General features: G+C 43.8%; 1 protein-coding gene across 1 annotated transcript; it reads right to left on the bottom strand.

Moving 5' to 3' along the window:
• Positions 1 to 10,063: 10,063 nt before the first annotated feature.
• On the bottom strand, positions 10,064 to 78,373 carry TAOK1 (TAO kinase 1). The gene is made up of 21 exons (XM_065418104.1): positions 78,326 to 78,373; positions 76,290 to 76,420; positions 59,004 to 59,226; positions 49,882 to 49,953; positions 43,815 to 43,916; positions 41,518 to 41,563; positions 40,586 to 40,682; positions 39,622 to 39,735; positions 38,580 to 38,671; positions 35,681 to 35,774; positions 33,606 to 33,687; positions 31,057 to 31,224; positions 29,993 to 30,196; positions 28,582 to 28,716; positions 26,453 to 26,689; positions 24,884 to 25,012; positions 22,814 to 23,017; positions 21,620 to 21,859; positions 16,766 to 16,978; positions 14,919 to 15,101; positions 10,064 to 10,525 (listed from the first exon to the last, which is right to left on the bottom strand). Exons 3-21 carry the CDS (start codon positions 59,133 to 59,135, stop codon positions 10,064 to 10,066), a joined length of 3,006 nt encoding a protein of 1,001 aa, XP_065274176.1. The 5' UTR covers positions 59,136 to 59,226; positions 76,290 to 76,420; positions 78,326 to 78,373.
• Positions 78,374 to 126,993: the final 48,620 nt, after the last annotated feature.

The following is a 126,993-nucleotide window of genomic DNA, read 5'->3' as shown; positions in this document are numbered from 1 at the left end:
TTTCAAAACCTGCAGCAGACGCTCCATGTACTAAAATTACTTTATTACAGTTGATTTTTTAACATTTCCTTTGCTCTGTTACAAAGGATACTTACAAACAAAATATTACATACGACCTTATTTTCTCTTCTCTTATTTTCTGACAACTTGGTAACAGCTTTAAATGCACAATCTATACAATTAATACAGGTTATATATGAGCACTAATGTATGTTGAACCAGAAGGATACCAGAATACGGACAATATACTGTACAATAAGCCTTATCAGTTAGTGCTTGTGGCATTTTCTACCAAAAGGAAAATGCACACCTGTAGACTCACCCATCCCAGCTGGTGCTAACAGAAACGTGAGCAGGAAGGAGTCCAGTTTTCCTGTTTTAACCCTTGGTGATCCATCCCTGTAGGAATCGGGCTTGAAAGACTCAGGCCTCTGTTCAGTATAATGGCGTGGGCAGCACCCCCCATGATAAAGTGATGGCCGGCTCCTGGCCTTGCTTTGTTAAAGCCAAGTTTACACCTCCACCCCCAATGCCCCAGAATGAACAACCCCTCTACTGGCCAAGGACAGAGGCTGGGGCCTTGGGGAAGAGTTGTTGGTCATGAGCTGAAGGTTGTTAGGGAAGCGGGGAGGGAGGGGGAGGAGAAGTAAACACATTACTTGGTGTCTGTGAACATCCCTCTTCCCACTCACGTTAGCAGGCACACAGCAAGGGGTGTAACAATGACCCCACAGGCGGAAGCCAAGAGGGACACGGGTATTTTAACTCCCACTACCATTGTGGGAACCTGGCTACATGCTGCAGCCTTCATGCCAGCCGAGCTCCCACCGCAGGTCATGGCAGCTGTGCCTGTGTCCGGGCTGTGGCGAGAACACGTGGGACTGGGGGTAGCTCTGCAGCGATCTAGTTAAAGCCAAGCTTTGCCTTCATTTTGCAACCAAGGCCAGATTTGTGCTGCTACAGGTGTGCGCTTGCCCTCCTCCCCAGGCGTTACCTAGAACTGATAAGGTGACATTTTTATTTTCTTTTAAAGCAACTGACAGTGAAGCATTTTTAGCTGACTGGCAAAAGACCAGGCATTCACCCGGAAGCTGCAAATGGAAAATACACCCCCCACCCCGGTTCCCCCAAAAAGTGTGGAGGAAGAAAATCCAAGAAAGTAAAAAAGCCAGGTTCAAGTTAAAATTTCTTTTAGTTTACACAATACTTGTGCAAACAACCAACCAAACAGAAGCATGCTGGAAATCATGAAAACAAAAGGGAAAGTGATATACAAAATGAAACATAGAAATAAGATATCTGGCTGACTGGTAGAAGAATAAATCATTCTGGGTTACAAACAGATTATACATTCCAGACGCTCCGAACGCAGTGGGGTAACTTCTGTTCAATTTGTTAATAGTTATGTTAGAATTCTCAAGTTTGTCTTTAAAGTCTTCATAATACAAGCAATAAGCTATTTTTAAAAATATACACTATACACACCTCACACAGCCTTCTCCTACCCCTCTTAATGCATGGTATGCTACCTCTCTTGTATACTAAACCAAGGGGGTTCTGACAGCTAACGTCCTCCTGGTAATCCGGCATTTTCATCACTGTTTGCCTTAAGTTTTAAATGGGTTAATGATTTCCATGGAAGAACATAAATAGGAATTTTAGCAACCCAAGTGTTAATAAAAACGTCTTCAGCATTTACAATTTTCAAGTCGGTATAATTCTGTATCTGATTTTTAGTGTTAATGTATCTACATCAGACCCACCCCGCATTTGAGTTGGTTTGGTCAGATAAAGTGTCCCTCTTCCAAGCAAGATCAGGTGAGAGCTGAGAGGGGTTAGGAGAAGGAGGAAGGTTGAAGAAAGGAAGCAGGTGGTTTTGATTGCCAGGAACCACACCCGCCACCCACGCCTCTCCATCTCTGCATTTCCTTCCCTCTTTGATCCTGTCAGTGTCTTGAAGAGTTCACATCCCAACAGCCTCCAGGGAAACTTAAACATCTTCCAATGACTGGTCTCCCTAGTGGTAATTTTTCTTTTCTTGTAGACCTCTAGCTCTCAGAGCTATTCCAGGGTTGCAGCTTTGCCTATGCCATGAGATACTCAGTGAAGGTGGGACAAGTGAGGTGAGACAGATTATTTCATTCATATGCAATCCAAGGGAAAAGACTCTCTAATTTAGTAATGGGTGTTGAAAACAAAAACTACAATGCAAGCCAGCTGTAGCCTACAGCTCAACCACCTAAGCATCTGCCTGCAGGGCAGTGGGAGTACACCCACCAGTCTGCACGGAGAGCCTGCTCGATGGCAGAAAACTGTCCCCCACCTCTGCATGTTCCATTCCTTGACCACATGCGATTTCTAGGAGAACACACCATGCCTCGGCAATGCATTTAGTCAAGTGAAACTTAAGCAAATGACCATTTCCAAGCAAGAATTTGCCTCCAATGCTTTCAGGTGTCCCTAGTCTAACACTGATGCCAAGCCATGCAAACGCAGCGATTACATACTTCAGTTCATTAACAACTGTGTGCTCATTTCCAAACTCTGCTGAGCTCAGAGTTGCCATAGAAATGTGTTATACTGGCACTAAAAGCAGGCAACGAGCTTCATAAAATTAATTTCTTCTCCAATGGTTTACATGCTCTTTAGATTATCCTGGCATCAAAACCCTGTGTGTGTGTGTGGGGGGGGGAATATGTATTTTCTGTACAATTCTTTAAATACAATAAAAGGGTGCTGTTAAAAGGGACAGCGAGAAATTGGGCTTTGTTTATGTGAGTTTCAACCCCAGAAAAAGCTCCACGTCAACACTTCTATCCTTTGCACTGTCCACATCCCCGCACTTTGCATTTAGACTGAAAGGGCAGAGGTTTTGCATACACGCATCTAAAACACAGGGGACCCATATAGAAGATATGGATCAATCATGTTTTGTTAGTTCCAGAAGCATTTCCACCTGGGCAGCAAATTAAGCCATTATTCTCCCTTATCTTCCCCCCCACCCCCATCCTTACGATATTTAAGCATGAATCCTTAGTGTCACACGGGCAACTGAAGGTGTTAGATGCAGGCTGCGCTACAACTGGCAACGACAGTAGCTCCTCTCTAGTTGGCACATACTGTATCTATAAACTTAAGTACAAAAACTTAAAAAATACAGGAACTAGGTCAATTTGTTAACTACATATTTACAGATAATTACAATATTTTCACTCACAATCATTAACCCGATTGTCAGTGAAAATGTGAACGGTACACGTTCTGAGGTACCCGTACCGGGAGGGGGACAGGAGATACCCCTGATTTTGTGCACATTGGGGGGTGGTAACTCCCGTCTCTCATTGGCAGACTACCGACAGACTTCCAGGCTGAGCGTGTGGCTGCAGAGGGGCTAACCCCGGATTTACAGAACATGGCTAGATGGCAGAGAGGTGGGGTAAATGTACCTCCAAAAGCACAAGCACGCCGAGGCCCACAGCTTGGGTCAGCTGCTTGGTTGCTGCTGTATCGTTATTTATCCAGCCCTCTCTAGCTGAGCCAGGCTTTCTTCCTCCAGCATTTAGCCAAGGGTTGGGAACGGGGTATCCCAGGCATGAGAGTGACCCTGACAGGCCCAATTGGTTGAGTTCTGTTACACAACAGGAATCAGGGTTATCTGCGTCTGTCTCTCTTTTGGGGTAATGTTTTAATAAAACCACTAAGTCAGCTGGCTTCTTCCCAGATCTGACAGCCCCCTGCACCCCTCAGCACAGTCTCGCAAACATTTATCCACTGGCTCCCATGGAAACGAATCCTGACAGTGCAAACTCAAACGAACACAGCAAGACATACATCAATCCCAAGTTCTTGCTACAGGCACCAAACTTTCTTAAGGACACAAACCCCACTTCTAGGCTCACAATCTGACTGGAGTCCAGGGGAGTGCGGGGGTGGAACTGTGCCATGGTCTTTAAACCAGGAGCATAGACAGTTTTAAAAGAACAGACACTCCTGCTGACAGGGTAGGGAAGCCAAAAGCTTGGAGACACTGAAAAAGAAAGGTTACAAACCTGCTTTCAAAGGAACCACACTGCTGACAGTAACTATAACCCACAGGAACAGGTGTCTGGGGGCTTCCCTTTGGTATGTACACACCACCGCCATGAGGAAGAGACACCTTATGTGTGGCATGCTGTTACCCTAGCGAGGTCTGAGACTGCAGGAACATGCCCCACTAACAAAGAGATGCCCTTCATATGTGCAACTCTGACCTGACACATGCAGGAACCGACACCTCTCCCCAAACTGCCAGACGCCTCACTGCTATCCAAGGGTGGGGGTGGGGTAGAGGGAGGAGTGATGCCAGGAACCTGAAGGTTTCCAGACCTAGAAAATCAGGTTCTAAGGGCTGACTCTGTCCAGCTGTTACCCCATCACTCAGAAGCCTGCAGCATTACATGGGCACACAGAACTGGCATCAAGGATGAAAATGATGCTGTTCCCAGCACACAGTCCATTGGTGGTGGGGAACCAGACTTAGAGACACGTGTCCATGCTCTGGAAGGAATGGGTGGGGAGAAGGATAAAGAATGGAGCTAATAAGAAGTAACTTCACAGTTTTATCTTATGTTTTGGCCTTAGCTTAATGCACATGGAACAACAACAAAGGTGCAGAGAGCAGAGTTTATAGTTCGTGGCAGCTGATCCCCAGAAATGTACAAAGTTAATGAAGACTATACGGGGTTTGTGATCTTTTGAGATGAACTATGCCTAGGGATTCTGAGCTCAGACTGCAGAACATTTCACTCTTACGTACCACTGCCTTTCCCCACAGCACACTGACTACAAGCATACTGCAAACAGCACCAGTAGCTCCCCACGCCGCTTCCCTAGTGCTATGTAAACTTGCTTTCTGCGCTGCCTTCTAACTTCGCTGTACCCTTCACGAGCGCTCTTCCCTCCTTTCACATGCCTGCAGCAGCTACAGAACCCTCCAACATCCCGCACAACGCAGGGCAGGATTTAAACCAGCGCTTGCCCACTCCATTCAACCCTTGTGCACTTCTGCTCACATCCTCCCCCTAACACAGCCCTGCTGCACAAATTGTCCTGTCAGCTTATCAGCTGAGGGAATGCTAAGTGCCCTGACAGAAATGCACAACTTGAGTTGTGTGCGCGCATACATACACACAGAGTATATAAATATACACAAATGAGATACCATTAGATAGATCTCCAGAGAGATGTGTGTATTTAACAGAGTAACAGTAGATATTGGTATAATACAATTTATTTTAGCCAATAAAGAGTGGACAGGATCAAGGTTTTGAGTTCAACAGGCCATTTTCCCCTTTGTGATAATAAGCAGTATTATTCCAGTATCCACCATCGTGTACTCTGTGCAGGTTTTATTGACAACGTGCAACATTCTACTTAATAAAAGTTAACTGCGGCTGTACTGAAAGTACAGCAGCTCTAGTCTGCCCCAAGGCAGGACTTGTAGATAAGAAATATCCGCGGGGACTTCTCCATTCAATGTTTTGTTACTGTACAGTACCGTGTTTGTTTTTCAACCCCTTGGAAGTTTACAGGGTTAGATTCCATGCAGGTGAAAGTTCCAGTGTTGTGCCCAGGGAATTAAGTGCACAACAGTCAATGGGAATGGAGGAGGTGCCTCTGTTTTCCAGAACCCACAACAAACAAAGCACACGTGGTCCCTTTCACTGATTTTAATGAACAAAACCAAAAGAAGTGTAATATGATTAAAGAGGTGAAAAATGCCAACTCTCCTGCTATTGAGCCTCTGGACTAAACTTTAATCAGAGTTTAAGGTCTGTGCAAAGGGCAAAAAACCAAACACACAGAATAATATACTGTAGGTGTCAAGCTGGCACCAGTATTTTAAAATACTGTAAATAAAAATTGTAAAGTAATATTCACAGTCATTTTCCCAGTGTTAATCCTCAGAAGATGGAAAACTAGCATCTTGCTGAGACACTGGGAGTAGTTTTCACAATTTACAGTATTTTTAAAGCCCTGGTTGGGGCGTGAGTGAGGGGGTAGGTACAGTACAGCGCGACGGCGGCCTGAGGGGGCGGGTGGTACAATACAGCAGGACGGCGTGAGTGGGTGGGTGTAGTACAGCGCGACGGCGGTGTGAGTGAGGGGGTGGGTACAGTGCAGCGCAGCGGCATGAGGGGGTGGGTACAGTGCATTGCGGCGGCGTGAGGGGGCGGGTACAGTGCAGCACGGTGGTGGTGTGAGGGGGCGGGGGGTACAGTACAGCGCAGCATCAGCGTCAGGGGGTGGGGGGGTACAGTACAGCATGGCGGTGCGAGGGGATGGGTACAGAACAGCCCAACAGCGGCGTGAGAGGGCGGGTGGGTACATGTCAGCATGGCAGCGGCGTCAGGGGGCGGGTGGGTACAGTGCAGCGCGGCTGCGGTGTGAGTGGGCGGGGGGGGTACAGTGCAGCGCGTCATTGTCGTGAGGGGGCGGGGGGGTACAGTGCAGCGCGGCGGCGGCGTGAGGGGGTGGGGGGTACAGTGCAGCGTAGTAGCGGCGTGAGGGGTACAGTGCAGCACGGCAGCGTGAGGGGGCGGGGGGTACAGTGCAGAGTGGCGGCGGCGTGAGGGGGCGGGGGGGTACAGTGCAGCGCGGCGGCGTCGTGAGGGGGCGGGGGGGTACAGTGCAGTGTAGTAGCGGCGTGAGGGGTACAGTGCAGCACGGCAGTGTGAGGGGGCGGGGGGTACAGTGTAGAGTGGCGGCGGCGTGAGGGGGCGGGGGGGTACAGTGCAGCGCGGCGTCATCGTGAGGGGGCGGGGGGTACAGTGCAGCGTAGTAGCGGCTTGAGGGGTACAGTGCAGCACGGCAGCGTGAGGGGGCGGGGGGTACAGTGCAGAGTGGCGGCGGCGTGAGGGGGCGGGGGGGTACAGTGCAGCATGGCGGCGGTGTGAGGGGTACAGTGTAGTGCGGCGGTGTGAGGGGGCGGGGGGTACAGTGCAGCGCGGCATGAGGGGGCGGGGGGTACAGTGCAGCACCGCGGCGTGAGGGGGCGGGGGGGGTACAGTGCAGCGCGGTGGTGTCAGGGGGCGGGTACAGTACAGCACGATGGCAGTGTGAGGTGGTGGATGGGTACAGTACAGCGTGGTGGCGGTGTGAGGGGGCGGGTGGGTACAGGACAATGTGGAGTAGTTAGTTTTAATTTTTAAAAATGGAGTTTGCAAACTGATTCAGAAAGTGTTTGCGTCTCTGGACTATTTTGATTTGATATTTATACATATATCTCACAAAGATATTTATGTGATATATATGATATCTATAACATACACATTATATATACACTAATTTATCTCCTCGTATACCTCCACTACACAATATGAAGCGATTTCCACAGATTACAACAACTGAGTAATTGGGAGACATCTCTTGAGATCAAACTCACTCGGAAGGTAGCTTCTGTTCCCCACATGTACACACAGAGACACACACATTTAGACAAGGTTGATCTGAATCAGTTTTTGCAAACTATTTTAATTAAAATATTAACTCATTGGAATAGTCCAGGTCTGCACATGATATACATGTAAAAATGGTTACTACACAATTCTTTTGGATACAAAAAAGCCAATATGGGATAGACATCATTTGGGTCCAGCATTTAGTCATGCTTTACATTACACAAATAGAGGTTTGAGGGAACTCTTCTTGAAGTAGCTCAATTTAAGCCAGAGACTTTCGCCAAATTCAAACCATAACAGAAGCAAAAGAATGAAACCCCTGAATTTTGAAGTACAGTGCCCGTCACTGCTGCTGTCTGGGATTCTGAGGAGGTGAGAACTCCTAAACATCGCATATTAGCACCATGCTCTGGATACACCCTCCACACCAAGGTGGTAAGATCCAATAGAGGTTTTTGGCTTTTGATTTTTTTTTTCTTAAGACAGGAAAATGAAGGTGATTTTCCTTAATTTCATTTGAATGTTTTAATGCAAAAGAACAGCTAGAAGAGAAAACATCCATCCCACAGAGAGACGTGTTTCAAGGGGAATAGGGGGTCAGAGAGTTCATCTTTGTCCCAAACATATCTGTCCTACAGGGTAACCAATGGGAATATTCCTCAGTGGCTCCACCGCCTCATCCCAAACGTCTGCGTTCACTGTTAATACTACCAGGCCCTGCCAAAGAGTTAATCAAACGTATTTTGGTATAGTGTCCATCTTTGTTCCGAGTGAGATGATATACCGAGACACTGGAAATCCTGGAGTTTGGATTCACCAGACACTGGCTAAGAGTTAAGGATCTGGAGTGGATTTTAATTTAGTTAACAAAAGAATGTCACACTGTTGAGAAAACTGAACAGCAGCAAGACACTGGAGTATTCCTATATAAATATGTCACATGACAAACACATTCGGAAAACCTTGCTTTTGAGCCATATAAACATGTTAAAGGCAAATCCTAGAGTTAGCAGCTAGTGTTTTCTTCAAGATGATTAGTGTGCAAGGAAAGTAATTTACAAAGAACTCTGGCTGGTCAGTTCCCAGGAAGAAAATCTTTACCTCAAACCCAGCTTAATCTACCTGCTCTCATCTGAATCTCATGGTGCTGACCTGCCCAGAACTCCCCACAACTGGGACTAGGCTTTCACGACACCTCCCACTTCCAGCATTAAGGGTCGAGACGTAGCCACAAAAGTCATTCCATTTATTTTCAGACTCCCTGACCTTTTTAATTTAATTTTTTTAAATTTATTTCCCAACCTCTTTTGCTCCTTTCAGTAGTACAGCAGCTCTGATAAGAGCCATCTGGAAATAGTGCTTCCTACATGTGGTGTGACATGCTGCCAAATGATCACAAAGTCTCAATGGCCTGTAAAGTTGTAAAGTACTGCGGCAACCAAAATAATATAAAGGAGCCTCACATGCAGCAAGATCTACAGTGGTGATGTAGGTTAGTCAGCAACTGGTAGAGTCATTGGCTCAGCTCCTCCTGGTACACTATGGCAACTAAACATTTAAACAGTTGGCTACACTCGACATGTAAACAGGAAATTGCAACAAGCCAAAAGGTAATAAATTGGTGTATGTAGTGTAGTAATGAAAACCCCGATCAATGGCATTTTGTGACTATGGCAACTTTCAAAATACCTCTGGCATTTCGGATTGATTGGCTGTAAGTCCAAGGTTTCTGAAGAACAGAGCAAAAGAACTATTTAGGGCTTCACGAATTATTCTGATGCTTAGCTAAGGTGAGATGTCACAGTATTAGCCATACAAGCGCATTATTTATGCTCTTCTTCCCAACCTCCTCCAAAGCACAACACTCCTGCCACCAGCACAGCCAGGGGAGTGCAAAGATGCTAGGCTGGATTTTAAACATTTCCAGCCCTCCCCCCTGCACACACATCTACCAATGTGGTGCCCAGCAAGCTGCCCTATGCCCTTGGAGAAGGCTCATCCCTTAGTGCAAGAGAGCGTGCACTTGGGTGGCAAGGGTCTGTGTGATCCCTCTCATCTCAGCAGGCCAAGCCTTTCCTCTTGCCCCTCTACCTCACCTACAGTTCCTTTAATCCCTCTCCTCCTGAGGCTACACCTGGAAATGTGGCCAATTTCATGATAAACAATGGGCAGAAAATACAGCTGCTCCTCTGCCAGATAGTGACTTATTTCAGCCCCCCGGGTCTGCTCAGGTGGTTGTTAAGATTTTTGGACATTAGCGAAGGTCTGAACTCTTCCTACCACTCTGTAGGGACGGGGTGATGAAAGCAGTCTGAGGCCCTTGTGCAGCTTTAATGCCATATCCAACAGCCAACTTCTCTGACTAGTTGCATATATGTCTTAGATCCCCTCCCCAGTCCCCCCCAAAACATAAAAATTAAAAAAACCAAACCCTGCAGCCAAATACTATGACATCCCAGTTAGTAAACACAAAACAGAGTGCTTTACAAAATGAATACAATACTCCATGTTCACCCAGCATCACACTGCAGTCCCACACTGAGGAGGCTGCTGGGACGTATCTGTAGGCAGTTTCTGTTGGCAGACAGCTCCAGTGGAATTGCCACCCTCAGTTCTTGTTTAAGTTATGTATAAGACATGTGTGAACCATTGGATATTTGTGAAGTAACACTTGTGCTCCTGCTCATGCCCTGCTCCGTCCGTCCCCCAGAAGCAGTCCGCCTCAGAGCCTGGGGGCTGTTGCGGACCCCTATAGCACTACCTCGAGGTACCCCTTGCATGGGCCCTGAGGGGTGACCCCATGGCTGGGGTCCACCTTGCATTGGATGGCCCCAAGCTTGTGGTGGGCCACCCATGGGATGACCCCAGTGAGGTCCCGCACCCCCAGTAGGATTGTGGGACCAGCCAGAAGCTCCCGGGTAGCTGTGGCTGAACGCCTCGGGGGAGAGATTAGACAGAACCATGTTACTGAAACCTAGCCTCATGCTTTCTGAATCAAAGGCTTCGATCTCGCGGGCTTGACGCTCCAGCAGGCTTCGTATCCGTTCGGTGCGCTCATTCTGCAATGCCAGCATCTCCTCCTCAATCTGAGGGAAGGAAAGAGAAAAGGGAGTCTGTAGCAGCAGCACACCTCTAGAGACACAGCAAGCGCAACCGGATTCATTGCAATGGTGAGTTTATAGTATCCGTGGCCTTGCTGTTCAACCAAAGACTAGAGCAGCTGCACAGGCCAGATGCACACTCTCCATTATGAATGCAAAACGACAATCCATGGTTTCTCGGACACGTGGACCTGTGCACAGAAAAGTAAGAGGGGCTGGACAGCAGGGCTGAAACCCAGGCTTGCGGAGTTATGCCATCCTATTTCCCGGTGTTTCACACATTACATCGGGGCTTTTGGGATTCAAATCCAAAATTGCAGCTATGTCTTCAGAAGCTCATATTTCAAATCTAAGATGCAGCAGCGAAATCTGCTGACACACCCTGACCTAGGGACAAGGTGCTTCGAGCAGAATGACTGCATGGTCATCAGTCACCTGTCAATGCAACATCAACTGGTCTGAACTGCTGGCAGCTGAACCTAGTGACCACAACTCTCCTCCAGAATGGCAATTCACTAACAGACCTGCCTGGCTTCCCCTTCATAGCCGGTCTTGCAATTGGTTTTGGCTTATGTTCATCACTTTGACCTTACTCCTTTCCTAAATTGGTTTCTAATGTCTCATTACCCTGCTGCTCTCTCTTACATGTGATCAATGGGGCGTCTTCCCTCTTCAAAAACAAAACAGTAACGTAGGTGGCGATAGCTGCATTCTGGGCAGATTATTAGCTGGATGATTTGCAAATGATCAACTGAGTTGGGAGCATCTCCAGCTCTTGATACAATACTGTCTCTCTTCAGTAAGAACATCCCAAATCACTTTTTAATGGCCCTTGTGCAAGGCATCAACATCAGCTATTTAGGCACAGGGAATATGGTACACAGGCCTCCTGATGGCCCCCTGCGGAAGGGTGAATTTTGGCCTGCGATTTATTATCTCCTCTTGCTGAAATTCCTGGGGTTAAACACTCAGACCAAAGAATTGCTCCATTATTTCTCCATGCCACCGAAGAGCCATTATTGGGCTTGGTCACAAAGAATGAAGGGAAGGGAAAAAACAGCAACAGATTCTGCTTGAACTTTGTTTGCATGCTGACAGCTCCACTTTTTTCAGCAACAACACTCTGACATGGGACAATCTCTCTCACCCCAGAGAGGTCCCAGTGCTTCCAAGTGCTGGATATTAACACTCATTTGCTTGTAAGCATTCTCAGGGCACTTAATCAGGGAATATGTACAGTAGTTTAATCTAGAATTCAGGGAACAATCTGCTCCAGCATGAGTCATCACCTCCACCATTTGGGGTTTGAGATGCTGCCTTCCCTCACTTGCTGATTTCTTGCTGCTTTGAGAAGCAGTGCAGGCCCTGCTGAGGTAGAGTCTAGCTCCCTGTGTAAGGCTTAGGCCAGGTAAAAGCTGGGTAGGCAGCCTGCTCACTCTGCGTAAAAGCCACGGAGCGGCTGGCTGACAGCAAATGCCAGGGAAGAACGACCCTGTTTTGTGAAACACGGATATTCAGGATCCTTCTTAAAGGTGCCACAGGACCCTCTGTTGCTTTTTACAGATTCAGACTAACACGGCTACCCCTCTGATACTTAATAAATCTATTTACTCACAATTGTTTGCATTTGTGCTTAGCAAGGCTTCCCAGACCCTGCCCAAACTATTACAATCAGTGCAAAGTCTATTTCTATTTCAGAAGGAACGTTGCCTTAAATACAACATAACAGATACGTGTTATAACACTGCAGGTGACGCCATCATGAAGGTTGAAAGTTAATAAACAGAACTTAGATACAATTCAGTTGCACGTGTGGACTTGTACATTTCATTGTGTTAAAGCTACATCACCTAGAGATGACAGAGATTCAGAGGGTCTTGTTGGGGGAGGTACTTGAGGCAGCATGGGAAGCATATTATACATCTAAATCTTTAGAACGTACACTCCTCAGAGCAGCGACTGTCTCTGGTGTACAGGGCAAAGCTCATTACTGACGCAAGAGGAAACTTGCACCATTTTGGAAAATGCCAACTGAGGAGTCTGGCTATGTATATGCCTTTGCCTTCATCCAAGCCACCTACACTGCTCAATTCCTAGCGTTGAGGGGCACCATCATAGAACAAATAGCGCTATGCTGGGAAGGGGCCAAAGCTCTATGTACTTTGCTAGAGACAACCAATAGAAATACACAGGCATTTTAAAATCGCCACTTGTCTCCAGTCCTAAGTCAAAGCGTCAGTTAGCCTGCATGTGGACACATCGTATCACATCATTGTGCATCAAAAGGTTCAAGACAGCCCACAACAACTGAAAGGACAATCCTTTGAGAAACAGCACATTCCCATTTATTCCACATGGGTCCCCATTTTTTTCCTAGGTGGCCACTAATCAGCAGTAACTCCAAGAAATGCAGCCTCGTCGTTAGCTCAAGCTTTGAGTTTCTCTGCTAGCTGTTCATTACATGCATTGTGCATGTCTGTGGTGTACAGGCTCTTGCTGTTTGAACCACTTCATTTTGTTGCTACGACCCGACTTTAAAGGTGGTAAGTGACATTAAAGTCTGAACACATCACTGTAAAGAGGCACATGAGTTAAAAAAAATACTGCAGGGTCTCTTGGCCCTGAGAACTGTTCTGACAACAGAAGCCAAAGCAAAAAGACCCCAAGATCTTATCTTTTTCTTCCCTGAATGGAGATGTGTTAAACTTCCTCTCATCATAATTGAGGCCAAAAGCCGATTCACAGGGACTTTCCATTCAAGTAGGCTTTGGATCAGGCCCATAACGAATAATTTGCATCGAATTTATTTTTGGCTAACCTGTGCTCCTTTAAATCACTGGCCTAATTACAGCCTCTAATGTAACTTGATGCCAGAATTTCTCTTGGTTATGCCCAATGCAACATCAGAACACATCCGAACTGCACCCACAAAACCAAGGGACTAGCAATAGACTATTACACACACTTCCAAACGACATATCGCAGAGTGCGTCGCCAGGTAGCAGTAGTTACAATACAACATTTATTCTAAAGCAGGTTCTAAGATTATTGCTGTGTTGTAAACTCTTAGTTTTTCAAACTGACATTTTAATGGGAATAAAATAAACGTAACACTGAAGTTTAGAGGCATATATTACACCAGCAAATCCTACGTAGTAACGTAGTTTTCACAGACTTAGCCACTTGTGAAGATTCAGTAACCTGCAAAAGAGCCATGGGTAAGCAGAAGATGCAGCTTTCTTAGACTAGTTTTCCCACTGCCCATTAGATGAAGCAGCATGAGGCAGAGGAGTGGTCTTTGCTGGCTGAACATACATCGGTTAAGTTCTGGGAGAAGCAAGCAAGTATAACTTACTTCTAGGCCACAAATGTATTCCTTGTTGGTCAGCATCCAAGTTACGATGTCTGACACCCCGTGGGGGGAAGTCAACAGGGGGAATTCTGCAGGATGAAGGCAAGGAGCACGTTTCCCTTTGCTGTGACATGCTCAGTATGCTGCCACAACACACACTTTCACAACACAGATTTGGTGTAGCACAGGGAGGCATGCTTGGTATGGGTAAGCAATTCTATATCGAGCTCAGTGGATTCTCTGTTTTTGTGTCTGGCTGCTCCAACTTGTAATGGGATTAGGGTCAGACCTCTGGACTTTTTAACTATGATTTGACTATCATGTTTCTTCTCCATGGCTGTCTAACTTTAATCAAAGTCATTGTACGGAGGTATCACAGCTGGGTCTTCATAGACTTTTAATGGAGTGAAGCTGCATACAACAAACATTTCTGTTCAGGGCCGCAGCCCATCACAAATCTGTGCTGGTGCACTCTACCCCTTCTACTTCAAGGTCATTATTCCTGATACCAGATAAACTTATAGAAACTCTACTTTGCTGTGTTACATTTTCCCTCTCCTGAACTTGGAGAGAGAATCCAATGCCGAGGGACAATGGAGAGAACATTACTTTTCCCCTTCTACCTAAAGACTCACCATCACAGCAGCCTTCCCTCCATCAGTTAGAACTTGATGCAGCCCTGCAGTCCAGCCAGGAGGAGTTGGCGGTCATGGAGTTCAATACAAAGGGCTCCCCCTTTCACCACCCCAGGTCCAGGCACACTGCACCTCAGCCCTACAATGTGCCATAGCACTGTCACCCTGGGCAGACCAGGACCCCATTCTCCCTATCGCTATCAGTGATGGGACAAGAGGAACTCTGCCAGTGACTAGTATGATGCCATTTTGCCTCCCAAGTGAGAGAACCCAGGGAAGGGTCAAAACCAGTATTATAGCATTGTCCTATTAACGTTAGCTTTTCATAGTCAAACTCTTGGAACGTGGCCAATGCTGACTGCTGCTCCCAAGGCCCCTCAGTCGCCCTTACCTTCTGCTCCAGGAGGGCCCTGCGAAGGGATACCCTCTGTTCCAGTTCACGCAACTCCCGATCATGCTGGGCCTCAGCCTGCATCTTGATTTTACTCTGATACGCATTCAGCAGCTCCAGTTCCTGCTGCAGCTGCATCTTCAAAACCTGGCACTCCGCTTCCTGTGCCTCATCCAAACGCAGCTGTGAGGAGAAAGACAATAGAGATGTTTCACTGTGGGATAGCCACTCGTGACACACTGTACGGGGGAAAACAATTGTTTTCTTAGCAATACAATTGCTTTCTATTGTATCCACTTTCAGCGAACAGGGAACACACAGTGACAAACACTGGGGCAGTAAGATGGCAATGCTGCTGCAAGCTACACTACCAAGTGGTCTCTACAGGGAGAGCTGAAGGCTGGCTAAATGGTACGAACATCTACAGCTCTCGCTTTTGCCAGAGGGAAGCTTAGAGAAAGAAAAGTTCTCCTGTGTTGCATACAAGTGGATTAATGGAATGCCAAATTTCCAATGCAGATTTACTAGAGGGTTGCACAGAATCCTAGTTAGAGATGGGAAAGGGCTCCTAGCGCATATCCCTGCCAATGCAGAACAGTAACTAGCAGCACAGCTTAACAGCCTAAAACCAGTTACACAACTCTCGCCATGCCGAACTCAGGCTGTGTTACCCAGCGTGGGAGTGCCATTCTTGTGTGCAGAGCAGAGAGGCTGGGGAAGCTGCCTGAGCCCCGATTCACAACAGCTCCCTTGCAAATGTGCTCTCAAAGCAGTGGGCAGCTTCTTGCTTTCCTTCCTGCTCCCCAGTACTCCCAACACAGGAAGCAATGTCCAGGGCTGCAGGCTCAGGTAGCAACTTACTCGTCCAAACTTCTATTCTCCGCTCCCACAGACTCAGCCCCAGGAGGAAGATACCTCGGGCCAGCCTATGAAGCCATCAACATATCCTTCCCAAAAGCAAGCAGCATAAGCTTCTGGTGGGGTTGGAATGAGAGAAGAGGGTGCTCAAAGGCAAATAAAGAGAAAAATACATTCAAGAGGAGAATGAACAGGAAAAGGAGATACAGTGGCCACTGTGCTGGGCTCTAGAGCAAGCAGTTATGATCAGCTGGGAGTGCACCTCTGCTGATCCATCTCCACGGGGTCTCCAAAGGAGGAAGGTTAGGAGCCACTGCACTAAGGATATGCAAAGAAGATTCTAATGCAGTTACAGCAGGGACCCAAAGTATTATGCATATAGTGTGGTCATTCGTTAAAATGGCATTTACGAAGTTTTCAACATTAGTGTCAATACCATTTCAGGTTTAGATCTAGAAGCGTTTAACTGACTAAAAGGCCAGTTTGAAGTAGCATATTGGTGCTCCATAAGAAGCAGCTGAATTCAAAGATGCAGGCTTGGTGCAAACACAGCCCTCAGATTAAAAGGAAACACTTACTATGCACCTCTGTCATGGTAACTCAGTACTGACTGAAGTGGGTAGTGAGTATTTCCTCTGGATTTGAAGGCTGCTTCTGCAGTATGAGAGGAAGGACTAAGTCTGGGATCTGAACCTGGGTGCTGCATGTGTGGCAAAGGAAGAAAACAACCCTGCTGTCAGGGTGACTACAGGTCAAAATGCAAACTGACGGGGGGAGAGGGATAACTCAGTGGTTTGAACATTGCCTGCTAAACCCAGGGTTGTGAGTTCAATCCTTGAGGGGGCCATTTAGGGAACTGGGGTAAAAATCTGTCTGGGGATTGGTCCCCCTTTGAGCAGGGGTTGGACTAGATGACCTCCTGAGGTCCCTTCCAACCCTGCTATTCTGTGATTCTATGATGTGTGTACTAGGTCTCAGAGGCAACTCACAGCTTGTGTTGAGAGCATTTCATTGATGCTGTGATCATACTGCTCAGCTAGGATGGCCAGTTTCCGGGTCTGCTCTTCTTTGAGCCGTTTCAGGACAGCTTTGTGTTCACTCTTTGGTGTGGTCTCCAGCAGGTGGTTTCGCAGTGCTTTGTACTGTCTGGTTTGGATCTTGCATGTGTCCTGAAACTGCTTCTTTATTTGTAGTTCTTTAGACTAGAGAGAAGGAGGAAAAAAAACAATATATGTCAAAGATGGAAGCAAGATATTCAGTGCTATTTCATTCCATATTCAAGGGTAGGAGTTCACAATCCCACCAATATATATGAATATAAAAAGTGTGAAGAGTAAAGTGATGAGCACACAAGAGACAAAGATCATGCTGCTGCAGCTGCTTTGACATTTGGCTAGTTACATTTTGTTGGTGTGCAAAACAATTAGAATACAGACGACACTTTTCTACCAAAGCTCCAGACTACATACAGCTGTCACTACACAAAGGGACCCTTTTGCCACTGGACTGGATTCAGTCCTGGGTGTTGCTTTTCAAGAAGACTTCTTGCATGATAGGCGTAATAGTTATTAGCCGTTAAAGCCTTACTTACACATGGCTATGCCTGGATTTATTGTTGTGAAAAAAGCAAATTAGCAATATTTTGTGTACAGAAAAAGAGATCTTTTTTGGTTTAGGATTCGATGAAGGAAATTTGTATTTTAACCTTTGATGCTAGGACCTGACTTTCATAAGGGTTTGCAGTAAAGCATTATCTTACCAAGGAAAATTTTGACCAGTACTGGTTTGGTGACATTACTTGGTTAGCAGGGGACTCAAATTTTATATCTGGAAGAGGGGGTCATCGTATGTAGTAGTATCATGCCTAATCTAACAAACACTCAACTACACAAGTACCCGCCCTCCAGGCACTTACTGGAGACCTGAGGTCCTTCCTATGCTCTCCTTTTGCACCCAAAGCTGTGTGTGTTGTCAAGAAGTGTCAGTTAGTACTTAAAACAAAAGATTAGGAGTCATTAGATAGGATTAAGTACCTGGATTTGCTACTGACTTGCTGTGTAACTTTGGGTAAATTAATTTTCTGTGTTTCAGTGTCCGCATCTGGTTCATCCTTAGCTTCCTCACAAGGGACCTGTAAAGTGCTTTGAGATCCTGGGCTGGCAGGTGCTATACAGTTATTACTATGGTCACCACCCTTCCACCTGAGGACTGGATTCTCTTTAGCCAAACAAGGAACAGCAGGGACAGCCTCTGAGATATCACAGCTAAGCTACACGTGGCCTTCACTCCAAGGAAGGAAGATTAAACCTAGAGACGCTCCCAGCCCCTGCCAGACTGGAGAAGAGCAGAAAGACTGGGAACAAAATCAGAGGTTTCAGCAGTGGCAACGCGGAGCACTGACTCTGGGCTACACAGTCAGTCCCTCCATGGTTTTGATGTTTAAAAGTGCTGTAGCAGTAGCAGGCACCTAGGTGTGGGAATGGATCCCTGCCCCATTCCATGGAGAAGCCCTGGCACCTGGATAGGGAAGACAGCTGCTTTTACTAGCACCTCCGTTTGTCAGCCACTCTACTAAGTGGTGCTGGAATTGGTTCAGCTGCCTTAGAGGCAGATAAAGCAAAGCATTTATGGCTACCTAGAAGGGCCCTGTGGGAGCATAAAATAGCTCAAACCCTGTTCTATATTTCCTTAATACCTTACTGCCTGAAGGGGGTCTCGCAACAACATTTTTGGTGGCCTCAGAGTGCGGCCACCAACTCTTGCTGGTGGCTGCTCTGACAATTCTTCCTAAAATACTTAATTAACTTCAGGAAATACAAATAAATATGCACAGATCCATGTCCATAATTTATTTATGTAGAGGTTTTTTGCAAACTCAATAATAAAAATAACGTACAGTTGTTTCTATTCTTTACTGGATCTAAACAGAATAGAAACACAAATAAGGTGCTGTGCACATTCTTGTCTTTTGTTGTTGTTGTTTCTTTTGCTGCTGCTGCAGAAGCCTGAAGCCCAGTGGGGCGGTGAGGGGGAAAGTGGGGAACTCACTGGCTGCCTGCTCCTCTGGCATTTGTGGTTCGGGAGGGGGCAGGACTCAACTCCTGCTCGTGGCACTCGGGGAGGGGTCACTGCTTGCAACCCCGCCCCCACCCCGAAGTTACTGCCTAGGAGGCTCTAGCCACAAGAAAAGCCTCTGGTTTCCAAAGGACACCCTGATTCCCTGGTGCAGAATCCTGCATGCATTCTGTTTCTATTCCGCTGATACATGTATCGCAGAGGGGAAGACGGGAATTTTACCCTTTCTAAATGAACCAAAAGCCATTTCCCTGCAGGAAAGCCCTTACGGCTGCTCTCCCCACCCCCTGCCCTGAAGGGAAGTGCTTGTAGGCCATGCATTTCTATCAAAGACTTGGTCACAGCCAGGGAGTAACAATGCATTTCTCCTCACTTTCTGTGAAGTTTCTCTTGGACACCAGACTTTGTTTACAGCTTTCCAATACAACAGGAAACAGAAGGGAAGGGTAAGGTTTCCAGTCAGGTTTATGACAAGATCATGTTGGCCTTGCATTGTGAGTTACCAGAAAGAGGATAACAAGTAAGACACTCAGAATAATGATAACAGAGCCCTTTTCTTGAAGGATTACTTCTAGCTACCATTCCTTCAGGAGCAGCCAAGGACTGCAATAGACATCTGAATGTGAAAACCTTACTCCCAGTATAAAAAGAGAGCCCTGCAACTTGGACCCTTTAATAAAGGAAAACATTGCTGAAGGGAGAATCTAGATAACAACTGCAGTCAATAAAACACGTGCATGCACTGTTCAGAAGTGAGGGAAAGAGTTAATTCTAGTGAACAGTTCCAATAAAGCACGTATTGCACTTCAAGCAGTATTGTTATTCCAATGGTCTTCACGATTAGTGTTCTGTGTACACAGATTTGGTGCTGGACTGACTGCTCCACACTCTGAACTCCTTCACTAATCACAGAACAGATAGAGCACAGGCAGCAGTGTAAGCTTCCCACACGCCCTGCCAGCATGCTTGAGCCTGCCCTGCAGGGATGACCTGTAAAGGAGTTCAGTCTCCATGACCCACTCAGGTCCCTGGACTGCTTTGCTGTAACTGCCACCCAGGGGCCAATTTCAAGGAGGGAATGAATATGGACACATTGTCTGCTTGTGCTGGTACCACATCACCTTGGGGAGGCAGAATTCATTCACGTTAATGTTAGAAGGATCAACCTAATGCAGCTGCTTCAGTTTTATTCAGCTCATAATGCAGTACTGCTTCTTTGTGAAGTCATCAGCTATTTCTGTACCATATCCTTGGAGATTTTGAACACAGTGATCAGCTGGTCCCTTGTGATCAGCAGTCAGTTTTTAACTATTTAATACCATTATGAGATTGACAAATCATTTCTTTTCACGGCAGAAGTACTGTTTCCAAGCTGGTTATTTTCCAGACAATTTCTGTCAAGAAAACAACCTACAGTTGGTGTGAACTGAGTCAGATGGGCAAATCACGACTCCCAGAGACCTAGAACAACAAAGGAACCCCATGCTCTGTATGGCACACGGCACATTCTGTTCTGGGCACAGCTGAAATCCTGGGTGAAGTGAAGGGGTCTCCCTCTGCACAGGACCAGGCAGCGATGTGAAGGGCCTTATATCCCGTTTGCTAAGCACCTCACATGAGACAGCGGGACTTCTATGGATGAAGAGAAGGGATTCTAATGGAAACACTAACAGCCTCCACTCCAGAGGCACGACAGTTCTGCTCAGACACCAGTGTAAACACAGGACAGAACGTGAGATGGGTTAGCATTAGATTCTTTTCCCCTCTGATATTGCATTGGTTAATATTTTTTATTTGCATTTGCTTGTCCACTGACACTACTAAGGGGAGCATATCCATACATAGTCTATTAGCTGGAGAGCTTGTTCATTTTATTTCCATGTGCAGCAGCAAAATTAGGCTTTAAAAATTATTACTTCATGATAGAAGGGTGGATTATTTTGGGCGGGGGTGGGGAGAGGGATGGCTGCAAGGATAAAAATATTTAAAATCCAACTTCTAATAGAATTTACCATTTTAAAACGGAAGCCAAATTGCAGGTGCTGAACGGCTTATTTCTAAAGAAGTGAGGGAATGGTGTAGTAGGGGCCTGCCTGCAACACAATTACAACCCAATACTGGGATCCCAGTACTGCCAATACACATGGTGTAACGGGGACTGTAGCCATGTCTCATTATTTACATACATGCACAGCCCTGAACAGAACAAAAACAGACAGGACCAGAGTCTCAGCTGCTATAAAGTGGTGCTGCTCAAATGAAGTCAATCAAACTATGCCAATGCACACCTGTTAAGGGTCTGGCCCAGGGTGCCCTTCTTGAAAATTTTACAGTCTTAATTAAGGGAAGAACAATAGATGATTATGGGAAACAATGGGGCGGTGGGGGAAGGATGAAAGTGAAGACAGCAAGATCATCTGGTCGCTTGGGTAAGTAATGCAGGCATTGTGAAGAGTTGCTTTTTTAATAAAATAAAGATATGTACTATGTAGTTATAAACGTCCTTGAATAACTGAGCTTCATGAAAGGCCTTAAAGAAGGAGAGGCTGGTGGTGTGGTGCAAAGAGCTTTAGCCCAGTTACAGAACATGGTTAAGGACCTTAAGGACTCCCGTGCACCACAAACTGGAACCGTGCTGGTGCTTGATCCCGTGACATAGTTGTAACTGTTGGGTAGACCAGCCCTGCACTGCACTGTCCTGGGAGCACAAAACATGGCCTGTTTACTCTCCCTCCCCATCTCGACCACGCTCCAATATTACGCAATACCTTCAGACTCTTCGGCTGCTGTCGAACTTCCATGACATGCTTACGCCTCAGCTCACGCTCTCGTCGCTTGTTGTATTCCAGCTGGTTTGTGAGCTCAGTTTGGTGCTGAAGCCTGATCAGCTCGCAACGCATCTTCTGGATGGTATTGAGGTGGCGAAACTCCAGTTCTTGCATAGACTCATGCTGTCGCAGCAACATGGCGTGCTCCAGATCCTTCTGCGTCTGCCTTTTATTTAACTCCTGAGCCACAGAGCGAGAATTAATTGCCTTGCGTTATTTGTGTACCTAGCTTAATTGGGATCACGTTCACTGCAGTGCACTTCAATGGTTCTACCAAAGCACACCCAAAGCAATTTAGATAGTACACCAGGGTTTTTCTGCAGCTTACTTGTGGTAGGTATCAGGTATAAAATATTAGGAAAGTTGATCAAAAAATAAATCACTTCACATTGCTTCTTTGTGTCATGGCTGCTAAACACTTCCAATTTACCATAGTTAAGTCTAAGATTCTGTCACGGATATTTTTAGTAAACGTCACGGACAGGTCACGGGCAATAAAGAAAAATATATGGAAGCCCATGACCTGTCCATGACATTTACTAAAAATATCCTCACAAAATGGGGAACTGCGGGGTCCCCACACTGCCTGCGGCAGCTGGGCAGGCCCCAGCTCGGAGTTTGGGGCCCCCACCACCCATAGGGGCTCGGAGCTCCAGGATCCCTGCCATTTGTGGTGGCTTGGAGGTTGGGGGGAACCCTGTGGTCCATGGGAGCAGAGAGCTGTGGGGTATCCCCGCCACCCACTGCGGCTCAAGAGCTCCCAGTTGCTGAAGGCTGAAGTCATGGAGGTCTCTGGAAGTCATGGATTCCGTGACAAAATTGTAGCATTAACCATAGTAGATGCTTTCTAAAAAGGTTTTTAAAGCTGTCTATTATTATCTATTTGCTTTTGTTAACACTTCCTTACATAATGTATAGCAGTGAGTCTTTGATAATGAATGATCCCTTAAACTGGCATGTTGGTTTTCATCACAATGCGCCCATTTAAACTAATCTATTACAAAAGTCACCCTAGATCAGGCAACACCACATCCTATACCAAGCACAGGGTTTTGGCTACACAGCAGGTGTCCTATATGGTGTATGTGGGACTAACATGGTTCATGGGTTTTTACTCCTCCCCTGCCCTCTCACCTCCCGAACTAAGTCCTGTTCCAGGTTATGGCGCCCGAGAAGCATTCTTCTCTTAAAGCGGCGGCATTCCAGCTCCAAATACTGTCTCTGGCGCCGCAGCAAGTTGGCCTCCTCCTCTGCCTGGAAATGCTGAATGTTCTCCTTCTGTTTGGAGAGCCACTCCTGCTTCTCCTTCTTTGGAGTGCTCTGGTTTTCATTCAGCTCCTGACAAGACCAGGATAATTAATTTTAGAATAATCATGTTAAGCTCTTTGACACTGAGCAACTGTGCTGACCTGCATAATCAACTACATTTCAGATAGGCTGTGTTACTTCGTCCTCTCGTGCGCAGATATTGCCGAGCTCTCAGCAAAGTGCATGATATTGCATCGCTATGGCCATTCCAGGGGACAAGTTGAATTTTGGCTGCTTTAACTGTACATTTTCTTGAGTCTGTCATTTTAAATTAACTTCAAAACATTGGTTTGCCTTTGAGTTTCCTCTAGACAAGTGTGAAAGGATACAAAAGCTTGAGAATAATATATTCTACCACTGATGATGTAATGCTACTTGTATTCGTGTCAATTCCAATTGATGAGGCACTTCTATTGGCCTTTCCAGAGGAAAACACCTTTCCATCTCATTCCAACGGCCAATGCAATGGTCTAAGATTTATGCATACATACAAGTATATGACCTAGCCACTGACATATCACAGCTGGGATGACAATGGGACCAGGACAAGTTCATCCTATGTCATTTACCAATATTATTTATATAGGCCCTGATCTTGCAAAGCACTTAAGAACATGCTGAAGTGCTTTGGGGCCATTATATGGAGATATTTATAATACATTTAAGTCCCCAAGGCAGGACCCAGTTATCAAGGACCCATAATTTACAAAGAAACAGTATACAGAAGAAAATAGGAGAGATGATTTGGCCATGTTTTCAAACTTGGATGCTAAATTTGATATACAATTTGAGACACCCTTCAATTCAAAAACGACTTTGACAAAGTCAGGAATTAGTCTGTTTACACAAGCTCTCCCTATAATTTGAGAAGTAATACATACTAGATGGACCAGTATGATTTTAGACTAGTCCCCACATATAAAAGAGTTAATACCACACAGAACGCCGCTGTATTTTATCAAGGAGAGTCAACACATCATAGGGCATTGCCCTTTATATACTATCTATTGTATGACCAGAGAAAGATTCCAACCCATCACAGCTTTACAGGTCTCTCAGCCCTACTACTTCCCAGGCTTCTCCCTCCCAGGAAATATCTATGTTTGGGGTTATTTGCTTCTGGATTTGTTAACTGCTAGTTCCAAAGTTGAATCACAGGAGTTAATAGTTTAGAATTAAATGGCTCTTTCAAAAACTCTATGGTGGTGTGATGTCAGTCAGTCTGTAAAAGGAAACAGGAAGTCTGCACCTATATTTCTCTCTGGATCTGATGAAGATCATGATTTTCAAAATAATACAGTGGTTATGTACACTAAATAGCTTCTCCCACTCCTTTTACTATCTTATAGAAGTTATTTTTTAGCAAAACTTCGAGAGTTCACCTTCACTGCTCTACATTCCTGCTTATCCAATAGAGGTATCGATAACCCAGTGATGAAAAATGTCACTAATGAATGGTCCTCTATTTACAAGAGATGCAGCTACAAGATATATTTCATAGTATGCTGCTTTACATCCTAACAGTGAGAACTCTCTTTCCTAAACTACTCTCTCATTCCCTAGCGTTCTTAAGTTTGTAAGCACCTTGCTGGCGCTGAACTGGGAAAGAGAATTAAAGAATGGAAAAACCTGTATTTCAGTAGACAGCTATGTGGATGCCAACATGAAAACACACACTTCTGTTTTAAGATCAATGACAAACATTACAAATGACATCTTCAGTAAGTGTCTGGCTGGAATCACAATACAGAATTTGCCATGATCAGATTAAAATTACTTTGCAGCATATTGGCATCTCTTAATTCTAGGAGTTCAGTGTATTAATACAATTTATCATATAAATACAATTGTATTAGTACAATTAGTACTTTCTTGTTCTCATAAGAAATGGGTTACCTCTTTGAGCTGTTCTTTACGGAGCTTGTATTCTCTCTTCTGGGACTCCAGGAAGCTGTTCAGTTCTTTCTTTTGCTGGGCTTGAATATGTTGTTGAAATTTCTTTTCTTCATTGGCCATCACTTTAGCCTACACCAGAAGACAAAACCCAATGAATTTCTGTGACTCAATCAGTTTAACAGATCTCCACTTCCATTTCAGACCCCATGCAAATTGCTATTGCTTTATACCTTTAACATATACTCACCGCGCCTTTCAAAGAGAATCAAGACTGTGCAAAATCTGCTCTCTCATTTCTCAGTTTCCCCCCATGAATGCACCCATTGACAGTCTTTGCTCAGTGCTTTATTACTTAGACCTAAGCTCTAGCTTATTTTTAACCTAGTAATAAAGTCAACTCCCTCATGACCGGGAAAACTGCAGAGAGAGACACTCAGGGTACAACTACACTGTTTAAAAAAGAAAAAGCTCTCAGAGCCTGCGTCTCAGAGCCTGGGTCTGCAGACTCAGTCTCACGCCAGGACGCTAAAAGGAGTATGTCGACATTCTTGCTTGGGCTGGAGCTTGGGTTCTGCAGGCCAGCAAAGGGAATGGGTCTCAGATCCCCAGGAGGAATGTCTACACTGCTATTTTTAGTGCAGTAGCACAAGCCTGAGTCTGTAGACGCAGGCTCTGAGACTTCATGCCCTGGCTTTTGTTATTTTTGCAGTGTAGACGTACCCTCAGATACTATAGTATAAAGATCAATATAGAATGGAATAGTTCCACGCAGTGACCGTTAAGAACACCTAAAGAATTGTCACCAACCATCTTCTTTGGTGGCACTAGTCCATCATGATTGGTTAACAAATAAGTATATTCATACACAAATAAAAGTATGAACATTCTAAGCACAACTGACACATTTCTGTGTAGGATCATTTTATCTGAATTATAACTCCCAACAGGAGTCATACAAGGCAAGAGTGCTATTCTACTACTAAGTATCAGGGGGTAGCCGTGTTAGTCTGTATCTACAAAAACAACAAGGAGTCTGGTGGCACCTTAAAGACTAACCGATTTATTTGGGCATAAGCTTTCGTGGGTAAAAACCTCACTTCTTCGGATGCATCCGAAGAAGTGAGGTTTTTACCCACGAAAGCTTATGCCCAAATAAATCGGTTAGTCTTTAAGGTGCCACCAGACTCCTTGTTGTTTTTGTATTCTACTACTAAGATTATTGGTCATTTCTGAAGAATGCACTTAATTCACTTTTAAAACATACATAAAATCAAGAAGACAAAGGATATAGGACAATAGAAAGGAAAATCCTTACTGTAATTCTTTCTGGGCTCAGTATGCTAACATTTAGTACAATGCACTGTGATGCAGGACATACCTTTCCTCTAGTTACATAAACCCCTTAGTGTAAGGAGGTGATGTATTAGCCTTTTTCTAATTATCAATTTGCTTGGCTCCTGAAAACAGACATGTAAGAGACTACAATGTCATCTCTTCTTCAGTGAGGAGAAGTGGACAATTCAATGTAATTAACAAACATAGACCAGTCTCTAAATCTTAATCTCCTACCTCCTTCTCCATGGCTGCTTGGTGTTTTTTAATGAGCTTTTCCATTTCTGCAGCAAAGTTGTTGCGCTGCGTTTCAAGATCTTTGTCCAACCTGAGGCGATGCTCATCCATCTCTGCCTTCAGTTTGTTCTCCAGTGCCATCAGCTGTTTCTGGTGCTGCCGTCTCATGCGTTTATAGCCAGACATCTGTTCTCGGAGCTCAGAGTCTTGTTCATGTTCCTGCATTTGCCTGGTCACCTAGTAAGACAACCACAGCAGGATAAAAAGTTAATGCATCTTAATCTGTTTTTCAGCATTCTTCAATTTACACAATCAAAAGATTCAATAATGATGTATAACTTTGTTGGAAAGAAGAGCACAAGTTCCAGGGGCAACAGACAGCTAAAAACTGATTTGACTAAGAGAGACAGCCTTCTTTTTCTACTGTAACACACAAAAGGATCAGACAGGTCCCTAATGGGCTTCTTTTAGTTGTTAACAATGCCTATAAATGAGAGAGAGAGAGAGAGAGAGCGCGCGCACTGCCATCTTGATTTTGCATTTTAACCAAACTGTTTTCAAGATGGTTTCTACTGAGGAAAACACTTCACGGAGGCGAAGGGTAGCACCCTGTACTAGCAGCAACGTAAAGCGTGACTTTGCTTTCTCTCTTAGCTTAGAGCAGTATTTCTGCAATAGCTGTAATCTCAGCTAGACATGGTTCAACGTAACATTCTCAAAAGTCTAGAAACATTTAGCACAGAGACCACTGTGTCTCTCATTTCAAAGGCCTGAACTTTTACAAATGTGACCCCCTTTTTATACGGTGCTATTCACTTCTTCAACACCAGAGGCACAGAAGATGACACCTCAAATGCATTCAACATTAATGTTTATGTTGGAAAACCATGAGTCCAATTATAGAGGGGTTACAAGTTCTCTGAGTTTCACCAGTAAAAATTAAGGAAAGTCATCCATTTGTATTGTGAAAAATGTTGGCTAGTGACAATTTTACAGATACACTTTTTATTTTGCAAGATCTAGAACAGCGTTTCTCAAATGCGGCCACCAGGACTTTTTCCTGCAGCCATGACAGCCTCCTGGGCAGAAACGGGGGAGGGGGCAAAGCAGCGGCCCCTCCCTGCAGCGCCATGGAGTTGGGAGGGTGGGGGACCTTCAGCCCCCTCCCTCATCTTCAGCCGTGGGACTCCAGGGATGGGCTTCAGCCACTCCAGGCTTCAGGACACCCCTCCCTCCACCCCACCCCCATTCCACCATCTCCAGTCGTGGGGCTCTGGGCTTTAGCAGGGCCAGCCTTACCAGGCACCATGGTCAAAAGCCTGGGGTGTGAGGCCGCAGAAGGGAGCTCATGGCATTGGGGGGAGGAGGGGAAGGAAGCAGTGGGGCTCAGGGGGGCAGTGAGAAGCCCAGGGAGGCAGTGGGGGCCATGGGGATCTGTGGTGGGCCAGGGAAGGCAGCGGGGGCCAGGTACACTAAAATACAATTGTACATTATTTTTATTATAGAATCTGGAAGGGAAAAAAAACCCTACATAAATAAATTACAATGATTTGGAGATGTATACGTGCATATTTATTTATTTTTCTTAAAGTTAATTAAGTATTTTAGGAAAATTTGTCATTGTGGCCACCAGCAAGAATTGGTGGTGCCACTCTGAAGCCACTAAAAATTTTATTGTGAAACCCCCTGATCTACAGCATGGCTTCACAGCAATGCAATAATGGAAACACCATACTGGACTGCCAATCTTATTTTTGTATTGAGGAGAACAGGTTCAGCTGACTAACCTATACATGCATACAGTGTATACATACAGAAACTAGGGTGTAAAATTTAGATGGGAATACTTGGTTTTGTGGCATGGAACTATAATCCATTTGATGCTGCAGATTCCCTGTGTACTACTAGACATTGTTTTTGAAAATACATAAGCTATATAAAAAATATTTGCCCTGGGGGTTATATTTATATTAGTAAGTTAGCTCTAACTATTTTTGTGATAACATTTTTGAGTGCATGACACCACTTCACATTCTGATGAAATCCTAAAAGCTGCAAGTAACGTTATAGCTAAACCTCTAAATTCATCCTGCTTCTACAATTTAAGCAACAGAAAAAACTAAACCTACCAGTGATGCTGTGCGTATAGTAGCAAAGTGCTCTCGGTTGCGATAATGTGACTTGTGGCGAGATACTTGGGGTGGAGACTGTGGTTCTGATGTCCTTGTTCTAGAATCAGACTCTTCTCTGTAATTTTCTTCCTCCTTAACAGTGGGAGAAATATTAACAGTTGAGTGAATAAGGAGAATCCATGTTACTCAGATTGTCATCTGAGTGTGCTTCAAAGACATCCTTAAGAAAATAGAAGCAAAAGTGCATCAGATGCACTAGTGCTGAAAGGCAACTGCTGACAATAAGACAGCTGAAAATATAGAATAGAAAACAGAAACCTTGACCCTGGAACTTAGGATGCTGAAATTTCATTTCATAATGTTACAGCTAAGAGGAAAACAACTTGCTCAACAGTGAGAGTGGAAAAAATAATAAAGAAAAACAGATTATTGAGATGTTCAACAGGCTACTTCCAACCAGCACCCTACATAGCAGATAATATCTTTAACCCAGCCAGACAGACAAGCTCCTTCTTCATAATCATACCAGATAATGAGGTTAATTTCACTAACTGTAGAAACACTCAAAGGAAAACAAACTTTTGATTTGCCGTGTCATATTCTATATGTTTATGTTTTGAATCTCTGATTCACAATCAGGCAATTGGTAATTAACTATGTTATATGCTAATCAACTGCCTGAGGAAAAGCATATATCCTTGTTCCATATCTTATTAAAGAAAAAATTACAGCCACTCCCACCATGAACTATGAAAACATACGAGTCTGAAAAGTGTATCATGACCCCTGTGTAGTAAGAGCAGCATGGTTCAAAGGGAGACTCTGTTGCTGATCCTTCATCATTCCAAGGTAAGCAAGGGAAGTGGTTTCACAGCATGCCATGCTCAGAATGCTGCAATTCTTTTCCTGTGTAACTTGGTTCATTAATTAAAAATTCAGTCAAGTAATGGGAAGCTGGGTACTTCAGGAACAGTTCTCTGCCACTGCTGCAGGTCTAGTATTTGAGAACCTACTAATGAAGAAGTAAAAAGGAGGAAGAACACTTATAGCGTTTGCCCTGTAAAACAGTACTCGATAAGCCCAGGGCATTCACTAAATAAACCAGTTCCCAATGGCCAATCCCAAACTGGTTTCAAAACAATTTAACTAACACAAAATTGCTATGCAGACAATTTAATAAAACAGGCTTTTTAAAAAGTTTTACGTCAGCCTTCTGACGAGGACTTCTTTTTAATGCACATTAATCTTTTGGTACAAAATTTTAAAATCTGCACTACTACGTTGCGAGATAGGAAGCAATGATTTATGCTCTTCTAATACCAACCAAAACCTGCACACACTTCACCATTCATACCAAGTGAAATCACAGTGTCATTCAAGCTGGTCTGGCTAGAAAGCTAACACTCACAGGCTTTAAGTGGATGACAGAGCTATTTGACATCACGGTGTGGTCCCCTTCCATCATGTCTAGCTCACTCTTGTCATCTGAGGCATCTGGAAGACTGTTAACACTACTGCTTTGGCTACTGGCACTGATGGACATACTGGGAATGGACTGATTACTTCCGACACTGTTCACTGTTCCTGTCCTGCCAACGCCATGGTCTTGCTCCTAAGGGGAGGAAAAATAGCTGGTTACCATCTTTAAAATAAAACAGTCCATCACTACTGTAAAGTTATCGATCTCGCCAAACAATACGCTAATGAGATGCCTTTATATCGGCATCCACCTGCCAAGTCACTGCAGTCGCCCACTCTTCTGCTGGAATGGTGGGGAGAGAAAAGATCTGCTGCAAAATTAACCTGGCTGCTGTCAGATTCTTTTCAGAAGGGAGCACGCTAAGAAGTTAAACTCGACAGTGAATAAGCAATAGTGTGTCCCCAGTAACTGTTCTGACAGCAGTATTATCTTCCCCGAAGAGTGATGCCAGCACTTTTACAATGTACTCATGTCCCTTTTGCACAAGGAGAGAATTGGGCTTTGGCTCTGGCTCGTGGTTTTACCATGTGCTCCAGAATCTAGTCTGTAATTTTGTATTTATTTATTTTTGAAGTGCGTGTTTCTACCCTTTATGATTAGATGAAAAAACCCTTCAAAACGTGAACCAGATGTAACTGATGCAATGACGACTGCCAGTGGCCTTGCTTAGGTTGCGATTAGCCCTTATTTCAGGGATCAATGAAGGTGCACCAGCACAAACCCCTCAAGAAGGCAAGAAATGCCAGGATTTGCACCCTGGTTTCAAGTAGAGGTGCAAGTCCTGGCTTTCCTTTCCTACATTAGGAGTTTGCCCTGTTCTGGCTGGCTAGAAACAAGGGTGGACAAGGCCAGAGGCTGCAGCCAACCTGAAGCAATAACTCTGAGTGACAGGAACAGCCTCCATTCATCTTAATGAGTTTATTCTACATCCTAATAATCATTATTAATATCTCCATGTTGAGAGATCCATCGTCTCTCTTGGCTCTTCTTACCTCCTCCTCTTCCTGTGCTTCTACTGCAGGCCCATTGTGTGCCTCCTGGAAAAGGAGTTTCTTCATTTTGCGATACTGCAGATTGTCCAGTTCTCTCACTGCATCCTTTGTTCTCTGAATCAGGTCTATTAACACTGTTTCAGGCCGCTCCCGAAGAACAAACATGTGCTGCAGAACACACACACACAGGTGACTAATATTTCATATCTCCAGTGCATATACTTTGCCGGAAACTACCTTCATGAATTTTGGTCGTATTTCTTCCTCCTCCCTAAATAGGTAGAATAAGAATGTAGCCTACAGCCATACTAGCTCAGGCTGGGGTCTTATCAGATTTCAGAACCTAGATGAGTTGAGCCTGGTCAGTACTTTGATGGGAGAGATCCATGGACTAGAGAGATGTTGCAGGAAAGTAGGGGCTGCAACTCAGTTCAGTGGAACTCTTCCTTCTGAGATCTTGCCTAGACTAAGGAAAAGGATGTTTGATTTTAAATAGCACTTAAACCCTGTCTTCTCTGAGTGGTAACACCTTTAAAACACATTAGCTGGTCAGTCAATCACAGCCAGCTAACATGTTTATTAAAGGTGTTAAGCTCTGTCTCTACTCTACTCTACTGGTTGCTAAGTGGCATTTAAAATCTTAACTAACTTTTATTTTTTTAAACAGCCTTTTTCCTATTCTAGAGAAGGTCTAAATCTATACTCAGCATATGGCTCTTTCGGATGAGACGTAAAACGGAGGTTTTGAACATTTATGGTTCCTTCTCACTTTCAGTTCTATAACTGCTGTGCTGTGCTGCTCAAATTATTAGAAAGACTTATTATTAGAATCACAGAATCATAGGACTGGAAGGGACCTCGAGAGGTCGTCTAGTCCAGTCCGCTGCACTCATGGCAGGACTAAGTATTATCTAGACCATCCCTGACACGTGTTTGTCCAACCTGCTCTTAAAAATCTCCAATGATGTAACAAGACTCTCAATTGAATCTAAATTAGCTCTTTTATTATACCATGGAGAGAGGAAGGGTCAAATGTGTCTGGGACCCTTAAACGGGGTCCACCACACCAGGTACAAGTACCTGTCCCCACCCCCAATCCCTCACTTGCTGCACTGCACTGCACTGATGGTTGCATTTTGCCAGAAGGTGAATGGAAACTAATCTGTGTGTGTTTGAAGGTGTTTTACCAGCCTTCTGGATGAACTGTGCTATATAAATGTGAGTCAGCGTTAACAATCCTAGTAGTTTCATTCTGTTATTTTGGAAAGCAGTACTGCAATTTCCAACATTTGTCATATTTCCTACATCTCCCTATTAATTGGCATACAGCTGTTTGCTACTTAGATAGGGAAGGAACATATTCATAAAATTCACAAACATTTATTTTTCAACACAATTCTCTTTAATTAAAAAGTGTATTGTTGAAAATAAAACTGAACTTTAGAATTCTGACATGACACGCTACACTCCCCCTAAGCCCGTCAGTGGAGAATTATGTTTACTTTTTGAATGGAAAATCCTAGCAATTGTAAAGAACGGAAAAGCCTCATGATCACTTAAGCATTAAAACATACAAAAAGGTGACCATCTAAACCTGCGCTGTCAGCAGTCGTGTGCTGATAGTGCAAGAACTTGGAACATAAGTATTTAATAGAAAGCATAACTACAGTAAAAGATGAAAAATCAATGCCATAGCTTTTACAAGGAGAATGAAAAATTAACCAAAACAAAATCCTGAATGCCACTCGATACCGTCAAGGGAGTCCACAGAAGTCACATTTGTGTAAGGCCATATCAATACCTACTAGTAGATTGTCAAATTAAGTATATTCACTTAGGCATGCATCAGCTCATTGCAACGATTTAAAGACACTTACTGTGTTTCACTGCTAGAGAAAAGGAAATTAAATATATACAGCACATGGGAGAGGGGAGAAGGAGAAGAAGCCAGGCAACATAACAGGAGGAACTCTGCAAACAAGTGACATGTATCAGTGTCAAGAAAAGCAATATGAGGGAGAAAAATCCACTTGATCATACTGGAGGGTACATTTCAAATCTATGTATAAAGCACATAGGTGCTGGAATAATGTAAAAGCCTGCAGGAGTGTATATAGCACAGGATGAGAAGTAAAGAAAGATATTTTGCTAACCAATGCATGATAGCTCTGTCAGGATTAAGCATAGCAACCAAAGGGCACACAGAGTTTCAGGAACTGAAACTCTAAGATTTGGTGGTCAGCCTATGGCACTTGCTGAATATTCCATTAGTAACTATGAAGATACAGCTAGGTCGCTGAATCATCTAGCTAGCTGCTTCAGACACTGAGTAGTAAAGTTAGGAATGCTTACAAGAAAGAGTGCAGTCCACAAAGTTGGTTAGTTCTTTAGCTTGAGAGTATTAGGGATAACAGACCAAGCATTGTTTAACCTTGGTCTAGAAGAGCAGCAGGTGAGAAAGAAAAAGTGCTGTAGAGCATTATACTTCATACAATCCTTTCTTTCTAACACCATCTGAAGAAAAAAAAAGACAGGACAAGAAAGCCAACCTTCAGAAGCTCCTCTGATGTAGGCCTGTCTTGAGGAATTTTCTGGAGGCAAGAATCTACGAAGTTTCGAAAATAATCAGACCTATTGCAAGAGAAAAAAACATTAACCGAGTTAACTGCTGACTTCTTCATTTTAAACATCTCATTAAGGAACCATCTGTAGCAAAAACAACCCCTCTGCTCCCCCGCCTCCCCCCCAAAAAACCCCGCAACACTTGACACAACATATCTAAGTCAAGCCAGTCTCCCTGGCTCCTATGTAGATCCTTTAACCTCAGCTGGCAAACTGGCTCAGAGTGAGAATGCAAGAATACTGTGCAATTCAAGAGCAAAGGAAATTTTGTACCTGTTATCTAAAGGCCCACATGATTCTGAATGCCTTCATTAATGGGGTAAACTTCCACACGTAAAAACACTTTCATTTTGATGGGACAAATTTAACTATCAGATTCAACTAGCACATAGGCCTTGTGCCTGCCCTCTGCCCAGGGTCAGTTTAACCCCCAGCACACTGCATTAGCAGAATACCTAATATGTCTCAGACATGTCTTCCAAAATATTCTGGAATCCATTGGCAGCGTGGCCATACAGGGGTAGGTGACTTTTTCATCTCTTTGGATGCTGAGCCTCTACGTTCTGCCCCTTCCTCATTTAAAAACACAGACTTTCCGACAGACGTTACTACTGACATGGAGATTATAGAACTTCCGAGATTTTCTTTTTCTCCCTCTCCCTCTAAAAATCCAGGTAATTACTTGATTTTTCCTTCTACTAAAGTTTTCTAGCAAATTAAATTCTTGAATTTTTTGGGAATCATCTCCTGCCCTGCCCATCCATGAGGGCTATCAAAATCAGATGTGCCATCAAGGATCTTCGCAATACAAAGGATTAGTTAATGGCCCACCTAGGAAATGCTACCCTGCAAGGAAGCTTGTCCTGTGGGCTTTGAAGCTGAATGAAGGAAATAAAACGAACCCACTGGAAAATTTTCCATCTTTTTTGCTATTTAAACTCTGAAGGGCCAGAGACTCTAAACTGAAGTCAGAGATTCCTGGGGTTGCCTGCTGAGTCTGCCCTGAAAGAGGCTTTGAATTGACAGACCACTACAACTATCACTCTTAGGATTTAGATGGTGCCTCATTTGTGTAGATGTTTGCCTGCTTTAACCTGTAAAGAGTTCTCATTCTTTTTTCCTAGCTGGTAATCATTTAGATAGTTTATTACAGGATCAGCTACAGGCGTGGTCTCTGGTGTAATATCTAGGATACTAATTGATCTGGGGTAGGCGACTGGTCTCCTGTGCCTGTAAGCAACCCAAATGTGGTGTGATTTTTGGTGTATGTGATCTTTTATCACTAAGTCCGGTTTGTCTGGGTGGCAAGATAGACTGGAGAATCAAAGGGGACTGTCTGTGACTCCATGGTAAGACTGTTATAGTGATGCAGGAGTTCACATTTGTTACTGACTTGATGAAATCTAAATCTAGAACATACCACCAGTTTGAGGTGTCTGCCCTGGGGTAGGCACTCATGGTCATGAGCCACTGCAGACAGCGTGACAATTATTACCAAGTTTTTTACTTTTGAAATTGATTCATCTGTATGCTGATTCAAAAGAAAATTTTCAGGACCAGGAGGCACAAAACGTGACTATTTTATGTGTGTTTGCAAACTCTATGTAACAACGGCAAATACATAATCAGTGGTTTTCTTCAGTGAGGTAGTGGTTCCACAAACCAAGATTTGGGTTTCATAAACTTTGTTTTTATTAATATAAAAATAATCATTTGCTGCTAACCTCTAGGTTTCCAATGTTTAATGACACATGCCTTACCGTGGGATTTTATGTTCTTACAGCAAGTCTGTTCAGTTTCTGGATTTGCTGCATTCCTAGTCTCTAAAATATTAACTTATTCAGTGGTGAATTTTGTGCACATAAAATGTACAGTGCACCTACTTATCAGCCTTTCAGCTCACATCTTCCCAACAGGAATCCAGCCATTTCAAGAACTCAGCATGACAAAGCACTCCATTTATAGCAAGTCCCTACAACGCTTCTCTCTCAGTAATACTCACCATTCATTAGACTGTAGTGTAGGGGATTCATTCTGCGCTATGTGATATAAGGCACTCATTGCGTTCATATTAAACAAAGGAGGCTTCCTTTCCGCTATACATAAAAGAAAATAATTTTTATATAGAGAAATAGTCTCACAGTTTTCCCCTTAATTTATTCCCATTGCTTATAAAACTACAACAGTAGGACCACTAGTGCCTGAACATGGAGCCCCAAACCAACCCTAACCCTGCAACAAGATGTGCTGCCATGTGCTCTTATCATTGGTTTTACCCCTGCAGAAGATGAAAGCTCTTTGAAGCTCAAATGTCTTGTCTTGTCAAGCTTTCAAATTCTTTGGGTGGTCATGGTGGCGTACTCACTCTAAATTACCAAAGTATAAATAAATCAGCAATAAGATCCACACTCAGTGGCTGCAGAGCCACAATATGGGCTCTGGCCAGTTTGTTATACCATTATTTTAAAACCTAAAAGTACTCAAAATCCAATAGGATGGTAGCGATGTGGACAAAGCTGGTTACTGAAGCTGTCACAAACATACTTCACTGACTGAACATATATATGTTCAGTCAATAACAAGCAAATTCTTCACTATTTTGAGGGTAGATTCTCTGGCTCTCCTTTCTCTTGCAAGCTTGTGTAGTCTCATAGGACCAACACAGTATGAAATTTTAATAAGGAAGGAGATGATCTCACCGAAACAACAGAATAGAAGGTTCATCAGAATGTTTACTGGGTAAAACTATAAAACTGAAGCTCACTGCAAACATTCCAAGGAAACAGTTCAAATTATGACATTTATACCCAGGGGAAAATGCAACTGAAGAATTTTTTTTAACATAGGATTCAATTCCTATTTTTAGCTTTTTATGTACTACTGGTGCTTTGGCATACACACATTCTCCTCTCTACCTCCCACCAAGTACTTCACAATAATATATACGATGGATGTCAATGGACACTCTTCCATGTTTTGGGATTTAGTAAAATAGCCTCATGCCCCACCAGTTCACCAGAACTCTGAAACTGAGGGATGATGCCCCCCCTTTGAGCCAAAAATCATACAAAAAAGCAAGCACACTTCATAATGCAGAAAATCAGTATGCAATAAGGCACAAAAGGGGTGTGGTCACCATGAGCTAACTGCATTCTTGGGACACTGGAACCAGCCAAACCTTTCTAGCCCACTCAGAGCATGATTATGTCATGATAGCCATGCCCCTTAAAGCTGCTTTATATTGGCAACAAAAGTCTTTACTCTGAAGGAGTCTCTTTTATCTACTGGAAGAAAATGAAGTTGACAGCCTGGAATGTTAGACAGCAATTTTAGCTAAACTGTGTGGTTCACATAGATTAGGGTATTTCTGAGAATGTTCACGAGCCAATCAGACTGTTCATTCAATCAATGACATTTTAGAACAAACAAGAAGATATGACAAGGCAGTTAATACAGCCCCAGTTACACTGGGATGGAGGAAGGAATAACTTTGCTACCTTAGGGGGCATTGGTATCGAAGTGCTATTATTAAGTTGGATCTTTATCATGAAAATATTATACATTAGGGTGAAAGAAATTGTCACGCACCTGTAACCCTTTTAAGCAGACATGCTGCTTTAAGTAGCCCATTCTAACTGCAGTGCCATGATTTATTTCCTGGGTGAGGGTGTTAATACTTCAAGACTGAATTGTTCCAAATCTTCCTTAAGAGATCTTCCAGACAAATTTATTCATGTGTGGCAACACACCCTGAATATAGCTATGAAGCTGTTTGTTTAACCCAGGGGTGGGCAAACTACGGCCTACAGGCTGGATCCAGCCCACCAACCGTTTTAATCCAGCCCTCAAGCTCCTGCTGGGGTAAGCATTGCCCGGAGCCTGTACCCCCGAGCCTCTCCCCATGCTCCAATCCCCTGCCCTGATCCCCCTCCCGCCCTCCGAACCCCTCAATCCCAGCCCGGAGCACCCTCCTGCACCCCAACCCCCTCATCCCCAGCCCCACCCCAGAGCCTGCACCCCCAGCTGAAGCCTGCAGCTCTTCCTGCACCCCAACCCCCTGCCTCAGCCCTGATCCCCATCCCGCCCTCCGAACCCCTCAGTCCCAGCCCAGAGCACCCTCCTACACCCAAAACTCCTCATCCGCAGCCCCACCCAAGAGCCTGCACCCCCAGCTGGAGCCCTCACTCCCCAACACACACTCCACCCCCCCGCCCTAGCCCAGAGCCCCCCTGAACTCCTCATTTCTGGCCCCACTGCAGAGCCCACACCCCCAACCAGAGCCCTCACCCCCTCCTGCACCCCAACCCCAATTTCATGAGCATTCATGGCCCGCCATACAATTTCTATTCTTAGATGTGGCCCTCGGGCCAAAAAGTTTGCTCACCCCTGGATTAAACCAAGCTTCATGAACATAGGACTCCTCAAGGAAACTTTACTCTGTATACAAATATTGAAGTTAACATTTTGCTTTTCAGTTTTAAAGCCATATGTGATTCTGGTACTTTAAGATCTATTTTTGTAAATTTTTCTCTGTGTGGACGCCGTAAGTGCTAGAGGGTTTGCTGTTTTCCTTGTCTATAAAAATCTCTTCCTTTGTGTAATGAAAACACTAGTTCAATTAACACAAAACTGGAAACTTACTCTTGATTTTTGATAAAGCACTTACCACTTCACTCTAAAGACCATGTCCTAAAGCCATCAGAACAAGGAAGCAAGCACAGGTCTCGGGCATGGTAACTCAGATCAATACACTCCAGGGTTAAACAATTCAGACTCACAGAATGAAGTTTAAACATTCTTTTTAGTAGAAATTAAATATACTTTACAGCATTAACACCACAAGTTGGACACAGAGGAAAATCTGTCAGGTAGTCTAGTACTTTTAAAGGAAGATGGCTTACCTAACTCAATACATGTTATTCCAAGAGACCAAACATCTACTTTGCCATCATACTGCCCTTCATCCATGGCTAAAATTACTTCTGGGGCCATCCTAAAACATAAAATTAAATTCTCATAAAATTCTACACAATCATTACAATACTCCATAAGCATTTCAATATTGGCCATGTTACAAATTGACTAATTTGAACTATTAAGATGGAAAGAAATATTGCACAGGATATCACGCATATGCCTGGGTCACTTCAGTCTGAATTTGGATCCCAACTTGGTGAACTCCAGAATGCAATACAAGTGGCAAAGCCTACACAATTCATTCTTGCCCTATACCCAGCTCTTCACATTTATGAGCATTACAACCCTGCTCCACCCACATCTCCAATACTCTAGTTGGCTAACCAATACTGGTGATGCAACTACCACATGAACATAAAAAACAGCCACACTGAGTCAGACCAATGGTCCATCTAGCCCAGTATACTGATTTCTGACAGTGGCCGGTGCCACATGCGTCCAAGGGAGTAACAAAACAAGGCAACTTCGAGTGAAGCTGTATATACACCACAGATTACATGTAGAAGATCAAACCATACAAGATGTCTGCAAAGATTTCTGTTCAATCAAACTGGCCTTTTCTATGAAAAAAACCCTCTTTAGTCATTTGAACAGCCAGATGCCATGAGAACGTTTGACGTTTCAAATCATGGTATTGGTTGAATAAAGCATGCACATATTTGCTTCAGGAGCATCACTGTAGCTACTTACAGTCAGGGTAAATATAATAGCAAAATGTATACAATTTATGAAAAGTAAATAAAAGTATTATACACACATAGGAGAGCACTGAACTGTCCTTTCCTTAAAATCTGAACAGATCAAACTTTTCATAGCACTTAATGTTATATTTGCAATGTACATTTTGATTTCAACAGAAATGTACTGTCTCAAACATGGATTTTAGTAAGGCCCAAACAAATTAGACAGCCTACTAAAAAATGTTATTTCTTGAAGCCACAGGTGTGTAAAAAAAACTTTCCTTACCAATATGGCGTCCCCACAAATGAATTGGCAGGAGATGCTATGGAAGCAGATCCAAAGTCAGCAAGCTTCACCTGGCCTGGCTCTGTCAGCAGGATGTTTCCTGCCTTGATATCTCTGGTTATGGAATACAAACATTACTATTACATCCCTAAGCAAGGAAAGCATCCATAAGACAGCCACAATGGAGTGTGCCATCATTCACAGGTTCAAATTATAGAACACACTGACCCCTGTACGAGAGTTTCAGTAATGAGGAGTCATAGCCTTAATAGTATGCCTGATCTTGGAATCTAGTTTAGTGTCTTGAAAAATCAACTTTAGATTTCAGTGACTTCTAACAGCACCAAGAATTATTTAAATGCCATGACTGCAATCCATCAAAACCGTAAGAGATGGCTAGCTCCCCTTTTTAGACATTCTACAAAAAAATTTAATAATTCCAAAAACTAACTCATTTTATTCCTACCAAAATGTGACAGGAATCTTGTAAAAAATTATTTAGACTGTTTGACTTCCTTTATTGCCATTTTCCCCTGTGTGTGTATTACATAAAGCTAGTTTTTAAGAGGGTTATTACTTTTCTTTATGGGAAAAAAATACCAAGCAACTTTCACACTGAAGCTGCCAAAAAGCTATTGAGCTAAACTATGTGCATAGTCAGCCTTGGTGTTCTGTGCTTCAAGGGATGAGCATCACCACTGAATTCTACCATATCAAATGGGAAAAGCACAGCAAATTCAAGTCACTACTATAGTAAACCAGATATAAAAGATAAAGGGATTTTCCTGGCATTTTAGAATTATTGTGAATTACTAATTCTAGAAATATGGACACTGCAAAAAATAAATAAAAAATCTCTACTTACAAATCTTAAATGTCATTTCCATCATTGGGGTGATCAGGCTGCAAACAACAAGATAAATTACCTGAAAGTGTGTGACACAGTAACTCTGTAAGTACTTACCTATGGATCATATTGTGAGAATGCAAGTATGCTAGTCCCTGGAGAGCACCATGGGTAATTGCTGCTATTTCCACCTCTTGCAATGGCTTTTTATGAACTTAAGGAAAGAGTACATTTGAAATTCATTATTAAAGAAAACAATGCAGTTTACAATGTTCAGCGAATACTTTCAAAAATGTAAACACAGACCTAGAAAACTATAAGTTCTAGTTTTACGAGGCCTATGTCCTGCATGAGAAGCGCACACCCAGTTTAGTAGTTGGAAATATATTATATAATCTGGAATCAGATGTAATCCTCTACTATAACACTGCAGCTACTCATTCTATCAAAAAAAGGCCACACTGCTAAATTCACATCTAAATTCTTGTCAGCTTTTCGATCATTTTACCAATGGTATTTGAGATGAACATTTAATTTAACATTAATGAACCTCAACAAAAAAAATTACAACAAATCTTTTCTCCCAGAACTCTTCCAGAGGCCAAATGAACTACTCTGTAGCTCATCTCAAACAGTTTAACAGGAAGTGAAGGTAACTAACAAAATGCTTCATTTAGCAAACCTTTGCTACTGGGTGTAGTGACACTGTAGTCAATGGGACTACCCCTGGCACTAAGCATTATGCCTGACAGCCAGGGTTTGCAGAATTAAGCTCTAAAGCTGCATAAAAGGAGAATCTCAAGTTCAAGGAATACAAACAGATGGTTGAAGACTTATTTAAAGATAGTAAGAGAAGACAAATTGTTTGCCTAGGAAAGCTATACACTACATAAAAATACTGCAGATATGTAAAATTTTGAGCTATTGCAATTTTTCATTCCCCACCCCCCAAAATAATTAAATAACTGAACACTGTAGAACAACTCTGATCCATAATCTGTTGGATTATAAATTTCTCAGTTTCAATCAAAGAAATCTTTGAGACATACCTTCTAGTAAGTCTGATGCCGATCCTAAACAATATTCCATAACAAGCTGTGTGGGGAGAAATCAAAATAATGTATTACAGAATACCTAGAGATAAATACATGGTGACTAGTTTCATCGGCTTGTGAATAGTTAGTGATCCAGCATTCATTCACCTACTATGAATCTTACAACAGGAATTTGCCTTGTGTTCCGGCTGAAACTACCATCATCTCTCAAATCTTCAGAAAAATAAGCCTAGGCCCAAGATAATTTAGGTATTGGAAAAACAGATTTTACAAAACAATCCCAACAGCTGTGTTTCCATATTTTTGTTTAAATTCCAGTGAATTTAAATTCCCCTCAAACTTAGTTATACTATACATCTTTGATAAGGAAAAGAGAAGAAAAGGGAATTACATACTGTATATAAGGCAAGGGTCGTGTTCAGTGATGTATCCTTAGAACATAAAAGCAGTAGTAGAATGGTGTGAGGTTTACACTAGAAACTTTTGCCAGTTTAGCAATGTTGAATAGGGGTGTGATTAAAGACATGCTATGCCAGCAAAAGCCCTAGTGTAGATCAGTTATATCAGTATAAAAGTGCTTCTGCTGGTATAGATTATTTTTCTCAGGACACTGGTATAAGCTCTTCCAGCAAAAGCTCTGTCAGTATAAACTGCATCTACACTAGGTGGATTTGCTGATATAGCATCTTAGCTACACCCGCAAACCTTTCCTGGTGTAGACTAGGCCTAACTGGAGAATACCAGCTTCCAAATATGATGATACAATAATCTAATATTATTCCTAACATAGGGCCCTATTCTACCACCCTTACTGATGTTGAGCAGTACCTTACTATAGGAACAATACCCATTGAAATGAACAGAATTGCTCTTTTAGTAAAGAATCACACAGAGTAAAGCGGGCAGAATAGTGCCCACAGCAAATTACATACAAAAGAGATAAATAGAGTACATAATTACTTACCAGGAATGCTCAAATTATATTCAATAACTTTATCATATTATTTACGGCTAACCATTTATTTGTATTTAGATTAATTTAGTTATAATCAAATTTCTCAAAAACTTAAAAAAAATATTGTATAGGTCTTATAGTACTATGGATATTGATTTATGAATAGTATTTACACATTAATATAATTTAATACACAATTGTTTTGTGATATTGAACTATTGCAATTTTATCAATGAACTGTGTGATGTGCAACTTCTTCCTGTATGTAGATAAATATATATATGCAATGAGCAATTCAAATGAAGAAAGGCTTTTTGACTGTATATGCACACACTCCTCTATAATGTTTGCAACCCAAACACTGCAGCACTAGTCTAGCGCAGTGGTCCCTAAACATTTTTGTCCGTGGCCCCCCCGTTACCTGGTCCGTGGCTCCCCCGGGAGCCATGGTTGGGAGCGGGGCCCAGGTGAGAGCCAGGGGCCACGGCCAGGAGCAGAGCTGTGGCTGAGGTTGGGGCTAGACCTGAAGCTGGGGCCAGAGTGGAGCTGGGAGCAGAGCAGGACTGGGTAGCGCTCCCTCTCCACCCCCCATGAGGGCTTGTCTGGGGCCCCAATGCACCCCTAGGGGGGGTGCCCCACAGTTGGGAGACTACTGGTATTGTGCATAAGAGCCAGAAAGTGAAATTGATTATTCAGCTTTATGTCATCCAAAGGGTGTAAAAATGAAAAGGCAAAATAAATAAAATGGGTAAAAGTAAATTAGACTGTCCAAATAGGGAGAATTTTAAAAAAATCTGTGATAAAACAAGTGATTTTAAAAATACAATTTTATAATCTGACTATCCATTTAAAAGAATGAATCAGTTATATATGGAACACAGTCAAAATGTAAAACACTGAACCACAGTTAATAGCTCACTGGGACATCAGATATACTGTTAGACAGTAAATAAAATTGCCATATTTTTTTCCAATGCAGTGAAAATTAATGAAATGCATTCTTCCTCTTCTCCAAGCAAGAATCAAATGGCCAAGTACTTGTTTTTTATTTAACAACCCAGCAATGAAATGAGTTCTGGGCACTAATATCAATATACCCCTTCAGGAAGGGAGGAGAAAGTTTTCAGAGTCTCTGGACTTGCCTTACATGGCTCACACAATCCACTGAGCCTGGCTGCATATTTCTAAGCATCTTGGGGGCTGCACCTTTTCCTTATCAGTCTCTGTAGGAGACAGAGACTTCAGGTGCCTTCCCCTTCAGCCAGCTGGAGTCAAGTGTTTACTTAAATTTGCCCTCAACCAAAACAAGAGAAGTGCAGAGTGGAGAGCAGCTTACCCATGCTGTATGCTCACGCAAATAGCAGCCTTTGTATTCTATGCTGTTAGGATGTTTTATTCTTTGTAGGAACTTGACTTCCTTAATAATATCCTGCCATTTCTGTGGAAAAGAAAAAGAATAGGAAGAAACTTTACAAAATTGTTACTTAAAAGAAGGGGGGGGAGAGAGAAAAAATAACCTAACCAAGACAAAACGGGGGATGGGGGCGGGGGAAGACCTGCATCCTCCTCAAAATATTTGAAGATTGGAATTCAAAAAAAGTTATATTAATACCATGACTCATACTGCTCAACTTTGCAACAAGAAAGTATCACATTTTACAATTTTATTTATCTAGAGAATAAACATTTAAAGGAATTAGATTTTATGGCAAAGATCTCTCAATTAACGTAATATTTTATACACACGAATGCGCAGAACACAACACCACAACATTTGATATCTGAGCTCTCCTGCAGAGTCCACACTTCATATTCCAAAAATGAAGTTGTCCCTTCTTAGAGAACACAGTTTTTCCAGCCAGTCAAACACACACAACAGGCTGAAGGAGGTCAGGACTGCTGCCATCACCTTCTGTCACTGCCAGCTGCCTTAAAGCCAGTCGGGGAGGTGTAAAGACCCAGCCCTGTTAGTAAGTACATTACTTCAGGTCAACCTTAATTTGCCACTCACCAACTGTTTGACTATGTTCTCCATGTCATTTCTCCTTTATCACTTTCAATCTTTACATATAGCAGTTTAAATTACCTTACTTACTGATAAGTGAATAGTTTTCAACAAGCAAAAAAAAACCCCATGTAAAACAGAGTTATGTTCTATGACAATATATTCTTAAAGGGACGCTGCCAATGTAAAGATTACTTTCAGTCTTCAAATTGTCTATCTGATGTTGTTAAAAGTAACACCTCACATTACTGTATGTAGCGTTGTTGTAGATGTGTTGGTCCTAGGATATGAGAGAGATAAGGTGGGTAAGGAAATCTCTTTTATTTGACCAACTTCTACTGGCGAGAGAAGAAGCTTTCAAGCTTACATAGGCGCCTCTTCTTCTTGGAAGAGCTCTGTGTAAGGTTGAAAGTTTCTCTCTCTCTCACCCACTGAAGCTGGGCCAATAAAAGATATTACTTCCTCACCCACTTTGCACCTCACATTACTGTAACTTTAGGATTGGGGAAAAAAATCTCAGTTCCCCCCCCCCCCCACTTTCTGCATTTGACAGCACTTTGTGCATAGTCAGTTTCACTGTTTCCCCTGGAGAGTCGGTCAGCCAGCCCCCTTTTGTTTGCCCTGCACATGTGGTTTCGGGGGAGAAAAGCATTAAAAAATTAGGAAAATGTGACTGAAAAATAAAACTGGGCAAGGACACAGAGGGATGATTTTAGCACCTGAAGATACTTAACTCGTTTTTTTAACTGACTAGATTTCAAGGTCATAGTGTCCCTTTAACGTTGACACAAATAAATTATAAAAAAATAACAGCTCTGATGTTAGTCAGAAGCAGAAAAATCTCCCTCATATTAAAATCAGACGGTATTTCTCTGATTTCTTGGGTCTTATCAGCCCTCAGGTCCGATACCTTTTCTAGGACCCATGCAAGACAGAATTGTATAAACAAGGCCTACAAAACAAATACAGTTTAACAAAATACAGCAATGCAAAATCCAAAAAGAGTCCTTCAGAAAGAGACCTTCAAAACGTGAATGGAGAGAATACCTAAGACCAGAAAAATACATTTTTCAAGCCTTCTATTTACACAATGACTTTGTACTTTTACACCTCATGTCAACAGTTCCATCTTATCACCTATGCACAGAGTTGTCCAACTGTCACCCTATATTAATGTAAAGTTCAAACTGAAAAGAAGAACCATCGTATTTAATTTAGAAAGTAAAGGTGACTGACAAAGGGGGAGGAAAAAAGGGCTCCTTCTCTTTTTTGTTCTGACGTAATGGATTAAAGGTAGTTTGAAAGTTTTGTCAAAAAAATGTGTGTGCTTGCTTTTCACATCAAAAATTCAGATTTTGTCTACTCTGAAAACCTTATGGTGAAGGGGGAACTAATTAAACATCAACAAGCGTGGTCAAATACTACAGAAATGAGGGCCATAAAAGATAGACATAGAAACAGAGACTAAAGGAGACTGAATCCTGAACAACTGAAAGGGGAGTGAGATAGGATCTACCTAATCAGAATCCAGGATTGTTACTCTGTGTGTCACTCTGGAGCCTGTTGAGTCAGCTACAAGCATGACTGAGAGCTCTTTTTGCTCAGCATATCACCAGGTTCAATCATCAGTGGATTTAGCAGTCTGTTACCATCCAATTAAGTTCTCAGCCATTTTGAATTAACCAGTTATACCCATGCAATGTACAGCCACATTACAGCAAGTCTCTAGGCCATTGGTGTCCCTTTGTTTATTTACAAGGAACGTACAAAGTCCAATCTCTCTGAATGCAGAAGGAACCAGGAATGATAGGAGCAATTTCTTAGCTTACAGCCACCAAGCCTCTCAGGCAGGGGCGGCTCCAGGCACCAGCGCACCAAGCGCGTGCCTGGGGCGGGAAGCCGCAGGGGGCGGCCTGCCGGTCGCTATGCGGGAGGTCCGCCGGTCCCGCAGGCATGCCGCCGAAGGCTGCCTCACTGCCGTGCTTGGGGCAGCAAAATACACAGAGCCAGCCCTGCTCTCAGGAAACACACGTTCCAAAAGCTGGCTCTAGCGTGTTCCAGGGTCACACTGCACTTACAGGCTCCTGCATGGCTTTCTTGCCTCTGTCTCAGTTGTCTGTTCTCACACATGCATACCCCTACCCAAGCCAATACTGACCCAAAAGCTCCCGAGCATGCGAACCCTCTCCCCCATTTGTCTGAGGTAGGGGTTTACACTTAGTTATGAGGACGAGTTCACATTTAATCTCAGTGGGATTTTAACTCAACCCAGAACAAGGTTTCACCAAGTTCACAACATCATGCCAAGAATACTAGACCGTTGTGATCTCAGAGGTAACAACCAATCACCACCCTTATTCTACAGGTAAGTTATATGCAACAATTTCATTGGTTGTATGAGAGCAATCGCACAGATGGTGGATTACTTGGCCCAAATGCTACACCTGTGTGACAGCAGACACAATAAACTCCCTCAATACACACAGCACCTCACAGCAGCATCTACCTGCACAATCCCCCTGTACAGAAATCAGCGCAATCAGCGCACACAAAACACCCAAATGTCACTCTGAAACCTAGAGTGTCTGTCGAATCAGCGAGAAGCAATGGAAACAGCTACAAGCCAGGCTGAGAGCTCCTTTTGTTTAGAATATCACCAGGTTCAATCATCACTGGGATTTATGGTCTGTTAATGTCCAGTTGTTAAGTTCTCAGCCATTCTGGCTTTTTTTATACACAGGACTTTATGAATTACATCCATGCAACAGTCCTTCCGCTACTGGTTTTTAATCAGATTAATTACAACTTGTTTGGTTAGCATTTGTAAAGACTTGCTTACACATTCCTGCTTAACACACTCTTCAGAAAGGGATGTATTTAATGATTCAACCACCCTGTCCCTTCAACTAAGGAGCGAGGGCTTCAATAGACATTTGGGACCCCTGAGAAGTCCTCTGATATAATTAAAGAAGGCCAGAGTTGACATTACTGATAAATCTAAGGTATAAAAGCAGCATCCCATCCTGCCTCACCCCAAGCGCTGGCTCCACAGCTCCCACTGGCCAGGAACCACAGCCAATGGGAGCCCCGGGGGCGGCACCTGCGGGCGGAGGCAGCGCGCAGAGCCACCTGGCCGTGCCTCTGCCAGGGAGCAGCCGGGACAGGTCACTGCTTGTGGGGAGCCGCCTGAGGTGAGCGCCCCTTGGATCCAGCACCCCAAAACCCCTCCCACGCCCCAACCCCCTCCCGCACTCAAACTCCATCCCAGAGCCCACACCCCGCATCCCCTCCCACACGCTGAACCCCTCGTGGCCGTTCCTCCGCCTAAGAGCAGCAGGGACATGTTGCTGCTTCCGGGGAGCCACTCGGAGCCAGGTAAGCAACCTGCCAACCCCGTGCCAACTGGACTATAAACCAGACTTTCTATGAAGATTAGAAATGTCGGTTTAGAGAGCTTTCCAGTTGGTACAAGACCGGATAACAGAGTTTTTACTTACATCAACTAGTATTCAGCAGGTCAGTTCTATGCTTTCAGAGGCAACAAAAACAGGGTCAATCCAGGCAGGTTATTGACTAACCAAGTGTCTGACTACACATGGAAGTTTTACCAGTTATACTTGTAGAGTTATATCATTAGAAACCCTATATGGACACACTTATTGCAATATAAGATTGGCTTTTTTGGTTTAGCTTAAACCTCTTCTCAAGTAACATAAGCTACATTTAAAAAACAAAATGAAGCACACATAAGAATGTCCACATGGAAAGTTATACTGGTATAACTATATTGGTTTAAATTCACACTTTAGGTTATACCAGTATCATCTTCCCACATAGACAAGCCCTAGTAACAAATCAAGAGCACAGCACTACATACTTCAAAGGCCCCTCCATTTAGTTTTGGAACAAGGCATGCCCCTGTTTTAGATGGTCTCTGCCAGAGCCAATGAGAAAATCCTACTAAAAACAAAGGAATGCATAACTGATACTGTAGTGCCTTGAAGAGATTTGCAGTATATAGGCTAGATTACAATCTGAGCAAACCTTCTTTCAAAAAAAATTTTTAAAAAGCAAAATAGAAAATGTTTTAACTGACTTTTTTCTTCAAAACAAAGATACACATCCATTGAAGACAATCAGAACCTATTTCTGAAGCATGAACAGTTCACTTCATTCATGTGAACAAAATATTTATAGTTCATTGTAATTAAAAACAGTAGGACAAGAAGTAGGTACAAATTATACTTTCATCAGTACACAGTTAAACAAGTTAGTGCAGTAACAGAATAAAAAGAAACATAGGAAGTTTAGCTATGAAACTCGGATTTGAGGCTGGTTAGGAGAGACAGGTATCAGAAACTGCCAAAGAATTAAATGAATTTCAATTCTTCAAAGTACAGGTGGCAAGTCTAGGTCTGTGTTCATGGAAACCAAAAGGTTAGGAGCTGTCAGGTCAGGTCAGGTAATCTATCCCTTTGCCAGTGCAGGACTGCTTACAACACGGAGAACATAGCATAGGGGAAAATCTTCTTCTGACCATGTTGGGCAACAGCACCTGTACCAGTTCTACGAGACTATTCCATAACCTAATAGATTTCACTGTCAGGAAGCATTCCAACCAAGCTATTCAACTCCAAGCCCTGGCTTTTCAAGCTTCCGAATTGGAGCTTCAAAATCACAAAGTACAAGCTAATGATCTCTGCTAGAGTGTTCTAGAAAAAGAAAAGAAAAAAAATCTGGGGACTGCCATTATAATATTTAATGTTTAACCTTATTGATGACTCTTAAAAGTTTACCTTATCCAGTCTGGAGAATCTCCCCACAATTATCATATTTCCTATTATTTTCTTTCATTCTTTCTTTCAAGATCCTCAAAATGATATTGTTCAGCAGAGTCCATTTAGGAAAAGGATAAATTCTTGCTTGATCTGCTATTATTACATTTTACAGGCAGGCATCCTTCTGAGTCCATGTCTCTATTGTATTCATTGCTATCATTCCTAGCAAGCCTTTATCTAGCAAGCAACAGGGTGTTTTTTAAAAAAATGGAAATCAGAATGGAACATTTAAGGCTAAAAAGGCAACTCATCTTCCTATTAAGTCTGAATGCTGTCGATCTTGATATGAACTATTTTTTATTTTACCATTTTGCTTACATATTATGCAGTTCCATAAAACATGGCTCTTCCTGACTGGGTGAAATAAATGCTGCATAACATGCCAGGAACGGACTAGTCAGAAGCATGTTGAAAATGCTCAAAGAAACTTATTCTGTTTACACAATGCCCCGATTCATCTTAACTATTATATAAAGATTCTCCCTCGGGACAGCCTGGACTAATTCAAGTCAATTAATATCACAGCAATCTGGGTTTAATATACAAGATATTCCACATACCTCATTGGATTGCTTCCCACTATATGACATTTTCTTGATGGCCACCACTTCATTGGTGCGCACATCACGTGCCTGTAACATTAAAACATGAAGCATCAATATCTCATATCAGAAAGAAAATACCCAGTAAAGAAAATAAAACAAACACAGAATGATTTCTCATTGGAATAGAAGTACTGAAAAGGCGTTATCCATTTAATAGTTAGCCTGGATATAGAAAGTTAAAATAATACATTCCACTAGGGGTGATGAATGTTGGATATATTCAGAAACTGAATTAAAAAAATAAAATAAAAAAAATCACACTCCTATTTGTGGGACGTGATTCTCAACTCATGCCATCTATTGTCAGCATCCATCAGCTCTCTGTAAGTTGCTTCTACACTAAAGAGCATCTCTGTAAATGTGTTTTTTCTGATTTTAAGAAGCAGAATAGATCTTCTCTAAACCAACCTCTGCCCTTCCCCACAGCCCTGCCATAAGTACTCTGAACAAGTGAAATCAAGGCCCACTCTCCCATTCCACTCCAAACAGAAGGGAACATATACTGCAATATCATATGGCCAAAATTACTCAGATGTTTCTGACATCAGCTGCAAACACTGGACACCACCTTTCTGATGCTGCCGGGAGAGGATAAATGTTGAGTGTGATACAAAGTAGATCACATAAATGAAGGTGTTTGCCATACGTTTATTTTCAAATTCTGATTCTTGAATTTCTTGTCCAGCATTATTTACAACTTCTAAAATCATAGAAATGTAGGCCTGGAGGGAACCTCAAGAGGCTATGTAGTCCAGCACCCCATGCTGAGGAAGGCCCAAGTAAACCTAGACCATCCTTGACAGGTTTGCCCAACCTGTTCTTAAAAACCTCCAATGACGGGGATTCCACAACTTCTCTTGGAAGCCTATTCTAGAATTTAACAATCCTTATAGTTAAAAGTGTTTCCTAATATCTAACCTGAATCTCCCTTGCTGCAGATTAAGCCCATTGACCCTTGTCCTACCTTCAGTGGATGTGGAGAACAAATTGATCACAATCCTTTTTAAAACAGCCCTTAACACATTTGAACACTTATCAGGTCCTCCCTCATCATCTTTTCTCAAGACTAAACAATCCCCAGGTTTTTTTAACCTTTCCTCAAAGGTCCGGGTTTCTAAACCTTTTATCATTTTTGATGCTCTCCTCTGGAATCTCTCCAATTTGTCCACATCTTTCCTAAAGTGTGGCATCCACAACTGGATAAAGTACTCCAGCTGAGGCATCACCAGTGCTGAGTAGAGCAGGACAATTACTTCCTGTGTATTGCATGTGACACTCCTGTTAATACACCCCAAAATGATATTAGCCTTTTTCACAATTGCATCACATTCTTGACTCATTCAATTTGTGATCCACTATAACTCCCAGATCCTTTTCAGCAGTACTACTGTCTAGCCAGCAATTCCCCATTTAGTTTTTGTGTGTTTGATTTTTCCTTCCTAAGCTTCATACTTTGCTCTTATCTTTAATGAATTTCACCTTGTTGATTTCAGGCCAAAACTCCAATTTGTCCAGGTCTTTTTGAATTCTAATCTTTTTCTCCAAAGTGCTAGCAAATCCTTCTCATCTTGGTGTCATCTTCATATGTCATAAGCATGCTCTCCACTCCATTATCCAAATTATTAATGAAAATGGTGAAAAGCACCAGACCCAGGACAAACCCATGCAGGACCTCACTAAATACATCCACTCAGTCTGACAGCAAACCGTTGAAATAACTCATCTTTGTAATCTTCTTTTTAAACCAGTTTGGCACCCCCCTTATAGTAATTTCATCTAGATGACATTTTCCTAGCTTGTTTATAAGAATGTCATGTGGAACTATGTCAAAATCCTTACTATACAATCAACATACATCACATCTACACCTTCCCCACTCCCTATCCACTAGGTCGGTAAACCTTCCAAAGGGGGAAATTGTGCTGGTTTGGCATGATTTGTTCTTGACAAATCCATGTTGGCTATTACTTATAATTCTATTATCTTCTGGGGGGGGAGATGGATAGCTCAGTGGTTTGAGCATTGGCCTGCTAAACCCAGGGTTGCGAGTTCAATCCTTGAGGGGGCCACTTAGGGATCTGGGGCAAAAATCAGTACTTGGTCTTGCTAGTGAAGGCACAGGGCTGGACTTGATGACCTTTCAAGGTCCCTTCCAGCTCTATGAGATAGGTATATCTCCATATATATTATATCAGGTGATTACAAATTGATTAATAATTTGTTCCAGTATCTTTCCAGATACTGAAGTTAGGTTGACTGTCTATGATTCCCCTGTCCTCTTTGTTCCCCTTTTAAAGAGAGGTGCTATGTATGCCCTCTCCTCCTCTGGGACTTCAGCAGTCCTCCATGAGTTCTCAAAGATAATTGCTAACAGTGCTGAGATTGCTTCAACTAATCTCTTAAGTACCCCTAGAATGAGTATAGCACAATAAATGTTAATGGCTCTTAATGCTACAAACTGATTTTCTGCTCTCAGACAATTTACAATCTAAATTAAGACAAGGTGACAATATAGGGAGTGGACAATATGATAATGCTGTCAGTGGGAACCCAATGTATGTGTTCTGAAATAAAGCTATTGTTTTAATTTTTATTTTCATTACATTTTAGCAGAGGCCCTGAAACACTCAAGGAACAGCGCACACAGCCTCAAAGCAAAAAGGAGAGCATCGTGTTGTTTAGTAAAACAAAATCCCATCCAATCCTCTGCTGAAAGTTCCATACATGGCTAAGGAGGTGGGGAACGCCTCAGGGCCTATCTCCCATGTGTGTTTGACTTGACCAAAGCCAAAATAAAATTAAATAAAATGGTGTATGTCATGAATTTCAATGACGCTACTACTAAAATATTAACTCTACTAGTAATTTCAATGCAGCCTTACAATGAAGGATCTCCAATAATGTAGGAGGTGAAAGTATGAAGAAAGCTAAATTACCCTACCTGCTGCAATCTCAAGCTACAGTTAATAAAAGACTCAAATTAAATTTCAGGTTGCAAAATTAGCAAATCTGACCTTATCACTCAGTGTTGCATTCTATCAAACACAGGCTTCCAGAACTTTCATTACATTCAGGACTCCAGAGTTTGTAAAGGGGTTTCTCAGACATATTCTGATACTTTGCCATTCATTGTTGACAGTGAATTCTGAAACCCTCTTATCTCAATGATGAACTTCTGACTAGCTTTAACCATTTTCTTTTTGTAACTGAGGATTCTGCATTTCAGTGACGAGTCTACATTACAATCCGTTTATTTAAGGTAACTATTAAAAATGCAAAAATTATTTTTTTTTTACCAGTAAAATTTAAACATTGTAACTCCTAGATCTTCTCTAGGCAGAGGAAATTGTTCATAGACCCAACTGTTTCCTCTGCCACAACCATGCCCATTAGTATTAGCTAGGGCTGTAATTTATTAAGCACAAAGCAGATCTTAAGTGAGGATTGCTTGCCAATCCAAAATACAGCAACAACATGCCCTGTGTTTCTGCTGAAATAAAAGGCAGAAATAAGAAGTAAGATTTAAAGAGCTGTTGTCACCTCATGAAAAAACTGTGAAAAAATATTCAACTGAGAAATAATTCTGCTCATGAAATTTTCTCTATTTATCTTCCTGAGATTTTTATCTACAGGACTACTGAATTGCTGGAGGTGTGGATTTTAACAGGGCAACATTAATACACATTGTTTCAGAGGGCCCTTGTATCCCCTATTTGGATTCATTATTTGAAAGGATGAACTACAGGTACCAACACTGACAGGGATGAACCTGCTTTGCTATTAGAAAATACCAGCATACCTGATCTTTTGAATAAGCGGGGATAGGTGGCTCTTCAAGAGTGCCCTGTAAGCCAAACATCTAGCACTGATCTACTAGAAGACCACCACCACTCTGGCCAGGAAAAAAATCTAGAACCCTCTGGATCTCCATCCTTCTCAAGAAAATTCCCTTTGCTCATCACAATAAAATGAACATCTGCAACAGTCTTTGGCAGCCCAATTATCAATAACAAACATCAGCCATGGCTGCTTCCTGTGCACCCGATGTAGGCACTGAAGATATAATTCTGCCCCTACTGAAGTCAACAGTGAAACTCCTATGGACTTCCACAGGGTCAGGATTTCACCCCTAATCTACAAAATCTCTGGGGTTGGGACCTTGGAATATAACAACAAATTTATATTGTGTCCATCAAAGGAGCCCAATGCACTAGATAAATATTAACTTAGTCTCGCAACAGACTTGAGAGGTACAGAAGTATCCTCATTTACAAAGGGGGTCGGGAGCTGACTTGCCCAAGATCACAGAATCAGCACCACAGCAAGGAAGGGAACCCAGGGCTACAGTCTCCCAGCCCTTCACCTTCACCACAAGCCCAGACTCCATCCCAAGGAAGTAAAATTCAAATATGTTTTGTTTTTTAAACTTGCTTCCGGTTTATACTTTACACTCTTGAATATATCCTGCTACACTCATCTGACGATATTCTTATTTGTTTCCGTACCAGCTGCAATTCTGTTGTTGTGTTACTATCTTTCTGTTTGTCCATATTCCTATACTGCTTGGATAATTACTACCCTTAAACCTTCAATAAACAATTAAGAAAATAATTATTAACAACACTGCACAGGTTTTATGTGGCAAGGGATACTGGAGGGTTAACAGAGAGTGCTTAAAATACCACCCTGAACCTACCATAAAAATACTTCCCTTGCCCCACAAACTCCAAAAAACATCTATAATATTTGGATTATTTGGACGATTGGCCCAACAGATGATAAATATTCAAGGTAGAACAGTTAGACTGGGAGAAAAGAAAATCTTGGGAATATTTGTTGAATAAAACAATCACCTAGCACACTTATCACAAAGGATTTGAGGTTTATTTGGGCGAGGGAGGAGGGAATCACTGAAATAATCAAATCAGTTAACAGCTACAATAAAAAAGGGCAAACAAGATACCAGATTATAGCAGCAGAAGGAACGAAGACATAAACAAAAGAGTCGGTATACCCACCTCCTTGCCCTCTCTGGAGTACTCTACATAGCATTGGTTACTGTATAAAAGAAAGGCTATTCTTGCACTGAAAAGGATGAAGAATTAGGGCAGCAAAGATGATACTAAAAACAAAAATTTAATAGGTAGCCTTGTGATTACTGGGGTGATAATACCCTGAGGTGAGCCAACAGAGTTCACGAAAATAATGAAAGGAATTGTAGTCAAACTTTATTCAATGTTCTGAAACTTGGAGAGCAGGATAGAAAGTAGACCTATAGTATAAGTTATTACAGAAGATGATCAAAAGAGTATGAGTTGGAGTGAAATCTAGACCTGGTTTTGGACATGTGGGTGAAGGGATGGAGTAAGAGGTATAATAAAGAAAAGGAAAACAGAATTAAAATACAATTTAAAGGGCAAGATTTTGGGAGTGTATGGCTTTTTTCAGTTCCTAAACAGTTCCTAGATATGTTTTATTAACAACATCCCCGGCCAAGCTGTACACAACGAAAGTAGATGGGGGGGAAAAAAGTTTCTTTACTAAAAAAACAACCATCCCTCCCCAAAAATAACACCCACCTCAAACACACAAATATTATTGATCGTAAGTTAGCATCAGCAGTCAATAACTGCCAGAATCTGAATATGAAAAGAAAAGAGAGCCATGAAGGGTGACAAGCCAGAGAGTTAAAGGCACCCAGTTTCTTTGAAGTGTCTTCCCTAGCCTGGAAAAATCCATGACATCCAAAACAAGGGCTGCATTGGTGTTATGATGCCACCCAATTTATTAGGTGATCATACAACCCAGGGCTTGTTTGAGATTTCAGGCATGTATGCACATGCATATTGTGTTCAGTCCTCAAGGGAAGGGAAGGTATCAAAGTCTCCAAGAAAGGAGTAGCTAGACCAATGATACAAGATGTATGTGTGTGACACAAAAAGCATAACAAAGCTGATACTTTAAGTACAGCAGCTTTGGCAATGCTCCTTTGAAGTTTTAACTACATTTAACTTAACTAGAGAACACTTTAATAGTGTATTATCCAAGAATTGAATATTACTGATGGAATACAAGATAATTTTTACTTTAGTAAGGAATTACTGGTTTTGCAAGAAAATCAGAAATGAGACATTCATGCCCTCCCAATCTAACTTCATATACATAATCTTTACCTTAATAAACTCCTCCCCACCCACCAGGTTCATCTCATCTTTTTGGGTAGAGCTTTATGTAATATAATGTCTATCTATAAAATAGCTTCAGATATAAGAGCAAAAAAGATACTGTAATCACGTCTAGTTTGTGTGTTGAAGCTTAAAATGCAAAATGACAATATATAGTAACATACCACACATATCTTCTACAGGGCACACTCCTTTATTAACAAAAGACACATGATACACAAACATTGAACAGCATCATGCAAAGCTTACCTTTTGTCCTTTAGGAAGACTGCTTACGGCAGAAAGGGATCTAGGGGTTATAGTGGATCACAAGCTAAATATGAGTCAACAGTGTGATGCTGTTGCAAAAAAAAGCAAACATGATTCTGGGTTGTATTAACAGGTGTGTTGTGAGTAAGACACGAGAAGTCATTCTTCCGCTCTACTCTGCTCTGGTTAGGCCTCAGCTGGAGTATTGTGTCCAGTTCTGGGCACTGCATTTCAAGAAAGATGTGGAGAAATTGGAAAGGGTCCAGAGAAGAGCAACAAGAATGATTAAAGGTCTTGAGAACATGACCTATGAAGGAAGGCTGAAAGAATTGGGTTTGTTTAGTTTGGAGAAGAGAAGACTGAGAGGGGACATGACAGCAGTTTTCAGGTATCTAAGGGGGTGTCATAAGGAGGAGGGAGAAAACTTGTTCACCTTAGCCTCTAAGGATAGAACAAGAAGCAATGGGCTTAAACTGCAGCAAGGGAGGTCTAGGCTGGACATTAGGAAAAAGTTCCTGTCAGGGTGGTTAAACACAGGAATAAATTGCCTAGGGAGGTTGTGGAATCTCCATCTCTGGAGATATTTAAGAGTAGGTTAGATAAATGTCTATCAGGGATGGTCTAGACAGTATTTGGTCCTGCCATGCGGGCAGGGGACTGGACTCGATGACCTCTCGAGGTCCCTTCCAGTCCTAGAATCTATGAATCTATGCTTAATCTCCTACCTGCAGTGCATCAGAAGCACAATCTGAACACAGTAAGGTAGAAATCCCTCTTTGTTAATGAACTTTCTGAAAATAATGTTTAGTCAGAGAGCATGTAGAGAAGAGAAGGGTTGAAAAGCTTGGAGGGGTGGGTTCTCCACCATTTAAATTCATGGCAGCACTTGTCATGTTGCTTGAAGGGTGTCCTGGTAAAGGGCATTCAACCCTTAAATGATTTTTAACTTGAAAAGAAACATGGAGTTCACAGAGATACTGATGTGATGAATGCTCCTCTTGTCTCGCTGTTTGAGAGCATCCCTAGCACATAGCATGCAGGTGACCTCTAACGATGTGCTCATTTTGGTTAACTATCCCCATGACACTTATGTGCCATAATAATATGTAGCAAGATTGGAAACATTTAAAAATTGTATTAAAAAGTGAGCAGAGGGGAGAAGTGCGGCGATATGAAATCTATTTCCAGTTTTCTCTGCAGTGAATTTAATGATATTAAGTAATGTTCACCTGTGGCATTTACTTCATTATAAAACATTTGCTCACACCGATCTGTTCCCAGACAGTGGCTGCTCATAATTTTAAGCAAGGAACAAAATTAAGAAGCTTTTCCTAATTAGTTCATCTGTGCTGCATTAAATTTGTGCTGGAAGGTTCCCAACATAGTCTGCTGCAATTATTAACAATGAATAGGAAGCTCATAAAATACTGACACAAATAGCTCTCTGTAAGAAAATTGACAGGTCTGGCCACACCTATTATAAATGAGAAAAGGCTTGCACCAGAAAATGGCTTTTGAATGAAGGTCTCACACTATGCACTTTGGTTAACAGACAGTAAGTTGCAAATGAAGTAGCTGTAAGAGGCTAAGAGAGATCCCATGTCTCAGCTGTGCTATGTAAGCAGAGAGCAGGTGGGGAAAATCCTGTTCTCCAAAAGTTCAGGTCAAGTAGAAATGCTATATAGACAAGTATTGGGATTCCTGTCTGTTAGACAAGGACAGCATGGGACACTGGGGCAGACCGAGTGACACAGTGAGAGAGAAAATGGCTGTGGAGGGGCTGAGTGGTGGGTGGAGAAAGAAAACTGAGCTGCTCTCAGGGGCAGGGGGTGAGAAGGAACTGTATGGCGCAACAGAACTGCACTGCCAGTCAGAAGGGAGGGGCTGAAATGAAGAGGAGCTGAGCAGAGCAATAGAACTGAGCTGCCAGTCATGAAGAGTGGCAGAAATATGGGCCTTGATGATGTTAGCCAGGTGAGACCAAGTAAAGGTGCACTACTGAGCATGCCCAAGACTGAGCCTCAGGTGAACATGTTTCCTGTTAGTGCTGTGATTAGTATGTGGGGTCTGGGGAATGGAGAGACTGGGTCTGGGCTTTTCAGCTGCAGACAGATAGTTTAATGGCACTTAACATTGCCAGAAAGGTAAGCAGGAGTTTAATTGGCTAACCAAGCCAGAGTAGCTGTAGTTCATTTTACTACACTGACTTGATTACTTGCTGATGCAAAACACTCTTTGATTTATGATGGCAGCTGTCTCTTTTCAAGTACTTTGCCTTGCAATTGCAAACTTTGCTGCTGCTAGGCCCCTGCAATTTTAATGTGCAACTAGATCCCTGACTACTTATTATTGTTTGTATTACTGTCATGCCTAAGAGCACCAGTCATGGACCCTGACCCAGCTTTTCTGATTATTAATATGGTGGTAACACCTAGGGACTCAAGTGAGGGATTGAGGCCCCATCGTGCTAGACACTGTACGAACACATAACAAGACCACCCTCCCTCACCCAAAGAGCCTACCATAAAAACCTCAATGTTTCAGACTAGTTAATTTTCCTCAATAAGTAGTAAAAAGGCAATATCCAGAGTTAAAAATTAGCCAGCTAATATTCACAAGTTACTGTCTGTTCAAATTACTTACAAAATAAACTGCTCCAAAGCTTCCATGGCCAATCTCTCGGAGATCTGTGAAGAGTTTTTCTGGATCTTCTTTGAAGAAGAGCTCTGCAATTTCTGGGTCCTTCAGGCTGCCCGCTCGGCTGGTTGATGGCATCCTGCTGGGCAGTTAGCCGACTATCTGGGTTGAAAGTGCTGCCTCAACCCTTTGTTCATCTGCATGAATGGGGCCTCTTCAGCATGGATTACTGTAAGAAAAACATTACAACTTATCACTGATTACGAATCTCAGAGCCAGAGCAAAGCAACTCATTACTGAAGCCTACAGATAAGCAGAGTCCAAATTTCTTGTAGACCAAGCATCCCACTCATAACGAGTGATGCTGTTAACACAGGAGGTGCTACACCAGATCAGTCCAACTGCTACGCAAGTCTGGTATCCTACCTTCAACAGAGGCCTGCAACTTATCCCTCTATGGAAGGCACACAAAAAATGAAAACCCACCTACAATCCACTTAGCCATCATGCAGGGATCTAATGGAAAAAAATTCCTTCCAGGCCTACAAAAATTGAACAGCTTATGAAGGCTTAATTCCCCATGTGATCTTTCATTTGCAGAGATACAGATGTTAATGGTTATACAATTATCTGCTCCTTTTTAAAAATTCACCCAACAGTATGTGTCTCAATGACCTCTGGCAATAGTGAATTCTCCTGCTTAACTATAGTGTGTGTAAAGGAACATTTCCTTCCTTGGTTCTAAACTTACTGCCCTTTAGCTTAATTTAATTCAGTATTACCTTCTTCTTTGATTAGACCACAGGCTAAAAAGGAGGCACTGATCAACTGTCACTAATTTTCAATACTTCCATCAAATCACCTTTAACCCTTCTCCTTTCATAGTTAAATAAGGGCTTGTCTGCCCTTGAAATGCTGCAGCTGCACCATGCTAGTGCTTCAGCATAGACACTACCTACCCCCACAGGGGGGCTCTCCCATCAGCCTAGATAACCCCCAAGAGCTGGTAGCTAGGTCAAAAGGAGAATTAGGTCGGTATAACTAGATCGTGCAGGAGTGTGAAAAATCCACACACCTGAATAACGCAGCTAACCCGACCTAACCCCCAGCGTAGACAGCGCTACGTCAACGAGAGAACTCTCCTGTCAACCTAGCTGCCGCTTCTCGAGGGGAGATGAATTACCTAACCCTCGCATCGGCGTAGGCAGCATCTTCACTGAAGCTCTACAGCAGTGCAGTGTAGACAAGCCCATACCCTCAGACTTTTCAATCTCTTCTGATACATAAATTCAAGACCTCTATCTTATATGCCTGCTCTTGATATTTTCTATCACTACCCACATCTTAGAGGGATGGTGACCAAAATCAGAAAGAGTAATATGTGTCTGTCTGTCCCTTCAGACAAACTCAAGCACTGAGGTTTCCTCTAACTGCTATAAGCACATAACAAAGCCATTTGCATTAAGCCATCTCCAATAGCTTTTCACAGAAGAACCTGAAAGTTCTTTTAAGGGTGCTTTGCCTTACATTTATCCAAAATGTATAGGCCATTTTGGACCATGTCTACACTAGGAAAAAAGGTGTACTTTTAATGCGTTAAAATCCTACTGTAGACAGGGCAGTTGCAGTTCTAACATGTTAGAGTTTACCTCGACCAGCTAACACAAGTTAAAACAACAACAACTTGCCTTGTCTACTCTAGGATTTTCGCTAACGTTAAAAAACCTCACATTTTCGCATAGTGAGGACCAAGCCTTGGCATTGGGAGTTTCTCACAATCCTCCATAAAATGTTACCAACCAAAACAACTATATCACTGGCAAATAGCTAACATACTATCCACTTTCTTCTCCAAATCTTTTTGTTCTGTCTAGTCAAGGTTTACACTTCCACACTTTACATTTTGTATGTTAAACCTACAGAAGGTTTTTAACTTCATAGCAGACAAGGACCATAAATCTGAGTTTAAGTGTTATGTTATGTTACTGCCCAATTGTCTCCTTTTCTGGTCTCTATACCCCCACCTCCAGATCTCTGTTGAATCATTGGTTCCGCCCCTCCCCCTGGAAGCGACTCCTACAGAAATTATAGAAAAAAATAATGCTTCTTAGAGTGCTTGTGCATAGTAGTATTTTCCTCTAGGCAGGACAGCATGTGAAACTGACAAAGACAACATGATCCTTGTTAGTTCCAAGCAACTGCCAGAACCACACCATGGAAAGCACTATTGTGTGCGAGCACAGCCAAGACATACCTAGTTATCAATGCTGCATGACTCTCCAGCTTGTCTGGCTAAGAGGTATTTGGGAGATAGGATGCAAGAAAATCAAGCAAAGTCCAGGATTTCCCTAATGTACCTCCAAACAGCCAGGATTTTAAACATTTGTAATATAACCATAAATGTGTTTCCATGATAGTCCATTCTCAGCACCTAAGGAACAATTACACATGCAGATACCACAGTGCCGGATTGGGTATAAGAAATTAAATGAAATTATTAACTGTTGTGCAAATATAATTATTGTGTTTTAAGTATGTATTTATGCAGGTGCCATTACAGTGACACTGATGTCAACTTATTAATTTCTCTATTCATTTATATTAAAATGTATGATTAGCACAGGAATTATATATAAAATGTAGCTCAATTAGATGGAGTCAAATGTATGGGATTGTCATGCCTACATCTTATCTATAATCACAAAATCACAGAAATGTAGGACTGGAAGGGACCTTGAAAGGTCATCTAGTCCAGTCCCCTGCACTGAGGCAGGACTAAGTATTATCTATTTTTATCTCTTAAGGTTTCACACGGGAGAGAACAAGAAATTAGCTGCAATTTAGTAGACACCTGAACTGTACTTCATTTATAACAGATGTGATAGAAAAGCAAAAAGGTCAACAATATTACATTTGATCCTTCCCAGCCCTAAAAAGAACATGACATTAAAAGACAACTGTTTCGCATTTACAGCCTAGAGCTGAACAATAGACAAAAACCAAAAGTCAGAGAGGCAAGAGAAAGGAATGGGGGAAGGGAGCTGATAACCACAGCACACAGTATTATTGAAGGAATGTTTCTTGGATCAACGGTAATGATGTCATGTTGCATCTTTTAAAAAGCATCAGATTCTTACAAAAAGGACATTGTTGTTCAAAAGCAACTGCTGCAATCCCACAATGCTCTTTCCCTTACATCTGTTAATCAGTGGGGTCTAGGCTTGGACAAACCTGCCAATATGGCCAAAAGTCACATGTCCCCTTCATAGTGCATCTGAGAGAGAGAATGAGAATCCAAGATACACAGAGCTGAGAAGGATTACAGGGTTGTCCCCCTCAAACTAGCCACTATTCTCATTCTTGGCATGATTTTTGAGTATGCCTGTGGAATGCCATCAACAGGCAGGGCTTTTTACCAGTGCTGAAACTCCCTCCAGGCTAAATGACTACTAATACAGAAGTGGTGTGAGGCTGGTTCTCTACCTTACTTCACATAGTAAATGGCAAATTAAAGTGGGACCAGCAAAAACATCAGGATTATTCATCTGTTATTTCAAATACCTTAAAATAAATGTTTTTTTATTCTCAAAAAGTTTGATTATCCTGGATCTTGAACATAATTACTACTATATGTATATATAAAAACATAAAAACTGATTTTAGTGCAATAGTTACAAATTTATACATGATGTTATGAGTATCCTTGTGTAAGTTTAAAATGAACAAGCATTGCCAAGACATACTAGAGCAATTTCCACCTATTAAATAGCTTTACATCTTCTTGCTGTCTTTTGCTTTATTGTACAATGGAATAGTTCCACTTACCAAAAAGTTATAATATTAACTACCCCTTGTCTTTTTCTGAAGAACGAAGTACACAACACACATCAAGGTTCAGCAAGTCTATCAGTTCAAACACTCTACCCCCCAGGGTGGAGATTTAAATCAAGACCATTTAAATCAGCAATTTAATTCATGATTTAAATCACTAAGTGGAAAGCCTAAATTTAAATAACTGATTTTAATCAACTTTTCCATTTCTATTTCAGTCATTTTCTAAAGAAAGGTGCATTCTCATTGGTTGATAGAACCATTAAAACATGTTACTTTGCAACTAACTAGAGCCTTTACACAAGACTTGGTACAACTTTTTGCTACCTACGAGGTACACTATAACTATATACATTTATTTAAGCAATTATATACCTTAATATTTTCAGATTCTTATTAATTGTACAATTTCAGTACGTTAGAAAATGGTGAATAATATATTGCTTATTTACTAGAGAATTAACTTTTTGCTCATGATTTGTGTCAAGCTGCATTGGGATAGTAATTGGAAGTTAATTAAACACAAAAAAAGAGTATATAAAATGTATTTTTATTAAACAAAACAAGCCCTTAATACAGTGCATGATCTAGAGTGCCATATTTATAAAGCTCAAACTCAAAAGTCAGATGTTTTCCCCTGATTCTGTCTTTATATAGAAAAGCAGCCTTTATCTCAAGGTTTTAGATAGAGGCTCATGGATTCTACATATTTATTTAAAAATGTTTAAAGAGGTTAGAATAAGTTTAGGCCACAACATACTTTATATTAAATTAACATTTCATTTTAAACAGGTTTATTTTTAAAAAGAAAAAAATATATAATTTAAATAAAATCAGAAAAATCCAATTTAAATAAAAAAATCAATTTTTTCAAAATAATCAAATTTTTATCCACCTTGCTACCCCCTTTCTTGTAACAAAGATGCTTTAATTTTTGGGGGAGGTGGGAGTTGGAAGGAGGAAAGGAGATTTCAGAGAGAGAGAGAGAGGGTGGAAAGTGTACATGCATTATTTTAGATGCAGTAATAATGCAGATATATCATAGTACAAAATAGGAGATCACAACTAAATTGCATTGAAAACTGAAGGATTCAATTCTTATGAATTTTGGTATTTCATACAATTGCTATGGTTGTATTCTCTTCATATGAAATCACTCAAACCTCTCAATGCCATTGGTATTTGAAGGCAATTATTCTTATTTTATCTGCTAATTCTGATTTATCTAAATCCTGCTGTGCCAAACATATACCACAGCACTTTAATGTTCAAACTTAGGGTAATGCTGCATGCATGCAATGCACTTTTTGCTCCAGTGCAGTGCCTCTGCACTAGAGCTCAGCATTAGTGCAGCTACATTGGTGCATAAAACCCAAATTATACAGTATGCCTCTTTGGTGATCATCCATATGTAAGAAAAGAGATTATATAAAATATTAATGACTGAAATGTAATTTAATTTGACAATTCCACTCAGAATCAAAGAGTTACTCCAAAAAGTTGATAAAATAAATATATATATATTTCTAATCAAACCAGAGAAGGATCAAGGTGGTATAAATTCTGACCAACTCCTTTTACACATACTAGAGTCTGCACTCTGTTTATTTTACTGGGTACTGGTAACATCACTGAAACTGATTACAGGCCAAAATGTTTTATCAAATTACTTTCATCTGATCAATTAGTAGAAATTGCATGAACACACTCGTGAAAGTCTATGTGTACATAAAATGTTATGCTGCCTATAATTATGTTTATTATAGACATACACACCCCTCAGAACCACTGACATCATGAACTTGCAAAATGAGAAAGGGGAAAAAAACCACGTTTGGAAGACCTGTTCTCTTTCGTGTTTTCTGCCTACCTGTTACCCATGTCGTCCCTCGCTAAAGTAAGACCCCAGCCCTGTGACTAAGATCCGGTGGGATACTTAAGGGCAGTACAAACAAAGCTCTGCATCCTCAACTGCCACATGCCAAGTGTAGATTTAAGCCCTGTCTTCTGTAGGCCTTACAACCAAGTTTAAGGACAACTGCAACAGGGCTGTTAAAATTCAGTTGTAATGCCTGTATAGACAGAGCCTCCCTAGCACAGTGAATCCATGGTACACCCACACCTTGAATACTGAGTGCAGTTCCGGTCATCTCACCTCAAAAATATATATTAGAATGAGAAAACATACAGAGAAGGGCAACAAAAACAATAAGGTTCCATATGAGGAGAGATTAAAAAGACTGGGACTATTCAGCTTAGAAAAGAGATGGCTAAGGAGAGATATGGTAGAGGTCTACAAAATCATAAATGGTATGGAGAAAAAGTTTAAGTGTTATTTCTCCCTTCACATAACATAAGAACTAGGGTTCACCCAATCAAATTAATAGGCACCGAATTTAAAACAAACGTAAGGAAGTACTTCTTCACACCACACACAGTCAACCTGTGGAACTCATTGCCATGGGATGTTGTGAAGGCCAAAAGTATAACTGAGTTAAAATAAGAATTAGGTAAATCCATGGAGGATAGGCGAATAGACATAGATGGACCAAGATGGTAAGGGATGCAATCCGGTGCTCCAGGTGTCCCTACACTTCCAACTGCCAAAAGCTGGGACTGGATCATAGAGGATGGATCACTTGAAATTGCTCTGTTCTGTTCATTCTCTCTGACACAGCTGGCACTGGCCACTGGCAGAAGACAAGGAAACTGGGCTAGATGGACCATTGGTCTGACCCAGTATTCACCACAGAAGCCTATTAATTACATTAGTTGAGATTTCTACATATCTACAGGGACCAACTTTCAGAATCACACCCAGACTAAAGCCGGTGAGAAGCAAAGACAATTAGAATGTATTAGACGTGCCAAGTATTACTGCATCAAAGGAACAACCTTAGCTCCAGAAGGCTATTCAAAAGGCTATAAAGAGTAAAACTCTAAGATTAGTGTGCAGGCTTGTGTGTAAATCAGATTATTAGAGGTACAATACAGCACACATTCTCCCATAGATTAAACTTCAAAGAATTAACAAATTCAATATCTTTCAATTTTTAAAAATAGGTATTTTTTAAATTCTGGTGACCATAACTCATATAAGCAGAGGTGGAGACACACAACAGACTTGTGTGTTGTAAAATAATTTACCATGTTCTGTCACTTCCCATTTCATTAGGTATCAAACACAGCACACAACACGAGGAAGCTGGACGGACACGATGCCTAATGACGACCACAGGGATGATCAGCTGAAGGTTCCTCCATCACCAAGTTCAAACAAGTCATGTGTGACTTTGGAGTGGGTTTTGCTTTTAGCTAAGTTATTGCCACTCTCCACACTATAAAATACCCTTCACATAGGCTTCATCTACACTATGAGCTAGGGGTATGATTCCCAGCTTGCACAGACATACTTGCGCTAACTTTCATCTGAGCTAGCACATTAAAAATGGCAGTGAAGCCACAGTACCACAGGCAGCAACAGTGGTGGCACTGCCATGCCCAGGCCTACTGTAGCTACCCTATTATTTTTAAGGTGCAAGCTGAAATGAGAGATAGCATGAGTATATCTACAGGAGCTGGGAATCACACCCCTAGCTCGTAGCGTAGCCATGGCCATAGTCAAATCCATGAAAACCTATCTTTAATGTCAGGTATTGGATGCCTTACCACGGCTAAATGTACAGCTTACCTACCACACTTAAAAATGAATATCACTAGTCATAGTAGCTAAACAAAATTGAGCTATTTCTGCTAACATTAAAGATTATAAAGTAAACAATCCAACAAAAAAACAAAAATACACCACATTGGCCTTTGAAACTGCTGCTCATCCATAGCTCCATTGGGAAATTGGTATTTAGGATTTTTACAGCATCTAATCCACAAATAGCGTAAACAATTACTAAATTTTGAGAGTAAATTTCCTCTGGCAGGATTGAATGTAATAGCATAAAATAGATGAGAAATGAGTTTCATCATACAACTGTCAAAGAAGGGAAAAGGGATTTTGTTTCTTGCATATGGGTCAGTTCCAAGGAGCATATGAAGCAGAGATTAAATTATCCTCTCAACGCACTATTAGCATTTTCATGAATGGTTTCCAGTTGACAGCGAAAATTACCACCACTATCATAAATACATTAAACTGGAACTACTGAAACCATTGACTTTTTACAATTTTTTCTTTTATTCTCATGTATGCCTGAAGCTAGAGTGAGAAAAAAAAAGAATGCTTAAAATACAAACTGATATGTCAAAATATCTATCCATTTTAAATTGGAGATTTAAGGCCTGACCCACAAATATAATTTAAAAAAAAACAACAATGAGCAAACGAATAATTCCCCTTTCAGTGCTTTATATCTTTTGGCTATTTATTGATAGATTCTGAAAATGAACGTACAATGCAGCAGTTACATATATAAGTAAGACAAGAAAATTAAGCTAAAAGATTTAAATTAAAGATTTAAATTATAGAATGCAAGTTGCTTTTAGTAGACAAACATGGAGCCGTCAATGTTTCATTTACTTCTAGAAAGGTACTTGAGAGTTCACATTCCTCCATGCTATCACAAAGACACCAACCACTGTAACAGCACAAGCTTTATAACTTATGTCAAACGTCTATAAAAGATTTTTTCCAACATGGTGTCTAACCATGTAGCTCAAGCATGTTTCCTTTTTATCAAGGTTGATGCATCAAGCAGAGTAGGCATATGGTAGTATCTACTTACATTATTGATATTAAAAAAACCCAACTCCAATCTTGCAAGGCAAGACTACAACATACGGAAAGAAGAGTCAAACAGCATTCTAGCATACAGATAGAAGAGGAAAAATCATAAATGCTTATTCCAAAATTTACTCTCTTTGAATAATAAGGTTCATATATTTCCCACTTTCCAAGGTTTCCTGATTGACTGCTGCTCTACAACATGCCACACCATCATCCCGAGAACAGCATGGGATGACACTGGCATACTGTAACTTTGAAGAACTTTATGAAGGAATGCATGGAGATTGGCAGATTTCTTCTTGAGTGTATGTGTGTACCCAAGAGTCCACTACTACTCTCAGGAAGTGTGGCCTGAATATAGACGCAGATAAGATCTTTGACATATGTGACCAATACACGCCACCTGGCTATCTAGAGAACAAAGACTGTCTTTTTGTTCCTTACAGTTGGATGATGGAGCACAAATACTGAGATATATTTCCTGAACTACCTAGTTTTATCTTGAAATGTTTTTTGTTTGTTTTTTACTGGTATACAAGCATCCAAGGTATGCCACAGCTTTTCTGATGGGCATGATGGCTTGGGACACAAGAACATCAGTGCTACATACTGTGATTTATGGGACATGGAGTTGACTTTAAGGAGAAATTCCAGGATGATCCCAAGAACTATTTTTTCTGTAACAGAAATGCTGAAGTTGTGTTCTATGGGCAGAGTTCCTAATTCCGATATTTGTCTGGTTATAGACTGTTGACATAACGTCTATAAAAACCCCACTTAACAGAAAGGTAATAAAGAGAAACCTCCCTCAGAAGTTCTAAAGGACGTACCACAGTGATACTGAATACCAATCTGATGCCCCAAGGTGGAGTCCCTCTGTGTAGTTGTTGAAGATGTACGAGTAAGGCTTCTTGAACAAATTCAATGCCTGCATATATACATTCTTCCTTCTGACACTCCCAGCACATTGAGTAGCGCTGATGTGCATACCTTCAATTTCAGTGCATTTAAACTCACAGTGAAATTGTCCTGAAGGAACTCTAGCACTGTACATGATGTATTTTTGCTGATCTTGGTGTAACTCTGCTCTCTAAAGCAGCATTTAAAATTTTACCAAGATAATATATTTACTCAATTGATAGAGCTTATCTGGAAATGGAAAGAGTAGAGGTTACCTGGCCAAATAGCCCTCCTCCTTTAGTTGCTCCCTGTCAAAGGGCAGGCAGCTGGCCAGTCTGCTGCAGTCAGGTTGCACGAAGGGGTCCTTGGGGCAATCAGGAGATCCTTTTTATGTGGCACACACAACAGTGGTTCTGTTGCCGTGTTTACTGGGTCCAAAATTCAGGGTCTCTGTAGTCACCATGATGCCACCAGAATTATGAAAGTCCTCTCCTTTCTGACTTTCTGTGCAGTCCAGGGCAGAAGCAGGTACAGCAGGAATACATACAAACTCTGGATCTGCGTCAAAGCACTCCTCAACGTAGGCTCCTGCTCACAAGGTCCATACTTTGCCTGCTTTGACAATCTACGGTTGGGTTGTTTTTCCCTTTGATGTACATTGCCCAGGTGAACAGGTTATTCTATTTGCCCAGCAATAATATCTGGCCTTTCCTTGCATAGCAAGTGACCTGGCTTCCATCTCCATGCTGAATTACACCATGGCACATATGTGGATGTCTGACATTGAATATAAGAACATCTTCAGGTCTTGCAGGATGGCTTGCAGTTTTAGGCAGTTGACATAGCTTCTTCTCTTTGTTAGACCATGTGCCTTGGACTATTCCTATGCTGAAGGTGCTCCACCACCCCCTAAACTGGCATATGTTACCTTTTGTCTAGTTCTGAGATTTGGAGAGCCTTCCAGCATCTGTTATTCATCATCTACCACTGATGTGATATGGACACTTCTGAAAGGACCTTGATCTTGGTTGGAAGTGATGATAAGTCCAGGGGACACAACAGGAGAAAAAAAATCTAGAAAGGCACTATGTGGAATTTAGCCCCTGTGGTATATATGTACAGAAGACATGGGAGGGACAGGATCATGCATTCTGAAGGAATACTGAACTCACTACATGGACTTTGTTAACTTCTGCTTTCACTCCTTATAAATGAATACTTTGTGACAAATTGCACCCCACATGAATAACTTTAAATAGCATGAACTAATGGTTCTCCCAGTTTATCTCGAAACTATGCTTCCCTGGTACTTGTACTGCTGGTAGGGTGTCCACTGGGGCCTTGCATCTCGATGGGGCACAGAGCAGAAGGTCATCAAAGAAGATACAGATATGAACTGTTTCCTGTCTGAGAGCTGCTAGTAGAACCTCCAAGACCTAAGTAAACAGCCTGAGTAAGGATCTGTATGTACTGGAAATGGTGCCAACCATCAGCAAAGCAAATTGCCATAAGATTAGTTTGACCTCAATTGTATGTAAGGTCTTGGAACAAATTTTGAAAGAGAAAGTAGTAAAGACAGAGAGATGAATGGCAATTCGGATCAAATACAACACGTTTTACAAAAGGTAGATCATGCCGGACCAATCTGATATCCTTCTTTGAGAAGATAACTGATTTTTTAGACAAAGGAAATGCAGTAGATTTAATCTACCTGGATTTCAGTAAGGCATTTGATACAGTTCCAAATGGGAAATTATTAGTTAAATTGGAGAAGATGACAATTAATATGAGAATTGAAAGTTGGATAAGGAACTGGTTAAAGGGGAGACTACAGCAGGTCATAATGAAAGGTGAACTGTCAGGCTGGAGGGAAGTTACTAGTGGAGTTCTTCACGGATCAGTCTTGGGACCAATTTTATTTAACATTTTCATTACTGACTTTGGCACAAAAAGTGTGTGCGCGCTAATAAACTTTGTGGATGACACAAAGTTGTGAGGTATTGCCAATATGAAAGCGGACTGGAATATATACAAGAAGATCTGGATGACCTTGTAAACTGGAGTACAGAAATGGGATGAAATTTAATAGTGCAAAGTCATGCATTTAGGGACTGACAACAAAGATTTTTGCTATAAGCTGCGGACTTATCAGTGGGACATGACAGAGGAGGAGACCTGAGTGTATTGGTTGATCAAACCTGTGATCTCTGCACCTGTTCCAGTTTGAATGCATCTTTCTTAAACATGGGAGACCAGTCTAAATGATGGATTCTCTGTAACTTGAAGTCTTTAAACCATGATTTGAGGACTTCAGTAACTCAGCCAGAGGTTAGGGTCTATTATAGAAGTGGGTGGGCAAAGTTCTGTGGCCTGCGATATGCAGGAGGTCAGACTAGATGATCACAATAATCCCTGCTGACCTTAAAGTCCCTGAGTCCATGAGCAAATAAGGATGTGGAAGGGTGCGTATAGACAAAAGGAAGTCTCCATAAGATATGGATCCCTCTTGCATTTTGATTTTCACAAAAACTTCTTCAAGTACTTCAGATCCAGAACTGCTCTGTTCCCTCCCAAACTTCTGGGGAGTAGGAAAACAATGGGGTATAGGCACTGGCCTCTCTTTGATTCAGGAGCAGATGGACTATAGCTAAGGCTTCGTTTTAGTCACGGGTATTTTTAGTAAAAGTCACGGACAGGTCACAGGCAGTATACAAAAATTCATGGCCCGTGACCTGTCCATGACTAACTAAAAATACCCATGACTAAAACTTGGGGGGGGGGGGGGTGCGCTGCCCAAGGGTGCCACAAGTGCTGGGGGAGGGCGGCCCCGGTGCGGGGGGGCGCGCACGGCCCGGGACCCCCGCTGGTGCTGGGGAGGGGGGGTTTGGCAGGGCCGGCAGGCTCCCTACCTGGCTCCGCGCCTCCCCTCCCTGTCCCCCCAGCTGCATCAGAATTTGGGTGTGGGAGGGGGCATAGGGTTGAGGCACGGGATGGGGCGAGGTGGGCTCTGGGCGGTGCTTACCTGGGGGGCTCCCCGGAAGCGGCGACATCCCCCTCGCTCAGCTGCTAGGCAGAGGCGTGGCCAGCCAGCATTGCACCCTGCCTCTGCCCAGAGCGCTGGCTTCGCAGCTCCCATTGGCCAGGAACCGCAGCCTATGGGAGCCGTGGGGGCGGTGCCTGTAGGCGGAGGCAGCGCGCAGAGCTGCCTGGCCATGCCTCCACCTGGCAGCTGAGCGAGGGGGATGTTGCCACTTCCAGAGAGCCCCCCAGGTAAGTGCCGCCCAGAGCCTGCCTCACCCCATCCCATTCCTCAACCCCCTCCCACACCCAAACTCTGCTGCTGGGGCTGCACGGTGGCCCAAGACTGCCCCAGCAGCAGCCGGTACAATCGGTGCAGGGGCTGCGTGAGCCGTGACTACTGTGACAAACTTGCAGCCTTAACTATAGCTAGCTATCTTAGATATTTGTACAGCCCCTTTTACTATAGCATCGAAGTGACTCAAACGTATTTATCCACACAAAATCTCTGGGACGTGGGGAACCGACACAGGGAGACTAAAGGATTTGCCCAAGTTCATACAGGAAGTCTGTCACAGAGTATGGAACTTAACCAAAGTCTCAGACTAGTACCTTATTCACTGGACCATCTTTCTTCAAGCTTCCCTCTGATCTATATTTGTGTGAGCATCAGAGATGAACCCTTAGACAATGGGGATAGGAGGAATCTGCACCTGGGTTCTTTGGTTAACCCTATCAAGTATTTCTTTTGGCCTATGTCCAAACAAGCATTTTATAATCATGATGAGTGTTCCTTCGTCTGCAGTGGAGACAAGTCTGCCACTCAGCTGAGACTCTGTTTTCAACTGCGCATACCACGGGTCACACAAACAGTTTTTTAAAGGGGTGAGGTGGGGGGGTTCTCTGTGTGGAATCTCCTTGGGGCAATTTCTGCTCCATCTTCCTGTACTGTCTCTCTCTTTTATTGTACCTCCTTACGGAATAGCCTCAGGAGAACTGTTTGATCTAAACCAAACTCTGCAACAGGGTTGTCCATCCACCTTGCCTATAGTTCTGAAGGGAGACCAAAACTAGCCAGCTCTTCAGAAAGAAAACTATCCCTGAGCCAGCGACTGACTTGTCTGCAAGCAGGCTAATGACCCACTGCAGGAAAAATGAGCCATACTATGTGGAATTAGGCTATGTCTACGCTATGGGGACGATAGCTGCATAGATATGATGCCACAGTTGTGTTGGCATAACTCTGTAGTGTAGATGCAGCCTACAGCGACGAAAGGGGTTTTTATGTCGCTGTGGGAGCACCACCTCCCCAAGCGATGGTAGCTCGGTTGACTGAAGCATTCTTCCATTGACCTAGGTATGTCTATACCAGGGGTTAAATGGGCCTAACTATGGCAATCAGGGCACACACCCTAAGTGCCATAGCTATGTCAACTTAAAATTTCAATGTAGACCGGGCCTTAGACCAAGTATCTAAATGTTTTGTGGTTGTTTTTGTCTAATAGATTCCTCTGTACCCTCCTCAGATAACTTACAACTCAGCAGCAGTCAATTCAACCTGTCGGAAGCTCTAAATGATTTACAGTACATAGTTCTCCCGTCTCTCTTAGGTTTGCTAAGATATTACAAAAAATAAAGGACCCACAAACAGGTTCAACTCTGTTCTTAATTTGATGATAAATAGTTAAATTTATTTGATAAGTAACTAAATCTCAGTATTCCCCAAAAGTAAGTTAAATGGAGGGAGGAGAATTTTAAACATTCAATAAAAAGAACAGAAGGGGACTATAAAGCTTGTGACTCACTGCTAATGTCACAGGTTGCTCCTCTAGGACGCCCCTTAGGGAGAGAGTAGGCACCTCTCTCATCCCAGATGTCCTTCCCTGATTGTAGGTATCACTGTGGCGCTGGTTTGGACTGTGGTCCCCCAGCTGTTTTCGGGAGGCAGCTCTCCCCTCTGCTGGGCATAACAGCAGTTCAAAATGAAAAAGGCAAACAAAATATTCCTACAGCCCATAAAACAGCCTGGGCTTATCCTGCTGTTCCCCCTCAAGACAAAAGGTAAATAACCTGCATCAAGGGGGTCAGAGTTCTCAACCCCTCTCTGTCGGAGGGTCCCAGGCTGACGGCCCTGGGCTGTGAAAGGGTTAACACAGTACTGACAGTCCCTCTACCTCTTCAAAGGGTCTAGGCAGCAGAGGCTCTTCAGCAGCTTTCCTGGTAAGCAGCGCCTGCTCTGTGGGACTAGGGAGCTCTGGGTCCAAGCTCTGCTTCCCTTCAAGCACTGCCCTGCACCAGGCTTGGATCCTCTCTTTTAAGGAGCCACGCCTCTACAGGTTTGACAGGCCTCATAGATGCACCAGACTGAGGCTGACTGCCCAGAGATGCTTTTTAACACCTTCCTGACTGGGGTGAGCGTCTGTCCCACCACAGCCAGACTGAACAAAAAGTGTCAGCGTGGAAGGGCAAGGAGAGGAGGGGAATATGGGCATGTTTTACTTTCAAATGGGATGCTCTGAACAATATTCTGCGGTGTACCAATAATTCTAAGAGGAAGAATCTTTTGCATCCACAGTCTCCAATGGCTGGAGTCTTGAAGCCCAATAGTACAACTTATAACTAGGGAATACAATTCTCAGGGTAGCTGTGAGACCCAGTCTTCTACAATACTTCAGGTCATACCAGTCAAACCTACAGAATCTCTCAGATGACTTTAAAGGGCAGTAAATGTCACATTTTTTTGAGCAAGCATTCAGGTCTTCGAACTAGTGTCATCGGAATCAAACTGACACAACAAAAGTATGAGGAGCTTGTGAGGACTTCTTACAAGGTCTGTTCTAATTTTAGAAATGACCAGGGGACAACTGTGTCTGTGCTAATTAGTGAGAGAGAGAGATATTTACAGCTTATTTTGTAGGGCAGCAAGGTAATAAGAAGTCCTGAAGAGCAGCTGTCTTGCCCAATGAAAAGGCTTCAGATTTAGTTAAATTAATTTTACAATCAGAGAGACACCATTCAACACTTGGAGAAGAGATGAACTGATGTGCCACGGTTAGTTGGGTTTAAGGAGACGTGAGCAGCATATAGTGACATCTTACGACATCCCCAGTGGGGGAGAGGGGACACATACAGAGCCCTTTAACTCGGGGTTTCATATAAATTGACATATCTTTAAATCAAACACAAAAGGAGACATTCAATTCTGACTAGAGAAAAATACGATAGATAATTTGAGCCAACAATGGCTTATGGATAAGAACCAAGATCCATGGTCAAAATGGAATACAAAGGTCTCAGGTATATCCCAAATAGGGGCTAAAAGAGGGTAGATTGGTGCCTTAGTTTTTAATGGCACTCCAACTAGTCCTATATTTAGACAGATATTTAAAAAGGTCTGCTGGTGGCATCTGACTCAGATGATGAAAATAAACATGCATCGGTCCACTCTGCTCTGGATTGTTATCGAGCAGAACCCATCATATCCTCTGGAATGGTGGCTGAAGCATGAAGGGACATATGAATCTTTAGCACAGCTGGCATGTAAGTATCTTGCGAAGCCGGTTACAACAGTGCCATGCGAACGGGCACCATTATCTCCTGCAAATGTAACCAAACTTGTTTGTCTCAGCAATTGGCTGAAGTAGGACTGAGTGGACTTGTAGGCTCTAAAGTTTTACAGAGTTTTATTTTTGAATGCAGGGGTTTTTTGTACATAATTCAACATTTGTTAGTTTAACTTTCATGATAAAGAGATTGCACTATAGTACTTGTATCAGGTGAAATGAAATATACTATTTATTTTGTTTTTTACAGTGCAAATATTTGTATTAAAAAATAAATAGAAAGTGAGCACTGTACACTTTGTATTCTGTGTTGTAATTGAAATCAATCTATTTGAAAATGTAGACAACATCCAAAAATATTGAAATAAATGGTATTCTGTTATTGTTTAACAGTGCAATTAATTGTGCGATTAATCACGATTCATTTTTTTAATCGCTTGACAGCCCTATTCATTACATTTAAAAATCTGAAGTCTGAATATCACAATGATGGGCAAATTAGATGGGGGTAAGAAACATCCATGAAAGTCAAAATTATGATCAAAACTTGCGGGTTCTTTTTATAGCAACACCTGCAAGTACTTATAATACTGAAGAGTAAAATTACTTTCAGTGCAATATACTCGGTAAATACATCATCTCTTCTTGCAGAAGGTTCACTAAAATACTAATCAAATCAGAGACTTTTGCTTGTCAGTGCTTAACTTCCTCTCAACTAAGAAGACAGTTTAAGATAATTTATCATAGCACATTCAGAAATAACAAATGAATGCATCAACTGTGGTTTTTTTTTTTAAGTGTGTTGCAGGTTTTCAGCGAGATGATTAGCTAGCCTTTTTCTTATTTTGGTATATTAATCATTATCCTGCAAATACAGAACAAAAGATGAAGGCCTCAATCTACTTGAGAGATATTTGTTTGAAGAAAAAAAAAAAAAGTTTAAACACAATATCCACTAAAACATATACTAGCACACTTTAAACTTCCAGTGTGGATAGGCCAAAGATGTGTTGGAAACATTTTCAAAAATTATTTTCTATTACACTGATTCATCAAACTGTAAGAACCTGGTTGGAAGGAACTGTGTCCCACACAAGTGTACAAAGATCTTTTGTCTGGCATAAATTTATAATGGAAGCACTTAAGTTATCCTAACATACATAACCAATTTTTACAGGATTTTAAGTTAGAAAAAGGTAATTCTAGCTAAGATAGAAACACAACTGTCCTGAATTCTATTACCTTTGCCACACTGCAATGGTAAGACATCACTGTCTTCTAATAGCACACACCAGGAGCCTTTGTATTTCATATGCTCTTTTTGTACACAAGACGTGGTGAACATAATCTCTCAGTCCAGCAGCTCTCTGGCCCTATACACAACAAGAAAATGAAGTAAATGAATGTCAGCAACTACCTCTTCTCCCACCCCTCAGTTGGTATGAGAAGTATTTCACTGCTAGGATAGATGGGACAAACAGTTTTCATCACCTTTAAAGAAAGCTTGATTGAGTCCTTGTGGAATGTGCTTTCAATCAGCCTTTCTATACATGCTGAAAACAGTGCTGTCGTGTCTATACTAGCATTTAAACTGTTTTCAATTCCAACTTTTGGGTACAGGTAGAGGAAGCAGTGTTAATAAGTACTGTCAGAAGTGGGTCATTTTTCTTGTGTAGACATGGCCTTGGAGTGACATATTAACACAACACATTGCATAGGAAATAGCTATTACTACCTTCCAGCACACGATATTTTAACTATCACAGATGTGGTTAAAGCTGACGGATGTGCTAACCACCCTTCTTTCAGACTAAATGAAAGGAGCAAGTAAGCCCCTTTATGGAATAAAATAGCTGGAGACAACAGAAGCTGCCGCCCAAGGCAATCGACCATATGGCAAAGCCTGAACAGAGCGACGTTGTGTGGTCTGAGGAGTTTCCCTAGATTGATAGCAAACACAGAAGCTAGGGGATTGTTTCTGGAGAGAGAGAGAGAGAGAGAGAGTGAGTATGCAAGAAAAAAGCCAGCACACAGTTAGAGAAACAACTGTGAAAGTGGCCATGAGAGAGAGCAGAAGGACAGAATTTCTTGGAGCACAGGACTTGATGGAGGGGCAGACTTGGAAACTGTAAGCAAGGAAACTGTCTGCTGCTGTTTGTTTCTATTGTGTTCAGGGAAACAGGACTTTGTGGACATTCTTTGCAAACAAACAGGACTGCATCAAAGAAATACTTGACTTGTATCATCAATTTTTTTCCTAACAGTCACAACCTGACAAGGCACCAAACATTGGCTAATCGTTCAGGCCAGAAAGGGCAATATATCATCCTTCACTTAGATCCTCCAGTTTCCCTGCACTGCCTAGCACAGCTTCCCTGTGCGTAAAGGGGAAAGAATGCATGAAAAGTGGGATGCTTTACTATTAATAGCATCATTACCATCCATCCAGTCTGTCTGTCCAGGTATTTATATGGCCTCCTCACCAGGGTATTTGAACATCTACCATGATTACCATCAATATTTTGTGGTTGCCACCGCAAGCTAAACCTAAATTTTGTGGTACTCTGATGTGGCAGGCAGAAAATTCTGCAGCAACTTAATTTAAATTCTAAAATGTGAGGGTTTTCTTGAATTAAATATAAAAATAAAACAATCAGGACGGTATCCTGCTGTTGGTCATTGATACTAAATTCAGTTTTTCTGCTGCTCCCACATTTTTAAATTTCAACCAGCCATAGATTTTTGTATTGGTTCTCCATGACTGTATCAGAGAAGTTGTTATCATGGGAGGCCCAAGAAAGTTCTGGCAGCTGGGGCTTTTGGCAACTGAGATGGAGGAGGAGGCAATTTGGGATTATGGGATGTAAAAAAATAATTGTATGTATGCTAAATAATCAGCAGTGACATAACTAATGCCGATATGCAAATCGCCAGCTTTCAGTTTCAGAGTCCATATCCCACTGATATGGAAGGAGATCAGACTTCTCAAAGCTATTGTTTCAAGTTGTCCACAGATTCAGGAAGACAGTTCTGCATTGGCTAAATAATAAAACATGAACCAGCTGTTTTTTCACAAGTATAAGGGACAGAGTTCTTTTTATTTTATTTTTTTAATTAAAGGTGAGGTTGTGAAGCATAGTTCTGCAGAAAAAGGTAGATTCCACATAAAATTTTATGGCCTTGGGATCAGAAAGTAATATACAGGTCCCTAATAGTCTGTTAGATTACTAAGGACACAAATCCTGCAGACACTTAAGCATGTAGATAACTCTACTCACATGACTAGTCCAATTGAATTCTGATATAGAACTTCTCATGACAGTAAAGTTGCACTTGTGAGCAAACATATGCAGGATTGGGACCTAATTTGGCAGAAGACAAGAGTTTGAAATACAGGCAAATTAAATGTGGATTAAGTAGAATGCAACATTTTAACTACAAAACACCTTTACTATGACAATATATTTTATTTATGAAAGCAGATGACATTCTGAGAATAAGACAGATTTTAGTAAGAGCCTAGACAGAAAACATTCCAATAAAGAAGCGATGATATAGGAATAGTTTATTTAATTAAAACATTTTTTTTAAATTAGTCACATCAGGGGTGTAGGGGGGTGTATTGGAGAGAGAGAATCTTTACTCAAGTGCAAAATTAAACTCACCAATTTGTTTTGAAAACATCTGTGCAAAGCTAAAGGGTTCCTACCTTAGCATCCCAGCCCAGCTCGCACAGGTATAGAAGGTGTTTTCCAAACCCTAGCTGTATCTAAGAGAGACTTTTTTCTTCCAATTTCCCAGCTACCTCCAGTGAAGCTTCAGTTTAGTTAGCAATGGTGAGAAAGAAGGGATGGGGAGTCTAGTGTAAAAAAAGGATGTAGACTTGATCGCTTACTTGTGCTGAAGAACTCTTAAGGCAAATTATCCTAAATTTCTTCTTTTGAGCGGTAGGGGTAAAGGATTCCTCCCCTACACCCCAAAGACCCATGTGAATTTTGGAAGACATATGAATGCCATGTGCCTCCACACCAGATCTGGGGCCTCTTGCTCCCTGCTACTGCCTCCAGGACAGTGCAACTGCATGGAAGTTATTCTACCCAGGCTACCTCAACCATCAACTGCCCCGGAACCCAACATGAAAGGGAATGGGGTTCCACAGCACAAAGATGGGTCATGAAAAAGTGAATGCAGTTTAAAGCTACATTCACTTTCTTTTGAGAACTCCTCATAAAGCCTGGGAGGGGAAAGAAAATGCACATCTCCTCCGGCCTTCCGCTGCTATCCTTCCATTCCTGGATCACTTGGCACTGCTGATGGCCTTCTACTGGGTCTGGGAGAGGAAAGAAAAGTACTATGATGGCAAATGACTCCTCCCTCACCCTTCCATCTCCATGTGCGTATCCCAAGAGGACAATGGACTCCTCTGGTATCAGAAGGGTTAGCCAATCGTTAAAGCTGATAACTGGAAGTCAGACCTGGGGTCTATTCCCAGTTCTGCAAAGGACTTGCTGTGGTGTTTCAAGGTGTTGGTTTATCCTATAAAATAGGAATATATATTTATTTTATGAAGGGATGGAGTTACATGTTAATTTATCAATGTTATCTATAACACCACCACATCCTTATAAAGCAACTTTCCTTTGAATATCTCACAAGTGTTTTGCAGAAGTTAGGTGATATTCTCATTTTATAGATCAGTAAGCTAAGTCAATGAGAGATGAAGTGTCATGTCTAATGTCACATAGCAAATCACTGGCAAAGGTGAGAATAAAAATCCAAGTCTAATCCCCAGTTCCTTACTCTAACCACTATACCACCACTACAGTCTGCAGCAACTGTAAAGTGCTTTGAGATCATAGGGTGAAAGGTGCTATCTACATGTAAAGTATTATTAAGTTTGATTTTTTTCCCCAGTTGCAGAGTGCCACTCACTCACTAAAGCCAGCAGCACCAATGGTTAACTCTACTACATTCTACCTAAATATTATTTGCACCATGAGGCAGATTGTTAAAATCTTCTTTATGGGAGAGTGGATGTCTCAGTGATTGTGGTAATGGGATATAGACCCTTTAATCTCTAGATAAAGAATTCAGCCCGAGTGGTGACCAAAAGTTGTTTGAGATCCAGCTGTTTAGAAGCATGAGTGAAATGAGTATGGTGAGATCTATACAAATCCCAGGAGACAAGCATCCACATCACAAAAACCAATATCACAATTGTCACTAACTGCCTCCCTCGTTGGCAGTCTCAGAAGAGAGGACAATTTAACAGGCATGTAGACTGAACGATCTCCTTGCAGAGCTCTACAGGCTGCCTCTAAAGGATACCGTTGAGGCACAGTGGCTGATAAATTGGGGATTGTTGCAGTAGCACTGCCTGTACTCTACCTGCTCTGAGGATAAATAAAATTCCAATCTCCATGGCTGTCAATCTGATGCCTTTTATGAATACCGAATTCACATGCACAAAAAAGAATGCTCTTCGTAGGTTCTGAAACACCTTATGCACCACCATATCCTCCTTGCAACTGAATAACAAGAATAATTTCATACTTGGCAATTTGATGCCTCTGTTCTGACGGAAGTTGAGAAGACCAGATTATGCTTTATGCTTTCCAGCAGGAATAGACACAGAAAAAAACACGCAAGTTTCAAGGAACATTTCCTTTATTAAGAAAGAATCTATTGGCCAGCTGTTAAAAGAGAATGTCAGGTGTCCACTTCATAAAGTTTTTGGACGTATGACAAGAGAAAAAGTAGGTACTTTAGGTAGAAAATGAGATGCTGCCCTGACAACCGACCAGAAAAATGTGGGAAATTGCTCCCTAATAAAACATGCAGCTAGCCCATATGCCCAGCTGGATACAGAGTAACTGAGAATACAACTTTCAGTGTCATGAAACATTATCTATTTTCTGAAGGCAAACTGTAAAGAACATTGAAGAACAAATTAAGGTTCCTGAAAGTAACAGGGAAGGAACATCATCTCTAATGTTGCTTGCCGCTCAGTTGCCCTTACTACAGCTAAATGATTTCTCAGAGACCAAAAATTCTTTAATATTACCAATGACAGCAGTTTGCACCAGGAAGCTGGCATTGTTAATCACTAGCCACTTACACAGCTCCAAGAAACAGCTTCTTTGCAGATGATTTGGCAAAGTTGTTAGAGGATGATCTGATCCAAAGAGACTACAGAAGCTAGTCCAATAGTTCTAAGAACTCTGGTTCTAGAACAGGGGTCGGCAACCTTTCAGAAGTGGTGTGCCGAGTCTTCATTTATTCACTCTAATTTAAGGTTTCGTGTGCCAGTAATACATTTTAACATTTTTAGAAGGTCTCTTTCTACAAGTCTATAATATATAACTAAACTATTGTTGTATGTAAAGTAAATAAGGTTTTTAAAATGTTTAAGAAGCTTCATTTAAAATTAAATTAAAATGCAGAGCCCCCCCGGACTGGTGGCCAGGACCTGGGCAGTGTGAGTGCCACTGAAAATCAGCTCGCGTGCCACCTTCGGCACGCGTGCCATAGGTTGTCTAGCCCTGTTCTAGAAGAACAGAAGTATCTATACCAGGAGAGACGACATATGCAAATATAACCAAAGAACTACCTCCACAAAGCCAGCTACTGCTAAGCTAATATAGTGCTCCTCCCAGACATGGGAAAAAGAATTGGAGCCAAATTAGATATATTCTTATGTTACATTTCTTAGGACATACGTAGGCTGATTTTCTTCTCGCCATCAGGCAGGTTGTTTGTTTTGGCTGCTCCCCTGAATCTGGCCAGGACCCACCAGTAATCTTGGTGGAATGGCACTGTTAGTACTACCACGATTTTTATATAAATATCTATGGTGTCCTCTGGTAGAAACTGACATGAGAGTAACAATGCACCATTACATGGTGCTTATTAAAATAGCTCCAAATAAACAGTAGCATAAAGAGGGGGAAACATATTTAAAAAGAAAAAACATAACCCCTATGTACAAAAAGAATGGCTAGGTATTTGTAAAGTGCCCATTACCAGTCGCCAGTCACAGCTAAGCTCTGATGTACATCACAATATATAAGATACGCAGCATACACTGCAGGAGAAAAACCTTACATATACTTTTATTTTTAAGACGTTAATAGCATAAATGGCAAAGAAAATAGATATGTGCTTGTCTACTTTCTACTAAAGCCATACTGTGTAAAGTAAACCAGACAGCTTTCTTCACACAAAAATATCAGAGAGGGGGAGGAAGAACAGTCAGGGTGCTCATTTTTCACATTAGAAATTCAGATCTCGTCTCCTCTGTTATTTTCCTGGAAGACACTGAACTGGAGAATGAGTATAACCACAACACCACAAGTACAAAGAAAGAAAAACTTGAGCAACTGAGAGGGGAAGGGGCTTGTTTAAAACTCTTGGTTTGCTTGCTTTTGTTAACACCTGTATAACTACAACATTTGAGACACACTTGGGAGAAAAATTCCCACTCCAGCTGTCTGGCCCTCTAAGAAATCTCCCAGCAAAACCAGGGAAGTTAAGACATGCTATTCCTAAGAGAAAAAAAAATTTTTTTAAAATATTTCAGACTTTCTTCATAAAACAGGAAAAATAAAAAGGCACATACCCATTATTTACCCAGGCAGCCAACTTTAATATTGCATCATAACCGCAGTTTATTTGCAGTAAATATTAATGATTTTGGTTTTTATAAGTGCGAGGCTTTTACTGCAACCAAAATGTAATAAGATGCAGCAAAACTAAGCACGTTTAAATTAGTACAGATTTGAAATCCCTTTTACTTAAAGGCTCCATGGAAAAAAGTTTCTTTCACATGATGCAGTTATTTTGAAGAACACCTTTCTAGGAGGCCTGTAAATATATACAACATGAGAGACAGAGAGGTTCCTGAATGGTAGGCATAAAAACAAATTATACACCAGAGATAAGTATGTTTTCTGTAGAGAAGAGGGTTTCATACCTTGCCTGTATTCATCAGACAGAGAGAACTCCCTCCCGCTGAAGTAAGCAAGCTGACTACACCATGCCACAAGCAGATGTGTAGTTCATGTAATACTTCAAACTGACAGACTAATGTGAGTGGAAAGCTGAATGGTAAAGGTTCTGAATGCTAAACTACTTAGAATTATGTATATTGTGTTAGTGTCAGAAGGCCCCAATTGGGACTGGGCCCCACTGTGCTGGCCATTGTGCAAACAAAGGGATCAACATGCTCCCTGCCCTGAACATCTTACAATCGAATTTGAAACAAAATGCAACAAGTGAGAGCTAAAAACAAAAGCAGGAAAGGTGGAAAGGGTTAAAAAAAAAAAAAAAATCATCCGGTTACAGAAGTCGCTACTGAAAAGCATGATGGGTCTAGATCATTTAAAATCTTTTTTTTTTAATTTAAATATAAATTGTCATCTCCACCAGACGTACAAACTAACCAATCATCTGCTGGCTGACTTAGCTGGCTGCCTACTTCAGTCAGATTAATATTTCAGTGAGGTCATAATACATTTTATTTCTCAACAGGGCAAAACAAATTCAGTCTTGTTATTAAGTTAGGCGCCATACTACAGTGACAGGATCAACCAAATAAGCATCTATTGTTTGAAACTAACCCAGGAAAAGGATTATAAACAGAGGTTGCAGGGTAGACTCCCTCACCAGCCCACAACTTCCCAGTCCTAGGGCTATTCCTTCCATTGTGTTCTCCCACCAGAAATGCTGGCATGACAACTGGTGAGTCTCAGACAACAATGCAATTATGGATTCATACACCCACAGCTGGTAACAGTGTTCAGAGGTGGTGTACAGCTCACCTTGGATGCCAGGAGATTTGTTAAAAAATAAACCAAAAACAAACAACAACAATCATACACAAGGGGGAAAAAAACTGAACCAGCAGATGCCCCTCACCTCAAAACCAAAAAATAAGCTGACAGATAGAATCAAAACTCAAACACCACCTCATTGCCACAAATACCAGCCCTTATCACATCCCTCCCTTCCGAAAAGCCTGGATAAACAGATGGGCCTTGCAACATAGAGTGAAAGTCAACAAATGTAGGCTATTTCAAACCATGGAGGGTAGTGTCAGTTCCAAAGTTGAGAGCCCCACACAGAAACAGCTTGCTGACTTTTACACCCCCAGGTTCTGACCAGAGCGTCTCCACTGAATGCAGATGTGGCAGTATAGTACAAGGCAAAAGAATTCTCACAAAGAGGTAGGTCCTAAGCCATTCAGGGCTTTTAAGGGCTGATCTACACACAGGTTTTGTACTGTTTTCATTATATAAGTTTAGAAAGTGTTATAGTTCAGTAGTACAGCCCCTAAAGTGGACACAGCTATACTAGTATAAAGGTGCATAATTAGCATAGTCTATACAGAAATAACTACGTGTAGACCAGCTTTAAGTCAAAACCAAAACCTTAACGTTCACTAACAACAATTAGGGTGGAACCTACAGCAGAAGAATGAGCAAGGAAATAGTCACAAGGGTGATGTGAGATGACTGGGGAAAGGTTCACCTCCACCTGCTCTCAGCAGTCCATATAGCTAGGTTCCTGAATTATAGAGCTATCCTTTGCGAACCACGGCCACTGGGAGCTGCGGGCGGCCGTGCCTGCGGACGGTCAATGTAAACAAACTGTCTTGCGACCCACCAGCGGATTACCCTGACAGGCCACGTGCGCGGGCTGCAGGTTGCCCACCACTGGTGTAAGGCCATTAAATGTCTGCTGCTACCAGGAATGTCACTCTCAGCAACATACAGGGAACAGTGGATGGAACTGCAGCAAGGGGGTTCCCAAACTGCAATGGGGCGTTGCATACCCCTATTTTGACACCAGACCACCTTACACCACAGAGTACAACAACAGAAAGGGCTACTTTTCTACAGTTATGTAAGTGCTAGTGGGCCATCACAGATGCCTCACTGATAACAATGTAGGCTGGTCAGGGAAGGTGCCTGATGCTTGCATCTCTAAGAACACAGGACTTTCCAAAAAGCTGCAAGCCAGGACTTTCTTTCCTGACCAGTGGATTACCACTAGCGATGTTGAACTGCCAATAATGATTCTGGAGAACCCAGCCTACCCCTTGCTTTGCTGGCTCATGAAGCCATACACTGTCCACCTCGACAGCACCAAGGAAAGATTCAACTCCTGGCTCAGCAAGTGCAGAATGTCAGTTGAATGTGCTTTTGGTAGATTGTTCGCATTGTTTACTCACTAGACCGGATCTCAGTGAGAAAAATACCTAATGGTTATAGCTGCATGTTGTGTACTGCATACATCTGTGAAGTGAAGGGGGAAAAGCTCCCACCAGGATGCAAAGGCGAGGTTGAGCGGCACTCTGCTGAATGTGAACAGCCGGACACAAGGTCTATTAGATGAGCCAACTGCGGAGATGTGCAGCTGAGGGGGGCTTTAAAAGAGCATTTTAACAGTCAGCCACAACGGAGCTCTCTGTTGCTTTCATAAAAGAGTGTCCGTCTTGTGTACATTAGATTATATGTAGGGTGGGTCTTGGCCTCCCACTATGTATTCTGCAATGGTTAGTGTGAATTAATAAAGATACTCTGACTTTCCACAAACAGAACTTTATTGTATACAAAGCAGCAGTTAAAATTAAAGTGCAAACAAAAAGACATGAGGTTAATTTTTTTTTACTAGTACTGTTAAGAGAGTGAATCACAGTTTATGATCCCAAATGAAAAAGGAAGTAAACAGTCATCACGTATGTCCCTGTATATTCACCACTGTGGCATCTAGTTTTCACAGGTTAGTATACCAGCAGAAGCACTTTTTTCCTGGTATAACTAGTCTACACTAGGGTTTTGCCAATATAGAAATACTCTTACCAAAAAAAAAAAAAATCACAACTCTAACTGACAGTACTATACTGGCTGAAGTGTCTAGTGTAGACCAGTCCTCAGCGTGTCCACATAGGGATGTATATTGGTATAACTACCTGTATGACCAATAAATCTTGCCCAAGTCAACAAAGGCTTATACCAGTACAGTTCATTCCTCTTTCCTTACAGGAATAAAATATTCCAATATAAGCACCTTTACAGTGCTATAACTGCATCCACACTAGGGGGTTCTAGCTGTACCACACTCTTCAGTCTTACATACACTAGAATTTCTCACTCATGGCTACCACCGATGCAGCTGTACCGATGGTGCAAGCACTAACACAGACCAGCTGCTGTTATTTAACTCCCATAAGCAATAAAGCAGTTGAAATGTCAGGAGCCAGTCTACACTAGCACTACCACTGGCAGAGCTGCACTAGCAGTAAGCCACAGTGGGAAATTTTAAGCAAAGAAGTCTAGTGGACACAGCCTCTCATGCTAATTAGAACACCAGGAAAGGTTAACTATTAGTAAATAGTAAAATACTCTTAAGAATATACACTAGATTCACTACATTTTTGTTTTAGTATCTTATTGTCTTTAGAGTCTCATAGATGTTCATGGTGCTCCACTAAGTACCTGAAAAATCCACTTGCCTACTTTCCAGAGGCAAGTATAAAACCTTCTCTGGCTTCATGCTTCAGGGTTTAAACCAATCTTTGACCATTAGGGATTAGAATGAAACCTTCATAGGGAGCAGATTATCCCACATCTGTCCAATGCAGGGTTCCTTACGTCTTGCTCTGAAGCATGGTGCTGGCCACCGTTAGAGATAAAATACTGGACTAGATGAACCACAGGTCTGATCCCATATGGCAATTCCTAAGGTGGGTTCTAAGACTTCAATTTCTGCCAAAATTAATCGTCCTTTTACCAAAAAAAAAAAAGGGGGGGGGGTCTTCTATCCTTTACAATAGTGAAATGTCAACTTATGCAGTGATATCTTCCTGAATCTGCACACTGACAGTTCCAGTACCTACAGCCCCGTGCATAGTTTTTTTCCCAAGCAGCAACAGAATGTAATGAACAAGACTGTGATCAGTCTCAACAAAGCTAATTAGAAGCCTTCGGGAAGCAGTACCGCTGATAAGAATCAGGTCCATTTCTGAGACATAGCTCCTTCCTCTTCCAGCAGCCAGAGGACTGGCAGTTCTAGCCTGCTAAGATATTTCCCTGGTAAAAATCCTCTCTCTCTCCCCCCTTTTAACAACTATGAGTAGGAATGGAGGCTAGTGTTCTTGACAGGGCATTGTCCGTGAACCACACTAGTACTCCCTCTCCATCTTTCCTACCAGCCTCTAACTACTAGGTATCTCAAAATTTTCAAGGTTTGCTTTACACGAATCTGTTTTAATGTCCAATTCCCACAAGCAGCTTAATCTACGGGTTTGTCTGCACTAGGAATTTTTGCATAAATGCAGCTACAGTGCTGCAACCTCTGCCATACAGATACACTGCACCAGTGCAATTTATCCCTGATAACATATGCATACCAATGCAACATATTTACATTACTAGGGGGTTACACTAGTGAAGCAATACCAGTGCAAAATTACCTAACATACACAAGCCTTAAATTAGATCTAATACAGCAATAGGAAAGGTTGGGGGAAGAGGTATGGGAAGATAAGGGTTACAGTAGCTGGAGATCATGTGATGAGCTTATTGTTATGCATTCATCTTGTGTTTTACTTAACATATTAAAATGTACACAGCTATCTTGTCTAGTGGACTTGGCCAATCATGTTATAAATGGATTCCAAAACCATGCTTGCATCAGGTCACTACTACCAAGGCCAAAGCACAGTTCTGGTACACATTTAACATCATTCAGTCCCATCAAAAGCATGGATGATCCACCAATGATTTTAACTGTCATTAAACTCAGTTGCTTTCCAGCACAGACAGAGACTGAGAGACCAAAGCATATACCTCACACCAACAAGGCAGTACAAAAGCAACACGTATTTGTAGGAGTGGAGGAAAAGCCAGTGACAGTCAAATCTCAATCGAGTAATATCCCCTACCCACAACCTCCTTTCTCAGATTGGTTTATGTTTCTCTGAGGGAGGAAGCTCAAAGTAGGAGTTAATGTCAGTGACAACTGCAAGCCAGTCTAATAGTGAAGAGAAAGCCCGTTACACTGCCCCTGAGACCCAACTTCAGAAGCCCCAGTAATGTCTGGTTTCCCAGGGGAAGAGATACCGCGCCCCAATGGCACGTTTGTGAAGCAGCATTAGGACAAACTCCACAAATAACCTTCCTCCTGATCTCTTGGGCTTGAGGGTGGAATAGTCAACAATTAAGAGAGGACAGAAGAGAGAGATCAGCATTATATTCTGAGAAAGGGGAGGGAAAACAGTGATAAGCCAACATGCCTAATACTGTGTAAATGTAGATCCCTACTAGGCGCTCTAATGCAATTTAACTCTTGCGGAGTAGGCTAACAGCCCATGGTTTGCTGTTGCCATAGAGTGGCACTATGCCAGGGAAGAAGGGTTTATGGATGCTGAGAAGAACTGATCTCAACTACTTCCCTGCTGTAAGACCCCAGCCCTTCTTCTTTCCACCCTGCTCCACTTTCCCATGCTGCTGGTTCCCATCCCTTCAAGTCTGCAACCAGCAGGAGTTAGGGTGGGTAATCTCAGGAGACCAGGCTGGGGAGTGAGCAAGAAATGTTATAGGAACCAACACGGAAGAGTGGGAAGGCTGATTCAGCAGCAGAAAGAGGTGGGCTGGTCCCAGTGGCCCATCTGCCCCTTGAGAGAGTTGTGCCTTCTGATGCTCGGCCAACGGAGGCAGGCTACTAAAGGCAGGGGGTTTTAAATGTAGTTGAGGTAAGGGAGAGGCTGAAGACTACTTTACTCACTGAGGTAGTGAGTTAAACCTCCCCCAGCCTACATGAGTACTGGGCATCCCCCATTCCCACTTTTCATTTTTGTTACCGATTTTCACCCATTTTTAAAATTTTAGAATCAACACTGAAATTCCCAGTCATTTTTAAACAAAATAAAAACCCAATATGAAGGGCCTTGAGTATAACACACACTGATGTTCAGTCTCAAACTGAACTGTAGGTAAACTCTTGAATCCATATAAGACAGCCAGAAGACTTTTTAAATGTGCTTTAACATCACAGATGTACAGCTAAAGTGTAATTAAATTCACAGAAACTATTCACATGTATTCCACTAGAAAACTACCCTAAAATAAGATTTAACTTATCTCATATGTTCTTCAAATGTAGATGTTTTATGGAACTGTGAAGGGGGTGGGTGGAACACCGCACCCTGCACATTATGGCTTACTAGAACAAAAATATCTTCATGGCTGTAGATAGTTATAGCCAGTGTCAGTGGAAAGTCACAGCCATAGGAAAAACTGCAAGTGTCCTAACTTTAGATCTTTTTGATTTTTGCTTCTTTCCTCAGAATCTAAACTTCCATTTTATTTTAAAAAGTAAAATACAATTCAGTTTCTAGTTTTTTTCTCTTGTAGAAGATAGTATTCAACATCTAAAATTATGTGCTGATGCCCTATTAACCCAACCCCTTATAAAACTGCCTACAGCCAAACAATACCAGAGGCAAAATTCTGAACTATTGCCCATTCACATTAATGAAGCGTCACTTTCAGTGACTAGTTGGGCCCATCTATTTATTTTAGGGGTTTTCTACACACGAAAATTATTCCAGATTAAGGGTATGCACCACTCTTAAAACACTATAACTCCACTGCTGTAGTGCTTCAGTGTAGACAGCTTTCTCCGATGGGAGGGTTTCTCCCATCAGTGGAGGTAATCCACCCCCGTGAGAATCGGTGGCTAGATGGATAGAATTCTTCTGTCAACCTAGCGCTGTCTACACAGAGGTTTAGGTCAGTATAGCTACATCTCAAAAGTTATGGATTTTTCACACCCCTGAGAGTGATGTACGTGGTGAAACTGATGTAAGTTTCAAGTGTAGACCAGGCCTATGGTAGGATGTAAACTGAAAGCAGAACAAGAATTTCAGAATAACTCTATGTGTGGATGCTCCATTCTGGACTAAGAGTGCTTTTTTCCTGTTTTAGAAACCAAACCTAACCGTCCTACCTCTAAACACCAACATGTTTGAGTATTGGAAATCTAAGCCCCCATCTACACAATAAATTGTTTTAACTAGATTTGTTTTTTAAATCAATATAAGTTAAAGATAAGTTAAATCAGTGGCAAAAAGCTAAAGCAATGTAAGTATAAATCTATTTAAGTGTGCCCACACAGGAGTTTACACCAGTTTAAATCAATGTTTCAAACGATTTTAGTTAAACCAATGCAGCATGTGTGTGTAGACAAACACAACCACAGTCTAGGCCATTTTCAAACTACTTTTACAGTGGTTGTGATGTCACTTCTTCTGGCAAAGAAACCAGGAATTATGAAACTCAGATTCCTCAGGAACTTACACAACAAATAACTGTTTCAAATTCTGATAAACTACTAGAAGAAGCCCTCAACTGCTAACCCATGGCAACAAAATTATCCTTTCAGATATTGATTATCAATTCCTCCCCGCCTCCAAAAAAAAAAAAAGATGCTCTAGGAAACCTCCTTAGGGTCACCCAACGTGTTGAGCTGCTTAGACAGACTATAAGCATCTTGAGACAGGGACAGCATCTTCCTCTGTGTGTTAATGTGCTCTGCACTGTATGTCAGTACATAAATAAGAAGAATATCATATAGCTGTTTAAAATGGTGATTGCACTTTTAAACAGATCTACACTCTTTCCCTCAGTATTGTACACTTTTTTCCTAAAAAATGCACTTCAACTCTAATTCTATGTCCTTATACTCCCAATAGCATTTTCACAGGGTGAACTGTTTTTGCTTACTAGCCCTTCAAACCATAACGTCCCCATCACTTTGCCTGAGCAAGAGGAAGTTAGTGGTTCTATTCCCTTTTATCCTTGGGATTTTTCCATTTTGTTTCCCAGTCTCGCCTCCTCTTAAAATCACAATGGAGAATGTGCACTCTTTTTTAAAACTCCTTCTACAAACTTTGAAAGAAGTGCTTTAGAGCACCCCTTTCTATTCAGTTATCTTTTCAGTCACTTAAACCTGGTAGCAAATGACCAGTGGGTGACAAATTGTATCCACCAGGAGTTCTCCCTACACCAAGTCAATTCAGGAGTGAGAATAATTTGGTCACTAGTGTAGACAGTGCCAATCCATTTTCAATACCCATAATGGGTGTTAAAATGGCTTTGAATAGACTTGCAGGTAAGCCATTCTCAACCATGGTTGATTGAGGCCATGAGTTATTTGTAACTGAAGTCTGCTGTCACCCATAGAGGATTTTTCTAGTACAGACAGGAGCTTGCAGGCTTGTGAAATGAAAGAACAAGTCTAGAGTTAAACATGGGTTCCCCACTTTGCTAGGGTTGTCTTATGGAGTCATGGAGATAATATCATGATGCTTAATAACATACTGCTATATGAAATATGAGGCTAGACCTAGCCCTTATATTTTGGGGGGATGGGATCAAGAACCACAATGTTCTATCTTAAATAGCTGAACAAAGATCCTTAGCTTCTAATATGGGCCTGAATGTACCAATATGCATGCCTATGTGATTCTAAAATAAACATCTAGTCTAAGTATACTTGACTGGCCATCAACATACATTTCAAGAAAAAAAATTATGACATTTGCCATTGTTAAGTTTGACACAAATCTATCCAAATGTCCATTTTTCTTTAATAAAATAGCTGGTTTCCATTGTTTGCTAAACACACAACAGAAATATTCTCCAAGTGAACTGTACTGTCCATTTGGTTGGCTTAGGAGCAATGATCTGCTTGGAGAGGATAGTGATACTACACCTTTCCTATGACAAAAGAGTCACTACAACATGAAGCTTTAAAGGTAGAAAAAAAATAGACTACAATTAGAAAGTAATCAAACAAATATGGGAATGCACGCGTGCAGACTACACACATTTTGTCAATCGTGGAACTAACCTTACTATACAGCAATGATCTATCTGTACAGTCTTTAAAACAAATTCTTTACCTTATCTACTGTTCTCCAAAATATACATTACAGGAAATGCAGTATTAGGAGACATTTGACAAATGACCTTACATTACAAAACTGTAACCAGCAGTGTTATATTTCAAATAATACTTATTAATTCTAAAAAGTTAGCTGTGTTTTACAACTTCTGTTTAAAATATTTTATTCAAGTAACAAACGCTGGGGAATTATAGCAAAGACAAAGATGAAAGGTACAGTATAAATGGGTACAGGAGAGTAAATAGCTTTTAAAGGAAATTCTTCAAGTTAGCTTACGATGGAATTTAAAGGGAGGGTGTGACGTGAGATACACCATTTCAACAGTTCAGTTTAGGATTTAAATAACCATAGGTATACATAATTCTGACCCCAACATCTGGCCCTCAACATGTGCCATTTAATTTTAGCTTCTCTGATAATGACCTGTCTATAGACCCTTCACGTTAGACTCTTATTTTAACCAACAAGCTACATATATTTAAACAGAACTTTCCGAATTAAACTCTCCTTACCGAGACAGCCACAACATGAAAGAAAAATTCACTCTCTCGGTTCAGATGTCAAGATAGGATTCAAATGTATCTCCATTTTTGTGTCAATACATACCAAGAAGAAGGGTTCTAAAACCAGGGGCAAACACACTAGCATAAACTAGGACAATGTTGTGAACAATCTAACATGAAGGCTCAATCAGTTGTTAGTTATTTTGTCCTTGGACATAAGTAACAAAAGCTACAAAACAACAAAAGTTACAAAACAGTTAACAGGAACAACTGGAATCAAGATGCAACCTCAAATTTGTTTTGAGAGAAATATTTGAAATCACATATATTGGAATAGGATGGGTTATTCTGTAATCATGAACTATGTAAACAAATCCACATCCCCAGTACCAAAATATCCTGATTTTCCATTGCTTTGATAATGTCTTCACTATTACAATGTACTACATACTAGAGCTATTCTTCAGACATTTTAGCCTCTGAACTACAGTATTCAACAAGATGTACTACTGCACATTAGAAATGGCATTTTGAAGCATTTCTTTTTAAACAGTCCAAGACTACAACCTTTATGCAAATACATAAAACAAGGAGAATGTGATATATTCACTATAAATAGCATTAATACTAACCAATCAATTAAATTCAAACCTGAAGGTATCATCTCATTAATCTGTCCTTTATGGAGAAATTGCTATAAATACTCTAGAAATGTGGTCATCAAAGGTGAAGGTCACAATTTGTTCAACTAGTTAAAGCAACTGCTAGTTAACCAACTCATTCACTAAAATGCCACCTAATCAAATACTCCATGCCATGATAAACAGGAGATACAAGCACAATAAATACTAGCTCTCTGCTAGGAAAATAAACAGAATAAGGATCTCAAACCTAATCATATTTTTTTCATATTCAGTAAGATATTTAAATCTTGACACTTGACAACATAGTTCTAATTCTATTATTTTCCATTTCTTGTACCGCACCTACCACTATGCTATCTGAGTGCCTGTAATATGTAATGCACCTACTGTATTTTTTACTGTTATAAGGTTGAATCCTAACATTTCCAACAACGTTTGCAGCAAATCAGGTTAGAAGACATCTCTAAATAACTACTGCAAGAACCAAAAGCAACACTGACACAGAGGTTTCAGAAATCTAGATCCAACTAAACATTTTCATTTGACAAATTAAAATGTTTGGGAAAATGTTACTTTACAGATGGGTACAGTCACTAAACACAGACACACAGCTGAAGGGAAGCAATAAGAGGTCTTTATATAGGTCACTTTTGCCTAAATCCCATATCTGCACTGACAAAATGGTATTTACACTAAAAACTCACCACTCTGGGAGGAGCAAGTCTCCAGTATAGAATAGGATTCCTGGAATAAAAGAGCTATTTAAACAAACAAACAAAGCACCTGACTGTATCTGAGGAAATACAGAACATTACCCCTCATGCCAGGAGGGAAGGGAGAAATATACATATAAGAACTGATTAGCATTTACCATGCAATCCATCACATCCACAAAACCAGCTAGTATAAAGAAAAATAATAGCCATATCCAGCCTCCTCACAGCCCTGGGCCACTCTCAGGGCCACATCCCTGTCTCCAGCAGCAACGGTTACAGACAGACCGAGCCCCCCCATGGCAGAGATCTGGAAAAAGGGGTGTCAGGCCAGCCCTGTTGTCGATGAAGAGCGGAGGAAAAGGAGTAACCTTTGCAAGGGAAGCGCCATTACTCCCCCTCCCGTCAGTGCACAACACACCGCCGGGGCTGGGGCTGAGGAAGGAGCCGGGACTGCTGCAGCATTGCAGTAGCGCGCAGGGGGAGGGGAGCAGGGGGGATGTTCCTCCCCCAAACGGGGTACACCTGCCCCCGGGCCGCCTGCGGCGCTGCAATGCCACGGCTCGCCCCTCCCCACCCAGCGCCCGGCCCTCGGCCCCGGCACAGGGGGCAGCTCCTGCCCCCCGGATCGCCCCCCCTCAGTCCGACCCCCCCCGGCTGCTGCCCCCGGAACACCCCCCCCCAGTCCGATCCCCCCCCGGCTGCTGCCCCCCGAACACCCCCCCATCAGTCCAACCCCGCCCCCCGGCTGCTGCCCCCCCGAACACCCCCTCATCAGTCCGACCCCCCCCCCCGGCTGCTGCCCCCCGGAACAGCCCCACTCAGTCCGACCCCCCCCGCGGCTGCTGCCCCCCGGAACACCCCCACTCAGTCCGACCCCCCCGGAACACCCCCCCATCAGTCCGACCCCCCCCGGCTGCTGCCCCCCCGAACACCCCCACTCAGTCCGACCCCCCCCCCCGGCTGCTGCCCTCCCGAACACCCCCCCACTCAGTCCGACCCCCCCCCCGGAACACTCCCCCCCGGCTCTTGCCCCCTGCCCGCACCGGGCCCCGCCGCCCAGCCCAGGCCCCACAGCACGGGGCCCGGCCCCCCCGCCGGCAGTGACGACACCAGACGCCCCCCCGCCCTTACCCTCCGTCGGCTCGGCAGGCGGCCCGGGGCCGGGGCCGGGCTCGGCCGCTAAGATGGCAGGGGTCGGGGAGCTGAGGCCGCCTGGGCCCCGCCTGCTCGGGAGCCCCGGGCCGGGCCGCAGCGAGCGCGGGGCGGGGCCGGCCGTGCCCCCGGTGCTGAGCGGGTCCCCGGGCCGGGCCGGGCTCGGTGCCGCCTCCCTCAGCGCCTCTCCCGGGCTCCGGCTGCTCCGCGTCCGCCGCTCCGCTCCGCGCCGCCCGCAGCCAGCGGCCCCCGCCCGCCCTCTCGCGAGACTTCGCCCCCCCCGCCTCCTGGCCGCGGGAGGGGAGGCTGCTCCAGACGGGTGGGGTCCCGCGGGGGGGGGGGGCAGGAGGGTAGAGTCCCATGGGGGGCTGTGGGTGCGGAGAAGAGGCGGGGTCCCGCGGGGGGGGCAGTTGGGTAGAGTCCCAGCGGGGGGCTCAGGGTGTGGGTGCGGAGAAGAGGCAGGGTCCCGCGGGGGGGGCAGGAGGGTAGAGTCCCATCGGGGGGCTCAGGGTGTGGGTGCGGAGAAGAGGCAGGGTCCCGCGGGGGGGGGGGGGGCAGGAGGGTAGAGTCCCATCGGGGGGGCTCAGGGTGTGGGTGCGGAGAAGAGGCGGGGTCCCGCGGGGGGGGCAGGAGGGTAGAGTCCCATCGGGGGGCTCAGGGTGTGGGTGCGGAGAAGAGGCGGGGTCCCATGGAGGTAGCGTAGATATGACACTGACCTGCCTTTCTCTGGGTGCTGCGCAGGTGAGAGGTAAAAATCCTGAGCCCCGCTGGTGTGGCCAGGACCCAGCTCCCCTGCCCGGGCCATTGCAGAATAGCCACTGCCCTGTGTCTAGCTCAGAGGAGAAGCAGAGGCTAAGTGGCCTGAGCACATGAACTCTGGAATTCTAATCCTGCCTCTAGTGCCTTTGTGAACTTGGGTAGGTCACTGGATGTCTCTGCCTCAGTTTCACCATCTGTAAAATGGGGGGTAATACTTACCTCACATTGGTGCTCTGTGAGGATTAATTAAAAATCACATATTGTAGACGCATACATTTCTTTTCCTATAGACTAATACCAGAGGAATTTAAATATCTCACTTTTCCTCATGCCTGTTGTTTAATTGCTCTCTTTGTTTCTTTCTCTCTCTATCTTAGATGGAGCAATGGAAATCATTGAGGTCAGTTTCACTTATGCTTATAGTCTATTTCCCTTTCAGAGTCATGGGGGCAAGCTTTAGGGGAAGGTTTGAAAACAGTTATTTACACTGACATTTCAATGGCAAATTAATGGAAACAGTTCTACTGGACTTTGGGTTTGGAAAAGTTTGTTTTTACCAAATATAAATGTTGAGTCATACGTGAGATGACTGTGTCCCCTATAGTTTGTAAAGTGCTCAATACATATTAAATAATAGCATGAAGATAGTTTGAGGCACCTTGGCTATGAAATTGGAATATGTTGCAAACCAAACATTGTTGATAATGCTAACAAAAGAAAATCAAAACAAAACCACAACTTCCTGAGACTCCCTGTAAACTAACTTGTACTTGATACCCAACAGGGGACACTGTTCAACAGGCACTGAGGATAACCCCTAGTTACCTGAGTTTCCTAGGCTTTTCTTGATAGCCATCAAATAACAGAAGTAATCAGAACTATGTGGGCATGAGTACATACTGTTTTCCAAAGTAAATATTTAGAGTGCTCAAGGAAGCAACACCTATATTTTTATCAGGTAGTATTTAATCTTGAGTAAAAACACGGGGGGGCGGGAATAGGAATAGTGGTTCTCTGGAGTTAATGTGCCAGATCTTCAGCTGGTGCAAATCAGCAAACCTCCAGAGTTACACTGACCTACACTATGTGAGAGTCTGACCCCATAGTCTTTGATTCCCATCAGGAAAATCAGGGCATGTATAGATGACTATCAAAACTTGGTTACTGTCATCACTGCATCATCACCAGCATCTGTTGTTATAGGCGTTGGGATAGGCAAACTGAAGGTTAATTTGATCAACCCAGCCTTGAAGCTGCCAGCCATTGCAGAGAGTTTGGATGTCACACATCTGCCAGAGATGTTTGTAGCACATCACCTGACGCATTAATCCATTCTAATGACACAAAAGCAAAGCCATCCACATTCCAAGCAGCCAGATCTAAAGCATGGATTTTGTTTCTTCTATTGCTCAGTCTCCTAAAACATTATGAGCATAGGAGGGTATGTTTTTGGAATGTTAAAAACAACTTAGAAATGATAAATGCTCTTATTGCAAGTGTTACAATAGTAATATTTAGCATTTGTGTAGAGCGTTATCTGTTCAAAGCCCTGTATGGGTTTTAACTAATTAATTCTCACAACATCCCTAGCAGGTAGGTGTTACTATGCACATTTCACCAATGAGGAAACTGAGACCGTGTGGGGAAATGATTTGCCCAGGGCCACACTGAGACAGTGGTAGAGTCAGGACTAGAAATCAGGATCTCCTGACTTCCAGCCCTGTGCTCATTCCTGCAGACTGCATTGCCTTTAAAATTCATAACAAGGAGGGCAAAATTCTCATGTGGTGCAGCTGATAAGGATCTGCTGTGGCTGCTTTAACAGGTCATGGCATGTAATAAGCCACAGCATAACCTGTGGACACAAAGGTCATTACAAACTGTGACTTTCTATGTCAGCTGTTAAACCAAACATGGAATAAATGTGCACTTAGTCCCCTTTTGTTGAAACCCTGTTAGGCTTCCTCTTGCTGCCTGTATTTGCTTGTGCTACCCTTTCACATGGTCCTATCCGGCCATGTTACATTGGTTTAGTTTAATTTGGTAATTTACTGATGCAAGCTAATCTGATCTAAGAAAGCGTTAAACCAGTTTGTTTGCCTACATTAAGGACTTGTGCTAGTTTAACTAGATCAATTTAAAATCAATTTAGTTACACTAGTGTAACTTTTCTAGTTTAGTCAAGGCCATTAAGAACACACATCAGCACTGCACAATTGTTTAGGACAGGAAGTAGAGAAGAATACCATGTTCCAGGGAAAGGGTAGCGGGAATTTATTCAAGACACATTATAATGACCTGAAGTGGGAATTTGGCCAGGATATTGGTGTTTTGTAGCAGTGCCATAGGTTCTTTAGTGACTTCAAACCATCGTGAGCTTGCTTTTATGTCTCGGCACAAAGACAGCACCTCCAGCAATACATCACCCCCTAGTGAACCACAGTGGGGCACTGATTCAGAACTGACTCAGGAGAAATGGGGCCTACAGTCTATAGTAATTGGTGTTCTATAAATACTTGCGGTAGATTAGAGAGGTAAAATTAAGATTAGATTGAGTGCTGGCTGCTAGAGGCACAGCATTGCAGACTGCTAAATCTAGCTCTTCCTTGGAGGCCTCCCATCCAGGTACTATCTCAGTCTGACCCTTTGTAACAAATTAAATCAATACTAATACTAAAATACATCCAAAAGCATGAATCAAAGAAACCTGGCTATTATAAATTGCTGTTATGACCTGCCACTTTCACTGATTTTTTTAAGGGAAATTATCAGCATAAAAAACAGCACGCAGAGCAAAGGGCATAAACAATTAGCCAATAAAGTGCTGCTTCAAATCCTGTCAGGGGACTGACATTTTAAACTTTATTCTCTTATTTACTGTATATTGATTAGAAACTAACTTTCACCCGTTCATTATCTGTTAATAAAAGCGTCCCTGGAGGTGGGCACTTTTGTTTGCTTAGCCATGACCAACTGTGAAATGCAAGAGAATCAGGAATTGTTTGGCTTTTACTAGCCCATGAAACCTGCCATCATTCCCCACAATTCAGTTGAGGCCCTAATTACGGGTTACAAGGTTATACAGGAAAAACATGTTCTGGAGGGAGATGGTCCAAGTGAACTGGCTTGTCATCTCTTTTGTATCAACAGGAGCAAAATACATGAGTATAACTGACATGCCACCTGTTTATTAGCTGGAATAAAGGCATCATGTCAGACCGTATCCCTGTGTCAATCAGGTATGCGGTAATTCCAAGAAATGAAGTGACACTTGACCCCATTACACATATACTTCCTGCATTAGCCACACCAATAACACCACTTTCCCTTTCCCTTGTGCCTTTCGTCCAATGGGTTTGTCTCACACACAATAATTACAAAAATTAGTTAAGCTCTGTGAGAGGGGAAGGTATTATTATCCATGTCACAAAGAGGGAAACTGAGGCACGGAGAGGGAAAATGGCTTGCACAGGGTCACATAGTAAGTCAGTGTCAGAGGGATGAATTGAACCCAGGCTTCCTGTCTTCCTGTTCTAACCACTAGGTTTACTGAACATTACTAAACAAAACTGGGAAAGAGATGGACGGTATGACTCAACAGCTTTCCCTTCCAGAGTGATTGCTCTGTTCTTGTGTAACTGCGAATCAGCCAATGTGCCATTGTAGCCTGTGGCAGCCAGGATCAATCAGGATCTCAGCAGAGAAGTGTGTTGCTTTGAGAGCTCTTCCCAGGTTTGTTTTCTGAAATATTTTCAAAATTTGCCAAACTAAATGTTGGTTCTTGCCAATTTTGTATTTTTCCCATATGACACACACACTGCTTTGGGGGCTGCCATTAGTCCACTTCCCAGGCTGTGTCTGCACTACAAACTTTTGCTGAAACAAGTTACATTGGCATAAAGTCACCGCGGTGTGGCTCCTTGTGTCAGCACTCTGCGTGCTCACTAGGAGTGCGTGTGTCGATGCACAGGGCGGCGCACCGTGAGCAGATACCCCAGTTTGCAACCTCCCACTATCTAGCGCACTGAATTTTGGGAAGATTTGGCAATGCGTGGTGGGTCAGAAATGAGTCACGCAGGAGTGATGGGGAGCAAGGATCAACTTCTCAACATGCAAGTGTCTACATCCTGTAATGTAGTCTACATCCCATAATTTTCACGCCTTTTTAAAAAATCCCATGAACCCGGGTATCCCTCCTCGATGTTTGCCATCTCTGACAGAAGCATGGAGCTTGCACAGCTCTGCACTATTGTCATAAGCACTGCAAGCACAGGATGCACGATCCTTCAGTATTTGCAGAGCCACAAGAAGAACCAAATCAGCAGAGAACATGACGATTTCTTGGAGGACAGATTGCTGTGGAACCTAGGGAGAACCACAATGCAGGCTTGGGATGATGAGCAGTGGCTGCAGAACTTTCGGATGCACAAGGCCACATCCCTGGATCTGTGTGCTGAGGTTGCCCTAGTCTTCCAGTGCAGGGACAACAGTTGCACTCACAGTGGAGAAGTGAGTGGTGATTGCACTATGGAAACTTGCAACGCCGGACTGCTACTGGTCAGTGGAAAATCATTTTGAAGTTGGAAAATCCATTGTGGGATCATGCAAGTGTGCAGGGCCATTAATTGTCTCCTGCTATGCAGGACTGTGACTATTGCCAATATGCAGGACATAGTGGATGAATTTGCAGCAATGGGGTTCCCGAACTGCGCTGGAGCAATAGACAGCACGCATATCCCTATTTTGGCACCAAACCACCATGCCACAGAGTACATCAACAGGAAAGCCTACTTTCCTATGGTTATGCAAGTGCTGGTGGATCACCGGGGATGGTTCATCGACATCAGCGCTGGCTGCTCAGGGAAGGTGCATGACACACGCATCTTTAAGAGCACAGGACTGTTCAGAAAGCTACAAGCAGGGACTTTCTTTCCCAACTAGCGGATCACCATTGGTGACAGGGCCGGCTCCAGGCACCAGCCGAGCAAGCTGGTGCTTGGGGCGGCAGATTCTACGGGGCGGCATTCCGCCCAATCCTAGGGTGGCACGGACGCTTTTTTTGTTTTTTGTTTTTGTTTTGTTTTGTTCGCCTTGTAGGGGGCGGCGGCGCGTAGGAGGGGAGCGCCCTGCTGGGAGCGGGCTGCGCGCTCCATCTGCCCCAGCCGGTGCCAGGTCTGCAGCAAGCCCGACAGGGCAGTCCGCGTCCTTCCCTCCCCGCCGACCGGAGCGGAGCCCTCCCGGCAGGCGGCGTGGCGGTCGGGGCCGCGAGGCGAGCGCCCCGCTGAAGCCCTGGCCGCCCCTCTTCTCTCTCCCCCCGCTCCCTCCCCCCCGCTAGCCAGGGCACGTCTGCAGCGCAGGGAGTCTCCCTGTACCCGCGCTCCGGCCGCCCTGCAGTTTTTTGTTTTTTTTTTGCTTTGCAGTTCTGGCCGCCCTGTTTTTGTTTTTTTTTGCTTGGGGCAGCAAAAAAGCCAGAGCCGGCCCTGATTGGTGATGTTGAATTGCCAGTCATGATCGTGGGGGACACAGCCTACCCCTTGCTCCCCTGGCTCATGAAGCCATACACGGGCCACCTCGACAGCATCAAGGAAAGATTCAACTCCTGGCTCAGCAGGTGCAGAATGACAGTTGAATGTGCCTTTGGTCGACTGAAGGGACGCTGCTGTTATTTACTCACAAGATTGGATCTTAGTGAAAAAAATCTCAATGGTTATGGCTGTCTGCTGGGTACTACATAATATCTGTGAAGCAAAAGGGGAAAAGTAGCTGAGGTTCCTTCCCCTGCATTGAGCTTTCCTGTGCTCAACTGCTGGGAAGGACTGGACAGCGGTGCAGTCACAAACAGGTCCCGGCTCATGGCATAGCTGGATCCCCCAGTCACATGTCCCCCATCCTCCTCCTCTTCCTCCTTCATCTCCTCCTTGCTCTTTCTGTTCATGCCAAGGCCTGTGACTCGGGCTTCTCAGAGGTATCCACAGTGGTGTGCAGGGGGGTGGTGGGGTTTCCACCAAGTATGGCATGCACCTCTGTATAAAAGCAGCAGGTCTGCAGCTTGGCACCAGATGGACTGTTCACCTCCCTGGCCTTTGGATAGGGCTGATGCAGTTCCTTCCCTTTCACGCAGCACTGCTGGTGGCCCAGCAATACCCCTGCTCCTGCCTCCCCCATGCACTTTGCTTGTAGATGTCCACATTTCTACAGCTGATCCATATTTGTGCCTGCACAGCCTCTTCTCCCCACAGACCCAGGAGATCTAATATTTCCTGTCCACTCCAAGCCAGAGCACAGGAGCATGCAGCCTTCATAGTCAGCTGGGCAATTGCACACAACAATGGAGAGCGGCTAGGTGTGCTCGCCAAGCTGGACAGCCAGGAAAAGGCATTTCAAAAATTGTCAAGGCTTTCAAAGGGAAGGGACCTTCCAGTCTCTGTTACCTTAAGCAGTGAAGTTCACAACTGTGACCAGAGCAGTCAGTGCCAGGCATTGTGGGACAGCAGATGGAGGACAGTCAGGGTCAACATAAGTAATGCAATATCTACACTCGCATTGTATCTACCACAGTCCATCAACTGTGGATCAACACTGCTCAGGGAGGTAGTGTTACTGTGTCGCTGTAATGGGGTGCTAACATCCGTGGGAGACAAATTTAAGTGTAGACACATGCACAACGAGGTTGACACAAGGCAGCTTCTGTCGACCTAACTTTGTAGTGTAGACCAGGCATTGGTGATACTTGAACATCATCTCCAACTCTCTCTATGGGAGAATCACAATGGGTTGTAGTTTCTCAGAGATGTCTCTGCCCATATAGATTACGATATATGTGCTGATTGGATTTCTCCCTGAGGCAATTCTTAGGTCCTGATCTTGCAAGCTGACCCATGCAGATGGACTCCTGCCCGTGTGGAGCCTTGCATGGGTCTGCTGTGGATCAGAATGCACGATCAGGGCCTTTGATTGAGCACTCTGTGGTTCAAGGACTGTAATAACTAATAATAATAATTAATAAGGACTGTAAAAACACAACATAAAAAACAGCAAACAATGTATTCCTGATTTTCTCTCTCACTTTATCCAACTTGGTCTCCATGCAAGTCCCTGGTAAACCTCTACATAGCATGACTTTCTCCACCTCACCCTCCATTGTGATCAGTCTATTTCATTGTATTTATTCTCTTACATGGAACCTATGATAATAGCTGAGTAAAACATTCACCATTTTTAGATCCATTCAATGCTGACTCAATTAACCATCATGTCTATACAAAGAGTATGGAAGTGAGTTACTGTACAGACACAGTCACTCCTCTAGCGGTGAGTTCAGTGTCTGTGGTCCCTTGACTGTCAGTAATCCCCTGCTCAGGGCTGTTTGGCCTCCCCACCCCACACTCTCACTGTATGTATACTGTTTTCCTGGGATCTCCATAAATGTCCTAGCTGGCAGTTGTATGTTAGGACGTGCCATGCTGGGATGCACCACTCATGCCATATCGCAGCCCTTCACAATGTGTTATGACAGATACAGACCAACAGTATATGTCACCCTGAGATAAATTAGATCAGATGTTAGAGGTAACCGAGTGTCTGATAAACATAGTCACAGCTCAGAATATCCCTGAATCCTCTTTAAAAAACAAAAGAAAACACTTTGGACTGGGAGCAATCATGGTGAGAGGCCATCCAAATCTGTGTCCATTCAGACCTGTGATCAGTGCTGAAGAGGCACTCGCTGAGCTGGGATGGATGGGGAGGGACATTGCTGGAGAGGCCTTTACCCTGCAGCAGGGCTGAGAAAAGATGGAGCAGATGGTAAGAAGCAGCACAGAAGAAGCCTTTGCCCTACATCAGGGCACCAGGCAGATGAGCTGGCTGGATAGATGGGTGGACAGGAGCTGTTCTCCAGAGGCCTTTGGCTGAGAAGGGCCAAAGGTGACTAATGCAATGATCCTGGGAGGATATGTTACTCACTATAGTTATCCGACCGCCATGAGGTTTTCTTTCCCTTATAAGACAAGTCAGTAAGACAGCTTGCGTTAGCTGAGAACTAGTGGAAACGGCTGCCAGGGTGTGGAAGTGAGCGTTAGGAGGAATACATGGGCACAGAAACACTTCCTTGGCAAGTTGAACAGAACATCATTGCAAGGAGACTAAAACAGCCACTTGCAGTAACTTCTCGGAGCGCTTCCTTAACTCCCCTCTCTTCTGTACAGAACTCTTCCCAGCCGTCATTTTCCCTGAACACCAGGGACTGCGTTTACTGACGGGTAGTTTAGGTAATAAAGAGGAAAAGCCCCTTGTACCCTCACTAACCCCTGCATCTCTGTTTTCAATCCAGATCAGCTTTTCTGCCCCCACTTTCACTCCCTGATCTGCCAGACTGGAGCTACAATTAACAGCTCTCCCCAACAGCCCAATCTGGATCTCCCATTTTAATTTAATTAATGCAATGTCACCTGGTTTGAAACATGCCTCTAGGAGATGAATCTCACCATGCTCTAGATAAACAAGCACGGGTACTGAAAATATGGCCCTTGCTCCTCCACAGCCCTGCACAACAAATCTGACACATTGCGCTCTGCTCTTAAACGAGACCCCAGACCAGGAGTTAGACTGCATACTGATCAACAAACCTGTTGCTAGCAACCCTGGCTACTGCAGCATGACTCACCCATCAGTGCCTGTCAGTGCTTGCTGTGACCTTGCTGAAGGCTCCACCACCCACAGATCTGAGATGGGCTGTAGTGGAATGCAGAGACCCCAGACAGAAGTGAAGGACCTGGGGAGCTGAGAGTGGGGGAATGCACATCACCAACACCCCACTGAATATAGCAACTCCGTGTCTTCACCAGATACTGCACTGGAAAGGACAGTGTCCCAGATGTTCTCAGAATCTCTTAGTACTAAACTTCCCTCCCCTTGCCTCCTATCTATTTGAAAGCATTTGTGATTACTGAAGCAGCAGTACGAGAGGCTAGAGGAGAGAGGACCCAGGCAGGGCAGGACAAGCTGTAGAGGTTTGAGACCCCTTATTGTATAGGTGCAAGGAAAGGGTGTTGGTTCCTTCTTTTAATGTAGCCCTCACTGGCTGAGCAAATCTTTGCCACCAATGTTTTTCCTGTTCGGGCAGGGGAGGTTTCTGGGATATCAGCTGAAGGGGGTATGGGAGCATAAGTAAGGACAAACTATGAGGAAAGGAGGGTGAGTGAGCTTGTGGCACAGTATCTGTGCATCTCAGATCAATAGGGTGGTCATGAGCCATCAGGTGAGAGGCAACAAGCGCTATAAATGACGTGGTGCTCTCTTCAGCTACTGCCGTTGAGGCAAACATGCACAATTTACACATAGGAGCTCACACATCTTCCCAGTGGCTCCTGTGGATCACTAGACAGCAGTGACATCCTCAGACTAAAGGGAGCTAGCTTTGGCATTTCATCCCCAGTGCCCACCACACCTTGTGAAGCCTAAACTGCACAGCAGGGACCATAACACGGCTCCCTTGCTACGTGCACAAAGGGGACGCCTAGGCTCTAAAAGCAAAAGGCTGTCTTTCTCCCACAGGGACCAGCTGCCACGTGGAAAGGGAAGCACACATGGGGTCACAAGTGGCAACCAATGGCCCCTGAACTGAGCATTGCTCTTCAGGGGGCTGGAACAATTTGCATAGTGGGGGAGCTGAGAGCCATTGGACCAGATTGTAAACCCCGTGTATAAGGGAAACCACTTCAAGCCAGGGGGTGCAGCAGCACCCCCAGTTCCAGCACCACTGCTGCTCTTTACAGATCTGCACGTGTGTTCCCGTTTTCATCTAGATGGTGTCTATCTGTGCAGTGCTCACTGTGCCAAACTTGCAGCTTCATCCATAGGCAGCAACAGTCTATTCCCTAGTAGCCTCCCAATTGCAGCCCTCCTTCAAAGATGCTCACTTCCCATTGGCTCTGGATGGCCTACCAATAACAATCCTGGTGCCTGTCTCCCTGTCTCCAGGAGAACAGGAAGCTTGAGCCATGGGCACATGAATGCCTGCGCAGGCAACCAAAACATGCAAACTGCAGCAGCCTCTTGTGGAGTGTTCACTTGGGAAGATACTTGTGTCTGGGGCATGGCAAGAAGAGCCAGCCCACTTTGCGGCACAGCTACATCTGGAGCACCAGGGACATCAGCTGGGGAAGTGCAACATAGTCTCACTAGATAAAGAAGCCAAGAACGGTTCCAGATCCGACTGAGTCCTGGTCACTTTTCTACCCTCTGGGGTGAAGCATAGCACATACTGCTGAGATCTGTTCTTCCTTTTCTGATTGCACCTTTCCCCTTAGGCATAGGGTACTATTCTTTTCACCCCTCCTACATTTCTTCTGGAGGTTGGGAGCATCACCTTCCTCAGTGGAGACCCTCATCCCAAAGGATTAATTCCAAGACTTAATGCCTTTTCCAGGCAGGGGACAGGGCTAGGAGCTCAGGTCAGAGGTTTAAAGAGCTGGGAAGTGCTCAAGGGATTTGTAATGGGGGTGATATGCAGCCTTTCACCTCTGTGTCAATGGCTCCAGTGACCAAAAGCTGTCAGGCATTCAGTGGACCCCGTGTGAAAGGAATTGGTGATCTCAGTCCAGTTCCTAGCAGCCAGGTGTCTATGTAGATACAAAACACACCACAAACACTGACAACATATACTGGTCCCCTTGTGGGCATTCTTGGCAGACAAACCAAGAACTGCATGGTCTCTGGAGACTGACCTCCCTTCACCCCAAGAGGTAATCCCTCCAAGACGGGGTTGAGGTATACTGGCATGATGTGGTGATGGGGAGGAGGTGGAAGGCTCACCCTGTGGGCTGCCCACCTTTAACTGCACTGGGGATCTGCTGATTCACTCATTTAACTTGATTTAGCACATGACGTGTACTCACGTGATTTACATCCTGATCTCAGTGCCTGAGGAGGGTTTTCTTTCATACTGCTAAAGAATGCATGGGGGTTCCAATGCCCTCCTGCCCCAAGCTGGTGCCCCAGTGCTGCTATCCAGGCACAGCTGAAAATAGGCAGACATCTTTCCTGTCTGTTTGAATATCCTGAGTCACAGATTACCAGTTGGAGTTTGTGCTGCAGTTTTTATTTCTTCCTGTACAACTGCACTCTCTAGAGGTGACACAGGAGAATGGCAAGAAAAGCATATTCTGTGCACTTGTCTGAGTCTCCACAATTGATGGGAGACTTATTGTTATTATTACTGTCTGTGAGGTAAGCTGCATGTACTTCGTTACTGTATGTGCTGATGTCTTTCCATGCAGACAATTGTCCATATTGGGAGATTCCTTCTGAAAAACGAGCTCCATTGTATTATCTAGTAAAATGCCTGCAATGTGGGAGTGGAAATCTGATGTTTTACATAACTGTTGAAGACAAGTGATAACCTGATTTCAGTAGTGCTTTAATAGTGGGACTCAGATAACCGGTGCAGTGATGGGTGAAGCATAAGGACCTCGAGATAGATAGATAGATAGATAGATTAGATAAGATTAGTGCTAGTAATGTTCTATGTCTGTCAAGCCCTGCTAGGAGGAAATGTTGATGCTTTGCATGAACTGACAGGTTACCTGTTCTCTCCATTTTGTTAGACATTCTCACTACACAGTGTTTATTATCCTGTCTATGTGAAATCCCAAAGCAAGGCTGCTGAAGTGCGGGATGGAAAAAATGCAACAAAGAATGCTCGGCTATTCAGTCTTAGTCAAGTATTTTCACCATATCATGCTTAGTACTGGTGCTGTGCACAGCTCCCTGTGGAAAGAAAGGGCCACTGAATGCCCACTGGATCCAAAGCCTCCTGGTCCTGACACAATGTTACTGGTGATATATCAGTGTCTCAAGTGCGTTCACTGTCCCTGGCAGACCCACCCCAGTTCTGGTCCATTCTGTTACAAAAAAAGATACATTAAAACAAAAATATTATCCTAGCCATCACATCGTCTGGTGGGCATCAAAACAACCAACCAACAAAATGTTCCTACTAACCTGATCTGACAGTCCTGAACAAGATACGCTCCAATGGCTGATCGATTTCACTAGCATGAAGGCTGCGCCCTATGTAACATAGATCAGGCCTGCGGAAAAGGGAGACCAGCTAAAGCAACCTCTGCAGCAAGCTGAAACACCCAACAAAATACAGCATCACTCAAAATAAAGAAAATCCCAGATAAGGGAATGAATCTGCCTCTAACAGGTTGGCAGTATTTGCCTGAAACAGTCTATCCTGTTATCAGGAACTGCTCCTACTAGAAGCAGGTACATGGGTCCTGGAGACTCCCTGAAGCAGGCGGCTTGTTGTCCCAGCCAGAGAGAAAGGAGATGGGAGTGGCTGTCTTAGAAACAAGATCTCTGGGACATGGGCTGAGCATTCCTGAGGGAGGACCCCTCTGACCAACCAAGTCTGGGCAGAAAGTTTGAGCTGAACTTTGTTACCTTATTGTTGATATCTGTGTTTATTCAAACAAACCTCCAGGCGGAGGGAGCCTGGGCTCTACAGGGCATGTGGAGTGTATTTGAGAGCAGGACAGGAACAACACCTGCTCACCTTCCCTGGCTACCAAGAGGGTGATTCAATAGGAAACAGACCCAGTAAAACTGAGCATATCAAACCTTCCCGAGCCCCAAACTAAGTGATACCTGGGAAGATACTGGATCAAATTATTAAACAATCAGCTTGTAAGCACCTAGAGGATAATAGGTTTATAAGAAATAGCCACAAATCAGACATCAGGAATAGTAACATACAAAAGCCAGTAGGAGAACACTTCAATCTCCCTGGACACTCAATAACAGATTTAAAAGTAGCCATCCTTCAACAAAAAAACTTCAAAAACAGACTTCAAAGAGAAACTGCTGAGCTACAATTCATTTGCAAACTTAACACTATTCATTTGGGCTTGAATAGGGACTGGGAGTGGCTGGCTCACTACAAAAGCAATTTCCCCTCTCTTGATATTGACACCTCCTCATCAATTATTGAGAGTAGACCACATCCACCCTGACTAAATTGGCCTTCAACACTGGTTCTCCATTTGAAAGGTAACTCCCTTCTCTTCATGTGCCAATATCTATTTATGCCTGTATCTGTAATTTTCACTTCATGCATCTGAAGAAGTGAGGTTTTTACCCACGAAAGCTTATCCCCAAATAAATCTGTTAGTCTTTAAGTGCCACCGGACTCCTCATTGTTTTTATGATATTAGGAAAATACTTTCTAACTCTCAGGGTAGTGAAGCTCTGGCACAGGCTTCCAAGGGAGGTTGTGGAATCCCCATGACTGGAGGTGTTTAAGGGCAGGTTGGACAAACACGGGTCAGGGCTGGTCTAGGGTTACTTGGTCCTGCCTCAGCGCAGAGGGCTGGACTAGCCGACCTCCCGAGGTCCCTTCCAGCCTGATGTTGCTGACTCTAGTGTGCAGGAGGCAGGTGCTGCTAATGGAATGAGCTCCTGCCATGGGATTAGGGCGTTGGTGAGGACCAGCTTCTATCCACACCAGGGTTTTTTCCGGAAATTTGCTTTATACCCAAAGGGCCCCTCGAGCCCCAGCCCCGACCTAGTGCCTAATGCCCACTGACATCACCCCCAGAGCTGTTTCAGACGCTGTGTTGCTTAGATGGGCCATGTCACAGCGCTGTGTGGAGCAAGCATGACATGGTGCCAGGAGAGTTGGCGGTACAGATGGGCAGGGCACAGGAACCATTCTGGACAGCTGACAGGGTCCTGTTACTCACAACCCGCCCAGGCAATGTACAAGTGGTGCTATGCCGGAGTTTCTGACGCACAACACCGTGGAAATGCCGCTTGTGAGGAGCATGGGGTAGGGGCAACAGCAAGCTTTCGCGGGAAAGTCCAGAGGGCAGGAGCTCTGCAGGAGCAATCAGGTCAGGACAACAGGAGTCTGACGCACAACCAGAGCTGGAACGACTCCCCTTTGAGGCCTGCTTCCTCATGGGGCTTTTAGTCTGAGCCCTGCAGCTTACTTCACGGTGGGACAGGAGTGGCTCAACAACTCCACGTTGCTCTAGGTCGAGTCCCATTTTGAAGGGAAAGTCTCAGCCTTGTGGGTCCATTCAGCTCTCCCCAGCTTCCCAACAAGCCCTGTGGGTCCCATCTCACTTTAGATTCAGGAATAGGGCAGCAAGGGTTGGCAAGCAAACCCCCCACTGCAGCTGTAAATAGGACTAGGGCTAGAGGTGTTTCATGATCCTTAACACCCTCTGCAGGCTCCCCGGCTATAAGATGCTCCTGGCCTGAGCAGCTGCAGTGAGAGGGGAAGAGTTTTCCATGCTCCTGCTCCCCTCTGGGGTCTTCATTCTGTCCCCCAGAAATCCTAGTGGAGGGGGGCAGGGGACAGTCGCCTAAACAGCCTTGCAGGTGCAAGGCCCCTAGTCACCTTGAAGCTGCAGGGAGGGGGCTACCTAACCCCATATAAAGTGGAGTGGCTATAGGGTCCCCTGAAAACAGCAAAAGCAAGATGGGGCCCTCCTGGGCTTATTGGAGGGGCAGCTGTTTGGGGTGACCCGCACTCCCTGCCTCACTCTTCCTCCCCTCCCATCTGACTCACTCACTCTCACTGATTCAGGGGGTTCCTTTGCTCCCCGTTCAGCCAGCTCATCTCCCCTATCCTCCTGGCTTCCGGTTCTGCTAAACACAGTTCCACTTGCTTCTCCCCTCCCCCCCGACTCCCACTCGGATTGCTCATGCTCCACATTTGCTGCACAGCCCCACCAGGCTTCCTCCTCCAGAGAGAACAAGAGTTCAGGCCAGCTGCCCCTCTGCCCGGCGCACTCCCTGCTGGATCTCCCAGGCACCAGAGCTCCGTCAGACCAGCGTGAGCCTATGTGCAAGGCTCCCCTCTCCCATCCTGCACAGAGTTCCATGTAACACCCTTCTCTCGGCATGCACTCACCCACCCCGAACACCAGCTGGCCTGAGGCTGTGCAAATCCCTGCCCAATGCCTTGCCCACTTGTAAGTGGGCCTGTGCCCCACAGGCTGGCAAGTCAGGTGCATGCTGGGGCCAGTGGATCCGCAGCACCCTCTGCAGTCCCAGAAGCGGCGCAGGCCAAAGGACAGCACGTCAGGAGCCTCGGACAGCTTCTGTCATTCCCAAGCAGTGTGGTGCTCATTCCTGAAATGCCCATAAACCAGATCCTGGTGTGGAGAGCCTGCAGCCCTGGGCAGGGCAGACAAGCCCAGGTACAAGGTCACAATCCAGCCTTGTTCACAACTAAGGTGCTCGTTGCACATGGTGGTGCAGAGCCTGTCAGCAGCCTGCAGCTTACAGTACAGAGATGGGATCAAAATAGTGCCACGATTTTACAGCACAGCTAAGAATAGCTCGCAGGTCAGCCTCCTTCTGAAAGGTAGCCGGGACATCAGCTGGAGCGTGCATGTTGGCATGGTCAGAGGAGCCGGGTAAACCCAGGGGAAAGGTCTGCATGTGAACCAGCTAAGCGGGATTTAGAAACGAGAAATGCTGAACCATGGCAGAGAGAGACAGGGAGAGTGCAGCAGGAGAGAGGGACACAGAAGGGCAAGGTGGGGGCAGACCAAGCCCCCTCCCGGTGTGTGTCAAGAGCTAAGATGGAGTGTTTTCACTGCAAGCCTTTTCCTCTTGGGATTTTATTTCTGTGATGCTTTGACGGGCAGCACTTTACAGGCTCCCCTCTAGGGCAGCGGCCAGCATCAGCGCGCGTGGGTGGGGCAGCATGCAGGCCATCTGCCAAGGTAAAGCCCTTCATTCCCAGACAGCGAACACATCAGCTCTGGCCCCACCCTCGGTGTGGTGTGGGGCTCTGGGCGACAGCATAGAGGGCGCAAGACGGAGCCAATCACAGAGTGGGGGTTGAACATACTTCCCGTAGGGGTCACATTCAGAAGGAGAAGCAGCCATTTTTCAAAAGTGTCCTATTTCCTGGCTATTTCATGCATTTCTTTCCCCAAACTGGCCTGTGGAACTGGGCTCCTTCAGGAGGGCTCGCTCGCCAAGCACCGCGTGGTCAGCCAAGGCGCTTTTCACCAAGCGCCATAACTGGGGCAAGTGCTAGTTACTTTCACTTGAACGGCTTGTGAAAGGCCCTTGCAGGACCTGCAAAGAGCCATCCGCAGCTACGGCCAATATAAAATGGCTCCTACACCCTGCAGAAGGAGGTGACCCCCAGCTGAGCAGAGCTCCAACTGCCTTGACAAACAGCAAGGGGCTTCCAGCCACGAGCAGCCCCCTAGAGCTTCTGCTAGCTTGGACCAGGGGGAGGCAGCTTCTAGCTGAGACCAGCCCCTAGCAGCCTAGCCAGGGAGATGACTGCAGACAAGAACTGTTCAAGGGAGCTCTTATCAGCTTGGACCAGGAGAGAATTCCTGACTGGTTCACCTTGGGGAGCTGCTGACTCGAGGCCATCCGGGTCCTGGTTTGGGTCTTGGCTGCGGTGATATGCAAGGACCAGCCCACACCCACAGCAAGTCTGGGCCCTGGATGTAAAAGATTCTGCTAATGAGTTAATTAAGTCCAGGCTGAGGGCCTGAAATAAATGGGTCCAACTCCCATGGAAGCTGATGCTCACTTATGCCCGACTGCGCAGCTGATCAGTTCAAACTGGTTTTTATTTTTTTAATCTGGTTAAAACTCTCCAGGGCCCTTTGAGCTGGGACCCAGCCCACTGAGCTTTACCCCAGAGCACACTGACCTGGCCACCTTTCCAAGCCCCTAGAGATAGGCACGTGGGACGGCGATGCTGATGTCCACAGCTCTGGACATTCTTACCTCACACTGATGCTGTGAGGTAGTGGGTCTGCTTGGTGCATTGGTCCCCCTGCTTCCCCTGCTGGTGGCTGTGGTGCATGGGCTTCAGTCTGATGGCTGGTTCTGCTGTCCCAGAACCATTCCTATTGCAATAATTCTTGAGTTATTGGCTCCTCTGGATCCCAGCTGAAGGTAGGTTTGTACCCGTGGGAGTTGGGTCTCAGCAGGCTTCCTTACCCATGGTCTGAAAGGAAGCAGAAAAGGCTCAGGCTGGTGTGTGAGACCAGCTCCGTGAAAACAATGTGCTTTCCCAGTAGAGCGTCACAAGACCCTGGGAATGCCTGCTCTGCCCTGCACAACAAACCAGTCTCAGATGCAGTGGTGGAACCATTTCAGGGGCCATCTCCCCTGCTAACAATCTGGAAACAGCAGAAAAGCACATTACATAACTGGCCTTGGCTGTAAACTGCAGCACACTAGACTGTCTCCTGCATTCTCTGCAGGACTGCTGGCATTAAAGAAATCCCCTTGCTTTTGAGCCCAGGAAGGTGAAAGGACTTCTCTGTGCATGGGGGAATACATTGCCAGGCTGCCTGAGCTGGCAGGAGGGGCCCAGTCCTGGTAGGCCTCTCCCACATCCTCCAGGGTGGCACAAACATCCCAAATTTAGGTCAAGTAGGGAGGAAATGCCTTTTTGCCCCACAGGAAATGCACCATGCTTATATGGAGGGTTGATTGCCGGTATGACCACCCACCAGGGTGGAACCCCTGCTAGAGTACATGGCTGTGGGATCTATGCATACAGTCTGTGTGCAGGACATCGCATGCGTACGTACAAACTTACAAGCCATCGCAATGCCCAGGGAGCAACTGGTTGCTCCCCTTATTCATTGGGAGAAAAGATGTTTCCTGGGCCTGGTGTACCCTGGTGCAAGCGAAACCAATGTAAACAGGCTTAACCTGATGTCAGAGCGTCTGCGCACAATGTTGCACTGCTTGAGCTCTTCCATAGCATGTGCCCACGGCTCCAGCAGCTTTAACAGTCAAACATTTGCCCATTCATGGTTTGTGCTCCCTGAGGCTCAGTGTATCTTCTTTAAACCGAACAGCCTAGTAAAAGGAGGACACGGGGAGGAAGCACGCAGCCATGCCAACACTTCGTTTAATAACAAAGGCCACTTCTCAATGATACTATGCTACTCACTGTGCATGTGGCAGGACTTGACAGCTTCTTGATCATCAGTTTCCCCATCCCTGCATAGCTTCCACCCAGTCTCTGCAGAACTTTCACCTCCCACCAGCTCCATAGAATCATAGGACTGGAAGAGACCTTGAGAGGTCTTCTAGTCCAGTCCCCTGCACTCAAGGCAGGACGAAGTATTATCTAGACCATCCCTGACAGGTGTTTGTCTAACCCGCTCTTAAAAATCCCCAATGAGGGAGATTCCACAACCTCCCTAGGCAATTTATTCCAGTGCTTAATCACCCTGACAGTTGGGAAGTTTTTCCTAATGTCCAACCTAAACCTCCCTTGCTGCAATTTAAGCCCATTGCTTCTTGTCTTATCCTCAGAGGTTAACAAGAACAATTATTCTCCCTCCTCCTTGTAACAACCTTTTATGTACTTGGAAATTATTATCATGTCCCCTCTCAGTCTTCTCTTTTCCAGAATAAACAAACCCATTTTTTTCAATCTTCCCTCATAGCTCATGTTTTCTAGACCTTTGATCATTTTTGTTACTCTTCTCTGGACTTTCTCCAAACACTATCAATGCAGGTGCAAATATCCATGCATGCAGGTGTCCTGGTTGTGCGGAGACACTCAGCTGTTCTCTTGCACAGAGCTCTAAGTGCTTTACAGGAGGAAAGGCTGAGGCACAGGGAGGACGTGACTTACCCAAGGTCACCCAGCAGCTCAGGGCCAGAACTGGGAAAGAACCCAGGTGTCCAGGCTCCAACACCTGTCCACTGGCCAACACCACCTCTTTATCTTTTATGCTGGGCCCTGTGGTCTGGGTTGGTGTGACATAGGAATGTCTCATGTGCAAAGCCCCTGGGGACACAGTCATTCCCTGTGTGTAGTGCCCTCTTCCAGATAGAAACTGGGACAGGGGCTTATACCAGGATAGCTTTAGGGACACGGCACAAGAGGTCACTTGGTGAACCAAGCTCACAGGGCCCTCAGGGGGATCAGCTTTGCCAGGGTGAGCCCAATGTCTCACCCTTTTTTCCGGGGGCACCAGACGCTCCATGGGAGTGTGTGTTTACTCCATGCTGGTTGCACTGGGCACAGGCTGTTGTCTGGGGTGCCCTGAAGGCACCTACAAACTCTCACTCAAACCACGTGATAGAAAGAAACTGCAGGTGTCCGGTGCAAGGCTTAGCAAGGGGAGAGCTGGGGGCCACCATTGCAGCCTGCCGTAGCAAGAAGCTCTCGGGAGTGCAAGTGCACTCAGGACAGGCAACTGGCTCTCATGGAAGGGCTCATTTGAAGAGCTGTTTGCCACACAGTGGAAGGAGACTTTGTTTTGTTTGCATGTTTTCGGACCCTGTTGGGAGCTAACGTACACAGCTTTAGCTCACTTCATCCAGAGAGCCTGGGAAGCTGAATGTTAGCAAGGCCAGTGAAGTGAACATGACAATACAGCTCTCCCCATGGCCCACTCCCCCTACTCAATGGGACTACTCCCCACCCACCCACGCCTGCCACTCATCAGCCTCTGGTCCTTTCCAAAAGCTGTGTGGATAATGGGAGGCAGTAGCAACTCAGCATCCCACTGCCTTCGGCCTCCTGGAGTCGTTGACCCCTGGGCAGAGCAGATGTGAAATGCTGCTGTTCTCGTAAAGATGCTGTCTCATGAAATGGGGAGGCCACTTCCCACTGCCACGTGGTGGGCACCTCCCCTACCCTGCCAATGGGGTAGAATTCAGCAAAGGAAACTGGAGTCTGGGTAGCAGGCAAAGCTTCCTGACAGTGAAAGCTCTAGAGCCCAGCCTTTGTGGGCATTTGCCCCAACTCCAGCCACCTGCACCCACCCCTACCCCTGGTGTGGACCCCAGGACAGACAGAGGAAGCTGCTCTAAGCCACAATCTGCACCACTGCAGCGTACCTCCGTTTCAAGCAGGGGAAATCCCCGCTGCTGCAAACAGTGGCTTTACCTTTTGCAATTGGTGCAGCTATGCTGATGGCACAAATCGGGGCTAATCCCAGGGTAGCCAAGACCGAGGTGATGGACTAGCCTCCCAAGGGATGGGGGGAGGGCACTGAAAAAGAGACTTGACAAGGTGTTAGAAACTGTACTGAAGAAAACAATGTTACCGGAGGCCTGAGCTGGCCCCATTTGGAGATATGGAACTGGAAGGGACCCTGAAAGGTCATTGAGTCCAACCCCCTGCCTTCACTAGCAGGACCAAGTACTGATTTTGCCCCAGATCCCTAAGTGGCCCCCTCAAGAATTGAACTCACAACCCTGGGTTTAGCAGGCCAATGTTCAAACCACTGAGCTATCCCTCCCCCCCCCCTCACCTCTGTCTCTCTGGTCCATGACCCATGGTTCACAAACACTAGGGGTCCCCCCTCTTGCATGAGTTACTAGCTGTCAGATAGGATTCCAGAAGCAATTGAGCTATCTGTAGGAAACAGGCGCTTTGTCCCTGCCTCTCACAGGAAACGGAGCCCATTTTGGCTGCACCCGGCTAAGACGGGCACAGAACACCAGGACCTCACTGCTTTAATATGTAGCGCGTTTCCCACCACCTCTGCGCCCTGAGTCAGCAATAACCACTCACACCCCACAATACATTTGAGCCTAAGAGGAGCAATCTCTTTCCTAGCCAGGCACAGCTGGGAGAGATGTGACCCATTGTCTCCCGCCCCCAAAATGGCACAGACAGAAGCTGCAATGGATTGCCAAAGGGCCAGATTCTCATCCTCTTACTCACATTGAATGGTACCTTCAGTGGGGCTATCCACTAGGCAAGATGCTCCTCGGGGTGAGTATGGGGACCAGAATCTGGGCAAAGAGAATCTAATTTCTATAATCCCTGATCTGATGGCAATTAAAATAACAGCACGTCTAAGCAAAGACACTGCAGATGTTGGGCATTGGTACAGCCTGCAGGAAAGGGGAATGCCCACCACAAAGCCAGTGTTGGCCCTCACCAAAGGTTCTGGAATCACTTGTGATTTTACTGATCAGAGACCAGAGAGAAAGGGGAGGTGATCCCCAGAACCCCACTGGTGACTGATCAAACCCTTAGAAAGCAATCCTAAGGTGACTGTGCAGGGCCAGGGGTATTTTGGGGTGCAGTGTTTGACCAATAGAATTGCCCTGGCCTATTGGGGCAGATCCTTGCACATTAGTGTGCTCACAAAAGGTCTGTGTGGATCCAGTTGCAGGATCAGGGCCTAGGAGGGTAACAGTAACTGAAACAATATGAATTAATCTGTTTGGCAAACGTTTTGCAGAACTCTGGATATTAAACCTCTTTTCCAAAAAGGTATTTAGATTGAAAATTCCAGTTGCCATAGCAATGTAATGCTGCTCTTTACTGTCTCATTTTTCTCCTTCTATTATTTCTATATCTTAGCAGCCATTAGATAAATTGCCAATGAGACAAACCTTGGGATTTTTTATGGTAAGAATGATTTTTGTGTGGTTTCCTTGTTGAGTTTGATCCAAGAGGTCAAGGATTGCATTGTGTACGCTTCCAGGACCAGGACAGTGTCCACCAGTCTAAAGATGCTCATTGATAATCACTCATATTAATATTTAATGGGACTCAGAGAAGTCCCATGATACGCTGATGATCAAAACCCAGTCTAATTACATTGCTTGTGCATGTTCACACAATGCTCCTTCTGTTGGCGGAGCGTGTCCACATTGGTAGTCTAGAGAGCAGTGCCCTGGGGGTAGTTATCCCACTCCGTTCCTCACCCCTTGGGAAGGCAGAATGGATCGCAGCACATCATGGCTGTGGGCTCAATGTCCCATGATGCAGTCTTTTTGTCCCATCATTCCATGGGTTTCCAACTGCGTTTCGTGGCATTGTTCCACAGTCCCAGTTCAATATGCGCCCGCCATCTCTGTCTGAAAGCTTGGATCCTGCACTGCTCTTTACTGTTGCGGTCACTGGTATGAACACATCGCGGATGGTCATGCAATATATCATGAGCTCAGACTCTGAACAGGAATCAGAGTTGCCTGACCTGTTGTGTGCCACGGAAACATACACCACCAGATTACTTTTGGCATTCCAGGAGCAGCTGAACTTGGTGGACCATAGCTTTAAGGTTCTGGAAACAAGCGCTGAGTGGTGGGATCGCATGGTTATGCGGGACTGGATGACGAGCAGTGGCTGCAGGACTTTTGGATGTGGAAAGCCACCTTCCAGGCACTGCGTGCAGAGCTCGCTCCAGCACTGCGGCAGCAGGGCACCAAAATGAGAGCTGTCTTCTTGATGGAGAAGTGCGTGGCAATCGCTGTGTGGAAGCTGGTGACTCCACACTGCTACCGGTCAATCGCAAATCAGTTTGGAGTTGGGAAGTCAACCGTGGGGCTGCATTAACACAAGTGTGCAAGGCTATTAATTGCATTTATCTACAAAGGAGTGTGACTCTTGGCAATGTGCGTGAAATACTGGATGGCTTTGCAACAATGGGATTTCCTAACTGTGGCGGTGCCATAGGTGGCACACATATTCCAAGTTTGGCTCTGGACCATCTTGTGATGGAGTACATCAATAGAAAGGGATACCTCTATGGTATTGCAGGCACTTGTGGATCACCATGGGCATTTCACCAGCAATGCGGGATGGTCTGGAAAGGTACATGACGCATGCATCTTCAGGAACACTGACCTGTACAGAAAGTTCCAAGTAGGGACTTTCTTTCCAGACTAGAAGATTCCAGTGGGGGATGTTAAAATACCCATAGTAATCCTGGGAGACCAGCATACCCCTTACTCCCATGGCTTGTGAAGCCTTACATGGGAAACCTGGTATCAGAGGGGTAGCCGTGTTAGTCTGGATCTGTAAAAAGCAGCAAAGAGTCCTGTGGCACCTTATAGACTAACAGATGTATTGGAGCATAAGCTTTCGTGGGTGAATACCCACTTCGTCAGACACATGTAATGGAAATTTCCAAAGGCAGGTATAAATATGCAGGCAAGAATCAGTCTGGAGATAACGAGGTTAGTTCAATCAGAGAGGGTGAGGCCCTCTTCTAGCAGTTGAGGTGTGAACACCAAGGGAGGAGAAACTGCTTTTGTAGTTGGCTAGCCATTCACAGTCTTTGTTTAATCCTGAGCTGATGGTGTCAAATTTGCAAATGAACTGAAGCTCAGCAGTTTCTCTTTGAAGTCTGGTCCTGAAGTTTTTTGCTGTAAGATGGCTACCTTAAAATCTGCTATTGTGTGGCCAGGAAGGTTGAAGTGTTCTCCCACAGGTTTTTGTATATTGCCATTCCTAATATCTGACTTGTGTCCATTTATCCTTTTACGTAGGGACTGTCCAGTTTGGCCGATGTACATAGCAGAGGGGCATTGCTGGCACATGATGGCGTATATAACATTGGTGGACATGCAGGTGAATGAACCGGTGATGTTGTAGCTGATCTGGTTAGGTCCTGTGATGGTGTCACTGGTGTAGATATGTGGGCAGAGTTGGCTTCGAGGCTTGTTGCATGGATTGGTTCCTGAGTTAGAGTTGTTATGGTACATTGTGTGGTTGCTGGTGAGAATATGCTTAAGGTTGGCGGGTTGTCTGTGGGCGAGGACTGGCCTGCCTCCCAAGGTCTGTGAAAGAGAGGGATCATTGTCCAGGATGGATTGTAGATCACTGATGATGCGTTGGAGAGGTTTAAGCTGAGGACTGTAGGTGATGGCCAGTGGAGTTCTGTTGGTTTGTTTCTTGGGCTTGTCTTGCAGCAGGAGGCTTCTGGGTAACCTGGACAGCAGCAAAGAGTCCTTCAACAATAGGCTGAGCAGGTGCAGAATGACAGTAGAATGTGACTTTGGTAGATTAAAATGTGCTGGTGCTGCCTTTATGGCAGGTTAGACCTAAATGAGGAAAATATTCCTGTGGTCATAGCCTGCTGCACGCGCCATAAGATTTATGAGGCTAAAGGTGAAAAGTTTCCCCCAGGGTGGATTGCAGAGGCGGATTGCCTTGCTGCTGAATTTGAGCAGCCAGACACCAGGGATATTAGAGGGGCACAACGGGAGGGCTATTCAAATCAGGGAGGCTTTGAGGCAACATTTTGACAATGAGAACCAGTAATGTGTTTTTCTATACAGTACTCTGTCATGCTTTGCTAACTTGCCACCTTGCATGACCATTGTGATGACTCCTGATCGGGATTTGTAGTCAGCTAGTCTTGTACAATCCCTTCACCTACTTCTAGAATATACAGAGCAAAGGATAGTTCTACCTCATATAACCGAGCAGCATCAACTCAAAAAAATCACTTACCACAGCTCTCCTCTCCTGCATCATATGCACTAGACGGACTGCTGGGACTGGCTAGACTCTTCCAGAGTGGAAAAGAGGTCCTGACTTGCCGCACCACCGGACGACCCTGCCGTGTGCTCCATATCATCCTTCAACTCGACCTCCTCATCCACGACTACGTCCTTGGGGTTGAGTCCATTGTCCGCCACCTCCAGCCCTGACGTCCATGGATCTCTTGGCAATGGAGGTGGGGTTGCCACCAAGGATGGCGTCCAGCTCCTTACAGAAGTGGCAGGTCTTCGGTGCAGCACCACAGCTACGGTTTGCCTCCCTTGCCTTCTGGTACACTTGCCTCAGCTCCTTTCTCTTCGCACAGCACTGATGTGTGTCCCATTCGTAGCCCTTAACCAACATGCCACGAGAAATCTGACCATATGTATGGAAGTTCCTACGGCTGGAGTGAAGCTTGAACTGCACAGCCTCCTCTCCCTACAGTGCCAGCAGATCCAACAACTCAGCTGTGTTCCAAGCGGTGAGTGTTTGCTATGTGGAGCTGCCACAGTCAGCTGGGAAGATGCAATGAGAGCTCTCCACACCGAGCAAACCAAGTGGAATATCAAAAATTCCCAGGCCTTTAAAAGGGAAGGGGCGGATGCCTGTGTAATTGGGTACAGGACAGCGGAGTTCAAACTGCTGACCAGAGCGGTCAGGATGGGCATACATGTGGGATACTTTCTGGAGGCCATTTACAGCGACATAACGAAGCAGAAGAGTTTTGTTGGCAGAAGGAGCATTGCAGTGTGTACACCTCAACCATTTTGTCAATGAAACCTGACTTTTGTCGACAAAACTGTGTAGTGTGGACAAGGCCTGTGCCAACATCCAGATCCCACCTAAAGACTCCCTTCTCCAGTTTTGCACACAAGCAATGAGTCATTTCCATAAAAAACACCCCAGGCTATTCATTCTCTGGACATCCTAGTGCCTCCTGTCTTTTCTGTGTCTGTCTTTTGGGCCCTAATCCTGCTATCAGATCCACATGGGTAGGGCCCCCCTGAAGCCAATAGGAGGCCATGTGCATGTGTCTGGCTGTGTGGCTCTGATTCCAGGATAGGGCCTTAAAATTGTAAGCAACTTGGCAGGGATCAGCTTTAATTTGTGTCTTGTACAGTGCCGGTGCTTAAGAAATGCTAAACAATTCATACAATACAGGAATTGCAATACTGAATTGAATGCAGGGGTTCACCTAGTATCCCGTTTCCTACCATGGCCAGCATCTGATGCTTCAGAGGAAGGTGCAAGAACCCTGTAGTAGGTGTTTGTGGACAGCTGGTATGCTATGACCACTGCTTAGCATGCTGTTCGGAATTGTTTTATTGTTGCCTTATGCTTCCCTCCCCGTCTGTCTGTCTCCTCCTATTGGTTCTTGTTTTACACTCTGATTAAAGCTCTTTGGACCAGACATGGTCTTTTTGTTACATGTGTCTAGTCCCTGGTACTGATCCCTGACTGGGTCCTCTGGCACTACTGCAATACCAGTAACAGAACCCCCAGCAGTCAGAAGCTGGTTTATGCCTTGAAGTAGGAGAGTTTATCGCCCTGCCCACACCCTGGTTTATATATTAATATTTACTATAATAACTCTGGATATTCTTGTTAGCCGCATAAACTGCCACCCTTTTTGGAATCATGCTACAGTCTTGCCCTCAATTATATCTTGTGGCGAGGAGTTCCACATAACAATTGCGCAATGTGTGAAAAATCATTAACTTTATCAGGTTTGAATTTCCTACTTTTCATTTCACTGAATGTGCCCTTGTTCTTGTGTTCTCCTAGCCTCGTAGACTTTAAGATCAGAAGGGACCATCGTGATCATCTAGTCTGACTTCCTGCACATCGCAGGCCACAGAACCTTACCCACCCACTCGTGTAATAGACTCCTAACCTCTGGCTGAGTTACTGAAGTCCTCAAATCATGGTTTAAAGTCCTCAAGTTACAAAGAATTCACCATTTACACTAGTTTAAGCCTGCAAGTGACCTGTGCCCCATGCTGCAGAGGAAGGCAAAAAATCTGCTAATCTGACACAGGAGAAGATTCCGTCCCAATCCCAAATCTGGCGATCAGTTAGACCCTGGGCATGTGAGCAAGACCCACCAGGCAGATACCTGGGAAAGAATTCTCTGTAGTATAACTCAGAGCCCTCCCCCTCTAGTGTCCCACCTCTGGCCGTTGGGGATTTTTTATTCAAAGTTCTAATCTACCTTCTAGACCATTCATAATCTTGTGTACACCTCTACCCCGATATAACGCGACCCGATATAACACGAATTCGGATATAACACGGTAAAGCAGCGCCCCCAGGGGGTAGGGCTGCGCTCTCGGGCGGATCAAAGCAAGTTCGATATAACGCAGTTTCACCTATAACGCAGTAAGATTTTTTGGCTCCCGAGGACAGCATTATATCGGGGTAGAGGTGTACCTTTACTCTGTCTCCTTACTCATCTCCTCTCTAAGGCAAACAGTTCCACTTATTTCAATCTCTCTTCAAATGAGAGCTTCCCTATGCCTCAGTCATTCTAGTCAACCATCTCTGAGCCCCCTGGAATTCTGCTATATGAATAAAACAATAATAATAAAATAAATAACTACAAAAATAAATGGTGTTATTGATATGTATTTGTAATGTGGTAGCACTGAGAGACCCCCAACCAGGGATTGTGCCCTCCTGTGCTAAACACTGCTCTACACACAAGTCCCTGCACCAAAGAAATGTGTCATGTCCAACTGTGAATGAAATGAAATGAAGTGGATGAATGAGTGACCTTATAACTGTTGTGTTGGAACAGACACAGAGTGTTTGGTTTTCTAAAGTATTTGTCTTGTCTTCCAGAGATCAGAGTCCCCTGCAAGCAGCCACTGGTACGTGCCCTGCCCAGAGAGACAGCAAGCCTGCCTTGGTTGCTGCTGCTCTGGGGCCCTGCTGCAGTAGTTCTGTGGCCATTCTGTGGCATTGTCTGCAGCGTGGAGAGCGAGATTCATGCGGAGTATATCAGGTCCCTGCATGATCCAAGGCGGTGGGAGCCTGGCGGAGATATAAATCCAAGTCTCTGTGAAATCCTGGACAAGTCACCACGTCAGAGGCTCAAAGGCAAGCTTGGCTAAGGCTGACCTGCCAGCCTGCGTGGTGCATGGCTTCCCTTTTGCATCCAAGAACCCGCCTCCAGCTTACTTGGTCACCCTTTAGGAAACAAGTTTCATGTTTCAGGCAGATACAGGGAGCAGATGTTACCCATTTCTGTGTGATCACAAGGATGTGTTTACAAGAAGGGACATTCCTCAGATCCAGTCCTACTAAAACATGGATCTAGCCACCAGAAACAAATGCCACCTAATGCCTACACAAAACACCTGGGTCTGATCCTGTTACATTAAGGCCCATTCACACCATTCTGGCCTGAGGCCTAGAAAAATCAGGTATTTCATACCGATACATCCCTGTGAAATGATGATTGATACTGTCATTATGTGTGAAAGAGGAAACGATTTCTAAGGTTTTTGAAGAACCCTAATTTAGGGATGAAAGTTAACAAGCTCTCCAGTAATGCAGTTTTTGATGTCGGAGTTATTTTGGACAGTAAATGAAGAATTGACAACACAGTGGCCATGAGGATACATCTTGAATGTGGTTGACAAAAGATTTGATAAAGTACATACTGTTAAATGGGCACATTTAAACTGTTAGACAGGAGAGAAAAAGAAATATAAGTGCCCAACACGTCCATTTCTACCAGCCAAAAAGAGCTCACGTTCTCTTTTACCTCTGCTAGACCTCTTTGGGTGAGTTCAGTCCCAGACTCCATACACAGGATCCTTCACATTGTCTTTCTTTGTGGCCATAAATAATGTATATAGTGTAAAGCAGAAATGGAGTTCAATGATAGACTCCACTTTACCTAACATGGACAAGACTATTAGGAAACAGGACTCCAGGTTAGATGCAACATTACGTTCTCTTGTTAATGTAGTAACTGAACCCAGTGAAAATATATGCACCCTTATCTTCGAGGTGAAAGGCGTGCAAGAGCAATCTGGTCCCCATTGCATGACCGTGTCCTGGGCAGGTTATACCGGCCTCTGACAAAGATCTGAGTATTCCATGACTCTTGCATATTAACTGCAATTGTCCTGCCAATAAGGTATTCCTGGACTCAATTAAAATGTATTGAATTGAGTCAGATTGGCTGGATGGGACTTGAGGAGAAACAAGGAAGTGGTGAGCCCTTCAGGAGGGGAGGAGACTGCAGGGGATGATGCTAGAGGCACCCACTGCAGGGGGTGTTTTGACATCTTAATTGAGGACCTGTCAATCCTGGGTGCAACCCTTAGGCCATGTCTACACTACCACTTCTGTTGGCAAAACTTATGTTGCTCAGGGAGCTTCTCCCACCGACATAGCTACTGCTGTTCATTGGGGGTGGTTTAATTATATTGACAGGAGAGCTCTCTCCTGGCTACACAAGAGATCTTACAGCGGCATAGCTGGATCGGTACAGCTCTGTGCTGCGCAATGCCTCTCCACCTGCAGTACAATGCATTCGTCATCAAGGGATCAATCCTGCAAGGTGCTGAGCAGTCTGACCCTGATCCAGCAAACCAATGGGACTCTGCACATGCTCAAACTTAAACACATGCTTACGTGCTTTGTTGGGTTGGGGTCAAAGTGCTCACCGCTTTGCAGGTTCAAGATCCTGGCGAAATATTGATATTGAATTCAATTCTGTGCTAAGGCCATGATCAATATTTAGACACACAGTAAGTCTGATGTTCTAAGTTTTAAAAATGTTAAACCAGAGACACACAAAATATTATAAAGCCAGTAAAAAAAAATTAAAATTGGTTAATTTTAAATGCTTCTAACTTGTAATGTAATCAATAAACTAATTTAAAATTTTCACAGAAATTTTTCTAGATGTTTCACAGAGTGGTGAGAGTTTGGAAATAAATATTTTGTTCTTCTTAGAAAAAAATCCCTGGAATTAGTCCCCAGCATTATTTAAAGCAAACTTCCACCATATGGAATCAAGGCCACCATCTCCATAATTAAACTTTGTTATATCCTTGATACCACTTGAAACAGCTGATTCAGTCCTTACTGATCTCAATTTGCACATTTTTGGATAGTGGATTCTCAGAGAAGCAGTGTATTATAAAGACATGTAAGGTAGGAGCTAGCTCTGAATGGAAGAGCTAGTAGCGACACTGACTGTGCCCAAGCTCTGTGCCTGGTGGTGGGATTATTTGTCACATGGAGTGGATGTGGAATTTGGGGAAGATGCCCTCTTCCCTGTGCATGAGGCCTAGCAGACTGGTCACACACAGAGTCAGCAGGAGCAGCTGCAAGATGGGAAAACATGGGAGAAGAGGGGGGCGGAAGGAGCTGAACTTGCCATTTCCCTCCTGAGGAGCTTTGGAGAATGCAGTCCCTGTAGCTAAGTAAGTGTAACACATTGTCTAACAAGCACAACATTGTTCACTTTATTGATTTGGGGCTTAATCCAGTTTCAACGGAGTCAGTGGGAGCCTGGCCTGGCCCTTATTCCTGGGTCACAGACATTTTGCCAGACTGAGGGCTGAATGGGGAATTTGCCACGGACTGCAGGGAATGCCCCTGTAACACTGCATGCAGTGGCGGAGGGTGTGAGTGCCAACCTCAGGGCAGACTGTTAGGAAGCAGGGCACAAACCTCAAATAGGTGGTGAGTTCGATACTTAGACTCCACCAACCAATTATCATGTGTAAACTCTTCAGACACTATAACAGACTTAACATGGAGTCACAGACAGTCCCCCCTTGGGTACTTGCATCTATCTCGCACCCACATGAGCCTGCCTTTGTGATAGATGGACCCTGACACCAAGGATCACAGCAATATTCAGGTTACTCCCAGCCCCAAAGGACCAGTGACTTACCCCAGGCCAATTGCACCTCAGATCGCACACCAAAGACAACGTCTGTAGCCAATCCTATAATAAACTACCTACAGATTCATTAAATAGGAAAGTGAAACCAGAGAATTATTTACAAGGTTAAAGGAGGTAAACATAGATACACAAATGGGCTACAATCTTAAGCTTCTATACTCAACAAGCTCCGTATGTCCTTTAGGGCGAACCCAGGCTAAGCAGCTGCGGATCTCTTGCTTATGCCTACAAACACTTTGCCCCTCAGAGTCCAAGCAGCATAGAGTTACCAAATTCTTTTTGTTTGGGGTTTTTATCTCCCTCCTGCCCTGTACTCTGAGCTTCAAACTCAGCTGGTGGGGAGAGGAGATGGAGAGAGTGCACTTGCATGACTCATCTTCATGGGGAGGAGAGCCGAACAACAGAAGTCTTTTGTCCTGTTTCTGACAATATGTAAGGAGATTCCAGTTGCAATGTCCCACAATACTCAGTCTGGTATCAATGGATCTTTCCTTTTGGAAAGGGTGTAACACTTTCTGTTGAAGAGCAGCCCTTCACACTAATTGGTCTCTCTTCTGGTGATTTACACAGTCACAAAGGCTCACAACACAACGGCTCAGATATTACCTGGGATACAGATGTTACAAGTGAGATTAATGCAGGCAGCAGCTCACAAGCATTCAATAAAGTCTAAACATTAAACACATTCTTATCATTCTAATATCTATTTTAACAACATTAACACACAGGTGAGCCAGCCTGATTCCGGCTCTGTATTTGCCAGGGTTCAACTGAGACATGGGGACCTTGGCATGAGCTGGCCATGATCTGCTGGTGTCACAGCCCCTAAAAAGAACAAATTGCAACTACCTTTAATATGGACAGACAGTCCACAGAAACTACAGATCAAAAAAAAAAAAAATTCAAAACCTTTTTTTTTTTAAACCAAGTGTTAAGCTGCTGTGTACCTTGTAATGTGTTAAAAGAAACTCAGATAGTGTGGAGGTTTAGCAAAGATCTCATTATGTTT

Source organism: Emys orbicularis, chromosome 17 (assembly GCF_028017835.1).
Source record: "Emys orbicularis isolate rEmyOrb1 chromosome 17, rEmyOrb1.hap1, whole genome shotgun sequence".
In the NCBI taxonomy this organism is placed as follows: domain Eukaryota; kingdom Metazoa; phylum Chordata; order Testudines; family Emydidae; genus Emys; species Emys orbicularis.
This window is presented reverse-complemented; position numbering and strand designations above follow the sequence as displayed.

What these genes read in the sequence shown, in the direction of transcription:
- TAOK1 (XM_065418104.1), bottom strand. Translation starts at nt 59,135, where the DNA reads ATGCCATCAACCAGCCGAGCGGGCAGCCTGAAGGACCCAGAAATTGCA. An exon ending in TTTGTGGGGACGCCATATTG is followed by an intron (nt 38,672 to 39,621) that starts GTAAGGAAAGTT and finishes TTTATGTTTTAG; the next exon opens with GATGGCCCCAGAAGTAATTT. An exon ending in AATAACATGTATTGAGTTAG is followed by an intron (nt 35,775 to 38,579) that starts GTAAGCCATCTT and finishes TTTTATGTATAG; the next exon opens with CGGAAAGGAAGCCTCCTTTG.